The 132,160-nt window shown below is 37.7% G+C and overlaps 1 protein-coding gene and 1 non-coding gene across 18 annotated transcripts; both read right to left on the bottom strand.

Annotated features, from left to right (window-relative positions):
• PICALM (phosphatidylinositol binding clathrin assembly protein) lies at nt 23,526–120,838 on the bottom strand. 17 transcript variants are annotated; one of them, XM_018043099.1, is made up of 23 exons: nt 120,348–120,836; nt 88,180–88,322; nt 84,853–84,928; nt 81,137–81,239; nt 74,581–74,674; nt 71,414–71,525; nt 69,781–69,887; nt 67,727–67,768; nt 63,489–63,574; nt 61,632–61,755; nt 61,227–61,363; nt 58,709–58,812; nt 53,531–53,680; nt 50,646–50,726; nt 47,701–47,808; nt 45,938–46,069; nt 45,812–45,842; nt 45,533–45,632; nt 42,338–42,361; nt 40,932–40,991; nt 39,327–39,431; nt 26,641–26,743; nt 25,326–25,411 (listed from the first exon to the last, which is right to left on the bottom strand). In XM_018043099.1, exons 1-22 carry the CDS (start codon nt 120,475–120,477, stop codon nt 26,651–26,653), a joined length of 2,142 nt encoding a protein of 713 aa, XP_017898588.1. In that variant the 5' UTR covers nt 120,478–120,836; the 3' UTR covers nt 25,326–25,411; nt 26,641–26,650. The 17 variants fall into 17 exon arrangements, with proteins under 17 accessions (XP_017898592.1, XP_017898595.1, XP_017898597.1 ...); XM_018043101.1 differs by having other exon boundaries at nt 45,938–46,054; XM_018043103.1 differs by lacking the exon at nt 26,641–26,743 and having other exon boundaries at nt 23,526–25,411; nt 120,348–120,833.
• On the bottom strand, nt 106,869–106,941 carry TRNAC-GCA. Its single transcript has one exon. It is a non-coding gene; the product is annotated as a tRNA-Cys (tRNA).

Here is a 132,160-nt window from a genome sequence, read left to right as displayed (position 1 = left end):
CAGAGGGTGCTGGATGATAGCCAGTCCACAACTCAAGTCCACTCTTCTTTACCCTGACATGATTTATAATGAATATGACACATTTTATAAACCCATTTGAGGGTGGTAGTTTGTTTTGCAGAAATAGTCCATCAGTAGGGAGGTCCAGGGCTTCCCTGGTAGTCCAGTGGTTAAGAATCCGCCTCGCAATGCTGGGGACACAAGTTCAGTGCTTGGCCGGGGAGGATCCCACAGGCTGCAGAGCAACTGGGCCCGTGTGCCACAACTACTGAGCCTGCACTCTCGAGCCCTGGACCCAAACTACTGAAGCTCGTGCGCCTGAGCCAGTGCTCGGCCACAAGAAGACACTGCAGCGAGAAGCCCAGCACACCGCAGCGAGAGCAGCCCCCAGCCAAGAAAAGCCAGAAACCAAGGCCAGTGCAGCCAAAGAAAAACATACGGGAAAAAGGATTGGAAATAGGGGGGTCCGTCTCCCGTCAGCGGTATCAGATCTGGTTCTGAGGCCCCCTCCAAGGCCCTTGTTACTTCCCTGTTATTGGTACCACAAGGCAAGGACACTCTGACTGTACCTGAATTTGACACTGGCATTTCATTTTAAAGCTACTTCTGCTTGTAAAGCTTTTTACAAGGAACACATTTTAAATATAAGGCTGTCACAGATAGACTGACCAAACATTAACCAAAAGGAAGGCGGTATGACCAAACTATTAAAGTAGACTTTAAGGTAAGAAGTGTTAAGAAAAAGAGAAAATGAAGCAAAATATGTCATGATAATAAGCAGATTAATTCATCAGGATGACATAACAATTCTAAATAATAACATAATCTCAAAATATATAAAGCCAAATTTACCAAACTAAAAAGCAATATGGTAAACCTTATGCTATGTATATTTTACCAAAATAAAAAACCAAAAAAGGCAGAAACAAATTCCAAGTCAAGCTTGAAGATCTTATCATACCTCTCTCAGTAACTAATAGACAAAAACAAAACAAAATAAAAAATACCCAAATCATGAAGGATTTAAAAAGGTGAACAACTGTAGAATACACATATTTTTCAAATGTACACAAAATATTTACAAAAATAGACTGTATCCTGGGCCATAAAAAGTGGCAACAAATATTCAAAAAGCTGAAAGGCGTGAACAGTTCTCTGACCACAGCAGAAAATAACTAACACAACAACAATAACAAAAAACTATAATTTTCAAGTAAGCAAGATACTTCTGAAAAAGCTATAGGTGAAAGAAGAAATCACAAGGAAAAATACTTTTCATTATAATGAAAAATATGACATCAAAATTTGTAACTCCAGGTAAATGTTGTTTAAAGGGAAATTTATAACCTTAGTTCAGTTTAGTTCAGTCGCTTGGTCACGTCTGACTCTTTGTGACCCCATGGACTGCAGCTCGCCAGGCTTCCCTGTCTATCACCAACTCCCGGAGCTTATGTTTATATATTAAAAATAAGAAAGGTTGAAAGTTCAATCATCTGTTCCTTTTCAAAAATCTTAAAAAAGAAAGCAGCAAAAATAAGCCTAAAGAAAGTAGAAGAAAGGAAATAAAGGGCAGAAATTAATTATATAGAAAGTAGATGTATAAAAGAGAAAATCAATAAAGCCAAAAGGGTTAATTAAAAGTGATAACCACCAGTAAGACTAGCCAAAAAAGAGAGAAAATAAATGAAAAAAAAAAGAGACATCACTATAGGATTACAGACATGATTAAAAAGTCAAGAAGAAATTAAGGGGGAAAAAAAACTTCCCCAATAAATTTGACAATTTATATTAAATGGAAACATTTCTTGAAAAACAGGATGAAATAAAAATTCTGAGTAGGCCTTGATCTGTTTTAACAAATCAAATCTATATTTTAAATTTTTTCAAAGCCAGCTGGCTTGCTTTACTGGTGAATTTCCCCAAACATTTCAGAAAGACATAATATCAAACATACATAAAATCTTTCAGAGAACAGAGAAAAAAGAAACACTTCCAAAGTACTCTATGAGGTCACTATAATCCTAATATCAAAAGCTGGTAATATCATTTCAGGAAAAGAAAATTAAAGGCCAATATCTCTCATGAATATAGATGCAAAATCATTCAAAAAATATTAGTTTATTGAATCTAGCAATATATAACAATAAATAATATTTCATGAATAAAGAAAGCAAGGTTGACTTAATATTCAAAAATCAGAGTGGAAACATGAACAAGATCAATGTCAGTCTCTTGGTTGTTACATTGTACTAAATTTTGAAAAAAAAGCTTATTTTGAGGAAAAATGGAGAAAAAGCCTGTGTGATCTGTTTGTATTATTTTCTACAATTGCATGTGAATCTACAGTTGTCTCAAAACAAAAAAATTAAGGGTATAATGAACAGAACATAGGTGGTAGCTCATATGATCATCTTAGTAGGTACAGCATTTGCTAAAATTCAATACTGTGATAAAAATTTATAGCAATATGATAAAGCTCTTAGCAAACAAGGAGTATCTTTTTAAATAAACACCTAGAGCTAATATTGTACTTAATAGTGAAATATTAAACATTTTCCTACTGAGGTCAGGAATAAGACATATATATCCATCATCATGCTTGTATTCAACAGTGTTGACTAGAACACTAAAGTGTTCTAACCCATCCAATAAAAGGCAAGAAAAAGAAATTAAAAATATAGAGATTAGAAATAAAGAAGCAAATTATCTTACTTACAGATATCAAGTTTTGTATATAGATAATGCAAAGTATTTTACAAACTAGTAGAATTTACAAGTGAGTTTAGCAAGGTCACAGCATACAAGGTCAGTAGAGATCTAATGTATTTCTTTATACTAGCAACAAACAATTGGCAACAATAAAATACAATAGCATCAAAACATCAAATATCAAGGAATTCTTGTAATGAAATATAAGCCAAATTTCTATACTGAAGACAAATGTTGTTGAGATAAAAGACTTAAATGGAATAAATATATACATGATTATCATGAAGTGGAAGATTCAAAATAGTTAAGAAGCCTGTTCTTTCCAACTTGATCTGTAGACTCAGTGAATCCAGATCAAAATTAAAGCATTTTTTATAGAAGTTAACAAGTTGTTTCTGACATTATTATGGAAATTTATAACATGGCAAAAGACCTACATTAGCCAAGACGATCTTGAAGAAAAGCAACAAACTCTAGCACTTAACAGAACCAAATTGCAAGACCTCATATAACATTTCATTAGTTAAGACAGCACCCCAGGGGTCCAAGGATGAAGAATAAGTCCAGTGGAACTAGAAACAAGTCCACACATTTATAGTCACTTGATTTCTGCAAAGATACCACTACAATTCAGTTAGGGGGTGTGGTCTTTTTAATATTAATAATAAATGATGCTGAGGCAACTGTATGGCAAAAAATAAACCTTAACTCTTACCTCCTGCCGTAAGTAAAAATCAGCTCAAAGTGGACCAGAGACCTAAATATGGAAGGTAAAACAATAAAGCTTTTAGTAGAAAATAAAAGAATATCTTCATGTCCCCCTGTGCACATCCAATGGATCCACAAAACCTATGCTTGAAATGTTAAATGACATTGGTACATGGGTATACGTGGATTTAGCAATGTTCCGAAGGGTCCCACCAAGCCTACTGTTCCCTAAATCAACCACCCTCCTGGGAAAAATAGAAGTCATAATAGAAAATAACTCATCATAAAAAGATTGATAAATTGCATTTTATTATACAATTTTTACCTATGGTCAATTCATGTTGATGTTTGACAGGAAACAACAAAATTCTGTAAAGCAATTATATTTCAATTAAAAATAAATATTAAAAAATATCTTTTTCATTAAATGGCACTGTTAAGAGTCAAAAGGCAAGCCACATACTGGGAGAATATATTTCCTATACATATATCTAACAAAAAAATCATATCCAAAATATATAAAGAACTTGTACAAATCAATAAAAAAAAAGACTTGAACAGACACTTCACAGAAGAGTATATATCTAAATAACTAAAAAGGAGATTAACACGATTAGTAATGAGGGAAAAGCAAATTAAAACCACAATATTACACACCCACTAGAATGGCGAAAATTTTACTAAATTTTACTAAAGTTGAAATGAGTAAATATTGATAAGGGTACAGATGTGAACTCCTCATAGTTACCGATGCTTCCCAGGTGGCTCAGTGGCAAAGAATCCGCCTGCCAGTGCAGGAGATGCAGAAGACGTGGGTTTGATCCCTGGGTCGGGAAGATCCCCTGGAGGAGGGCATGGCGACCCACTCCAGGATTCTTGCCTGAAGAATCCCACAGACAGAGGAGCCAGGTGGGCCACAGTCCACAGCGTGGCAAAGAGTCGAACACCATTGAGCACTGCGACCGCCCAGTTTGTGATAGGAGCATAAGCTGGCACGAACACCTTGGAAGAACACATATGTGTGTGTATATATATACATACACATACAAACACACATACACACACATTACAATCCAGCAATTTCACTCTTACCGTAACATGGAACAGGAACAAGTGCTTATGCTTACCAGGAGACATGAAAAAGAACGTTCCTAACAGCTTTACTGATAATTGCCAAAAACTTGAAACAACCCAAATGACTATTAGCAGTAGGAGATGTAAGTAAATTGTGCTATATTCACTCAGTTGAGTAAATAGCAGTGAAAGAATAAACTTCCATATGTAGCTATTAATATAGAGATCAATCTCATAGACATAACATCGTAGTGAAAGAAGGCAGATAGCAAAGAGCATATCCAGTATGACTTCATTTACACAACATTCAAAAACAGGACAAGCATGCTAACCTTGATGACAGAAGAGAGGTTACTTCTGTGGTGAAGAATGATGAAAAGGTACATAAAGGAGTTTTCTGCTCATTTTAATGAATGGCAGTTAACATGGATGTGTTCACTTTGCAAACATTCATCATGCAAGACACTTAAGATTTGTGTGCTAGATTGATATGTTGTATAATTCAAAAAGATTTTTTAAAAAAGGGACCCCCTAAATAACCATATTCCAATCTATTTCATGAACTGACAGAGTGAATGGCAGCAAGAGTTTCCTGACAGGAAGACAGAATTCTTTGTTAGGACAGTCTTTGAAAGGTCAAGAGAAACAGAGATGTCCTTGAAAAAGTTAATAACAATATGGAGTGAACTTGCCAATTTTCTTTTTGTGAAAAAAAGGTACACTTTTTATAGATAAGATTTATCTTTACATTTCTGGAGGAGGAAAAAAAAAAAAAACTGACTGACCTTCCCCTGGGACAAACCAAAGCGCTTCCGGTAACTAACAAATATAGCCTGTGTGACAGCTCACTGGTTTCAGGTCAGCAGAAACTGACGTTGTTTTTCTCTCACACTTGGAAAGTTCAGACCATGAGATTATTAAGACAAGCCAGGCATAACATGGTAGGATTCCAGCATTAATTTCTTAGCTGTGGCAGCTTCTCCTTCACAATGTGAATTTGAATCAGAAGAAAACATCAAATGACTAAAACGCCTGTTTGCTGCCAAGATGCCAGAGTAGAAAAGACATTCTTTGGAAAAAGAAAGGGAAGAATGTTATTTTATTCTGTTAATATCATTTTTGTGTATCTGTTTAGACTTTGCAGATAGTGGTATCTCTAAAAACACATCTGGATCTTCCTAACAACCCAGATTCTTCACAGCTTAATGTGGTAGCTTTCTTAGATGACTACATTACAAAGCAAATCTCAATAAAGTTGTGAATTCCTATCACTCTTAACTATTCAACAAGACATTTATTAAATGAGCCCTGCATCCAGGCACTGTGTGTATAGGACATTAGTGAAAGAAAGTGAAATGTTAGTTGCGCAGTCATGTTTGACTCTTTGCGACCCCATGGACTGTAGCCCGCCAGGCTCCTCTGTCCTTGGAATTCTCCAGGCAGGAATACTGGAGTGGGTTGCCATTCTCTTCGCCAAGGGATCTTCCCAACTCAGGGATCAAACCCGTGTCTCCCTCATTGCAGGCAGATACTTTGCCACTGAGCCACCAAGGAAATTCCTGCATAGGACATTAGGGAGGCAAAATAAAATTGCCCCTTTCCTCAAGTTATTCATCATCCAGTAAAAGTGTCTGACAGGCAAAGGAGCCTCTCTGGGTTGGTACAACCTGCTCTCACTCTTGAACTCTAACCGCAGAGAATGAAGAAAGGAAAGCGGAAGATGGCAGAACAGGATATTGTAGGTGGTTGGGTGCTTGTGTTTAACTCAAACTATTCCATTTTTAACACCTACAGCAGTAGGTTTGGAAAAGAAACAAGATGAGTTTTGGAGAATTTTTCGTAGGTTTCAGAGTAAACAAGCATGTGAGTTTTCTAAGTTGCCTTTCAAGATTGGGGAAGTAGGGACTGGGTGGTGGCAGCTTTAGCAACAGGCTGAGAAGCTACTTCTTGTGGCCCAGGAATGAGATAAGTTTGAAGAAATTAAGAAGGTGTGAAGAGACAGTGGAGTATGGAACCAGGCTGGCTGCCTTGAACCTTGAGTAGTCACCTTCACTTCTTTCAAGCCTGGTTTCCTCATCGTATTACATGGAACCTAATTCCTGTATTGTAGGATTGATTCAAGGACTACGGAGAGTGCCTGTACCCTGCACACAGTAAAAGCGCAACGCATGGCAGTTGAAATGATAACTGACGTTTAATAGCAGTCTCTGGGAGGAAGGCTCAAGACGCCGGCCAGTTGCAGCATATCCGCCCAAGGTGCAGAGAGAGTGCCTGTGTCTGATCCATCACATGCTGGAACGCACTGACAAAGCTCTGATGACCGCTGGGCCCTGAACGCTTGCAGCAAGGGGCTCCCTCTGTCCTGAGGTTGTTACTAAACCAAATTTGGGTCCGCTTACCTTGGTGCAGTAAAGCCAATCAGCTAACACTGGGCTGTGATGAAGTGAAGTACAGGGCCAAACAAGAAGATGGGCAGCCAACGCTCAAGAGACTCAAATTCCCTGATAGCTTTCAGGAAAGGTTTTAAAAGAGAGGGTGAGGGACAGGGTTGCAGGGTTTGTGACCAGCCTGTGGGCATTCTTCTGATGGGTTGTTGGGATGGTGATTGGGAATCAACATTATCCACCTTCTGGTTCCAGCCTGTCTGGGTTCTACATGCTTGTGGTCAACATGCAGTTAACTTCTTCCATCTGGGAGGACTTTCAGTACCGGCCAAACAGCTCAAAAATGTGGCTCAGAATATTATCTATGGCCCTTGAGAGGAGCTAAAGTTCCATGACTTTGTTTAACGCCTGAGCAGTTATTATTTCGTCTTGCTTGACTGTTTTCCTTTGTTTCTGCGCTTTCTCACTTCCCTGTGCTCTTTGGGACTCTGGGAGGGCCTAGGAGGCTAGTTTTTCTACAGACAAGATGTAGGTGGAAGACATAGGAAGGGTCTGTCATGGGAAGGCCTCATAGGACCCTGCTCAATTACAGTCTCCCCTTTTCTTCGAAACCCCTCTGTCTTGAGGGAGAACAAGTGCAGAATGAGAAAAGGAGTACACAATCATTTTGGACAGAGCTGATAACCAGAAATTCAGCAGAGGAGCTCAGTTTTAGCAGGGAACTGGTTTCAGGGTGTCTGGAGAGGGACTTAGAGGCTCCCTGATGTGAGGTTTCCAAGAAGTCATACCCTGGATCTGATGATTTAATCAGACTTGTAGGGATAAGTAGTAAACCCAGTTCCAAAATTCTTCTGAGTATTTTGGAGGGAGGGCATTCCACATTGTGGGTCAGTGGTAACATTTTGGTTTCTGAGTCCTAGAGTTGGACATTGGAGCAATTCAGGGTCAGGGAGATCAGGGGATTTTTGTGGCAATAAAGGGCTGTTTGTTAAAGGCCTGCTTGATCCATGCTTGCTTTACTAGATCTCAACAACAACAGCTCTCTGTATTTTTCTTGGAATAAAACTGGCTTTTGCACTAGACACAAGGAACTGTGCCCTCGAGCAGTGGAGGCTTTCTAAACATTAGTGACTTTAACTCGATTAAGTATTTCCATTTCCTACTCCTGTGACTTTGCGAGGCTCAAGTTCCCAGAAAAGCTGCTTTTTGGACCATGACTCTCTAGGTTGGTTATGTTTTAGTTCATTCTGTTCTTACAATCTGCGTAAGGGCAAAAACCCGTCAAGATACTCTTCAAAAATTCTTCATATGGAAATGTTCTCAGATTTCCAGCCAGCAAACGAGTTTCAAAGGACTGCAGATTCAGATAGCCTCAAAGATTCTTAGTAAAAGCTTTTGTCAGCATTTCCTTCCTCAAATCCTGTACTCAGCTCACTGACCTCTTGCCTTCTTGGGTTAGGGCCATATTTTTGTATAGTCTCAGCTACAAAAATATGCTAGGCCTTGCAACATTCCCTTCCTAAGAGGAATGGAAATGAACTCTGTTGGATTCCCCTCGGCATGACTAAGAGGCCAGCAAGGCACTTTTACCTTCAAGCCCTCAGATACCAAATCAGAGGCATGGCGGGCTCTGGCCTCACTTGAGCTTCTGGTTTCAAGTGTGCAATTAACTTCAGATCTCTGATATTCTTTGACTGTTCCATGTCATTTTGCATGGGTCATTTTCTCCTAGCCACTTAAGAAGTGTCCTCTGTGGCTTTTGTGCTATTTATATAACAATGTCAACGTGGGATACAGCTGGGCCTAAAATCTGGTGAGAAGGTACACATTTCAACATGCCTTGTAACACTGGCTGAGCACAAGCAGTTTGGATTTGCTTATTTTTCCTTTTATAAGCTTTTAACTTTATTATTATTATTATTATTATTTTGCATTTAACTCCTTTGAAATATTTAAATTCTAAAGCTAGAAGCTAAATTCTCTTGAAGATATCTCAGATCTCAAGTTACAACCTGTGACATGGCAGGGTTTTATAGTCATTGAGCAGAAAATGTTCAAGAAATTGGGAGTTCTTTTAATAGCTAATGTGTGACTATGATAGCTGCCGCTGGTTTTCCTTCAAATCTATTATCCCCATGCTTCTATAATAATACATTTAGCTGTTTGAGTTGAGAATATGGTCACTCCAATTAAAGTCTTATTTGAATCACTGTCAGTGTGAGCTTTTTATTACATACAGCCAAACCTAATCCAAAAACAGACTGACATGAATATTCACCTCACTGAAGTCAATGTTTTCGATAGCAAAGTGTAGTCTCCTGGACACTAAATAAGGCTTCAAGGTATCTTTTCTTAGAAAATTTTATAAATTTATTGTTATAAATAGTATAAATGTCACAAATTTTAAAAAGGGCTCAAACTACTTTAAGGTTTCCCTGGTGACTCAGTAGTACAAAAATTCACTTGCCAGTGCAGGAGATGCAGGCTTGATCTCTGGGTTAGGAAGATTCCCTGAAAGTCAGGAAGAGACAGATCAGGAAGAATCCTGGCACGGCAACCCACTCCAGTATTCTTGCCTGGAGAATCCCAAGGACAGAGGAGCCTGGCAGGCCACAGTCCACGGTATCACAAAGAGTCAGACATGAGTGAAGCAATTGATCACACATGCACACAAATTACTGTAGAAAGTATTCTGCTTTATCTGAGGGCATCTGAAACTGCCAACCTAAGCAAACTTAGATTTGCGGGGCTTGGGGTTTTCAAAACAGTGTTACTACCCCAAACTAAAGTATTGCTGAAGCTGCCTCAGAAACACTCAGAAAACTAAGATCATGGCATCTGGGTCCCATCAGTTCAGTTCAGTCGCTCAGTCATGTCTGACTCTTTGCGACCCCATGAATTGCAGCACTCCAGGCCTCCTTGTCCATCACCAACTCCCCGAGTTCACCCAAACTCGTGTGCATCGAGTCGGTGATCCCATCCAGCCATCTCATCCTCTGTTGTCCCCTTCTCCTCCTGCCCTCAATCCCTCCCAGCATCAGGGTCTTTTCCAGTGAGTCAACTCTTCACATGAGGTGGCTAAAGTATTGGAGTTTCAGCCTCAGCATCAGTCCTTCCAATGAATACCCAAGACTGGTCTCCTTTAGGATGGACTGGTTGGATCTCCTTGCAGTCCAAGGGACTATCAAGAGTCTTCTTCAACACCACAGTTCAAAAGCATCAATTCTTTGGCACTCAGCTTGCTTCACAGTCCAACTTTCACATCCATAGATGACCACTGGAAAAACCATAGCTTTGACTAGACAGACCTTTGTTGACAAAGTAATATTTTTGCTTTTTAATATCACTTCATGGCAAATAGATGGGGAAACAATGGAAACAGTGACAGTTTATTTTGGGGGGCTCCAAAACCACTGCAGATGGTGACTGCAGTCATGAAATTAAAAGATGCTTACTCCTTGGAAGAAAAGCTATAACCAACCTAGATAGCATATTAAAAAACAGAGACATTACTTTGCCAACAAAGGTCCATCTAGTCACAGCTATGGTTTTTCCATGTATGGATGTGAGAGTTGAACTATAGAGAAAACTGAGTGCTGAAGAATTGATGCTTTTGAACTGTGGTGTTAGAGAAGACTCTTGAGAGTCCCTTGGACTGCAAGGAGATCCAACCAGTCCATCCTAAAGGAAATCAATCCTGAGTATTCATTGGAAGTGCTGAAGCTGAAACTCCAATACCTTGGCCACCTGATGTGGAGAACTGACTCCTTGGAAAAGACACTGATGCTGGGAAAGATTGAAGGCAGGAGGAGAAGGGGACGACAGAGGATGAGATGGTTGGATGGCATCACCAATGCAATCAGCATGAGTTTGAGTAAACTCTGGGAGTTGGTGATGGACAGGGAGGCCTGGCATGCTGCAGTCCATGGGGTTGCAAAGAGTTGGACATGACTGAGTGACTGAACTGAACTGAACTGAACTGAACTGAAGCTGCCTCAGCACCAAAGGCTCCTTGCTTGAGGTCATGAGGAGTAAGGGGGTCAGGGTTCCACTCCAGAAGCAGCTCATGAGACCTCCACCAGCACTGGGCTGATATCAACTACGCAAACAAAGCAGGGTAGATAGATACAAACACTGATAGTTTCAAAGTTCTTTGGTAACACTAATAATAGCAAACTCTTAAATGCATTTAAATGCACTTTGCTTATATTAATCTAGTTGATCCTTCACATAATCCTATGAGGAAGGGTCTTTAATCATTCTCACTTCAGACATAAACAAAGAGGCAGAGGGAAGTTTAGTAACTTTCCCAAATTTCCACAAGTAGGGGTCAGAGTTGGGATTTGACAGGGGTTTTGTCTCCAGAATCTAGCCTCTAAATCAGTCAGAAGCTATTTGGCATCCCAGTAAGAACAGTACTTATGGACTAAACCTTTATCACGTGCCAGGCTATTTTTAAATGCTTCCATTTATTGATTCATTGCACCATTATACTACCTGGTGGCTCAGTGGTAAAGAATCCATCTGCCAGTGCAGGATTCTATTGGGTTCAACCCCTGGGTTGGGAAGATCCCCTGCAGAAGGAAATGGCAACCCACTCTAGTATTCTTGCCTGGAAAATCCCATGGACCAAGGAGCCTGGCAGGGTACAGTCCGTAGTGTCACAAGAGTCAGACACGACTTAGGAACTAACCACCACCACAGATGAAGAAACTGAGGCACAGGGAGTGTATATAACTTATCCAAAGTTGAAAAAGGTTGAAAGTGGCAGTTGCTCACTTATGTCCAACTCTGTGACCCCATGGACTGTAGCCCACCAGGCTCCTCTGTCGATGGAATTCTCTACTTGTGTAGACTGGGGGTTAAACCCACAGCAAGGCTGCAGAGTCCACAGCTACTGCTATGCCTCATTTTCTCATCAAGCGGCCGGTGCTTCCCTCAATGATGGAGATGCTTTCAGAAGGGAAAGATACTTTTCGAAAAAGACATTTTCTGCAAAGTGTCCTCTGTATGAGCCTGTACTCCAGGCTCTCTCCATTTGCCTTTCTTCCACCTCCACTCCTGACCACTCAGTTCTTCCCTTTCTCCTGTTGATTTTGCAGCTTATCTCCTCTTTTTTTAAACTTCCTTAACTCCTACTCCAAATAATTAATGCTATTAGCACATTTTCAACTTTATTGACACATAATTGACAAATAAAATTATAAGGTAATTACTGTGTATAGTATGATGATTTGATATATTACACACTATGAAATTATTCCTACCATAAAGTTAACATATCCATCACCTCACATTCTTACCTTTTGGGAGGGGAAGTGTGAGAACATTTAGGTTCTACTTCCTTAGTAAATTTCAATTATACAATACAATATCATCAACTCTAGTTACCAGGTTACTCATTAGATCCACAGATCTTATTCTTCTTATAACTAAAACTTTGTACCCTTTTATTAACCTCTCCCGATTTCCCCCACCCTTCAGCCCCTGCAAATCAATTTTCTACTTCTCTGTTCCTATTATTTTTATTTTTTTTGATTCTACATATAAGGGATAGTATACAGTAATTTTCTTTTTCTAGCTTGTTTCACTTAGCAGAATGACCTAACAGTCTCATCTATATTGTCACAAATGACAGGATTTCCTTCTTTTTAAAGATAGAGTAATATTTTATTGTGTGTAAATATTTATCACAATTCTTTCCTTGGTCAGTTCATCTGTTGATAGACACTGAGGTGGTTTCCATACCTTGGCTATAGAGAAGAATACTGCAGTGAACTTGAGAAGTTAGCTGTCTCTTGAAGATAATGGTTCTGTTTCCTTTGGATACATACCCAGAAGTAGAATTGCTGGATCATGTTCTATTTTTAATCTCCTGAGGAACTTCCACACTGTTTCCCAGAGTGGCTGTGCTAGTTTACATTCCAGCCAACAATGCACAAGGGTTTTCTTCTCTACACATTCTCACCACTATTTGTCATCTTTTGTCTTGTTGATAATAGCCATCCTAAGAGGTGTGAGGTGATGTCATTGTGATTCTGAGTTTTGTTTCCCTGATGATTAGTGATGCTGAGCACATTTTCATGTACCTGTCAGCCATTTGTATTTCTTCTTTGAAAAACACAACTATTCAGGTCTTCTGCCCATTTTAAAATTGCCTTTTTTTTTTTTTTTGATGTTCAGTACATGGATGCTTTATATATTTTGGATATTAACCATTATCTAGTTTTAGTGTCAGGATAATGATAGCCTCAGAAAAAAACAAGTTTGGAAGTATTTTCTACTCTTTTATTTTTTGGAAGTTTGAGAAGTGTTGGTATTCATTCTTTAAATGTTTGGCAGAATTCACCAGTGAAGCCATCTCTTGCACAGGAATCTTATAAGTTGAGGTGCTAAATGTGGGATGCAAACCCTTCGCCCCTCAGAGAAAATTTTGACTGTATGGTACTGTGCTGGCCAGGGTGGAGCCGGTGAAATTGTGTCTCAGCCTCGCCTCTCTGTTTTGATGTGGGTATTTCCTCATTTACCTGATGTGTAAAGTTGTTCAGAGGGCTTCTATGGTATCTCAGTGGTAAAGAATCCGCCTGCTAATGCAGGGGACGCAGAAGATGCAGGTTCGATCCCTGGGTCAGGGAGATCCCCTGAAGGAGGAAATGGTAACCCCCTCTAGCATTCTTGCTTAGAAAATTCCGTGGACAGAGGAGCCTGGTGGGCTATAGTCCATGGGATTGCAGAGCCAGACACGACTCAGCACACAAGGGTTGCTCAGCTGTATCTAGATTCCTATAGAGGTACTTGCCCCGTGTGTTGCTGTACATTCGCTGTGCCTGTAGAAGGAGGGCTGTTCAGAAGTCTCCTGTCACCGTGGTGAACTTCCAGGACATTCTCCTTCTGCTCTTTGTGTCCTATCTTTGGCCAGCTCTTCCAGCTATACCACACAGCGCCTAAGTTTTGCTCATGCTTTAGAGACTATTACGATTGTCTCCTGACTAATGATTTGCCATTTCCTTCTTTTGTCTCTCAATACACAATCACAGTGATCTTTTTGTCAACAAAAAGTCTTAAAGAATCCTCTGCTCAATGTTTGCAGCAGCAGCATCCCAGCTCAGAATGAAGTCTAAACGTCAGGGTGACCTAGAAAGCCGTGGCCCGCTGCCACCTCCCTGACCTCAGCTTCCACCACGTTCCCTCTCACCCACTCTGCTCAAGCCTTCCTGGTATCGTCGATGCTGCTCAGAGAAGCCAAGCACCGTCTCCTTTAGGATCTTCGCTCTTTTCCTTTGCCTGTGTACGTGGAGAAGGCAGCCAGTCTTCACATCTTACCATCTTGCTTCCTCACGTCATGTATCTTGGTTCAAACGTCATCTCATCCAAGGTCTTCCTTGATAGCTTATAGAAAAGTACTACCATACTCTGTGCTACCTGTGGTGCTGGAGAAGACTCCTGAGTCCCTTGCACAGATCAAACCGGTCAATCCTAATGAAAATCAACCCTGAGTAATCACGGGAAGGACTGATACAAAAACTGAAGCTCCAATCCTTTGTCCACATGATGCGAAGAGCCGACTCACTGGAAAAGACTCTGAGGCTGGGAAAGATTGAGGGCAGAAGGAAAAGGGGGTGACAGAGGATGAGATGGTTGGATGGCATCACCAACTCAATGGACATGAGTCTGAGCAAGTTCCGGGAGATAGTGAAGGACGGAGGAGACTGGCGTGCTGCAGTCCATGGGGCTGCAAAGAGTTGGACACAACTTAGTGACTGAATGCTGACCATACTATGATCACATCATTTATCTCATCACCTTTTTTCCTATATTACTCTCACATCATAAAATTTGTCCATTGACTATTCTCACAGGAAAATACATTCCATAAAAGCAAAACTTTTTTTCCCCTGCTGCAGGCACACTGTTTATTTGATGACAGGCAGGAAGTGGTGGCAAGCGGGGGCTGGGCATGTCAGCACTGCTCCCCGCGATCCTGCTTTGATGGCCACCCAAGCTGTTGGTATCTGGGTCAGAAATTCTTTCCCTCCTCTCCCGAATTAAATAAAGAGCATTCTTCTCCCCATGAGACCTGGGGAGACTTGTGTGCTGAGCTGGGTGCCCCATTACAGCCCACAAACCCCTGAGTTTCTCACACTTCAAACTACATGCTCATAGACAGCACTCAAGTGTCAAGTGCATGAACAAAGTAAATTTACCTTAATCTTAAAAGAAGACTCTTCCTCGGCCTGTATGCCTTCTGTTTATTGTCCTCGGCCTCTTTTGTTGGTAACCAAGCTTCTTGGTACCTCTACACTTTCCCCATCTCCTCAGTTCCACGCATTCTGGCTTCTGTCCCTGCCAAAGCCTGGATGTAGCTAGGATAACGTTTATATTCCTACCTGCTCAGTCCAACAGGCAGGGTTAAGCTTTTCACTTGAGTGGATCATTCTTGACTTCTTCATCTATATCCTTGACGTCTCTTCCCTGGTTACTCTTTCAGTTCAGTTCAGTCGCTCAGTCGTGTCCGACTCTTTGCGACCCCATGAATCGCAGCACGCCAGGCCTCCCTGTCCATCACCCACTCCCGGAATTCACTCAGACTTGCGTCCATCGAGTCCGTGATGCCATCCAGCCATCTCATCCTGGGTCGTCCCCTTCTCCTCCTGCCCCCAATCTCTCCCAGCATCAGAGTCTTTTCCAATGAGTCAACTCTTCGCATGAGGTGGCCAAAGTACTGGAGTTTCAGCTTTAGCATCATTCCTTCCAAAGAAATCCCAGGGCTGATCTCCTTCAGAATGGACTGGTTGGATCTCCTTGCAGTCCAAGGGACTCTCAAGAGTCTTCTCCAACAACACAGTTCAAAAGCATCAATTCTTCGGTGCTCAGCCTTCTTCACAGTCCAACTCTCACATCCACACGTGACCACTGGAAAAACCATAGCCTTGACTAGACGGACCTTATTCGGCAAAGTAATGTCTCTGCTTTTGAATATGCTATCTAGGTTGGTCATAACTTTTCTTCCAAGGAGTAAGCGTCTTTTAATTTCATGGCTGCAATCACCATCTGCAGTGATTTTGGAGACCAAAAAAATAAAGTCTGACACTGTTTCTACTGTTTCTCCATCTATTGCCCATGGAGTGATGGGACCGGATGCCATGATCTTCGTTTTCTGAATGTTGAGCTTTAGGCCAACTTTTTCACTCTCCCTCTTTTACTTTCATCAAGAGGCTTTTTAGTTCCTCTTCACTTTCTGCCATAAGGGTGGTGTCATCTGCATATCTGAGGTTATTGATTTCTCCTGGCAATCTTGATTCCAGCTTATGTTTCTTCCAGTCCAGCGTTTCTCATGATGTACTCTGCATATAAGTTAAATAAGCAGGGTGACAAAATACAGCCTTGACATACTCCTTTTCCTATTTGGAACCAGTCTGTTGTTCCATGTCCAGTTCTAACTGTTGCTTCCTGGCCTGCATACAGATGCACTGGTCATAGTAAACACCCTCTTCCAACAACACGAGAGAAGACTCTACACATGGACATCACCAGATGGTCAACACCAAAATCAGACTGATTACACACTCTGCAGCAAAAGATGGAGAAGCTCTATACAGTCAACCAAAACAAGACCAGGAGCTGACTATGGCTCAGATCATGAGCTCCTTATTACCAAATTCAGACTTGAATTGAAGAAAGCAGGGAAAACCAATAGACCATTCAGGTATGACCTAAATCAAATTGCTTATGATTATACAGTGGAAGTGAGAAATAGATTTAAGGGCCTAGATCTGATAGATAGAGTGCCTGATGAACTATGGAATGAGGTTCGTGACACTGTACAGGAGACAAGAATCAAGACTACCCCCATGGAAAAGAAATGCAAAAAAGCAAAATGGCTGTCTGAAGAGGCCTTACAAATAGCTGTGAAAAGAAGAGCAGTGAAAAGCCAAGGAGAAAAGGAAAGATATAAGCATCTGAATGTAGAGTGCCAAAGAATAGCAAGAAGAGATAAGAAAGCCTTCCTCAGCGATCAATGCAAAGAAATAGAGGAAAACAACAGAATGGGAAAGACTAGAGATCTCTTCAAGAAAATTAGAGATATCAAGGGACCATTTCATGCAAAGATAGGCTTGATAAAGGACAGAAATGGTATAGACCTAACAGAAGCAGAAGATATTAAGAAGAGATGGCAAGAATACACAGAATAACTGTACAAAAAGGATCTTCATGACCCGGATAATCACAATGGTGTGATCACTCATCTAGAACTAGACATCTTGGAATGTGAAGTCAAGTGGGCCTTAGAAAGCATCACTACGAACAAAGCCAGTGGAGGTGATGGAATTCCAGTATAGCTATTTTAAATCCTGAAAGATGATGTGTGAAAGTGCTGCACTCAATATGCCAGCAAGTTTGGAAAACTCAGCAGTGGCCACAGGACTGGAAAAGGTCAGTTTTCATTCCAATCCCAAAGAAAGGCAATGCCAAAGAATGCTCAAACTACAGCACAATTGCACTCATCTCACATGCTAGTAAAGTAATGCTCAAAATTCTCCAAGCCAGACTTCAGCAATACGTGAACCATGAACTTTCTGATGTTCAAGCTGGTTTTAGAGAAGGCAGAGGAACCAGAAATCAAATTGCCAACATCCGCTGGATCATGGAAAAAGCAAGAGTTCCAGAGAAAACATCTATTTCTGCTTTATTGACTATGCCAAAGCCTTTGACTGTGTGGATCACAATAAACTGTGGAAAATTCTGAAAGAGATGGGAATACCAGACCACCTAACCTGCCTCTTGAGAAATCTGTATGCAGGCCAGGTTACTCTCTAGTTGACTGGTTTTTCCTGGTTTCCATGAACTCTTTACTAACCTCTAATGTAAATATTCTTCAGGACTTGTCACTGACTTTATTCTTACTTCACACAGTTGTTCCTTTGGTAATCTCGATCACTGTATTCATTTGCATAATGTATGTTCCACTCTGGGTTAATTTCTTTAGATGTTGAGAAGAGAGCTAACAGGGCAAAGGATACAAATACTTTAATGGCTTTCTGAAAGGGCTGCCTAATTTAAAAAGCCCCTAAAAATGATCAGAGTTGCTAGTTTTTCCTCCCAGGAGTGACAGAATTTGAACAGTCAAAATAGGTTAACCATATAAACGCAAAAGGGCAGAAAGCTCAAGTTCTATTCAGTGGAAAATCCTGAGAGGAAACATCAAGAACGGAAGCGTGAGAAAGGTGGAAACTGACGTAGACTTTGAAAGCTTGGTGAGTGGTGAGCCACACAGGCAGACTGAAGGATTCCAGCAGTTAATGTGTGGGATTGACGGGGAGAGGCTGGAGCCAACTGGACAGATGAATCCAGCACGTACTGGGTAAACTCCACCCATCTCTGGAAGCTACACATGGAGGAGAAAATTGTCAAGCGTGGAAACTTTATGAAACATGTACACTAAGGCTTGCAATCGAGAGACTATGCCTGAGAAACTACTTGTTAAGTGTGAAACTGAAAATGCCTTGTGGGCCCTCTAGTTGCCCCTAACATAGGACAAGTTTCTGGGGGGGGGGGTCCCCACTTACCTTCTAAATTTCTCATGAAAGTAGAATCCATGCTGATGAACGGAAGCCCCTCTTCTCTACTGGGTGATGGGTAAGGAATCTTGTTCTCCTAAGCATATGAGACCAGTATTCCTCCTATCTTCAGTGGAGACACCTTCCCTCTGCCTTGTTTTCAGCAGTCCAATCCTCCCGAGGGTTGAAACCCTCTCTTACCTTTGGTTGGTGGGCCTCGGAATTGGCAGAGCTTAGTGGTGTACAGTGGCTTCTAATCTGGAACAATAACAGTTAAGGTCTGAGTCTCTAATTGTCCACTGTCTGCTAATGAGAACCATGAGACTCAGGTTGCTGTGTGTTGCAAGAACCGTCTGGGGTGGTGGGGTGGCTTCAGGGAGGAACGCAATTCATTAATCTGACCTCTTAGTCTGTGACATGGACAATTTCTATTTTTAAACTTATGTGGTACACAATTGAGCACTTCCCAGATGGCGCTAGTGGTAAAGAACCCACCTGCCAATGCCGAAGACTTCAGAGACAAGGGTTCAATCCCTGGATCAGGAAGATTCCTTGGAGAAGGGAATGGCAACCCACTCCAGTATCCTTGCCTGGAGAATGTGATGGAGAATCTGGTGGGCTACAGTCCATGGGGTCGCAAAGAGTTGGACACGACTGAAGCGACTTAGCACACACCCAAAACTGAAGTCACCCCACTAAAACCCCACCCCCAAATGATTTACCCAGATAGATTTTCTGAAAGTCTAATTACTTGGTGGAGGGTAAGATCTCAAGTGTTGACAACTTATCACAAATTAAAAAAAAAAAAGGCTGTACTGGTTTCACTTCACTCACTTCAACTCTGTACTCTTGCCCATGGTGTTACATAGATGCAGTCTGATAGGCAGGCATCTGCTATGAACGGGTCCACTGTGGCAGTATACTGTAGTGTACGGCACAGTGGTTACGGCGGCCCTGGAGCCAGACCCTACAGGCCAAGGACTGTCACACAGCAACTTACCCCACAGGCCTGTACGTATCTGTAAAACAGGTGTAACAAAGACTGCCCCCTTCATAGACTTGATTAGATGCAGAACAGCTTTACACTTGGAAAACTGCTGTTTTCACTTGTATTTTTCAGTTACTACTAAACAGTTTCAGTTTTTCCTTGGTCATTAGCATTTTATCTTTGGTGAACTGTTTATCATATCCTTCCCTTCTTCTACTTGACTGAGGTAAGTCACCATACCTCCTTACATTTCTACTTTTTAACTCATTTGGAATTTATGTTGGTACTAGGTTGGAGGCAATTGCACCCTCCTTACCCAAATAGATACGTGCTAGTAAAACTGACTTATATACTCCTTTGAAATGCTCTCTCTCAATCACATAAACACCTTGATTATTAGGCATATTATTTGTATAAGAAAAACTCGTGTGTGTCTCCTTTACTCTCACACAATATGACACCAGATGTACAGGTTTTCCACACCAGTTAAGACACTGGCCAGGGCTCCTACGATTCTCATACTAACTACAGTTAGCACAGACACCACGGGTTACAGGCTCAGTCCCGCCAGACTGCCTCTTCCCCACCTTAGCTCAGAGGCCAATTATAAGTCCGGGTAGTCACCTGTACTTCCGATGAGCTATAAATCAGGGCTTCTGTGACCCGCTTTGTGGTCCTGACAATTTGTTAGAACGGCTCACAAAATGCAAGGAAACACTTACATTTTACCAATTTATTATTTTAAAAGGATACAGAAGAGACAGGTGAGGATTCACATAGGGCAAAGTCTTCTGGATGAGTCCCAAGTGCAGGAGCTCGTGTCTCCTGGCTTGTATGCTAGCTTCCTGGCTCATGGATGTGTGTGTTCACAACCTGGAAGCTCTAAACTCCTTCATATTAGTATTTCTATGGAAGCTTCATGACATGGACAAGATTGATCCTTCAGTCTCTAGCCCCTCCCCTCCCCTCTCCTGGAGGATGAGGTTGGGGCTGTAATTTCCAAACTTCTAAACGTGGCTTTGTCTTTCTGATGACTGGCTCCATCTTGAAGCCATTTGGGAATCTACCAAGAGTTGCCCCATTAGAACAGAAGGCATGCCCATCACCCAGGAAATGCCAAGGGATTTATAAACTTTGAGTCAGGAACTAGGCCAAAGACCAACTATTAGAACAAAAGATGCTCTTAGTGCTCTCCTATCACCTGGGAAATAACAGAGGTCTTAGAAGCTCTGTGCCAGGAACCAGGGACAGAGAGTATTATTGCTGCATGTATTTTCTGTCATTTCACATTATCCTATTTTGTTTGGCTTGCTTTTAAGTCAATATGACACTAATCTGTGTTACCGCTTTCAAATGAGCCCGCCGTTCCTTGCTTTGCACTTTGAACCCACAGTGCTCTAAGTTCTGTCCATCGTGAATTCCAAGTTCTACACACAGTATAGCTGTCAGAAGACTGGCTCCTCCCAAGAGCTGCTAAGAGCACCAGTGGTGCGGCCATTCCTCACCTGCCTCTGACCACCCTGTTGCTGGGCTCCGGGGAATCTCTCAGAGTCTTATCCCTCCTACTGCGGTGCTTCTGCCTCTGGGTACTTCAAGTCTGCCATCGATGAGTAATTACATGGGAGTAGAGCTTTTCAGTTCCTACCCTACGTCAAGACAAAACACATGTACACCCATGGCTGACTCATGTCAATGTATGGCAAAAACTGCAATACTGTAATTAGCCTCCAATTAAATAAATTTATATTAAAAAAATTAGCCTCCAATTAAAATAATTTAAAATTTTTAAAAAATGATGAGAAATGCAGATTTCACCGTGCCTTTTAAGATGGCCACTAGGCTAGGTGACAGTGCCAGAGCAGTGAGCCTGACGCTTCCATTTAGTGTTCTTGAAATGTCAGGAACACTAACTGCAAGCTCTGCACACAACAGTGCAGACCCTGGAGTCCGTGTGTGTGAAGGAGAGGGGGCTGCTTCCTTCCCTTTGGGCATCTCTTCGCCTACAGTCTCAGCCGTGGCACAACAGCCTGGTGCTCACTCATGGGGAGTGTACAAGACAGCTGCCAAGTGCCCGTGCCCATGGCAGGCAGACAGGCGCCAGACTGAAGGAGCTCAGACAGGGTGACGTTTAGCTCCCCAGTGACTCTCATGCAGAGATTTCTATTTCAAAACCAACTCTGAAACCAGCTTTTATAGTGAAGGAAAAGGTCTTCTGAATGAGAACTTATTAGAAAGTGAAGTTTCCATAAAACATTCATTTTGCTTTTTGCTCCTTCTAGCTGAATGCCTACAACCAGCCTAGCCTACTCTGCCACAAAACTATCACATCTGCCCCAAAAATAACCACAGAAAGACCTTAACTTTTGACAATGTGGGGAGTTCCGTGCAGCATAAAAACGACACCTGCATGCTACATCAGTAACAAATGGGGCTTTTTCTAAGTGCTTTTAGCAAAACTAGACCAAAATACTAGCTAGAGACTTAGAAAACATCTCTGATTAGTGACACACTAAACAGAATGCCACTGCTTAGTAAAAGCAAGGAGTAAGCTTGAGGTCTTCTGAGAGAGCTGCATGTTAGATAACACAGCAGCCTTTCCACTCAGTCTATTCAGACTGCAGAATTCTAGGTCTAGTCAGATCCATGCGAGGCAGCAAATGTGATAGAACAAAAGATCGAAGACAGATGCAAAGGACTCATGGAAGATGTGAAGTCATCTTTTCTCAAGGAAAAGATTATTCACCTGGATGGCTGCTGGGGGCCTCTCCACAGACTGCGAGCCAACCACTGCTGCGCACAGGAAGCACCCTCACCTTGACAAGACGTCCTGGTTCCCTCCATGCAGTGCTGGAGAACAGGCTGCTGCTAAGCCACTTCAGCCGTGTCCGGCTCTGCGACCCCATAGACGGCAGCCCACCAGGCTCCCCCATCCCTGGGATTCTCTAGGTAAGAATACTGGAGTGGGCTGCCATTTCCTTCTCCATGACATCAGTAATCTGAATTCTTAATAATTTGGAAACATGCTTATTAGTGATGGTAAGCAAGAGAAAGTGGGGGGGGGGGGGGAGTGAAAGTCATTCAGTCATGTCTGACTCTTTGCAACCCCATGAACTGTAGCCTGCCAGGCTCCTCTGTCCATGGAATTCTTCAAGCAAAAATACTGCACTGGGTAGCCAATCCCTTCTCCAGGGGATCTTCCCAACCCATGGATCGAACCCAGGTCTCCAGCACTGCAGGCTGATTCTTTACCATCTAAACAACAGAAGCGCCTTGCAATTATTTTAGTCCAAGGAGAAATTTATCCCATAAAGTCCTATATTCTAGGAGTAACATTTTGTCAGCTTGTGGAGAAGTAAACAATCCCTGCTCCAACATAACGCCTCTCCCTAAATATGGACTCTCATAGTCACTTATTAAGAAAAATATATCTTAAGAAAATACAGTGAACAGTAATAACGAGATGTTAAAAGCATAAAGTTTTGAAAATGATTTGGGATGGGCTAGCTTCCCTCTGCTAACAATCTCTGCAGCCACTACCAACTTGCTACCTAGACAGTAAGATGGTGTGGGCATATACATATAACCTGATTCAGTTTTGCGTTTTTTTACGTATTCAACAGCTGATTTACCTCACTTGTTACATTCTGATTATAAAGCTAACATGGTTGTGTGGTTTGTGTTTTTCCTTGTCAATAACATCTAGACATCAGAGCAGGAGGTGGGAAATGTGCTCCATCTGAGAATAAACAGCGGTCATCAGGCTAGACCACAGAAGGAAAACAATTCCCTTCTCAGTTCATGCAAGGCCTGACTCCAAGGTCTATTAGCTAATCGACCTGGGCAAGACCCTAATTCCAATCTGTGAACTGGGTATAATGGAGATAATACCAACCCAATAAGCCCCAAAGTTTGAACCATAAGATGGAAATGTTTATGAAGCATTTCACAAGCTTGAATATAGTGAGGGGAAAAAAAAAAAAAAAAAAAACCACCACAGTATAAAAGGAACAAGCCATAGACCTCAACTGTAACATCCACTCGAACACCAGGAGAGACAAATCAAAATCCGTCATAATGGAAAGGAAGTTAACTTACAAAAGTACATTTTCCAGTTTGTATGAAAATGGTTTAATAACAGTGAAACTTTAAAAAGTGGTAATATTCACAAAGTATATTGGTTAAAGACTATTTTTTCCAACCATGGCAAATAGTATGCAGACACATTTATCAATGCAAAGCTTTTGGTCCCTCTACCATGTATTATGACTCCTACTTACTATTCACTATGAAACACGATACAGTCAGAGGCTTTTTTGGCAGACATATCACATGCATCAATACATCAAATTCACAGCATTTTCTCCCTTAAACTTACCTGACTGAAGGCATCTGATCAAAATGCAAAAATGAACAATTTTAATAAATAGTTCAGCGTATCAATGTCTAGAAGGTAACAAAAGTACAAAGATAAAGCTTTCTGGAAATTAAAACAGAAATAAATTTTACATTTTATTAAATCATCAAATATAATCACTGGGGTATACTTTTATTAGCAAAAAATAATACCAATGATAAAGAAAAACGGAAAAAAGAAAATGCGCCTCAGACCAGAATACCATAACAAAAGTTTTGTGGAAGCTGCATTTTATTTGAAAATCCACCCATTTTTGCTAACATACATTTTAATATTGTAAACAAAAATAGAATCTGCAGAGACAATGCAACAAATATGCTTAAACTCATGTACAGAATTGCTTTCCTACAACAAACTGTCCTTCTTAAGGCCCCTCTCAACCCAAATGTTAAGATGTATTTACACAAAGCACCGATCAACAGTGCACTTTAATTCTTCGTTAACTAAACTCTTGGCTAGACATTAATTTTAAAGATACTATTTCCCCTTATTTAAAAGGTACATGATCATAACATGGCATGAGCCAAATAAAAGGTTCAAGGATTTTGTCCCCTCCCCTCCCCCCATAACACCTCCTAGAGTTTTACTGAAAAGAAGGAAAGTCTTGAAGTGAAAGCAATTCCTCACATTCATTTTGGAAAGGCCCTAATGTCAAATGGAAAATAATGACATGCCAAGCACAAAGCAGTAAAGTTCCTTCCCAATGCACTAATGCTGAATTTAAAATGTAGTGCTTTTCCTAGTTCAGTGAACTGTTCCCTTGCAAAATCCTAGGCACAGAATTGACTATAAGGATTAATGCATTTATAATGCTTCCCTAAATCCCATAGAGACTGAGAATTCTTAAGCGATTCAGACCTATGGACTTGCCTTAAAATATTTAGTGCTCTGTATGTCAGCTGAGAAGCATTCTGAATCAGATTCATTCTTATGGATAACAATCACACATACCGTGTACATCCATACTCATTTTCATAAGGAGGTTTGATACAATATTAATGTTATGTAAATTGATAATCATAAATAAATACAAATACTTAAGGAATGTCTACTGCAAACTGAATATATAATTTTTTTAAAAAAAGAAAAGTTAATTTTAGTTACTGTTTCTTTATCTGTGAGGACTGGAGAAAAGAAAGATACTGTATAATGAAGAATTATGATTTGATCCCCCCAAAAGAGTCCTGGTGCATTAGCGTAAAGGACATAGCTCTTCTCTCCAGGCAGCTTTTCCAAATACAAATTTCACACTTTCCAAATAAGGGCTTTTCTTGGTAGGTTACTGATTATGGGTATTAATAGGAGTTGAAAGAACTGAAGGGTTAGTCACCAAAAAGACAGCTCTTAGTCTGAAATCATGGCAATTCTTGGCTTTATAAACTGTATTGATACGTTCTCCTATAGACTAGTCCCAGTTTCCTTCATGGGCCTTTACTGGGTTACTGTAGCATTCTAATGGAAGAAAAGAGTTTAAGAGACAGCAGTTTGGATTTTGCTGGAAGTAAGTATTTGCCGCTTGAGCACTTGTCTTTTTGGAATAATTCCATTCTCTTCCATCTAGTTACATAAACTGTATCTGGAAAAAAAAAAAAAGAGTGTGTGTTAATTCACTGCATTAAGAGATACCTTCTCATAAGTGAAAATGCTTTGTGCCTTTTACCATTCAACTTGCCTGGAAGTGTTCATAGCATGCTTATCACAAACCCTGATTACAAAACAAAGTCAGTGTTATCAGCTTATCATGAGCCAGAACTCAGTATTTGAAGCAAAATTACAGGGCCTTCCAAGTTTCTAACTATTAAAAACCAAGGGTATGGAAAGAAAGAAGATGAATGAACAATTTTTCCATGACAAGTTCAGAAAATCTCTCCATGAACACAAATATTTCACATAAAAATCTCATTCAGTCAACAAGCAAAATTTGAAATTTTACTTCTAAATATTATACCAAAATTAGAGATAATTAAGGGAACAGTATGATGTTTGCTAAAAATTTCTTTACTAATATAAATCAAAATCTGAAAGATCTACTTTCTATTCACTCAGGTTCTTCACTCATAATATCCTTTAAACAAAAGAAATTACTGGAATAGGTATGCTAGTGAACTGTTGTCAAATCAGAAGAGTACAAACTCGCAAAGATCCACAAGGTATATCTACACTGGGGGCTCCAGCATCAAGAAGAAAAATGACACTGCTTTCCAGGAAAAGAGGTGGTATGGATTAAAAGCAGAATCTTTCTATCAAAAAGGGTATTATGTATTCACTTGCCCTTACCTTAGAAAAATAATAATAAGCTGGTTTGGGGGGAAGGGGGAAATATTACCATTTTAAAGTGAATAGGCATATATAAAAAAAGTAACCCTTTAAAGAAATTGTTAAAAATGAATTCTTCACAATGAATCCTGGCCATTACATTAAAACTACAGATGCTCCTTATTAAGCTTGAATCCAATGTATAAAACTGCAGTTGTTCTCTATAAATCTTTTAGACTGAACACAAACACCCAGGTTTTAATAGGTGGTGTTTGATCTCATCCATCTGCTGTGGGCAGTGGATGCTTATATGTACACATGTGAGACGGTCTTTTGGTTTCACACCTTCGGACAATGTTAAAGACATTTTCCAAGAGCAGTTTGTCCTCTTGCCCTATTTGGATCTATTATTCTTCACCGCAAGAACAGAGGAGGAAGAGGGGGAACCTAGAGTCCTTTAGAAACAAAAGAGAAGAGCCATTTGTGCTTAATGTTTGGTAATTTTTAGAAGTTATTGCAGTCCCCGTCTCCCCCAACAAGCAGCAATACCTAAAGTGATTTATAAGAAATCCTCCAAAGAGAGCTCTGCAAAAGGGTCCTTTCCTGAAGCTCTGTGAGGACTGTGACTGGAGGGGCTGGAGGCTGCCGACAGCTGGGGGAAAGAGACAGAGAGAGGGAAAGAAAAAAGATCTCAGAACGACAGAACATGAAGGCAGAAAATGTAATGAAAGAGGAGGTGGTTTTTGTTTGTCATCTTTAATAAATATATAATGGCAGCCTGTGCAGAAAGCAGAATCATTAAAACAAAAGTTTCAGTCACATGTCAAGTTAAAGGGTATCCAATGGCATGTGCTTTTCAGAAAACAAATTCTTGTTTCTGAATTCCAAAGGAATAAAGTCTTTTACCCAAAAAGGTCGAAATGAGCTGACCCATGGTTAAGACTTTTATTATATGTGTGAGTGGGAGTGGGGAAGAAGGGAGCCACAGTACAATTGTGAGCTGCAGATGGCGGCTTCCGGGGTAGAGGCTGTCTGTCAAATGGTGTGGAAAATCTGACCTCTGTCCAGAGCCAACACATCTAGCTGCAATACTCTTTCCTTCCTTCCTCATCAGAGGTGCAAAGTCCTGTCCTCACTGTTCACACTTTGGACAAGGAGTTGTCTCCTGCCTGTTTATATGGAAAAGCTGCAGCTGATGCTTTTATACTCCGGAGGGAGAAATAAGCTCAGAGGTTATCTACCATAGTTGAACTACCCACATACTGCCCTGAATACAGGGAATACTTAAGATCCTTGATTCAGCTTCCTGTTAGAATACATTTACTTGATTCTTGGAATTTGCTCTTATTGTTTAAACATACAGTAAGGCAAACAGACTGCTGAAATCAATAAAATATTTTTAGTATTTCCTCAAGTAAAGACAACTCCTGAAGTACCATCCATATCTCCTTCATCAAGTCTACTTTAAACCAAATATGAAGCTATTCTTTTCTCTCTCTTTTTAATTGCTAAGTCATGTCCTACTCTTGTGACCCCATGGACTGTAGTCTGCCAGGCTCCTCTGTCCATGGGATTCTCCAGGCAAGAATATTTTGGAAGAAACTTCTAATTTTTTTCCTCCACCTGCATTAGATTGCAGAGGCACACAGCACAGGAATGTTCAACTGAGCATTAAATCAGAGCTAAACAGAAACAGTTTCAATTCATACCTCAACATTCGAATTCAGGTAAAGGATTTCAAGGCTCAAAATCTGTCTTTGCTGGCTCAAAGTGATCCCATTTCTGCCCTTTTTTTTTTTTAAGCACTACAAAGCATGAATAGCCAGTGAATTTTCAACAAATGTATCACACCTCAAGCATATGAAATTTGTTGTTTTGGGTGCCAAGATTAATTTACAGGTTTAGAAATCATTCTCAGTTATATTAGTGAAAGAAAGTGAAGTCGCTCAGTCATGTCTGACTCTTTCAGATCCCATGGACTGCAGTCTACCAGGCTTCTCTGTCCAAGGGATTTTCCAGGCTAGAGTACTGGAGTGGGTTGTCATTTCCTTCTCCAGGGGATCTTCCTGACCTAGGGATCAAACCCAGGTCTCCTGCATTGCAGGCAGACCCTTTACCCTCTAAGCCACCAGGGAAGCCCAGTTATATTAGTGATTGAGTCATTTTCTTAATCCAGATCTTGTTCTCAGAAATAAATGTTCAAAGACAATGGGAAGAGACAATGGAAGTTGATGGAATTTACACAAGCAGCTATGGACAGCAAGACAGGACAGTAGGTCTGGGATTGGAGAGTCAAGTATCATCCAGGCAGAGAAGCTTAATTGGAAAGACGCTTCTCCTCCACCTTTCATACCAACTAGGATGACCATTCAGCAGCAAAATGATTTTAAGTAAAGTAATCACTGAGCTGGGAATTAAAGATTAACTGGTTTTTTCTCCAAAACATGTTTTCTTTTTCATCTGATGTTAAAACAAAAGTCCCTGCTTACTGCAGAACGCTAATCATCCAAAATCTACAGTCCTGTATGAGAGCCTCTCACTAAAACATCTTCTTGTATCGCATTTTCATAAGGGCAGCAGTCTGAGAGGAAAATGCACTCTGAAGAATACGGGAAAATGGAACACCAGAACTCTTTTCTTTTCCATATGTGAGCACACTGCTAGAGAAAAGTCCTAGAGGCTTAATAATAATGTTGAAGAGCATCAATTTTCCTTGGGGGAAAAACTGCTAGTTTCTAACACTTCTACTATTTCTTAAATTGGCAAAATAAACGCATACATAAGTCTTCAACACCTACTTAAAAAACATGTAGCTACATTAAAACATGAGAAAATAAGACTCAGTAGCCCCACAGTTAAGTTGCATATCAGCAACACCCATCTCAAGCAGACGGAACCTCGGCCCAGACTGGACAGGCTGCCTGCACAGGGTGCCAAGGGCTGAGTCGCGCAGCAGTCCTTCACCGCCTGTCCCACCCTTCCAGCACCCATACCAAAGGACACGCACATCATGCACTGCTGAGACAGTCGTCAGTTCAGAGAGCAAGAAAGGCAACTGAAGGAAAGGAAATACGCTGCAAGAGCCCAGTCACTGCTCAAGCAAAGAAGGAAGAACGGAGTGCACCAAAGGGCAACAGGATCCTGGTAGCTGAGAACCAGCAGGATTTAAAGAGCCTGAGAAAGTCACCCAAAACTACAAGGGTTAGCTCTCCTTTACTTATCATTCTTGAGAGTATGCTAAAGAATATGTAGGGCTGCTACGTACTAGAGAGGGTTCAGGATGGGGAACACATGTACACCCGTGGCGGATTCATGTCAATGTATGGCAAAACCAATACAATACTGTAAAGTAATTAGCCTTCAAAAAATAAATAAACTTTTTTTAAAAATTAAAAAAAAAGAGAAAAATCCAATGATCTTTGTTAACTGCAAAATCACTATTTTACAAGGTAGCAATAAGACAAATTGTAACTGACCACTTCAGTCATACTCTACTACAAATATGGCAACACACACACACACATCCAGACAAAAGAAACACTTTCACTTATTTATTTCAGTAACATTCTCTAGACCACACAGAGCTAAAAAAAAATTAGTACAGCCACCAGTTTGTTCAAATTAAATTGACCTACCCCACAACTAAATATGCCATTTAAACAAATGGTCAGTCTCACTAGTCTAAAACAGACATACTTAAGTTTTTTCTCATTTTATATGAAAATGAAATAGTGAACAATGAAAGAAGAGCTGAATATAAATAAAAATACTAAACTGTACAGGTAATTGATGATGGCAACTCAGCTGACACTCCCTCACCCCCTTTCTCCACGTGAATCAACCTTTATAAAAATGCTGCAATTAAGTAGATTTTTTTTTCTTTTTGGCTGTAGTGTGTGTTTAGCATAGTAAAGATGACAGTACAGAAATCCTAAGTTAAATTTAAAAAAAGCAAATATTCCAATAAAGGAATTTTTAAAAATAGAGTTCTATCAATATACTAAAGACCATAAAATAAAAATGGTTACTACTCCTTCAGTTTACAACATTCAACACCAAAGAAAGAAAATTTCATGTTAGAACAAGAAAATAGCATCAGTCTCAGAAAGTAAGCCTAGTGCAACTGAAAGCTCATAGGAGAAGACTGGGCATTTTAGGACAAACTTCTTGAAATACATACTGGCTGTGTTTAAAATTCTTAGAGAAGGAGCAACTCTGCCACGTCTTTACATCTGAATTTGAATCCAAAAGCCTGGATATCAAATAGCAACACTGTAAAGACTCATTTTGTCTTTGTTCAAGAGGCAAGTTAGGAGAAAAATGGGTGTACTTCTTTTGCCAAGGATGAGAGCACAGTTTTATGGAAAGATGGAGATAAATCTAATCTTGGCTCTTTCGTAAAGCGGGGTTAAGAAAGACCCAATATCCAAACCTCCCTTAACAGCTGCCTTGAGGACTGAAATATACAAAAAGCACCCAGCTCGTTGAGTGGCATATATTAGTCTCTCAAATATTAGTTCAACCCTCCTTACCCTCTACAATCAAATGCTCATCTAATTTTATATAATAGGATCAGCTTGAATCTCACTGAATCTGCATTGCTCTTTTAAGAGTTTATTTTACCATCAACCAGTCACTTGTGCTTCCATATTACACTCACCTTCAGGCTCCTCAAATGTACAGAAACATTAAGAATAAGATATTTATTTTGTCTCTTGTTCAGCAACTAGCAGTGACTTACACACAGTAAACACATTCTATAACATGTTAAGTTAAAAATGCAAAACTTATATTTTAAAGTAACACTAAGTAAAATTTACATTCTACAACATGCTAAGTTAAAATGATTTTTGGTGATAAAACAAGCTGTGTATAAAAATGATCACCGAAGTGGGGTATTTAGAAGAAAATATTAGAACTTCCCTATTTTTACCCTCTTAAAACGTCTATTTCTCCATGTTTTTAATGTACATAACACTGCTATAAGAATAAAGAAGTACAAATACACTGAAGGTACATGCTTAAAGACTACTTTCCTGATACTGCTGTGTAATCAAAACATTTTAGAAACCTCAGCCCTACTTAATATGATTTCACCGAGACATTACCTACAAAACTAAGCCACAGAAAGATATGCTGAGTTTGTATGTTACTGAATCCAGATGAGTAAGACATAAACATACAGTACTGCACTGCAATATTTTATACTAAAGACAATGCTATTCTCAGCTGCCTCTGAGAAGTATGGCTACAAAGAGAAGACTTCTCTATTGCATAAGGTAAAGGACCTGTCCTGGAGGCTGAGTCAAATACCTTTGATAACTGTTTCCTGGGTTTATGTTCAACACAACCCCATCACGGGCTTCTGCCCATCAGTAACACCAAAAAGTAATGCCAACATTACTCCTGTTGCCTTCAAAGCACTACTCATCTTGTATTTAGGGGCACAAAACAGTGACCTAAGAGGATTTCTCTTTAAATGTATGTTGTTTCTAAACCTCTTTACATAGGAGAAATGTTATTGCAAAACGGCATCTGAGACATCTTAAAATCATGGCAACATAAATTGACAAAAAATTAAAGAAAACCAAACTGCAGAGGGAAATGGATCGCAAGACTTCTTAAACTCATGGAAGGAAATATTAACTGCTGAAGCTAAAAATAAACATTTCCATTATAAGAAGTGTTTCCAGGGTAAGAGAAGTCTGTTTAAAGTTCAGTTTGATGGATGGAAATCCTAAAAGCTGGCTCTGCTTATGTGAATAAAATGTTCATGGCTCATTCTATAAGACTTAAACTTCTTATCCCTTGAAAACCAAAGAAAATGAAAAGCTTAGGTTTATGTTAACTGGTACATAAGGAGATGAAATAGTAATTATACCTAAAATGAACCACTTATTTGCTATTTATTGAAAATATGGCACTTTTCTTCAGTCAAAAAAACTTTCAAACTGTGTTCCATATATGAGCTTGAGGCTATTACCTGATTTATCTACTAGGCTTCAATTTAAAATATCTAAGGAGAGAGCTCCTTAGACTTGGGCATTGTCACAAAAGGTTTGCTACCCCCACCAAAAAGGCGGGGAAGGGGGCTTATAAACTATACTAAATTGGACCAAATAAAAATTTTAATATAAAATCAAGTTTGGTAGTTTATGGTAACACTAGTTCCACAAATGCTAAAATACATAAGGTAAAATCATCATTTTATAGATAAAGAAACTGAGGCTCATCAAATTTCCAAGGGCAACTTTCTCTGAAACACCTGGTTAGTGGGGAGTCGAGCTGACGAATCTGTTTAACTATCCTCCCAAAAGGTATCAATATGTTGAAGTCCTGACCCCTATGAATGAATCTATGAAAGGGACTTATTTGGAAAAAGGGTCTCTGCAGATATAATCAAGTAACGATGGGGTCATTAGGGTAGGTCCTAATCCAATGACTGATTCTACGAGGGAAATGCCACGTGAAGACAGAGACACAAGGAGAGCACCATATGCGAGAGGCAGAGGATGACTTGGGCTGCTAAAAGCTGGAAGAGGCAAGGAAGGGTCCTCTTCTAGAGAATTTGGGAGAAGCATGACCTGCTGACAACCTATTACTGGACTGTAAGCCTCCAGGGCTGCGAGAGATGAAATTCCTGTTGTTTGAAGCCATCAACTTTGCAGTTCACTCTGTTATGGCAGCCCTAAGACACCAACAACAGACTTGGAGCAGTCTCAGTTCCCAAAGCAGTCTGACTGCTTCCTCTCTAAAACTCGCTATCTCTATTAATCTCCACTCAGCTGGAATTTATGGCTATATTTAATATATAGAAAAAAGTTTAAGATTAGAAAGACATTTTTAAAAAGGATTTCTCTAGTCTATGTCGGTCAATACACACTGTGCGCCTTCTATATTCACAGTGCTGTACAGTCACTGATGTTCATCATGAAGACTTTGTAGAACCTCACAGTCACCCAATATTTTATGAATATGTTCCAGTTTTGTTGAAAACAAGAATTAGATTTCCACCTTTTAGGGAAAAAAAAATGTCCTCAGCAAAAATCCAGTGAAAAGGCCTGGTTCTACAGGTAGTCTTATTAACGATAATGGTCAGCAGATGGGACTCCTCCAATTTCTGTTTTGACTGATTCAGGTAGGCCCAGGGGACTACAGAAACAGTCTCACCAATGGTACTAAATCCCAATTTCCAAAGTAAATCCCCACCATGGGATCTTCTACTAAGCAAGGATGAATGACCACAACACACTGCTGACGAGGCAAAAGGCTCCACAGAAATGCAGCTGGGCAGATCAGCTGACAGAGAGGCACTGCCAACACCCACAATTAACACACCAAGAAAGTTAGAAAAAAAAAACAAAACACACACAAACAAAAACGTAAAGCCTAAAAGCAAAGACAGCTATTAGTTCTCACACACAAGAAAGTCATTAAAAAGGCCATTTTTTTCTGGTGAGACTTAAATTATTCCAATAGCCAAAGCTAACAGTACTTCCATTTAGGTTGGTAAAAGGCACTCACAACTAGCCACTGTGTCCTTTCAGACACTCAACTGATGTCATACTTTCTTAGATCTGGCAGATACAAACAAAAACACAGCAGCCATTTTACATCTTATCCATATCCTCTCCTAAAAAAACCCTCAAAGCCTCCCAATACCAATCAGGAAAACAATAAAACTTTTAATGTGCTTATTTTAAAAATTAGATCTGCAAATGTAACACTCTATGGTTTTCATATTGCTTTTTGGAAAACAGATTGATAAGGGGATCAGTATGAGAGTCTCATATAAAAAAGTGGTAAGAACATAAACACAACACACCCCTCACCAAATCTTCAACAGCTCAACTGTTTTATGAACATTCATTAAGAGATTGTTACTTCACATCACTAGTCACTACTGAAGTCACTCAGTCGTGTCCAACTCTTTGCGACCCCATGGACTGTAGCCTACCAAGCTCCTCTGTCCATGGGATTTTCCAGGCAACAGTACTGGAGTGGGTTGCCATTTCCTTCTCCAGGGGATCTTCCTGACCCAGGGATTGAACCCGGGTCTCTCGCATTGTAGACAGACGCTTTACCGTCTGAGCCACCAGGGAATTTAAAAAAAAGAAGAAGAAAGCAAAACTGGGCTAACTGTCTTCATGCTTAGTAACATAATTGCTACATTACTGCAACATAGAATGAGTTTACAAACTATTAACTGGTAATGTACATTTCAATTTATATACCAGGATGTACCAGTGTTTATATAAAGCACAAGCCAAGAGAGGGCAGTAAGAGTCCCCATTCTCCCCAAGTTAATAAACACACTAGTAACTGGTAACAGGAAATAAAATAGTGTGAGGAAGCATGGAAGTGAAGAAAAAAAAGCATTAGCCATACGGTTCTAGTATTCTTCATACAGTCAAACAAACAGAAATATGCACTCATGTAGGGCATTAAAAAAAAAAAAAAAGCTACATTAGTCATGAAACAGAACATCTTTAAGCTGTGTGAAAATATTTTTTAAAATATAGAATTAGCACAAAATGTGAACAGAACAGAGTAAGTGTATAGGTCTATAGGAACATTAGAGTATGGTAGATAAGAGAGCAGGAGCTATAAGCTACATCTTTAGTAAGTAATGGCTCCCAAAAGAAATACTTCAAGAAATAGGAAGACTTCTGACAACAGTAGGAGAACTGGGATTTGATTAAAAGATTCTATTTTGATGGGAGTTTGCTTGTATTTATAAACTATTATTTATTTTATACTGTATAAAGAGACATCTTTTTCTCAAAGAATTTTTATTGAAACAAAGAAAGCATAGCAATGAGAGAACAACTAAAAGGTTTAAATTAAACATTAAGAAAAATTATTTTGTTTACTGCTACCACTGAACGGCCAAAGTTAAAAGAAACTAGCTTTGTTGTTGTTCAGTTGCTCGGTCACATCCAACTCTTTGCAACCCCATAGACTGCAGCACGCCAGGCTTTCCTGTCCTTTACTATCTCCCGGAGCTTGCTCAAACTCACGTCCATTGAGTCAGTGATGCCATCCAATCATCTTGTCCTCTGCCGTCCCCCTTTCGTCCTGCCTTCTCTCTTTCCCAACATCAAGGTCTTTTCCAATGAGTTGGGCCTTCGCATCAGGTGGCCAAAGTATCGGAGTTTCAGCTTCAGCATCAGTCCTTCCAGTGACTATTTAGGACTGATTTCCTTTAGGATGGACTGGTTTGATCTCCATGCAGTTCAGGGGACTCTCAAGAGTCTTCTCCAACAACACAGTTCACAAGCATCAATCCTTTAGCACTCAGCTTTCTTTCCTTATGGTCTAGCTCTCATACATGACTATTGGAAAACCCATACCTTTGACTAGATGAACCTTGTTGGCAAAGCAATGTCTCTACTTTTTTAATATGCTGTCTAGGTTGGTCATAGCTTTTCTTCCAAGGAGCAAGAGTCTTTTAATTTCATGGCCACAGTCACCATCCACAGTGATTTCAGAGCCAAAGAAAAAAAAATCTGTCACTGTTTCCATTGTCTCCCCATCTATTTGCCCCGAAGTGATAGGACCAGAAGAAACTAGCTAAGAATTATTAAAAACTAAAGCTTGAGAAAATCTTTCCTACTCCAAAGATAGTTTAATTCTTAAATGATTAAAAATATTCAATCATGAAATTAAAGGCATTTTCATTCCTCAGGTTAGTCACCTAACATTTTAGCTTACAGTCTTTAGCGAAGAATTTAAACCAATTTTGCATACTGCTTTAAATTACTACAATGTTTATAAGTAAGTAAAAAGATACATCAATGAGAAACAGAGTAAGTGACACAATGGAAAAGGTAAGTTTTCAACCAAATTCCCTTCTTTGACAAATAATGTTCAAAACCTGTTATGAGTCAGGCACCATTTTAGGAACCATGAACATAAAAGTTATACAAGCTTGCCTCTGTGAGGGTTAGTCTAATATAGGCAACTCTCACTAGGTCAAATGGATGGATGGAGCGATGAATGGACAAATGGACGAACTGACAGATGCTAAGTAGTGACAAATTCTATAAAGAAAAATAATGCAGAATAGGTAAAAGAACTTCAAATCTCAGGAGAATGGAAAAGGGATGAGAGATAACTTAGAACGAGTAAAGAGCAAATCCACTTTATGACAGACAAAAGTTCTTCTAGAAAAGACAAACAGCAGGAGAACACTGGATAATCACCGAGAATTGTGAATGCCTGGAGCTGGAAGGACACGAATGTTCTACTTACTCATTATTATTTCAAAGAGGGAAATTCTGTGAGGTAGTTCTTAAGACAAAAGAAAAGCTGAGGGTGTGTCTTACATGTTCAGTTATATCAGATTCATCTCCTTAGATTTTTGAGTCTGGAGATAAGATGCTACAAATACTGCCTACAGAAGTTTACTCCAGTATCTACACATGGATTAAACTAGGAAGGCAAGAAAGGTTCCCATCTGGGTCAAGGATTATAGACTGCAAAAAGGGAGGGGCTAAGAAGAGCAGAGGAATGGTTAGTGGGACACTGTCCTAAGAGATATAGAAAACAAAGAGGGGAAAGGAATCAAGAGCAACATTGTAACATTTAAGATTCTGACTTTCAACTGGTTCAAATAGCTCTGTAAGGAGAAGTCCAAAGCCTCTTTGAACCACTTCACTGCCACCCAATCTCCTTTTCCTCGTCATCAATTTGCCTTCTTCATTTGCTTTTCTCAACCAGTAATATTTAAAATTACCTACTGACTTCAAATTTGATTTTTCAACTAGAAGCTTGTTCCCAAATGTTCTCATTCTCTTCTGGGAGAAAGTAATTAGAAAAGGGCAGTTCTATCACCATTTCATTTATATACTTGGAAATTCTTGCACTGTTTTGGTGTTTTGGTGACAGTTAACATGGATTTCAAAAGGAAACAAGATATAAAACCTGTGTTAAGAACTGATGCCAGGGGGCTAGCAATGTTTTTTAAGGTAGATTCTCTTTTACTAAGATTTGTTTTAAACTATATTAAAAACACACACACCAAAAACCCTCATGGCACAATGTTTCAAGGTTAAAAGTATCATCCAAAACTGTATAGGATGCTCTTGACAACTACAGTTATAGTTATATCTTAGATACATAAATATAGCTTATAATCCGACAGGAAACCCAGGAATTAGCAGAGTGGTTCACTATGGGCACAGGAAGACAGTAGTGGCGTAGTGGCCACATGGGCCGAGCAGCAGCAGTAGAGAGGTACCGTGGCACAAATGAGCACTGGACCGGGAAGGAGCTAAGTAGCATTTCACCATTTGTTTAGTTTAGTTGAAGAACCTTTCCAAATCTCAACTTTTTAAAAATAAAGAATGGTGACACTAGTGATAGGAGGCCCATCTACCTTAAACATTAGTTTGAGAATGAGGTAATGCATGTGAAAGTGTTTGCAAACTGTCAGGTAGCACCCAAGCTTAGTAACAGTATATTCTGTTTCTGAGACAGGAGCTTGCAAGACAAGACCCACACTAGGTGCAGGGTTTCAGCTACGCATCAGGGAAAATTAGGTGGTTAGTGGTTACCAGTATATTTACAGCCCCAAAATATAGTTGGTTTTTTTTTCCTCTAAATACATTTAAGTTCTTTATCACTTGGTCTTGTAACAGTAAAAACCCAAAGCAAAAAAATAAACTACATGTACCTGAAGTTAAAAATGTGGGTAACAGAGAAAAAACTAAAAAAAGAAAAAAAGGAAGACATATAAACTAAAGAAAGGATCTACATCAAAAGTTAAGGAAATTATCAACAGCTTAATGTTATCAAAATCTATACATTTCTTTAACAGTATTCAGCCAAATTCAGAACTGCTGCTGGTAAAAGATGGAAAAGAAAGAAAATATAAATACCCATAATCTAATTTATAAAAACAAATGCATAAGAAAGATAACTGCATCAATTACCTCATCTACCAACTAACTTCATTATAAATACTTAACTGTTTGAGGAGCAGGAAGAAAAGGTCACTTTAACACGGACAAATGGGAACAAAAGAGGCATCTGGGGAAATACATGAAATTCAAAGAACATAGATTTTACCACTCAATCAGAATTAAATTCACTATCCACTTCCAGTCACTGGCACTGCCCAAGACATCAATTTATTAAATGAGTTCAATACTCAAAAAGGCTGAAAAATGAAACGGTCTCTTCTGCTTCACTGGTCTATGAGATACATATAGACTAACTTAACTGGATCAATACAAACTAATTTTTGCAATGTAACACTGCATACACTGCCAAGTGTAAAACTACCTGCATTCAAGTGGAGAAGGAATAACAAGTCCATCAACAAACATGCTCATGAATGCTTTCAAACAGCATTAAACATATAAAAGAACCAATCAGTTGGCACTGGAAGCCACGAAAGGGGGTGACTTTTACAATCACATGTCAGTACTTCCCAACTGTTCAACGATATGAGCAAGGTCACAGAGAGGGATAAGCCAACCTATCTCTTTACAAAGGTCTCATCCCACAGGATGTCATCAGAGAGGTAAACAACAAAGAAACTTCTCTCCTCTCCTAACCATAATGAGAGAAGCGTTTTTCAAAAAAAAATCCAGATTTCCCTGATGCTAACAATAGTGAGATGAAAAAGAAAGTGAATATCCAGGTGAATTTTCATGAACTGAAGAAGGCCTTAGAAACATCTGAAGAGAAAAGTCCTTCCTGTGAAGAAATTAGGTCAGGGTGGCATTTCAAGCTTTTTTGCTCTTTTGTGGGGAGAGGGGTATCTGTTTTTAAATATGATCTTCAGCAGGAGAAAGTTATCTAATGAAAAAATAGCATTCACAACTTTTGAAGACTTGTCAAGTTTCACAGATATCTCAACGGCAACACTTCACTGTGGCATTCAAGCCAAGAACTGAGTTCTGAGCTCAAGGTTTCTAAGGCCAACAGAGGAGCGCGCACATCAGAACTGTTATCAGAAAGAAGGTTTCTTAACTGGCCCCACCAACTATAAGTTATCAAGACTTTTCCATCTTTACCTATTTGTAATCTGCTTATCCTTTCTTTCCAAATAGTTGACATACCTAAAAGCTCTAACACGAGAAAGATACACGAAGAAAGTATCATCCTCCATGAAGGGAAAAAATGCTAACAACTTGTTTTTTTGAGCTGCATAAAAGGATTTTTTGGTATTATATTTCTTCCACATCAAGCACAGTATAAGTTACATGCAGCATGTTAATTAGTACCTGTGCTCCTGATACAGGGCCAAAAGGGTTTGGTGGTCTCATGACAGGTTGGCTGTATATTAAGCTTGGTTGTGTCATTACAGGTACACTTCCCATTTGAGGAGGCTAAAAAGATGAAAAACAAAAATTCTCAAGTTAAAGGATGCTGACTCACATTTTCCTTATTATGAGTAAGTAAACAAGAAGGATGATAATGATGTACTAGTACATCTGAATTAACTCAAAGGGGAAATGTCTATAAATGCAAATAAGACTGACAACTAAAAATTTAAAGAGAATTTTTTTTGTATGGAAAATCTTTCATGTGCTTATTTTATAAAGTTTACCAAAAAACTCAACTTTTTCTATATGAATTGCAAAATTCAAACTACAATAAACAGACAAAATAGTTTAGACCAAAAAAAATTTCCAAATTTGCCATCTTTAGACATAGGGAAACTTAAAACTATAAAATGGCTAAGACATTTCAAAGTAAATTGCCTTTGTTCATCAAATCCAGTTCTTATACCATAATGCAAGTAAGCACAAGGGAAAATAGTTGATTCTTTGAAGAAGTTTACCTTCAACAGTTCTTTCATTTTATTCTACACATTTTTAGAGAAAACCAAGAAGAGGCTTAAATTACACACACAGATGTTAGTTCATTCTTAAATAATTAAAAATAAATCTCAAACAACCATCTTTTTAAAAATTACCACTCCACGATATAAAATTAACATAAGTGACAGAACAGAGTACACACAGACCATCATATTATTTTGGTTAAAATGCAATGTTCTAAAATCTTATCTTTCTGCAAGTTCTATTTAACTTTTTAAGATGACTCCTATTTTCAGTGATTCACTTTATGAGTTTTCTGTGTAGACACCCTTTTTATGTAATGACTACTAATCCAAAAGCTTTTATGAAACTTTTTCATATGCAGGGAAAGAGCTACTTTCACTAAGACGTAAATAAAAAAGTAGCACAAGTAGCCTCAGCAGCAATACCGATGGATGAACACCGCCTCCCACCAGCAAGTTTCCCAGAATGTGTAGTGGGCTGAAGCTACTACACTTTCATCTCTTATTTGAGTCTGTATATTAAGAAAGCTGGGAGAGTAAGAGCAGTTTATAATGTGGGTTGTGGGCAGCTTAAAAGTTTAAACACTGTTTCTGCACTATACCAATCATGTCATAGGAAAATTTCTCTGGCCTTCACTAAACTAAATTTACTCCCTACACAATGCAAGAAATATCAACTCCCCACATCCACTATAGTAGTATTAAGGTTATAAGACCTCACTGGTATTAATATAAGGTCAAAGCAACAGAGACTGGAGTTAACATTAATGTTTAAATGAGTTCACAATGAAGTATAGATGACTAACAAAACTTATGAGAGGAAAAATTAGCCAAGTAATACAGTAAACATTAATAAATGATATTTGTTGTATAATAACTGTTCCAGAAATACTTATGAAACCTATGCTGTGGCACAAGGTTCTGTGCTAGTTACTAAGGGTATATGTGGCACTAACTCTTTTTTCTGTTAAATTTGGAAATAAATACATGTTAAATGCAGGTCAACCGATTTTCAAAAAGCTGTGTTGGGAAAAATACTTACGATTCCATATCCTATCATGCCTGTTGGTGTAGTAGCAGGATAGGCCATTACAGGGGGGGCCTGACATGGTGAGAGAAAAGACAAACAAGCAAGTGTAACTCACATATGTCAATGGAGTCCAGGTAATTAACAGCTAAAAAGAATTGCTAAGACAGCTGTGATTAAAGGTGATATTTGTGTTCGTTAATAACTGTGTCAAGCTCAATGACAAAAGGTGTCTTAAAATTAGCAGAAAAGCAGAATTATTAGAAAGAAAAAATACCATTTAAACTTAGATGCAACAGTAATCTAAGATTTCAATGTGCTTTTACAGCATTAAAAATATTCAGATTTTTAGAAATACTCAAATCCTGCAACATAACGTCTGTCTCTCCCATAAAGATGTCTGCCCAGAAAAAGCAGCACAGTGAATGTTCCTAGGTGCTTCACTTCTGCAGCAAAGACAAAGCTTAAAGATTTCAAATCAATGAACAATCTGATCTTCCAAAAGACTAGTTTCTAAGGACCTCATTCACTTCTTTCAAATAAGCCCAAAGATTTCAAACCACTATGGAGTATGACTCAAGTTTGTATGTAGAGTATACATATTAGTATTCCAATTTATTCTGTAAATTATTTAAAATATCTTCTGCAAAGCACAAATTCAGAAGAGTAATACATTTTCAAGTCTGTTTATGCCTAAATGTCTAAAAGAACGATCTACCATAAGATGTTTAAGGTCCTTCCTCTTCCCACTTCAATTCATGCTTTGAAATATACGACCTCAGCAAAAATCATTTTAGATATATTTGCTGTCTTAACAACTTCCCTATGTGTTATCTTTTAATAAAAACTTAAGATGAAGACAGGTGAAAGACCAATAACACTGCTAAAACATAAAAAATAAATTATATGGCAATTTGAACATACACATGGAGAAGTTAAATGAAGCGTAACTAAAGTGAATAAAAAAGTTTAGTATTTGAGTGAGCGTGTAGAACTTATTGGTCTCCCCCTACTTAAGAACCAAGAGCTGCAAGAGCAGTGGACAAACTGCCAAGTACAGCAGAAGCCTGTAAGAGTTCATGCAACTGTGATTTCCAACATTACCACAATCACCATTTCCCTTCATTCAGAAGTCATCAAGTGCATAGTGGAAGCACAGATACAAACACAGACGCCCAGCCATCTGGCAGCAAATGGCAGAATATTAAGCAAGAAAAAAAATTTGTATTTCCCATGCTACCGTCATCAGAATCAATTCTACAACAAACCCATGAAATCAGTAGATGCTAGGAAGAATTTTTGGCACATTGAAAATTTGAATGTGAAAACAAGTAATAGCTGGAAGGTTATGAGATTCTGCTACAGCAGTGGTTAATAGCATGCCAATTTATTGCAAAAAAGGCTAGTTTTTGGTCACTTACGTATTGTGGAAAATGCATGCCATTCTGTTTTTCCCAGGGAGAACAATTACATAATGCAATAACACTGGATTAGAACAAGTACTTACACAACAGAAAATACATAGAGAGCATTTTAGTTCACATGTACATTCATTAACTACCTAGAATTCCTTGTATTTCCAGTATCTAATGGAAGAACATCTACACTAAAACACTATCAAGGTTGACAAGGGAAATTTAGTCTTTGGCATCATCACCTTACTTACGTAAGAGTTTAATGATTTCAAGTGTCATTAAAATATAAAACCTATCGGTAGTACGAATAGTGTAAAGTTCAGTGCATACCATAAACAGGGATGCATTGTATAATGAATACCACAGAAAAAGCAGCAAGTAGTTAGAAGAGTTGGTAATGTAACATCATTATATATTTTAATAAAATGTCAATAAATTTGTTTTAAATTTTTAAAAGTTTAAAAACCTTGACAGTGTTTAAAGATTAATAAAAAAGTTAGAAATGTAAAGAAATGTCATAAGCAGCAGTTTACCTAAGTAGTGAATCACATCACCAGCCCTAAATGTTAGTCATTAAAAAGAACCTCTATAAAATACACACATACAAATATTTTCACAACTCCTCAAGAGATGACGCACCTTGCCATATACAACACAGCACCATAGATATGGTTTCTTATCAGCACATTCTAGATGGTTAGATGTCTATTACATTCTAACAGTCAATCTAAGGTCAAGTGTTATTTGCAAATTTCTACTATTTCATATAGATTAATACTAATTTAATACAAAATAAGAAACTAGTCATTGTATTTTTGTATCAGCATTCAGATTTATATCATGGTTCATATGTTATATCAATGTATGATTCACACCTAGAGGTGTGTTACAGTGGGAAAAACATTGGATTCAGAGTCAGAAGGGATGGATTTCAATTTAAATCTGCTTCTGAGCTGCTTTCCACTTGAGGGGAAAAAAAAAATCACTTTACCCCTGCAGTTGGGACAACAGCTGCTCCCAAGAGTGCACTAATTATAGAGTCAGGATAGTGTGTGTGAGACTGTGTGTGTAAAATGTAAACTATTTAAAACATAAGGTTTTATTACTGGTGATGGTAGTGACCACTACCAGGAAAAAAGTTGTTGTTTAGTCACTAAGTCATGTTCAACTCTTTAGAGCCCATCAGGTTTCTCTGTCCATGGGATTTCCCAGGCAAGATTTCCCAGGCAAAAGTGGGTTGCCATTTCCTTCTCCAGGGGAATCTTCCTGACCCAGGGATCAAACCCATTATCTCCTGCACTGGCAGGTCGATTCTTACTGCTGAGCCATCAGGGAAGCCCAGAGGAAAAGCACTGATTTTAAAAGGTGGCTAAATTTTAGTATTATTTTCCACTAATGAAGACTGAGATTAATAAAACTCTCTAGATAATGTCATGGAAAACTTTAATAGCACACTATTTTTAGCTCAGCCCTATATTTAATTTTTACAATTAACCCAAGGAAAACAGCAAAACAGCACAATGCTCTGGAGGAGATTTAATAACAAAAGTGGCTATAACAAGGGTATGAGGGTCTCTAAGAACAGGAAGGACAGAACATGCAAAATGCTGCTTATTAGCCCAAGTTTGCAAGAAAGCATGTTTCAAATTTTTCCACAAAAAGAAATTGGTTTTCTCTGACCGAGGAAGACATATTGGATTGGTAAAACAGTAGCTAACCAAGGGTATGGTACAGCCACAAAACTACTCAGGGACAACCATACCTTATGGTAATTAAAACTATTAGAACTTCTTTAGTATTAGATGCTAACTCATTGGTCCTCCCTGGAAGCTCAGACAGTAAAGAATCTGCCTGCAATGCAGGAGACCCAGGTTTGATCTTTGGGTTGCAAAGATCCCCTGGAGAAGGAAATGGCAACCCTCTCTAGGATTCTTGCCTGGAGAATCTCTTAGACATTAATTATCATACAATTAATTTTCATTATTCATAGATTCTATATTTGCAAATTTGCTACAAACTAAAATTTATTTGTAATCCCCAAATCAATACTTGTGAAGCTTTTTTTCATAGACATGTGCAAAGCAGTGAAAAATCTGTACCGGATACATCCAGTTCTAACAAGAAGATAACCAGAGGATGGAGAACTAGGGAACAATGCGGAATACTTGAAGAAGCTCTGGCTCTGGGGCCAGTTGGCCAGGTCTAGAGTTTCAACTTAGGTACCAATTAGCGGGGTGGTCAACTTAACACCTCTGAAACTCCTTTTCTCTTTTGTAAAATAAAATATCATCTACTAGAATAAATTTATTTAGGATTTAAGATTATAATCTATGTGAGATGTGTGAGTGTGTATACATACACAGCTGAAACTAGCTTTGTTAATACTGTCATCTAATTTTTATAGCCGATTCTCCTTATTTGCTGTACTTAAGGTTCAAAAGACCCTGATGCTGGGAAAGACTGAAGGGAGGAGAAGAAGGGGACAACAGAGGATGAGATGGTTGGATGGTATCACCGACTCAATGGACATGAGTCTGAGTAAACTCCAGGAGTTGGTGATGGACAGGGAGGCCTGGTGTGCTGCAGTCCATGGGGTCGCAAAGAGTCGGACATGACTGAGTGACTGAACTGAACTGAACTGAAGGTTCTTAAAGTCACCAGAACACTGAATTAGTGAACACTGAGCCATTTTTAGGGGAAACACTGTGTGAAATTAGCAACTGATTCAGTGTTAGACAAATAAATAACAGATTTGAAACCAGCAATAGAGAATAATAATTAAGAGCACAGCCTCTGAGGTAACGCTGCCTGAGTTCTAAAAACCCACCCCATCTCTTTTATTTGGGCTTATTACTTAACAATCCTATGTTTCCATTTCCTTATCTATGAAATAGGATAATAATAGTTACTACCATATAAGGTTAATTTGAGGATTACATAAAACAAAACCACATATTATGTTACAATGATGCCTGGCACAAAGTAACTCTTAAGTAAACGTTAGCTACAAAAATGTACCTGGCAAAGAGTGTCAACCCAGCTTCCTTTAGAAGCTGAATGAAAGAAATAAAAATTACTTTTATTTCTTAAATTTTGTAACGACCTTTGCACTTAGGCTTTATCGCTGCTTTAAACACATTTTCATGGTACATATTCACCCAAATTATTCATGTTAGTATATCATGAGATTTTCCAACTCACCATTGTTGCAGCATTCCACGCAGTTGTTGGTGCAACCTTTGGTTGCCAGTTAGATCCTCCAGTTAGCTTCTTTTCACCTGGCTGACTCCAATTTACATCACTTTAAATAAACACAAGTAAGATATAAATGTCTGTAATTATGAAGTTTTTTTACTATAAATTTAGATTGAACAGAGCATTTAAGATGCAGATGACACTTATACACATACTTTCTTGAGATAAAAGCCAAACCAACCTCTAGATGGCACATGGGGGGAAAAATGCAAATTTAACACTCACTTCTTAGTGGTTCCATTTCCAATGCCAAGATCTAGGACAGGAGAAAAAGAAAGCATTTTAAAACTAGACTCATTTTTATAAAACAACTTATTGTAAAGAAGATTCAAGAATTCAAAAAATACTTACTGCCCACAAGGTTGGCTAAGGATGAATCCAAGTCATCAGATACTAACTTGTTAGGTGGGAGTTTGGCAACGGGAAGACTCTGGTTCTGAGAGGCCACTGTTGGTTTGAGAAGTCCACCTAGTTCATCAAAGCCTTAAAGTTACAAACAGATGAAATAGGATTTTGTAAGGAACTTTACAGAGCTACAGCTTTCTAAAGGAGGTCTCTGCCTTTTCTCCTTGTTTGTTTAATGGAAAAATCCTCTAAGAAAATGGGCACTAATAAATGCCCTTAAGTGGAAAAAGGAGAAATCCACCATTTCAAAGTAAATCGATTGAGACGGCTGTACGTACTTTGGCAGAATTCATTTGTCTCACGTCATAACGAAATTACATTAAAGTTAAAGAGAATGAAGAAAGAAGCATTCAAGTAAACTACTCTTATTCCAAAACTGGGATGAGAAGGATGGAATTAATCCTCCCCTTCAGCTGACAAAGTCTTCTGAAGACTCACTCACACTTGAAGAAATATAGGTAAAAAATACATCTCTGAAAAAACACTTCTTTTAAGAAACTGTATTTCATAGACTTTTTAATACTCTTCAAAGTGAAGAATGGAAGGTATATGTAAAACAGTATATTAGAACCAAGTGAAAATAAACCACTAGCTTATCTCTCTTCTTCTGTCTAAAAACCGCCTAAATTAAACCTAAGAAATAGCTAAACTACACTCTGATTGCACAGAATCATGTAGTAAACTAGGACATTGCTGAAAAATAAAATTCCTTCAGGTTCTCTCCTGAAGGGTAAAAGGTAAAACAAATCCAATCAACCAAGCCACCAAACGACTCAATAGCATAACCTAGGAATACTAGAGAATTTGAAAAAGAAAGTCACCAAAAATGGGGGCTTATAAAATATGAACTGGTTTCTATATCCTTTATCCTTCCTCCCAGTAAGACAAACTTGAGAGGAAAAAGTTAAATACATCAAAAATCATTGTAAACCTACCAGTGGACAAAAAAAACATGAATTCCTAGTCCGTACATACTCTTTATAAGCTTGCTTCTTACTTTTGTATAAACACCTATGATAACTATTAATAACTGTATATTATGAAATTAAGAGTATCTCAATGTTTAAATGGTCTGAATTTAATTACTACACTTACCACTCTATGATTAAGAACATAATTTAGTGTCAACTTTATAGGATTTCAATTTTTACAAACTTCAAATTAACAAGATACTAAGTGGAAACCTAGCTCTATAGGTCTATAAAGCTGTCTTAAGACAAATGAACAAGCATACTACAAAATGATTAAAAAAAAAAAAAAAGGCCCTGCACCCATAGCTCTGATATTTAATTATTTCAGCCATTCACTACACAGACTATTTCAATACGTCAAGGTACCACAGGTAATACTTTCTTAGTTTTCAAAAAAGCCAATTTTATTTCAGTAAAAGTAAAAATTATAGTGAGTAAAAAACAGAGCATTCTACACATGGTCACTAGTAATTGAGAACTCTAAGGAAAATCTCTTTTTTCTCTCTCTTAACACCTCGGGGAGAAACAGAATCTTCCCAGATTCAAAACTGCCACTAAGAAAAGAATAAAGGCTAACAGTCGCTTGAAATTTTCTTCCAGTCATTGGGGGAGGAGGACCCACTTCTTTGGCTATCCTAACTCCATCTATTTACACATGGTAAAAGTATCATTATCTGTCCTTACACAGACTCTAAACTAGAACACTAGAGTAAAGGTAATAAAGTAATTTTTTCTTACCCCCAGAATCTACAGTAATGTTGGTAGATTTATTTCCAAACACAGATTCAAAGTCAACATTAAGGCCAGCTGAAGGATGCGGCTGTGCAACTGGAGAAGGAGTGAACCCTAAGAGAAACCGAAATGGAAGCAGCTCAATCTTTAATGACTCTCCATTTATAGATATCTAACAATGATGAGAATAGAGTGGAAAAAGCCCTGAATTCCCACAACAAAGCACAAAGCCAACCCTTCAAGCAAAATGTTTCCTAGACTACCACATCTCCTTGTAGTGATTACATTTTCCAAAACAAAATCACCTCACTAAGGAAATAAAAAAGTAAGTAAAGTTGAATTACTAGTTTGTTTCATTACAAGATAACATTTTTGCTTATTTTTTACCTTAAATTTTTATGCTAACGATCTTTAAAAAAACCAGACACATCTAAAATTCTAGGATCTTGTACGAAACCAAAATTTAAAGGATCATCTGGGAGTAAGAATTTTGTGGTGTTAAAAAAAATAACTTAGTATCCCGAAAAGTCTTTCTCCCTCTGCCTACTCACCTTCCATATTTCTCGCCTTTCTTCCTTCAATGGTTAATCAAAAGCTATACAGTTTAAGTTCACTTGTGAAGGAAGAGGATTCTTAAAAGTTATAACTCACTAATCCTTATGAATCCCTTGTGTCCAGATGTTTTTTGAATATTAAAAAAAAAGGACTATTTTCAACCATCTTCTAAGTTGAACTTTACTTCCCAAAGTGGGGCTGCCACATATATAATCAAATATACTGATTTAACTATCTACACTGAAACACAAGAACATAAAGGGAAAATTTATTCTCTCCTGTCAATGTTATGCTGATGCTAGCGGCATTCAGCCAAGACATCCAGTTTATACAGAAACCAGGTAATGCTGAGGTAAATATGAGATTTTCAGTTGTGTGAAGTTTTATTTTTGTGAAGTGAGGTTCTGAATTTCTATAGCCTAACTAGAAGAATTAAAACCATCTAAAAAAAAAAAAAAAAAAAAAAAAAAAATAAAATAAAATAAAACCATCTAGACCTATTAGGGCTGTCACATGACTTGAGGAGCTTTCAATCACTGAGTCTATATTCAAGTAGAGAACAGCCTAGCAAGGATCACAAAGAAAGAATTCTTTCACTTGTGGAAGGCTGGAATAAATGGCTATAATAAATTCCTTCCTTGTGGAAGGAATTCTCTTCCATCTCTAAATTTTATAAACTCATAATGTTAAAAAGTTTTAAATATCTGATATTAGAAGATTAATAACTATATTTGAGAGAAATTAAACTTTTGAGCCCTAAACATAGACCCTTTCTTCCTGTCCCATTTTTCTGCTAAAGGCAATTTCAATCTGTAAGAATCTCACACTGAACTCTTAATGTACATGACCAGGATTTAAGGAAGTATAATAATGCTGTACTAAAAGACTGATCTTAAAGAAAAAGGAAAAATTAGGACAAGATTTGGTGACAAGTTCAAGAAGGTCCTCAAAGTCAGAGAAGCCAGAAAGGACTTTTTATTAACAGTGATTCACACAAGCTGGTATACATCAATAATACTACTGAAAAAGTAGCATTTTACATCTGAGTATCAATATTCTGTAGAGGCAAAGATTTTTAATTGTACAAGTTTGATCTTACCCCACAGTCATTTAGCCCTTAAAATACTCTTAACTCAGACACTGGCCATACAATGAGAATACAACATTATCAAAATATAATTACATATACTGATTTAACAGTTCTCTGAAGTATACAAACTGTTTAAGAAATATACCACAGGCTTGCGAGTTCTTCTCAAAGCTCCTTACAAAAGGAACAGATGTATCTACTCAAGAAAAACAAAAATCTATCATGCTTTATAATTACATCCCCATGCTACACCATTACAGTGTAAGAAGCTTACAGTGTTCTTTAAATCCTAGAAACAATGTCTGAGCTATGGTATCATTTAATAAGAAAACAAAGGGAACAATAATTTGTAACTAGGACAGTATATCAAATTTCTATTTTCCTCTGATATCCTGTCTCAAATTCTTTCTAGAATTTTGTTGATATTCAGAGATGAGCCTATCCTTCATAATAATACAAAAACAACTTCATTACTTTCTGTAAAGAGAGGAGCCATCTCCTGAGGTCCCGAGGGGCACCAATCTGTGAAATTATGATGTTACTGCCTGGGTAGAACAGCATTTAACACTCCGAACTCCCAATGCAGGGGGCCAGGGTTTGATCCCTGGTCAGGGAACTAAATCCTACATGCTGCAATTAATTTTTTTTATATGAAAATAAAATGCATTTCTTGTAAAACATAAATAAATAAAAGAGTTGAAAAGATACGAAGTAATCCAGAGCTAGTACCTCAAATTTTAACAGCTTTGACTAGTAGAGGAAAAAAGTAAAAGGGAAATTCTTAATAAATTATAATAGCTGATTAGACTGTCAACCTTTAATTTTTAAGAGTGACTTAAAGCAAAGTTATAAAATATCACCACTTCAAAAGAGAAGATTTAGGGATTCCCAGCAAAAGATGAATAGCTTCACCAAGTTAAGGTTAACTTGATGAAAACTGAATTTGCCTATCTCTTTCATTTCACAAAACCCAGTGAAAAGTCTTGTCACTGGCCACTTCATAGATTAACACTTATTAATATTGCACTGTAGGAACAATTTCAAGAGCTGACTGAAAGGTACAAGATGAACAAGTGTTGGGGACAGAAAGGCATTCCAAACACCTCTGAGAAAAACTGGCTGGGTTGTTAAAGATTTTGGTGGTAGTTTGGTAATAAACAGGCCTCATACTTTTTTGAGAAAATAACTCTACTATTTATTAAACCAAGTGTTTTTGTTTCTTACCAACTCATTTTAAGGAAAACAACAAAACGAAATACCTCTTGCATAAACAAACTAATAAATTTTAGAGATTATTGTTACCTACCTCCAAATAAACCAGCTACAGTAGAAGGCTCATGGCACATAAAGGTAGTATTACGATAAGCTTGAGTGCCACAAAAAGTATCTGACAAGGCATATAAGGGAGGAAAAGAAAGGATAGGAAAAAGAGAGAAAAGTGAGAAAGTGAGGAGGAACAGCTAAGAGTGGAATGGAATAATTAAAAGCAAAAACAGGAACAAAACCAAAAGAGAAAACAGAGGAGTCCAAGCCCTTGGTGTTCTTTAATTTACAACTTACTAAAAATAACCACTTAAGGCTCCATTATGAGTACTATATTTAAAACATATATAAATAATATTCACAACAAATTTTAAAAAATAACCAACATTTCATATCTTTAGATGAAAAAACATGAACCAGCTGGCTTGTTAGCCAATACTAACATGTCTTCTAATGTCTTCTTCTGCAGATGAGGAAGGAGGCCTCAAACAGTCACAAACATGGCATGGCTAGGACCACGACCCACTCGCCTGACTTACACATCCCAGTATCGTTAGGGCTGTAATGAGGGCAAGCCACAAACTACACTGAGAACTATATCAAGTCAAGGTCCTCCTCTGAAAGATCTGGAAGGTAGCTACATATCTAGCTCTCTGATTTTTTTCTGGTCATGCTTAACTCTATAGAGCAGGAGTTGGCAAACTACAGCCTGTGGCCTATTTTTATATGGCATGAGAGCTAAAAATGGTTTTACATGTTGAAAGGGTTTAAAAAAAAAAAAAAGAAAAGATGATGACTCAGAGATTTTATGCATCATATAAAAGCCTACAGTATTTATTACCTGGCTCCTTACACTAAGTTTCCTGATCACTATTCTAGAGCAGCATGATCCAACAGAGCTTTCTAGTAACAGAAATGCTTTATAAATCTGCACACTATGCAGATATGTGCATACGGTACATTAGGGTAGCCACTGTGCCACTGAAGAGTGGAACTGTGGCTAGTACAAGTGAGAAAGAAAAATGTTAATTGTAATTTAACACTTAATTTTAATAAACCAAGCCTTAAAGGATGACATGAGGCTAGTGGCTAATTAGATGATGCAGTATAAGGAATGACACACCTTGGGTGGTCCTTTCATGCTCTTACTACTGAGTAAGAAACTACTGGATACACAACTCTACTTCTTAGGAACTTTCAACTTCCACTGAAAGACTTACTAAAAGGCCTCTTCTATGACAGGCATCAACAAACTATAGCTGCTTGTCTTTGTAAATAAAGTTTTACTGGAACACAGCCAAGCTCATGCGTTTGTGTCTTGTTTATAGCTGTTTCATGCTATGTCAAGGTTCAGTAGCTGTGAAAAAGACTGTGTGGCTCACAAGCCGAAAATATTTACAATCTAACAACCTTTTAAGAGAAAGTTTGCTGACCCCTACTCTAGATTATTGCCTAATTGGTTGATATCAGTGGGTTTTAATCTCCTCCTCTGCACTTTCAGAAAAAAAAAAGTATTTAAAAATTAGTTTTAGAAAGAAAGAGTATTTAACAATACTCTGTAACAATACAAAGATAAAGTGTTTAACAGTAAGTTAAGTCCCCTGTGTCTTCAGGGGACACAGATGTGACATCTTGAAGCCCATGCACTGCTCTGACTTAAAAGATGGAAATATACAGCCCGAATCAAAGTCATATCTGCTTCATATTCTCAAACTAAGGGAACAGACTAAAAAAGATACAGTCATATTTACTAAATACATACCATGCATAGTCAGTAAATATGAAGAAAAGATACAACCTGTAAAAGACTATCAACAGAACACTCCGAAGATAACTCTTGCTACCGCTTATTACCAAGCAAAAAGGTACCATCTGACATATTTCTAAGAGTAACAAAATGTATAATTTAGTTTCAACTGCTTTTAATCTAATTTTTAAATGTATTACAATATAATAAAGGAATTACAGCCACCAAATACTACACTTTAGAACGATTAGACTAATTATGTAATTAGAGCACCTGCCTTGAAACTTTCTCAAATCTCCAACTACTGCTTTCCAGTCACTTTCCCCTCTTCTCTCTCAGATATAGCTAACACAATATTCAGAATGTGGCCACCTGCTCTATCTAGGGTACACAGATGACTTTATGCACGATGCTTCAATCAAAGACTTACATTTGTGTCACCTTACGCTGGCTGTATCTCTGAACTGAATAAAAGCATGTTCATCATCTTTTAAGGGGTGTTAGCATCATTTTAGCAGGATTCAAAAACATTTATTTCAGTTTAGCATATATTTAAAAACGTATTCTTCCTAGTATAACTTTGGAATGAAATTTTGCTTTCTTCAAAAGATTTTTATATTACAATTAAAGCTATTCAGTCAAGTTGCTTTTCATTTCCTATTTTTCATTTACCTCCAGGCTAACAATGAATTGAGACCCTTAAGATTAGACACAGGGTATGTACAGGTTTTAGACAATATAAAATTATACCATTATTTGAAATTAAAAAGGGGAAAAAAGATTAAGAAAGCTACTAAGGGTGATAATCACCCTCTCTCTCAAACAGAAAGGGAAAAATATAAGCACACATAAACACGTAAGTTCAAGAGACGTCACTCTTCAACCAACTCTAGTAACCAACTCTGAACTAATGAGCAGGATGTAGCATGTGATGCTACAGTATGACAGAGAACAAAACCAAACTCAGTTTCAAAGGAAATTTTCCTTCCTGAAAACTTGCATCAAATAAAATCAGGGATACTAGTGTAAAAAAAACCTCACTACACTATTGCTAGTTTATTTTAAAGTTTGTTATTAAAATCCAAAGTAATTATTGCAGTGCTTTAAAAATAATGGATACGTTAAAAAATACTTAGGCAGTATAAACATTAATTGGAAAGAAAGGTTAAATGGTACTTTACCAACAAACATTTCATGAGTAGGTGTCCTAGTAGTAAAAGTGGATACATCTGAAGAGATAGGAAGGTGAACATCACCACTACTTTTTGTGAGGAAAGGATTTAAGCTTGGAATGGCATCATCAACAGCATCTACAGTAGCAGAGAAAGGATCTGTGCAGTCCAAGTGCATTACAGCAAAATGAAGAAAGGAAGTAAATTAATTAGTATTGTAATTAGTCAAAAGAGGCAAAGTGAAAAGTAGTAGCTATTATCATTATTAATCCAAATGCAAATGATCAAATCTAATCACCAAGATGGAAGAAATGCATTTAACATATTTTAAAATGAACCCTCAGAAAAAAAATACTTTTGTGTCCATAACAAGAGCAGCATACTAAGGATGGATCTGCTCTACAACATCAGAAAGACAACGGTCAGGTAGTTTAAAAAGAGAATAACAACAAAATGTTTCTACAGATGAGCCATCTCACCTGAACCATGTTCCCCACCCAAGATGGGAGTGTATTGGCTCTGGCGGCATAGCTATGCATACTTAAATAACTCATATGAATATGGAGTAAGTAATATTTCAAAAAGCCAAAAGGGGTTAGGAGTTTCTAACATGTCCATATAACTCTTGTACAGCTTCAGATGTAGGAAACAAAATAATAAAGATGAAGCAAATGTCTAATGATGGAAAAAGAAATTTTGGAAAAATTAAGAACAGAGACAAAAGACTGGCCATGTAGTAGACTGGGATTAGCTTTGAAGGCCTGGCTGGAAGTTTTAGAGCCTAAATGATTTGGCAGGAATAACAAATGTACTATCCCCTAGTAGAATGTATCAAATACATACTATCATCAAGTCCTACAATTGAAGTTATTTTAGAATCATTATTTACTCTATCTATTCCTCATTCAAGATAACTAACATTGTAATGACTGAAAGCCATTCATCATTCCTTAAGTATGGGGAGAAGCAAAAATAAACTCTCATAATTTTCTAGCACAACTAAAAATGAAAGGTACTCCCGTAGTCCAACCAGTAGCCTATTTCTGTGTATTCTAGTCTGTGGTCCTAACTTAAGAATACAGTATTCAGCACTATTAATCTACTCTAAGGTTGTAAGGGAGAACAATAAGGAGGCAATGGCCAAAGAAACAGCTTCTGCATTTCAATACAGGCACATTTTATCCTTAAAGTCAATAAACTGAAAGTTAGTGTTCTGCAAATCCTGCAACTGTAACTTCAAAAAGAAAAACATCAAAATAAAATCGAGGTCACTGTATTAAGTCTTACAAACATATCAAAACTCACTGATACACTATTAACTCAAATGATCATGAACATCTTTCCCATCCCTCCAACTCCTCAATAAATGGAAAATGGGGGGAAAGAATCGGAAAAAAAAAAATTCAGAAACAAAAAGTAGAAAAGAGTCAGAAATAAGATTCACTTTTTGTACTAAAATACAAATGCGATGATGACCACTCTAACTCCTTCTTGTATAAGAAAGGAGCTGCATTAAGTTTAGAGTTGATCAGTTTGGTTGAAAGTATTAATACTACTCTGAAATATCTGATAGTGGCATAGAGCTTTTAAAGTACATTATACTTTGCTGGACAAGTAAGTAACACAAAAACTCTATCTAGTTATCCATGCAGAAGCAACCATGAGAGAAGTCATTCAAAAAGAGTATACACATTTCTACAACAGATTCATTAGGTTTTTGAGAAAAGACATGTTTGGAAAAAGTTACTCGTTATCTGCTCCTCTGTTGACTGATACTTTTTACCTAAGCACTTAATATCAATCATTTCCTATTATATGAAATATCCTATAGAGTATGCAGAAAAATGTAAGTGCATCTGTATATTTAGATCAATCAGACAATAAGAAAAAACAGCTTTTAATCTACCTTGACAAAACATTTCTACTATGGTATAGTGGATATCATCATTTACATTTAATTATACCATAAAAATTAATTCAAATTCATTACAGATAAAAAAATAGTAATAATATTCCAGTTATTCCAACTTAAACTTTATCAGCCTGGCAACTCTAAAATTCTGTATATTTTAATTAAATGCTTTTTTCTATTATCATTATTCACTTGAAAGTTTAATTTTATGTAGAAAAATAATCCAAAAAGTTAAAGATTAAAATAGTACCAGTCATTTTTCTAGTCTTGAGATAAGTATCTGACATCTACATTTGCACACAGAAAATTGAGTGTTTTCATGATGTATTTTTAATGAGTGTTTTCATAATGTGTGTTTTATGCCAGCTCAGAAAGAAATTAAACTTAAGAATGGGTCATTCTTTTTTGCCTGAAATAAATTTTGAAATCTTGCTTAAAATATACAACAGTGTACTAAGCTGAAAATAATGTGTATCTCTAGATTTGCTGTAACTCAAAGTTTTTAAGGTGGTAAAAACTGAAATCTCAGCTATTAGTATTCAATAGCAATTGCGTGTTCGACTCCAGACCATTTCTTGAAAAACCAAAGGCTCGTTAATAATGGAATGAAAGAAACAAGCGAGCTTGTATTCTCTTCAATGTTCATTTAAAGGTATATTCTTACTTACATACCTCTCATATAAATAGGCAAACCTTACTTCCTCTTAACTGTTTACTACTACCCTAGCTGTGAGTGGAAATGCACACCATCTCTGTGGTGCCTATGATAAGAACTAAATTAAATACCAAATCTGTTGCTGATATTCATTTTCAGCAAATGAGAGCAATAAAAACATTAAATAATATTTTAGAATTATAAAAAAAATCTAATCTTTGTTTTGTCACATGCTATAAAAGCATGATACAAAATGCTACATATTTCAAATGTTCAGGTAAATGGTTAACTTCAAAAAGCACCTTCTGGAATTTACTGTTATGATCAAAGCTTTATATAAAAGACTTATTATCTTAGTAACTTTAATTTTAAAAATAAAGGAAAATATCTTAACCTGAATGTCATGGTTATGAACAATACAATGATTAAGTATTAAGAGTTCTTGGCTTAAAATACTCTTCGGCTATCTCTTTATGCATAAGTCAAAACTTTGCAGTTATTGCCAACACAGAAGCCAAATATAAGGTAAAGTTTCATTTTTCTTAAATTGAGGGGCTTATAGTAAGATCACCATGCTTTCCTCATATATAACTGTAAGCTTTTGGAAAAACAGTAGTCAATTGCTACTGCCTCTGCTCCCAACTATACCTTATAGTATAGTATAGTATAGTATAGTATAGTATAGTAATACTCCCAACTATACCGTATAGTATAGTATAGTATAGTAATACTTTTTTTTCAAAACAATTTTTACAGTGCCACATTTAGATAGCAAGCCTAATGTTAAAATATGGGAGAAATTTTGACGAAAACAGTACATAAACCAAAATAACCTAAAATAGAAAAGTACAACATAATTAAATGTACTCCAACATTCTATACACAAACTGCTATCAGATAATTCTTCTAACAGACTATAAAACAATTTTTACATACTGAAATTACTTAAAATTATTCTCCCACAGTAATAGTCTATCTGCTTTCATATGTGAGCTCAATGATTCCAAACAGAAACTTTGATTTGTCATTGTTACAATTGTATATGGTATCCAGATAAAACTAACACCCAGTTCAGTTTCACTAAAACGTTATATTAGTTCTACTAAGTCTTCTGTAAAAGTTTTCATCTCTCCAGTAATACAACTTTTTAGCCTTAATTTCAGAAAACTATAGTTTGCTTCTTTAAAGGTAAGCAAATTAAAACTGCTTGAATGGTCCTGTTAATCCTATTAATAAGCAATTCACAATAAGCAGAAAATAAGCATGCAAATTTTGCCAGATTAAAAATCCTAAAATTGTAATTATCATTAGGCTATTAAGAAATTCGTTTCTCTTAACCCTAATATGCTGTCTACAGATCATTTAAATAATTCTGAAAAATTCACTGACTTTGAACTAGCTTACTACTTTTAGAAATTACTCCTAGATCTTAAGATTTAGCTCAATTAGTTTTTAAAATAAAGTGATAGCTCACAAAATTCGTCTAAAAACCTAGTATTTTAGTGTTTTACTATTCCTTTTCCCTATCCTGTCTTGAACCAGAAATAATCTGCCCCCTAAAAGGAAAACATCTACTGACTCAAAAAGCATTTACAAAGTACCTGCTATATACCAAGAAATGTTCAATCCATTAGGGATATATCACTCAACAAAATATTTTAGAGCTCCTATTCACATAGTTTATGTTCCATTATATAAAACTGGGTCTTAAGAAATAACTATTTAAAAAACCCCAAAAGTTATTAACTCAAATTATTAAAATAAAGGAAAAAAGTCTAATATATCATAAAACTCCACTAGAACAATGAATCCCTGCTCTGAGAGGTAAGCCACTCAAGTTAGATTTTACATGTGAGCCAGCACGAAGTTTAAGGTAGTTTGCCATTCTCTAACAGTTTTCTTGACAATGTCCTTTCTCAGAATATCTTCCCCTCTCATAAAATTTTTTGACTGTTTGTAAAATAATATTTATATAAATACAAACAGAAGTACCAAAACCAAAGGAAATGATTTGAAAACATACTAAATGTCTAACTTAAAAACTGACATGGCTCGCTCTTCAAAAATGCTGGGTCATGAACATAATATGTTCACCTTAAGGTCGAAGAACTACTCAAGGGCAGCAAACTTTCCTGTTGGTACTAGGGGAAAATTCTTTGAATACCAAAATCTGAATTAAATGAACATTTTAAATATAAGTAGCAAAAGTTTGTCATGACAAGTAGTGCACTGCCTGATACTACTTTCTGAACTTAATTAGAACTTCAATAGATGAGTTTTCCCCTCTGCAAGTAAATTTTTTTTTTCTATACCAAAAGTAAAATACCCATTATGTATTTCTGGGTAACAGAACAGAAATTCAACATTGAAAGAATAATTTCACACTTAAACATATTTGGTCCTTCTTCATCTGCATTAAATCTCATTTCATAATTTAACTGAACATATATTCCAAAACTGTATTTATTAATAAATGAAAATGTCTTCAAGGGGCAAAACAACTTCACTGTCACATTAATATATCTCAAGTTCTCATGTGTCAAGTGAAAGCAAGTAAATCCCACAAAATGGGGAAGGGAGATGCCTATACAACATACAAAGTAGATGCATTAATGCTTACCTCCCCATGTACTCGCTACCTGAGAAGCAGTTGACATTGAAAGTACTGATGGGTGAAAAGTTGGCTGCTGCAAATCAAGCAGATCATTTGGTAGCTTTGATGTGCTAGAAAGATATTTTGAAAATACGATTTATTTATTAGACTTTGCTGTATTAGTCACTCCTCTCACCCATTCCAGTAAATAAAAACATTTTTTTTAAATGAGAAAGAAGTCCCAATAATATAAATCTCAAAAGGAAGAACAGTTTTAGCAAGAAAGAGTTGCATGTCCCTTGTATAACAGCATATTTCAAAGGAGATCTAGAAAATGATTCAAGTACCATATCTTAAGTTTAGAGAGGATTCAAGTAATAATAGCCATTTTGGAAAGAATCAAGGTCTTGCTCAGGAAAAAATTAGTCTCTTTATTGAAAAGAACCTAGTACCTAAACAACATAATTCCAAATTATGAAATACATGACAAATTAGTTTTTCTAAGAAATGTGTTTTTTAATATTTAAAACTCCAATTACATTTTTAATTCCAAAACTCCAACAAAATAAAATACCTATTAATATTACCTCTATTGCTTCAAATATCAAGCATATCAGTAATACAGGGAAAAAATTAAACATGCATATATGATATAAACTTGTAACAGAGCCACCCCCTTACACAATACAACTTACATATATCTTACCATGAGACTTTTACATGATTAAGAAACAAATAAGATTCCAGTTTCTAAGAATTGAGGCATTATTTGTACCTCAGCATAGTTTAACTTACACTTATTCATAGTTTAACTTACACTTATTCAAAAATAAAAAGTTTTGAAGATGTATCTTTTAGATGTAAAATATAGTGTTATAAGTAAATAAAAATACAAATGTATTTAGTGCTTTGGGGAAAAATATAGACTATGCAGTAAGTGTTACATAATAGGCTGTAAGATTTGTCCTTAATCACTATTAAAAAGGTGAAAATGTTTAATGTATTAAGTGAAATAAAAATATTAGATCTTTATCAATTGATTTGTTTTATCCTCAAATATTTAACATTCTTTTCTATTTACCCGCATCCTCTTACCCTGCTTAGACAGGCTTCTTTCTAAGACCCCTAAGACAAAAACTTAACACTTAATGGGTCTGATGTTATTGGGGATTAAGAAGAGTATTATACAAAAATCAAAACAAACAAAAAGACAAAACTGAAAGAAAGAAAAACACGTAACTAAATACAACATCTACTAAGACTTTTGGGAGCAGGCAGCAGTTAAGTTACACTGAACTCTGACAGGAGTAGGTAAGTTGAAGGGAAGATCGTTTAAGGATAAGTTAATAAACAGCAACAACAAAATCAAAGAAAAACAAGCAAGCATCACTCTCCATGTGGCATTTACCATGCAATAAGCACCATGTCCATGGTATTAAACCAGTCAATCCTAACTAAAGAAAATCAACCCTTAATATTCATTGAAAGGACTGATGCTGAAACTCCCAATACTTTGTCCACCTGACGCGAAGAGCCTGATGTTGGGAAAGACTGGAGGCAGGAAGAGAAGAGGACAACAAAGGATGAGATGGTTGGATGGCATCGCTGACTCAATGGACGTGAGTCTGAACAAATTTCAGGTGACAGCAAAGGAAAGGGAAGCCTGGCATACTATAGCACATGTGGTTGCAAAGAGTCGGATATGACTCAGCAAATGAACAAGCAGTACCGTGTTAAACCCTATATTAGTGATCCTACAACCCTGACAGATATGAAAATTCTTGGTCCTTACCCTACAGCTACTGAACCAGAAACTCTAGAGGTGGGGCTCATAAATCTGTGATTCTGATGGTGGCTAAGACTGAGAACCATAATCTGTACATTATCTTGTCTGGAAACTGAGATTTAAAAAATAAAACAAACCAGGATTCTTATACTCTAAATCACTTTAAGGTAAAACACAGGAGGGATTTTTAAAAAGCCAGTTATTCTAATTTGCCTGGAATTAAAATATTTCTATTGTTAAGTAGCTTAAACTAGGCAACAGGATTACTGAAGTTGGGTTGATAGGGTTCAATTACCACAGAAATCTGGCAACTAACTCTTACTGTGTTTCAAGTTACCTAAGGGACTAGAAGTGAAAAACTTTATAAGTATCTAATGAAAGGATATTCTGAAATTACATATCATACGTACATATCCAAGAGTTATACACAAGGTCTTGAACCATTAGAAACTTCACAAATGTGTATAACTAATAGTTAACTTTTATATTTTTACAATGGAACATTTGCCCAGAGAAAAACCACCACCCTCTAACTGGTATAAATTTATCATTTAGCCATCTTCCATTTTTAAAATATTCAACATATAAACTCTTATCACTTTGTATTTAGCTATTATTCACTACCACCGTTTATTACTACCTTCTTTGAGTGAATTCATGATTATGAAAATCTGGTATCAAATTAAACCTGAAAAGCTCTGCACAATTGATATATCTTTATACCTAGGCATTCAAAGGTAAGCGCAGCATTCCACCTACCTGTTAGAAGAACTGGGGGTAGAAAATATGTCAATGGCTGGTGCAGTCATTACACTCCCTGCTGAGGTGGACACAGGAGAGGCTGCAGTTGTTAAAGAGGTATGAGGTTTCTTTGCAAGTTCTTTTAGGCGCTGCTCCTGTTGAGAAAGGGCACTACCATAAGGAACCTAGAAACCAGACTGATTTGTAAGGCCTTTGAAAGAAAGTGTTTTCTAATTTTGTTTTGATAGCAGAAAGGTATTCTCTGTACTGTCAATTGTTCAATGTCAGGATGAAAAATTAAGACTACTAAATTTCACCTTGTTTGTACAAATATTTATTAAATACTGTTAGTCTGTATGGAAGTCCCAACTACTTTATGAGCACTTGCTTTTCCAAATAATTTAAGAGAACGCATACACCTACCTTTAAAGCTTTTAAACGAGCCTGTTCTTCCTCTAATGCTGCCTGCTTTTCCCTTTCATCCACTTTGGTAAGAGACAGGCCAGTGCTTGCCAGGGAAGAGACTGCGTTGGAAAGTGTTGTTGCCCTAGGATAATCAGGCAAAAGTAATTAATTCAGTTTTTGGCCAAACGCTTCACATTACATCCTGGTTATAAAATGGTTTAGCAGGGTAGCCATGGATAGATACTATAATTATGAACTAAACCTATGGAGTCAACATTAGTACTTCAGAAGAAATATTCTAGCCACTCATCTAGAGTATTATTAAGAAATTAGCTGATTTACACATACATTCATTTATTATTAATATTTTAAACTAAATGTTAGACTTTGGAAAGGATTTGAAAAGGATTCACAATAAAGGTGAAGGACACTGCCTCTTCCAAGCCCAAGGGAGGGATCCAATGCAACTGGAAAAAAGTTCACATACTTCAGGGAAAACCCTGATGGGTAAAACATATTGAATTTCTCATTAAGAAGTGACCTGCTAATTTACAACCTGGGTTTTGGCAGTACTACTACAGAACACGAAAATACAAGAACCAGCAATAAATAATGCGTATGTAGATATGATGTCACTCCCAGAGGGCCCACAGGTTCTCCCAATGGAAGACTAACGTCATCCCAGTCACCAGTCCATTTGGCACCTCCTTTCTATCTGCTACCCTTTTGTCAAGCTGGAATTTTCTTTTCAAACATACTATATTTGCACATGCGTATGTAATTCCTCATTCCTCACTGGTGGATTCACAGCAAGCCATCTCCTTTCCCTTAGAACAAAAACTTACCAAGATCATAAACCCCAACATTTACTTTCCATATGTTAATTCTAGGCAAAATAAACATGTTTGGTAAAGAATTCTAACCTGAAACTACTCCTCAGGGACTGCTATTAATTTTCCTTTATCACACACCAAACACCATTAATTTCTACTCTAAGTAGCAAGTAGAAAAACTATTCAAGTTTTATATAAAAATCAATTTTATAAATGAGCCAATATAAAGATAAAACTGACGACAAAGGAAGAGTAATACTGTTCTAAAGAAATTTGAAAATATTAGAGATTAAAAAAACATATAAGGTAAATCAGTATACCTGAAGCTACTTGGCTATGTTTTGCGTTACTTGCTCAAATAATTGGGCCTTACATTTCTAAAAACCTATTAGAAAAATCACATCAAAAAGAAGGAAAGTTCTAATCATAATTTATACAAAAGTTTTTCTTCTACTAACCAACACAATAACAACATTACAAGGTCAATAAGAGATGATCTATATTATTTTTGATTTGCTAGGTTCATTGGTCTTAGTCTTGGAAATCAGCTAAAAGTCTAACAGAATGATGAAAATATGTCACCAATCACCCCCAAGAACTGGCATTAAAGAAAAGATGATGAAATCTTATGTTGGACATCCTAGTTCTGAGTCCCTGAATTACTACTGCATATTTCACAGGGCTATTTGTGAGGGTGAATCAAATTTGTAAAAAGGAGCCTTATAATTATAATACACCATATGAACACATGCATTTCATCTTTAAGAGAAATACTAACATTATGAACACCATTCTAAACCACACAGTTACTGTCATCATCTTAACAAATGCTAACATTTACTGAAAATTAGAAATTGCCACAAAAACTTGCATGTATTAATCTTTAAGAGCAACTCTCTGAGGTTGATACTATTAATAAATGACTTATAAATGGTGAAATCAAGATAAAGAAAAATTAAATAACTTGGAACTTCAGCTAGACTCATCTACTACTTTCTCAGAAACAGCACTACCTCTCTTTGCCCCACAAAGAATAATGTACCTGCTTGCAGCTGTAGAATCTTTGATCTTCTTTCCTTCCAAGGAAGCTAAATGTTGTTCCAAAGCATCAAGAAGACTACTGGGGGCCTAAAATTGTACAAATATTAAGACTTTCATGATAATCACACCACTACTCAAAATAAATCAAGAATCATCTAATACAATAAAGAAAATAAATAGGTATATTCCCTATGAATGAATTAACAATGGCATAAAATGCCACTGTTAATTCATTCATAGGGAATATTTATTATTTTTATTACATAAGCATCATCTGGTAAGAGTATTAACAAATAAAGCTATAAAAACTAAGTCTATGTGAACATAAAACATTAAGAGGATCCTGCAATTTTTTAATATTTAACTTATTTAAATTTTGAATAAAAACAATCCTAAAAGCTGGACATATTGCTGAGTGGGCTCCTGCTGCTGCTAAGTTGCTTAAGTCGTGCCCGACTCTGTGTGACCCCACAGACGGCAGCCCACCAGGCTCCCCCATCCCTGGGATTCTCCAGGCAAGAACACTGGAGTGGGTCGCCATTTCCTTCTCCAATGCAGGAAAGTGAAAAGTGAACGTGAAGTCGCTCAGCTGTGTCCGACTCTTAGCAACGCCATGGACTGCAGCCCACCAGGCTACTCCGTCCAAAGGATTTTCCAGGCAAGAGTACTGCAGTGGGTTGCCACTGCCTTCTCCTAGTGAGCTCCTAGTACTTAATAAATACTGAGTAACTGGAAGTGTCCAAACACCATTTTGAAACTGACAAATGAAACTGAAAATTAACATCAAGGAAACAAAAAATCATAATGAGATCCAACTTCTGACTCACTAGATGGTTACACAGACTAGCAACATCAAATGTTGAGGATACAGAGCAAATATAACTCTCATACAATGCTGGTGGGAATACGCCTACCTTGAAAAAAGACATGGATTTTTTTTTTTAAGAAAGGTAAATATACACCTACCTTAATTACTCAATTCCATTTCTAACTGTTTATTTAAGAGAGAAGCATATCTCCACAAGAAAAGACTTGTTGTAAGCACCTTTATTTGGTGGTTTAGTAGCTAAGTCGTGTCTGACTTTTGCAACCCAATGGACTATAGCCTGCCAGGCTCCTCTGTCCATGGGATTTCCCAGGCAAGAATACCGGAGTGGGCTGCCATTTTCCTTCTCCAGGGGATCTTCCCAATTCAGGAAACAAACCCAAGTTTCTTGTATCTCCTGCACTGCAGGTGAATTCTTTACTGCTGAGACACCAGGGAAGCCCCAGCTTTATTTACAACAGTTAAAAAACTGTACATAATCCAAAAATTTCCAAGTTTTCTAGTTTAGAAAAGAGACAAAACTATGGTCAATTCACATGATGGAATACTATTCGGCAATTAAAAAGAATTAATTAATGGTATATCTAACATATAGACAGCTCTCAAAACATTATGATGAGCAAAAGAAGCCAGACATAAAAATAGTCACATGATCCTATTTATGTTAAATTCAAAAACTGATAAAAATTACTCTATTAGAATTCAAAATAGTGATTTGTGTGGAGCGGACTAGGGGTGACTGGAGGCAGACAGAGGCTGATGGAAACAATTTACATCTTAAATGGTGTATTGATTATACGAGTGCTTACAGTTATCAATCCTCATTTAAACAGATATTTACCTCAATTTTTTTTTTAAAGACTAGCTTGAAACCCTCAGTCTATGTGTCAAATCTCAACTGAATACGAACAGTTAATTACTTATTTTCAAAAGGAAACCTTTTCAGTGAGCTGAAAAGGAACTGTTCACTACTTTTAAAATACATCAGCAGCAAATATTCTTTAGGATTTGATATAAAGTTTCTGAATTACAGGTATCCAAAAGCAGTTGGAAGAGACAGTACTAGCTAATTTCTCTGTCAACTATGACCTGAACAACTTCATCCTGTATTTTCTCTCTCTATATCAAGGCCGTAGTACAAGACAGACATGGTAGGAAACAAGAACTTCTGTGCTGATCTGAGGATACACGTGCAATCCATCCCTCAACCCCAACAAATCAGCAGGCCAACTACCATCTAGGCTACGCCAGAGACGATGAGGAGAGTGTTACTAACAGCGATTAACACTTTAAAAGCTCCTGTAACACAACGGGCACTGTGCGAGCTACCCTGTATGCCATCACCGAATCTGTGAGAAAGACAGGACTACCATATCCACTGTACAAGTAAACAACCTGAGACAGAACATGAACTTGGCCCAGATCACCTATCTGATACATAGCAGGAACCAACACAGTGTGTAAGCTGTGTCCCGCCTGAAAGCCCAGATACTAACTACTATGCTGAAGAATCTTAAATTAAAACTGAGGTCATTTCAACTATGTATTTTTTTCTGAAACATTTAAGTTGTGCTTACAAATACTTAAACTACCTAGGTATGATAATTAATAACTATATCTTAAATTCCTTTTAAATATATCTATTTTTTCAAAGTCAAATCCACATTACAAAAAATGAAGGAAATGTGATGCTTCACATCCTAAAAAGAACAATTTATAACAAACAAAAAAAGAGTAAATAATCTCAAATTTCCATTTGTGTATAACTACCATCTTTCCTAAAGTACAATACCATGATTACTAAAGTACAGACACATATGATAGTATGGCCTGAGGCTGATCTTTTTACTTTTAAATTTATTTAAACTTTTTATTTATATTGGCATATAGCCCATTAACAATGCTGTGACAGTTTCAGGTGGACAGCAAAGGGACTCAGCCATATTATATACATGTATCCATTCTCCCCCAAACTCCCTTCCCATGTGAAACTGTCGAATCAGTTTATACTGTTCAAACAATGACTCTTATCATACTTAGCCTATAGCAATAATGTGCTCAATCTTAATCAGGCCAATTATTTCATGTGGGCACATTCAAAAATTTTTATTTGCATACAATTCATAACCAGATCTAGTATATACCCTTAGCCTGGAGATCAAAGAGATAAATCAGAACAAGTGAGTATGGAGAAAAACAGTAAGAACCATTAATAAGCAAAGTATTTAAAAGAATCCTAGAATGACTGAAAATAAGGTAAAAGAGATAACTACTGAGGAGAGAGTTGATATAAAAGGATAGTTTATGCCAGGTCCTTTCATTGTTAATACTCAGTAAACAGACACCAGAAAAGGCCAGAAAAAACTGAAGGTTTAACATTTCCTTCCTAAAATTTTTTTAAGATAATGATAATAAAAAATAATATTATAGTAGCTAACACTGAGTGCTTAATGCGCTAAATGTTTTTAGGTGTCAACTCTTAATCCTCCCAACTGAGGTGGGTGGGTATTGTAATATCTACATTTTAGAAATAATGAAACTGGAGCACAGAGAGTAACTTCCCCAGATCACAGGGCCAGCTGGTGCCACAGCCAGGACTCAAACTTAAGAGCAATGTTTTGAGGTTTATACTGATGCTTTTGAACTGTGGTGTTGGAGAAGACTCTTGGGAGTCCCTTGGACTACAAGGAGATCCAACCAGTCCATCCTAAAGGAGATCAGCCCTGGGTGTTCGTTGGAAGGACTGATGCTGAAGCTGAAACTCCAATACTTTGGCCACCTGATGCAAAGAGTTGACTCACTGGAAAAGACTGATGCTGGGAGGGACTGGAGGCAGGAGGAGAAGGGGACAACCGAGTGAGATGGCTGGATGGCATCACCGACTCGATGGACATGAGTTTGGGTGAACTCTGGGAGTTGGTGATGGACAAGGAGGCCTGGCGTGCTGTGACTCATGGGGTCGCAAGAGTCAGACACAACTGAGAAGACTGAATTGAACTGAATGTATCTACCTGAGTCAAAGAGCCAAAGAGGAAGGTTTAAAACCAGAAAAACAAATCCTGTGTAAGATAATTCTCTACCAACAGTACAGTGAAGATTTTGTTTTTAAAACACCATTCTCTAAGTTCAGTTCTTTCTGAAGGGGGGGCAGAGGGGGTGGTAATGATGATGGGAAACAGAGACTAAAAGGGAATAAACTAAAAGAACAGCACAGCACCGGCTGGCTCCACCAAGAAATGAGTAGCCTTCTATATGGTTATAATGTTAGAACAATCATCAGCAATACATCAAAACACTGAAAATCAAGAAAAATACACTGATCTTGACAACAAGAGCTGCATATTATTTATCTTTGTACCCTTCAGACCTAGTAGAACACAGCAGACAGAGACTGACATTACAACAATACTTACCTGTGAAAGATCTGGTATATCACCTCTGTCAATTCCAACTTGCTGTAAGAAGAAGCAGCATCATATTTAATAGACAAAATTACAATAAAGAGTTTTATAAGTAAAATTTAGAAAATAACATCTGTGACTAGTAGTAGGAGCAATATTTTAGGAAGAATTCTTTAATCCCCACAGATACATTCAATACCTCCAAAGACTTAGATATTATCTGATGGCTCTAAAAGTCCTCTAACAGGAGGGGAGGGAGAGTTAGAAATTCAACCAGGCTACTAAGTTACCGTCTCCACATCCTCAAAACACCTAAAGAAGCTACCTTGTCACAATCTGAAAAATTCATCACTTCTGTGACAAAAACACTACACCAAGAATTAGAAAGGCTGACCATGAACAAGCCTGTTGGAGCATAATAAGAAGTTAAGGAACAAACCTAACAACAATGACTCACTCTTTCACCATAAAGTACACTTTCCCTGGCAGTCACCACAGGTTTCAAACCTACGTTCACTCAAGCAGGCTAGGTTTTATACAAATACCAAGTGATGTTTAACCAGGATATAACTGTCCCCACAAAGCAATCCCAACATGCTTTCATGATACTCAGGTACGAGGCAAATTCCAGCAAAGAAGATAAAAACCATTCTTATTTATTCCAACACCCTAATTTAAAAATTCTTTTCCCTCCAGTGACAATATGATTATTCATGCTATATGACTATTTCATTTTCTAATCATTCCCCTTTCCTTTTCTCAACCTTTTAAGGGCCAATTCCAGAATGGTATCAGTAGAAAATTTGATAAAATAATTCATACTAAGATCTTCAAAACTAATCACTGAATGATATATTTGTCATCTTCAAACACATTTGAAAAGGTTACTTGAGTCTTCACTCCAAGAACTTAGGTCTCATAATGAAATTGTGAGCCCAAAGACCACTTCATCAAAGAATATTCTTAAGGTAGGAGAGTATTCCTATGGAGTGGATGGTCCAGCAGGGTAAGACCAGCAGATCTGGAGGCGAATAAGGGCTTAAAACTTAAGTCAGTATATACAACTTATCAAATGCAAAGAACAAAAGAAGCCAAAGGGAAAGGTCAACAAAGTAAATGTATTTAAAGAATTTACTAGGATCATCATAAATACTGCTTCTTTCTGGTTTTAGCATATGACTGATCCTAAAGATATTGAGAAATACTTTAAATCCAAATAAATTCCAGTATACTTCATAAAATAGTCTAACACTACAAAGCTATTTTCTTCAAAGGTCTCACCATCTTTTTATATCTTACTCCACCTGCTACAGAATAAAACATCACTACGATAATAGAGGCAGAATCACCAACTTGCTAGTTTCAGATGAACTACTTTGATATTACTGATCAATAATATATTCATCTTTTAGAATTACCCTAACAAAACACCTCTGGTAATAATAGGTAGATGGAAGAGAAAGGGAAAACAAAAACTCTTTAAGTGCTGCCTTTGTGGAAGCAAGATGATGTCTATAAGCATTACCACAACTACCTTCTGTGACTCTCAGAAACTCATTTTTCAAAAAGTTACAAAATTAATTATCCTATAACCTACATTCATAGCTTTCATAAACAATGACAAACAACAGAGGCATTAAGTTCACTTCTGAAAGGAAGAAAACATTCTGAACCATATGGCTCTGGTTGCAAGTCTTATTGAAGGAAGGAGACCTGCACTAACATAGAATATTCTTTACCATATTTAATAGAATAAATCTTCTATGATATACAGCCAATTCCACACATGAAAATCACTGCCATCAACCTGATTTTACAGAGAAAGAATTTAAAAACTGGACTACTTTTTAGTATTCAATACTAGATTAAATACACAGGGTAATATTCAACGTTATATCGTATTCATACTACAGCACAGAATGCGATATAGTATAGTGTTATAATTGAATATATACCTTACTATATTTAAGACATTTCTTTCACTTGGGTAAAGACTGATTTCTTTGAAATGTACACTTAAAGACAAAGAAACCAAGTTCAGAGATACAGTCATTTAAACAGTTTACCTCTGCAACTTTGAGAAACTCTGAGATTCTAGTCATCCTAGTCAGGAACTTCTTATAGATGTCAAGACCTTCTTTGCACTGGTTCTTTTTCATATCAAAATATTTTTCTGCCAAAAACAGATATAAACATACTTTTATTCACATCAAAATATAATACTCAAAAGAGAAAAAGATTTAAAACAGCCCAAGTTATACTGATGTCTCAGAAAACACACTCACCAAGTGTTAAATTAGCTTAGGTATTCAAAGCAAGTTAAAATAGACATGCTGCTATATTAAAAATTAAGAAATTACGATTTTACTCCTATTACCAGTTTTTCCTACAATATTTATTTCTTCCCTAACAATTCCCTAAGTATAATCTGCATGTTAATATAGATCACATTTGACTCCATTTAAAACAGTGCTAAATGTCTATTTCCAAATATTCTAAATAATATTAAGAAAGATGGTGACTTTTCTAAGTCCAGATGTCACTTGGAAAACTAATTTAATTTACATAAACAGCAATAAAGAGCTTAATGTATACCAAGGTGGGAGACTATACTTTCTAAAACTTTATAAAAAACTTCCCATTTTTCACTTGTGGAAAAAAAGAAGTTTCCCTATCTCCATTAATTAAAGCATCCCTAAATGAGTTTGTATTATCCCTGCCTATGAAAATCAAATTTAAATAAATTCTTTAAAAAAAATTACTGCAAAGGGAGAACAAATATATTGGAGTAAATATATCTGACATCTTGACACTTGATACTTTGACACTCTTTACAGACTGTTACTTTTCTACTCCATTCAAACTCCACTGAAAAAAATTAGCATCTCTAGGCAAAACTGCTGCTGCTGCTGCTGCTGCTGCTGCTGCTGCTGCTAAGTCGCTTCAGCCGTGTCCGACTCTGTGCGACCCCATAGACGGCAGCCCACTAGGCTCCCCTGTCCCTGGGATTCTCCAGGCAAGAATACTGGAGTGGGTTGCCATTTCCTTCTCCAATGCATGAAAGTGAAAAATGAAAGTGAAGTCGCTCAGTCATGTCCGACCCTCAGCGACCCCATGGACTACAGCCCACCAGGCTCCTCCATCCATGGGATTTTCCAGGCAAGAGTACTGGAGTGGGGTGCCATTGCCTTCTCCGCTAGGCAAAACTAACTGAATGCCATATATACCTAATACACAACAAAGCACCACACACTCCTAAAATGCCTCAAATGTAAAAAACATCCTTTAAAAAAGTATTTATTTTAAAATAATTATCAATCTAAAAATTAAGTTCAGAAAGAAGTACCAATTTTACAATTAAAAGTTCATTTTGGAATAAACTGAGGAAATTATTTTCCTGAGACAGAAAATTCCAACTTAATTTTAAAGAAAATTTTCTATTTCTAAAAATAAAACTGATAGAAAAAAATACAGATATATCTAAAAAGTGCATAGTTCATCTGGCTGAACATTCTAATTGTACAATTATTTAATCACTTAGCATTGTACTCAGGTATAAAATTCTTTTCTCCAAATTGTTCAATGAATAAGTATATCTCAATGAATTTTAAGCCAGCTTTAAGTAATAACCAAGACAATATTATTTATCAATGACACAAGATAAGAGATAAAATGTTATTAAACGATAGAAATATTTACCCAACAGGTTAATAATTCCTTCATTGTATGCTGCAAACAGTCTAATGGCATCTTTGAACAGGAGCATGAAGGCAGCATTTATTACCCCATTTGTAAGTTCGTTGCTATTAACCTGGAAAAAAAAAATAGAAAGATTAGCTAATGTTCTGTTCTAAAATGACAATGACTTACTTCAAAGTAAAATTCAATGAATTCAAATACTTAGGTGTAGGATAAAAAAAGACATTTATCTCTAGCAATCAGAGTCACAGCCATACAGTGCAAAAATATTGATCGAAGAGTTCAGATTTATTTAAAAGCCACAACACAAACCCTGTAACATTGACTTTAGTTCAGAAATAAGTCAGTGAGAACAAAAGTACCCTTCAACTCTTGAAATTTTTAGGCTACATCTCAAAAGTATTTTAAGTTCATTTCAACATTAAATACTTCTAATTACAAAATAAAGCCCATTTCTAAGTTCACTTTCAGTCATGAAGAATTTACTGAATGTTTCTAAATTTAAAAAAATATTTATTAAATGGCTACTATAATCACCAAAGAACTGAGTTAAGCTAGGTAGAAAATATTTTTTTAAAAAAGAAATAATTCTCCCAATATTACAAACAAACTCACCTTCAAAATGGTTATAATATTTCTACCTCATATGGTTACAGGAGAATTAACTGACATACTCATGTAAAGAGTTTGATGCAGTATTTTACACATAAATGATCAATATTTATTTTTTCTTAAACTTTTTATTTTGTATTGGGGTATAGCTGATTAACAATGTTGTGCTTGTTTCAAATGAAAAGAGAAGGGACTCACCCATATATATACATGTATCAATTGATCAATATTATTATTATTAGTGACTCATGTTTTAATAAAAAAAAAAAAGCAGTTGTCTACCAAGATAGATGAGAAATACCTTTAGCTTAACGAGAAAATAATCAAAAGGATAAAACAAGTTAATCTTAAGTTCCTTTTTAGATAACTGTGGTGGTGGTGGTGGTTCAGTTGCTAAGTTGTGTTCGGCTCCTATGACCCCACGGAGCCTGTCAGGCTCCTCAGTCCATAGGATTTCCCAGGCAAAAATACTAGACTGGGTTGCTATCTAGATAACTAAGTACATGATAATTAACTTGTTAGGTACAGAAAAATGTAAGCTGAATGGCAAGCAACAGACTGGTAAATATTTTCAGAATATCTGACAAGATCAATCTGCATTATAGAAAGAATTCTGTAAAACAATTCACAAAATAAAAAATACATATAGCTAATAATGTGAAAAGAAGTTCAATTTCACCAATAGGCAAATTAAAAGAATCCAATTAAATTACTTGAGTACCAGACTAGTAGGTATCAAGACAGTCAAAACCAAGGTATTATTCTACACCAAAAAGAACAAAGAAAAACAGGTGCCTGTTGACTAGTGGCTGGCTCAACCCTTTTGGAGTATAATTTGGCAATATTTATTAAAAACTTACATGTTTATGGCCTTTGACCATCTAATTCTTTGTCTAGGGCAATAATTCCATATAAATAGGCTGATAAATGTATAGATACACTATTATCTAATGCACACATGGAGTATCTAGTATCCCTCCCTTCTGGGTTTCCCCCCCCCCCATTTTCTGAATTAAAAAACCAAATGCCCTAAACATTTATCAACAAGTAAAGTGTTAGTTGCTCATCTGTGTCCAACTCTTTGCAACCCCATGGACTGTAGCCCGCCACACTCCTCTGTCCATGGGATTTTCCAGGCAAGAATACTGGAGTGGATTGCCATTTCCTTCTCCAGCGGATTTTCCCAGCCCAGGGATTGAAGCCAGGTCTCCTGCATTGCAGGCAGGTTCTTTACCATCTGAGCCATCTGGGAAGCAATAAATTATTACATACAACAAAGTATAACAGACATTGAAAGGAACATGCCATTTTTTAAAGATACCCACAATAAATTAAGTGGAAAAAAGAAATCATGGTTGGACGTTTTCTCTATAAAAATCAAAATAAAGTTCAGCAGTTACATTAATCCCCTGTCTTCTGGACTAGGAGCCAGCAAACTAGGGGCGTGACTCAGTATTTCAGACTGTGCAGGCCATATGATCGGTCACAACTACTTGGCCCCATTATTACACCAAAAAAAGCAGCCACGTAACCAATGAGCCTGTTCTAAAAACAGTATTGTGGACACTGAAATATAAATTTCATATACTTTTCACCTGTTAAAAAATTCTTTTATTACTAGCAACCATTCAAAAATGTAAAAATATTCCCTTTTTAAATTATTTGCAACCATTTAAAAATGTTCTCAGTTCACAAGCCACATAAAAAAACAGTAGCTTCAGAATCTGCTCTAGTCTCTAAAGTACCTATGGGATGCATGTAGTCAATGTTTGTTGGACACTATGTGCCACACAGTACTGACAACAGGGACACAGCAGGGAAAAGCAAAGCTGGTCCCTGGCTTCTGGAAGCGAAAGACGACCAAGTGACAGCACCGCATTAAAGGAAAATCAATTTCAGCATAAAACTGTCACAGCTTCGATCACTAACTTACATGTACAAAGTCTAAAAGAAAGCATCTTTAAGTTAAATGCACCAAAAGAGACGACTTGAAAATGCTAACACCCAACATACTACAAACAAATAACAAAGCTGGAAACTCGGTTCAAGTAGCGGTCATTAAAACAAAAATGCCAGGGAACACAGAGTCCTTGGGCAATAGATATATAGTACACTGTTACAAGTATATTTGAACTTCCCTTTATTTCTTAATAACTGTCATGCTTTGAGTTCTGCAAAGTAGACAAAAAGTGAAATCTTAAGACAGCTAGTCATAAGGAAAATTTTTGTACATTTTTAACATCTAAAAACCATTATCAAAAAAAAAGCAGATTTTCACATTGATCTCTTCACCTCTCCATCACTTTCTTCAGCTTGTATACCCTATAATATAGCGAGGATTCTGGAAGCACCACCAAAGAAATCAGAGTAAATCTTAAGCAATTATTCAAACAGAAAGTAATCTGATTTGGGGCCACATTTATAGAAAATCCTTAGCCAAATAGGATAATTGTGTGAAAAAATTAGTCTATGACAACTTGAGATTAAAAAATCTAATTAAAATAATGCAATTTTAAAAATATCAAATTACAAAAGCTTTTATGTAATCAACTTACATTAAAATCAAGAAGGGCATCCATTTGATTCTGAATAATTGGTACAGTTTTTAGGAGTTTTTCTGTGTTCATGGTTCTCATAACTCCATCAGCCCTGTTTAAAGAAAAGAACAATTGAGTTTGTTATTAAATCTATGTTTCAAACTCCCATCTGGTTCTCTATTTAAACAGAGAACAAGCTGTTACCAAACATCACATGTTTTTATGTCATTATTGAACCTGAAACCTCAAGTAGAAATTGTAAAGAAAAACAAAACCAGAAAATACCATATGTCCAATATCAAGGTGCTCATTTCAAACTAAAAAGATGTAAAACGTGAGACATAAAAATAAAAGCTTACAATATATAACCAGGTTTATACTATACTTTTCACATGAGGAAATCATCTGATGCTCACACTGCTCATTCGTCCAAAGGGCATTTCCCTCAAATCACTAAACAGGACATGATGGAGTCTGCAGTTGAATACAAGTCTTGGTAAGTACCATTTTATTTAAAGTAGATTATTTGTGACTCAAATCAAACTTATTTTAGGGATTCCTTGGCGGTCCAGTAGGTAAGAATCCTCCTTGTAATGCAGGGAATGCTGATTGGTACCCTGGTCTGGGAAGATCCCACATGCCACTGGGGAATTAAGCCCCTGTGCCAAAACTGCTGAGCTTGCACTCTGGAGCCTGCGCGCTGCAACTACTGAGCCCAAGTGCAACAACTGCTAAAGCCTTGGGCCCTAGCACCAGTGCTCCTCAGCAAGAGAGATCACCGGAACGAGAAGCCCGTGCCCCACAACGCAGAGCAGCCTCTGCTCTCCACAACTAGAGAAACCTGTGCACAGCAACAAAGGCCCAGCATTGCCATAAACAAAACATGAAGCTATCTACTCAAATATACACAATTTAAAAACACTTTATTACAATATAAAGGACAGTTTTACCAAGTCATTCTAATCAGGCCGTTAATATAAGTGATGCTTAAGAGAAATTGTTTTTAATAAAATATTCTGTTAAATATTTCCAAAAAGATTTCTTTAAATATTTCTTTAGATATTTCTAAAGAAAGATAAACATCAGCAGTACCAAATAAATTAGATTTTTACAAAACTGACACCAAAAACACTAGATAAGAGGTAATAGAGTTAACACACACAACTAACACCAATATGTTTATTATAGACCAGGCTTCTGTCTTACGGGCTATGTTTTTCAAATTCTCAGAAAAATCCTGCAGGTGGTCTTGTCCCATCTTACAGACAATGAAATTTTAGGTTCATTGAGGTTATGAGAGTATCTACGGTCAGAAAATGAATTGATTTTAGGGTCAGTGTGTAAACCCAAGTGTATAAGACTCTAAAGCAAAGCTTTTCATAAACTTCTGGTAGAGGAATAAGGCCCCTTCAAAAAAATGTATAGATGTACCCTAACTTACAAATGATCCATACTTAGAAATAGCTGTTCTACCCTAAGCTATCCCTTAAAACACAACTCCAGGTACCAGAAAAACAATTAAGCTATGAAAAGCAAAAAAAGTTCTTTGCAGGACAAGAGTTTAAAGAACAAACGCTGGCCTGCCTTATGTAGGCAGCTGTTGACCAGTTTTACTCCAACAACCCTCCCAAATAAGACGTGTTAACTCACACATACCCATATCCTCAATGACTGGTACCAGCTTCAGGAGTTCAGGATGAGGACCTCACCCCCTCTTTGCAGCCCTTTCTTTATTCCCACACATATCAAACTCCTGTTTTCTCAGTCACTGCTGGTCCCTTTAGTTCTCCCTCCCTCTCCTTGCTAAGTGAATTTTTTGACCTTCTGGTCACTTCCCCTGTATCACAAAAGACTTCAACCTTGGCTCAGTTTTTCTCAGTTAATTTCAACATCTTACATGCACAATCAATCCAACATCTTGATCTCAGTCCCTTAACCACATCCCCTATTCTCACAGTCATATCTTGACCTTACTGCCTGCCAAGAAACCACATTATCCCTAGCCCCCACTACCACACCCTTACCCTCAATGTAAGAAAAAGCCAAGATTCAGACACCTCATCCTGACAATCACCTTTTAACTTTCTAGCTACCTTGGTCAAGTGTCCCATGACAAAAACTATTTGACTTCATCATGAACTTCAATGTTATCAACCTTACCACTACCCATATTGATCTCTTCTAGTTTTTCCTTCTTTCATCTAGCTCATAATTCCAAAAGATAAGTATTATCTATCATGCCCTTGCAAATACCCTTAACTCTCTTGCACCTATCTTTCCCTTGCAGTCACCCGGCAAATCCACAATTTTCATTCATTATTCAACTTACTCCGTTTTTACCTCTATGTTGCCTTTCCAGTGGATACTAGTCCAACATTACTTGACTAGACTTTTCAGCAGCATTCAAACTTTTTCCTCCTTCTTGTAACTCTACTCTCTTAGCATTCCTGATACCGTCACTCCTCGTTTTCTTTCTACCGCATCACTACTTTTTCAGTCTCTTTCTCCTCATCCTCTACTCATTCTCTAACATAAATGCTGTCGATCTCAAGATGTTTCTGGGCCCTCCCCTCTCACTCCTCACTTATCCCCTAGGATACTGTCATTCCCCAGGCAGAAATTACCAAACTGCCACTTATACAGCCAGACCAGAACTCTCAAAGGTCCTAGTTAGTACTGTCAAATTGCCTACTTGATATCTTAACTTATAAAAATCAAAGCCATCTAAAAACTAGTATTTCCAAAATTAATTTCTTAATTTTTAACCACTACCCTATGTTGCTTCCAAAAACCTTCCCAGGAAAAGGTGCCATCTCCCCAATGGTTTAGGCTAGAAACAATGGGAACATTTTTTATTCTTCTCTCTCTCACTAGCCTCCACATCATTTCTTCCCACAGAACTTTACATTTCTCAATTAAGAAAAATCCAAACAGTTATCACATGCTACATCAGCAACTGACTTCAAAAAACTCAATTCACAAACCCAAATGCTAAAATATGATTCAAACCAAATGCATGACAATTCATAGTCCATGCAGAACACAAGTATTTACTACTTCTGTAATCAAGTGTAATTAAATTCAGATACCTGCTTCCCAAATATAAGAGCAATGAATTAAAGGCTGATCATCCATACTCTTATTCACAGACAATACCTGGTTATTCTTTATTTTGCTAGTTACTAACAGTGTCTTACCACTTCAAATTGTACCAATTTAGAATTCAAGATAATTCTACACGGCAAGTTAACACTATCAAAAAATGGAATGCTAAACAAAAAGAAAATGAAGGGACCAATGTTTAACACAACCAACTAAAAAAGATATATCACAGGCAATTTACTGGATCCATTTTTCATAGAACTATTTAATGTACTATTTAGAAACTCATCTAATCATCTTTTCAAAAACTATTAAGCATCTACTATGTTTAGACACTGTGGAAAGTCCTGAAAATAAGAATGTGAGACTGTACTATCTTCATGGATGAGACAGTGTCATAAAAAATCTAACAGAAAAAAAGGCTTCCTCAAAAAAATATTTGAGTAAAATCTTGAGGAATGACCAAGAATTTTCCAGAATAATAAAAAAGGGGCTAAAGTGTATTTAAGTGAAGAGTCATTTAACCAAGTGCATGCATGCTAAGTCGCTTCAGGAGTGTCCAACTCTGGGAACCCTATGGGTTATGGCACACCAGGCTCCTCTGTTCATGGGGTACCCCAGTCAAGAATACTGGAGTGGACTGCCATGTCCTTCTCCAGGGGATCTTCCTGAGCCAGGGACTGAACCCACATCTCTCATGTCTCTTGCACTGGCAGGTGGGTTCTTTATCACTAGTGCCACTTGGGAAGCCCATTTAACCATACAGGGTAATGATTCATTTTGATTTTTGAATATCCCATATTTCTATTAAAGATTGTAGTTAATCTCCATCTCACTTTTTAAATATCAAGATATAGTCTAAATGAATTTAAGATTTAAATAAAAATACTGAATCCATAAAAATATCCAGTGAAAACAGTTAATTGATCACTTTGGGGTAGAAAACCCCACTCGAGTTTGCTTAAAAGACAGCAGCCATAAAAATGAAGATAATAATTTTTATCACATAGATTTTTTTAAAAGTTTTAATAAATGCTAAAAAGGGGGGGCAGTATTTATAACCTGTGACAATTTATTGTCTCAATAAATCCAAAAGCTTGTCAGTTTGTCATGTGCTAATAAGCATTATATACAATAACTCATTTAATTCTCACAAAAATCCTAATAGATAAATGCTATTAACATCACCATTCTACAGATGAAACAATATTTACAGAACTTTGCAGTGGCACAGGGGACATGGGTTCAATCCCTGGTCCTGGAAGACCCCACATGCTATGGAGCAACGATGCCTGTGCGCCACAACTACCGAGCCCATGTGCTGAAACTAACGCAGCCCATGCACCCCAGGGCCTGAGAACCACGACCACTGAGTACACGTGCTCAGCCACCGAAGCCCACACTCCTAGAGCTGTGCTCCACAACAAGAGACGCCCCTGCAAGGAGAGGCTGTGCACTGCAACCAAGGGTAGCCCCATTCACTGCAAGGAGAGAATGCCACGCACAGCAACGAAGACCCAGTGCAACCAAAAATAAAAATAAATAAATGTTTTAAAAATTCACAGATGAAATAACTTGAAGCTTAAGTCAATGCTCTCCAACTGTGCCACACCATACTGCTATGGTACAAATGGGCTATACGTATGCTGACACATTAATCCCAAACCCTTCAGTCTCATGTAGTCCTTTCCATGTAATACACTGTCCTGTAAAGATAGCATTCGTTTGTGTGGCATGATGTGGAAAAAGTTGGCCAATTGATGGATATGTAATAAAAGATATTTTTTCTTAGGAAATAGGCACTGAAATGTTAAGAGCTATGAACTATAAAAAGGTATGAGGTATATATAATCCATTCTCAAATGGATCAAACAAAAAAGTAAAAAACACACAGACACAAAGAATAATTAAATGTTAAAAACTGATGAATCTGAGTGAAGTGAATAGGAGTTATCTGTATTGTTCCTGCAGCATTTCAGAAAGTGAATTATTTCAAATAAAATTATTTTTTAAAAGTTAGCAAGCTGGCTGAAGTATCTTACTAAAATCCCTCATCTAACTGGAGTGAAGCTAGAAATCCAACCTAAATTTATCTGACTAAACTGCCAGTAAGCTTTTCAGACAGAATTTTTAAAGTCCAATGGAGAAATGGGCAAAAGATACTAAAAAGCAATTAACAAAGCAAGAGTGGTATTTTCAGAGAGAAAGAGGCTTAATATCACCATTTAAAAGTTAGTCAATCAACTAACAACATAAATATCTAATGAGATACATTTTCATTATGATGGAAGAATACAGCGAAAGAGGTATTTATAACTGTATTTAACTCAATAATTTGGTACCACTTTTATACAGGGTAATTTGGTGTTTTCTATTAAAATGGTACATGTATATATATATATTATGGTACATGTATATATATATTATTTGACTTGTCAATTCTAAGAATTCATTCTACAAGAAACTTCACTTACAAATGCAACCATAGGGACCTCCACGATGATTCAGTGGTTAAGACTCCGTGCTTCAACTGTAGGGTGCACGGGTTCAACCCTGGTTGGGGAACTAAGATCCCACATGTCAAGTAGTGTGATCAAAAATAAATTAAAAAAAAAAAAGAAAAAAGAATGCAAGCATATGTAAAAGAATATTCAATGCATTTCTAAGATTAAAAAAAAAAATAAACCAAAGGTACATCTAGAACATAATTCTAAAGCCATTCAAAAGAACGAGTTGGGTCTATGTGCACAGATATTGAGAATATCTAAAATACCTATTAGGGGAGAGAAGCAGTCTTCAAACAGTGTGATCCAAATACGGGATTTTCTGTGTGTCTTCATACACCTACTTTTATTTCTATTTTCACACAGAAAACACATTAGATACACCAAAATATTAACAGTTTAAGTCAGATTTCTATGTTGCCTGAATTTTCAAAAAATAGTTTATTACTTTCATAAACCTAAAAACATTCAGAACAGACAAATTCATAGAGATATAAAGTAGATTTGTGACTGCCAAGGTCCAGAGGAAAAGGAAACACATGTTTTGGAATTAGACAGCAGTGATGTTGCACAACTTTGTAAATATACTAAAAACCACTTATTGTACACTTTAAAAGGGTGAATTTTATGTTGTATGAGTTGTCTCAATAAAGCTGCTGGAAAATTTAATAAGAACTTCAAAAATCCTAGTGCAAAAGTATCTGATTTACTTCTTAAAAAAACATGAAGTTCATCTTTTAAGACTGGCTTGAAATTCTGTAATTCATAATAAATAATGCCTATTGTTGTTTAGTCGCTCAGCCGTGTCTGACTCTTTGCAACCCCATGGACTGTGGCACGCCAGGCTTCCCTGTCCTTCACCATCTCCCAGAGTTTGCTCAAATAATGCCTGCAGTTAACATTTTAAAATATTCAAATTCATTAGATGTCGAAAAGAAAAAGAATGAAAGAAAGAAAGCTTAACTCACCCTCGTTTCACTTTTGTGAAATCAAATGCAACTTGTCTGTATGAAACTGCTTTTTCATTTAGATACCTACTATACCTCCTAATAAATGTAGACATGTCATATCCTGTAAGGAAAAAACACAAAAGGATTTCATAAAATATTAAAAACCCAATTAGCTTAGAAAACCAACTCATTTTATCCATTGGCCACAATGTCTTGATATTACACCTTCAATTTAGTGATATGAATTAAGTGACATTAACATCTATAATAGTTTACATTTTTAAAGTTAGGTATGTCATATGTGGCTTAGAAAAATCTTCCCCCTTAGAATTTCACTAAAATAATTATTCTGCTTTATTCTGACCAACATTCCTTTTATTTACTGGGAATTGAAAAACTTGCTTTCTTAAACTACTTGATAACCCCATGACTCAAATTTAACATCCTGCAGAACCAAAATCCCTCTCCTCAAAATCATTAATCAATTTAATATTTTTCATACTTTTCCATTTTTAGTTGCATATGATTTAGAACAACTTATGGGTGCCAACCTTATAAGTAGCAGAGAAAATTACTGCATTGTACAATGAAATAAGTGGCAATACGCAAATTTAAGGCCTAAAAAAAAAATAATTCTATGACAGTTTTCAATGAAACTTTCTAAGTGAATAGCTAAATCATTCTAAGTTTTTGCTTCAACACAATCATGAGATTCGAAGACTTCAGCACCATAAAATCTAATCAATATTATTAAAAACAAACAAACTAACAAACTTGTATTTTAGCTATTGCCTGGCTCAAAGAAGTCGACAAATTTTTGTTCTTTCCCTTGTGGCTCAGTTGGTAAAGAACCTGCCTGCAATGCCAGAGACCTGGATTCGATCCCTGGGTTGGGAAGATCTCCTGCAGAAGGGAAAGGCTACTCACTCCAGTATTCTGGCCTGGAGAATCCCATGGACTGTATAGTTCATGGGGTCGCAAAGAGTCGGACACGACTGAGCGACTTTCATTTTCACTGTAAAAGCAGATCCATTCTACTTTAGTTCATCTTCATCTAACAAATTTAATTTTAGTTGATGGTCTCTGCTACTTTAAAAAAATATAACACCAAAACAAGTGCACACACACACACACAAAGTACAGTGACTGGATTTAACATAATCACCAATTCATTTATTCAGCAAATATTTCTTAGTAGCTACTACCTTGCTACTGGAGAAAAACCAGTGAACAGAAAAAAGTCACTGCCCTCAGATATTCTCATAGCTATTAGTGTACTGTATAAGGTGTTACATACTCACATTTTTCAGCTCTTCAGTTAATACTGTTCCCTCTAATACACTCTATTAGATCCTCACTAAGGGGAGAAACATCTCTCATCCTTCAAGGCTCGGTCTCTAAAACTTTCCCTGAACTCTTTGTGTTCCCATATTCTTACTTCAAGTACAGCTATTAGAAGTACACAGTTATCTCATGCACTATAAGTTTAATTATAATATATACAACTAGTATAACAGCCAGTATATACTGAATAAAATATACCAGACTCCACCCAACAAAATACATCAGCAATCAAAATTACAAAAACATCACTGAAATATAACTTTTATCATTTCAGTCTAACCTTTATAATATCTTTGAATATAAGCTTTAAATAAAAGGCCTAAAAACTGTTCTCTACATGAAAGGAATGAAAGCCTTAAAACCTTGTCACCAGAAGTGCTTAATTTCCATCTCAAGAAAGTAGAAAATCAGTAGTTAATGAGACACAAAAAACCCACTTGGAACACACGCATATATTCTGCTCTAGAGTAGTGATTTGCATATTGTTTTCCAGACTCTTACAGTTCAAATGAACTAAATAAGGCTGAAAGCAGAAATAAAAAGATGAGGTAGTTTTATCCATGTTCCAGAAAACAAAACAGCTCCAGTTTCACCTGTTATATATACAGATAGCTTCTATTAAAGATTTTACTTGAAAAAGGGATTCCATGGCTTCATTTTTTTTCCCTCTTAACTATTTAAGGCATGATATCTCTCATTAAAGTAAAATCAACCTTGTAACAGCTGGTTCTACGTAGATTATTGATCTTCCAGAATCTCTGAAAGATTGAGTATTCAATTCTAATTAGTACTTTCAACTGCCAAAAGTAAAGAAGTATTGAACAGTTCATAAACATATACACAGCTAATCACTAAATTCTACTGATTTTCATCTCCACAGAAGCCACAATTCAGGTCCTCATTAACTCTCTACTAGATGATCAAAACAATGACCAGAGCAATCTCAAGGTCCTCAAGATGTTACTCACTCAGATACAACAAGCTAGAGTGGTTTTTTTAAATAATACACATTCCTTCTCTCCTCCTCCCTCAACTCAAAAAACTTCGATGGTTTCTCGCTGCATCATAAAATCCCAAACATATCAAAATCCTTTGTGCGTGATTTTGGCCCCAAACAGCTTCCCAAGAGTTATCTGCCATTACATATTCTCCAACATCTCATCTTACATTCTATTCATATTCATTTGCCCTATAAAGAAACACCCATGCTCTTTACCATACACATACATCTGTCTACCTTTGCTTAAGTCAACTCACGTCCTCATCCATCTTTCAAAGCACAGCACAAATATTACCTTTTCTAAAGATATTTCCCAGCTGAAACTTACTGCTGAGTACTCCTTTAGTATGGTCTCAGTATGTCCTTTATGAGGCTCTTCCTAGAGTTATTCTATAATGCTAACAGTCTAGCTCTGGCTAAGTGTAAGAGATCCCGTTAAGACAGTACGTACATGGAAGGCTACAGTACTAGATTACAGCAATTTCAAGTTACTGAATTAAAGTAAAATAAATAAAATATCTGTTAAGTATTAATAAGTAATTCATCTGAGAAACATATTATACTTACCTTTGCTACTAAAATGTATGATATTCTCAACATTTCTCAGAATAAAGTATAAAATAATAACAACAATGAAAGCAGATACAGTAAGAGTTACATTCTACATTTACAGATATGTAAAGTTACATTCTAACTTGACATTTTTAAAGCTAGGTATGTCATATGTGGCTTAGAAAAATTTTCCCCTTAGAAGTTCACTAAATAATTCTGTTTTATTCAACCAACATTCCTTTTATTTACTGGGAATTTAAAAACTTGTCTTCTTATACTACTTAATAACCCCAAACTCAAATGTAACATCCTATGGAACCAAAATGCCACTCCTCAAATCATTAATCAATTTAATATTTTTCATACTTATCAATCTTCAGTTGTGTATGATTTAGAACAACTAGAACAGAATATACGTAGAGTTTCCTATGTGCCAGGCATCATTCTAGACACCTTACACGCATAACTAGGTTACACCTCATGATAATCCTACAAGTGGGTGCTTATCATTACTCCTCATTTTACAGATGCAGAGGGGTAAAGCAACTTGCTCAAGTTTATGCAGTTGGTGTTAGAGATGGGATTCGATCCAGGCAGTGCACTTTCAGAACCCATGCTCTTAAACTGCTACTTTATACTGCTTCTCAAAGAGCTCTGGGTGGCAAGAAGTGAAGTCAATCCATCTTCTTATGAAAAGATAACTTTTTTCTTCTCTACAACCTTCACTAAAACATGAGGCTCCTCCACAGCATACGTTCAAAAGAACAGAGTTCAACTTTACAGTAATCCTCAAATGGGGTCACTCTTGATTTTTCTGTAATGAATAAGGTGTCTTTACCTTGCAATCCACTTTTATCCAAAAAATTGCTTAAGTTAAACAACGTGTTTCTTGAAGCCAAATACTGAATGAAACGCTGGGGGGAAAAAAGACAACAAATAATTATGTCAAACAGTACTGCCATCTAAGAAACTTTAACTTGAGAATTAGGGGGAAAGTGGTGGTTAACACATTAATCTTATCTAGCTTAAATTTATCATCTTCAGTCCTCCCAAAAACATAAAACATATTTTTCACTAGCATGCAGGAATTGATTAAAGTCTAATGCCACAGCTATGGTATTAAAGTTAAAAGGAAACAGGCACTTTTAACTAGAAGCGCTTTACTATAGCATATTATGGCTACAGCTAATCATACTCAGATGGTGCCTTTATTTTAAAACAGGTATCTAGTGATCCAAATTTTATTTCTTTTTAAAAACAGAATATTAGTAATCATTTTGGAGTATAACAGAACAGACATCCTCTTACCCACAGTGCAGATTAACAATCATCACTTTAGATCCCCTTACAGAATCCAATTACACACTACTAAAGACACATGCCTTCAATACCATTCCCTTCTCTTCCTCCCTCTGCAAAGGCAATCACTTTTCTGAAGTAGGTTTTTACCATGAATGTTTTTTAAACTTTTACTACATATATAAGGATCTAAAAACAGTACATAATTTTGGTTTCTATTTTAAATTTACAGAAATTCTATACTGTACTCATTCTTTTCCAATGTGTTTTTCAATAACTTCTTCCCAAGAATTATCCATTTACTATATGTACATCTAGTTCACTCATTTTCAACAATGTCTGAGTATTTCAGCAAACTACTGCACCCATTATATATCCCTTTCTACACGAATATTTAAGTTCTCTCCAGTTTTACGATTATTAACGATGTTTCACTGACGTCTTTGTACTGGTCTCCACCTGCAGGCATGCAAAGGTTTCTCATGATATATACTTAGGGTTGAACTGTTGGCTCAGCAGGTGTATAAAAATTCATCTTCTCAAAATACTGTCAAGCCCCTCTCCAAAATGCTTACCAGAGAACACTACCTTAATTTCCTTTCACACACAACCTCTAAAACAGCTCAAGAAACTCTTTCCAACTTTGTAGGACAAATTTTAAAAGGATTACTTTTGTAAATGTATGCAGAGGATTACTATCAATTTTATGTACATGATCACTTCTCTGACTCAATAGTGTTCATCAGAGATCACCACAAACTAACAAACCACGATTTTGAAAAACAATTTGAAAATCAAAGACTCCTGTTTCATCACTTATCCTAAAACAACTTGTTTCAAAATGCATTCAAATATCCTAAGACAACAACAACAACAAAATCCTAAGACAATGTAACACTCTATGATTTTCATAAGTTTTGATGATTCTTTTTTGTGAGGGGCTGTCTTGTGTACTTGTAAGATGTTCAGCATGCCAGCACCCTCTACCTACTACATATCAGTAGCATCCCCTCCAGTTATGCCAATGTGCCTTGAGGGTGAAAATCACTTGCCTGCCTTGCCCTGTTTCAGAACAACTATTCTAGAGAATCTCCATCCCCACAGCATAGTGAAACTCGATGCATACTCTCACAGACCAGTAACGCCTGCCAATGCAAAAACTTGAGGATTGTACAGACTAGCACACGAAAAAGAGCAGAAGGCCAAATTTCTCTCGGCTACTGAAGGGGAACAGTTTATCTGAAAACCACTACTGAAATGCTACCTTTCTCAGTCAGTCAGCTGTAAGGAATGACAGTCAACTTTCTATTTCTTTGCCTTCTAAAAAGGTTTTGCTTCTGGTATTATCACCGTTGGGGTTTCCCAGGTGGCTCAGTGATAAAGAACTCGCCTGCCAACGCAGGAGACCCAAGAGATGTGGGTTCAATCCCTGGGTCAGAAAGATCTTTGGAGCAGGAAATGGCAACCTACTCTAGTATTCTTTCCTGGAAAATTCCATGGATAGAGGAGACTGGCAAGGTTACAAGTCCATGGGGTCACAAAGTTGCACAAGACTGAGCACTGGGCAAATTATTACCTTATTCACCTCTGAAGGTCACCACTGAATGTGTCTCTTTAACTAGCATTGCAGTTGGTTGTTATTTGTGGCTTTTTCTTCCTAAAGAATAAACTACATAGTTTATTCTTTAAGGTAAAAAATATATACAAGCCTGAAATTCTTCTGAATAGATGATCATGATCTTGGGTAAACACATTCCTAATAAAAATAGAAACTATTATTCTAGTTAAGATGAAAATGTTTTAGGTTACACTGAAGCTAGCATATTCAACTTTTTCTACTGACTCTGTATACTGCCCAATGATTAGAAAGCAACTGAGTAACATGTCCTAAAAATGGGTCACATGTGTTACCCAAGTAATCATACTTCAGGTAGCACTCCTGAAAATAATTTTTAAAACTTAAAAACTACAAATATAATCAAAAAAGTCCCTCCTCATCTCAGTGGGAACTATCTCCTAGCAATCAGTGATCTGCATTTTTCTAAGGCACATACCAAGGCCCTAGATTTATCTAATTCCATTCAAACTTTCTTTAAACACAGTTTTAAATACTCCTTTTGACACAATTTTACAAGTAAGCATAATAGGCTGAGAAAATCAAGAACTCAAAAATTAGCTACTGGGCTATCATGGAAAACAAGAAGATTCTCTCCAGACATTAAATTGCAAAGGTTTACCCACTCCAGTGTTGTTGCCTGGAGAATCCCAGGGACGGCGGAGCCTGGTGGGCTGCCGTCTATGGGGTCGCAGAGTCGGACACAACTGAAGCGACTTAGCAGCAGCAGCAGCATGCATCTTATTCATTACCCTTTCCGGGTAACAAAGACTTTAGACACAACTCTGCTGAAGAAGGTATTCTTCTATCAGTCCCTCTCAGCAAAATGCCATCTTAGTCCTTAATATCACAGCCTTGAACTAGGCAAAGGGCTTCTACAGACAACTATATGAAATCAGACAGAAATCTGACTGGGCTGTAATGAAAAACTAAGTGAATAGAGACAAACATATAACCTATACACAAAGGCCTGCAAAAACCAGAGCTGCTTATAGAACCCATCTCCGGGCACTAATCTTTGCTTCTCGATCCCATTACTGAAAGTCCCCTGTGCTCTGACCCACTTTCTGCTTTCTGATTTAAAAGGCAGAAAAAAAAGTGTAGGGGCTACAATTCTATTTCTGCATAAGCACCTTGCCCTTTTGACCTATATTATTCAGTTGCTATAGGCATTTCTGAGGTGTCAGTGGGAGAAGCAACCTGAACCAGTCAACACCCCCAGGACACTTGTTAACCAAAAATACTGCTTACCTCATTTCCATACACCATCAAATGATGAGTTGTAATGAGAGATTTGAAGACCACCACCCAACTACTGTTAGTAGTTCTTTCAAATAAACTGTCTGCTAACTGCGGGATGTTCACATTCATCTCATTCGTGCACTGAATTAAGTCTGCAATTAAAAAAAAAAAGATTAATTTACTCTGCTTTACTTTTAACGGTAGGTCTGCATACTAACAGAGTACAGGTTTAACAAGAGTGGAACAAAAATGGATAGTTTGGAAAAGTTGTTAAAAAATCCTCTCGAGAACAACTGAGACAGAACTTCTACCTGAGAAGTAAACAGGGCATTGATTATCACATAATTAATCAATAATACCAGAAAGTAAATCAAACTTCCTTCACCCTGAAGTACATTTTATTTATCTCAAAAGGAACTGTTTCAAGACCTTGAGTAACTTTCAGTTCTCTTACTTCTCATAAAAATTTAGAATTACAATGTTAATAATATTCATCCCTACACTTTAGTCATACATATAGAAACAGATGCAAGCTGAAGGTCGAACACCTTTATTAAAATCCTCCCTAGAATGCTGTGCTTGTACTAATAGAGCAGATATGTGGTCTGTGAGTGGACAGGACTCTCTGTTTGTTTATATAAAACAATTCTAATTCTTTTCTCCCCTCAGTTCTGAGTTAGCTCAGTTTTCACTTGATAGCAACTAGCTAATATTGACAAAACTGAAAATGGGCTAATAGTTTCTCAGTGCAATGAATTTCCAAAGAACTGATTCAGGAACTCTACTCAATTATTACTCTGAAAACAAGTAAAACAATGTAAGTTCTAACTTTATATTTTGAAATATAAATAACTAGAAAACATTACCATAAAATAGTCTAATCTTAGTTAATTAGTCTAAAGTTAATATACCTCTCAGAATTTCACCTCATATCTGCTTCACAGATATAACTGGCATATTCAATGAAGAAAATACAAAATATGATCCAATTTAGACATGTAATGAAGATGATCAAGAAATGAGTTGTTTTAAAAGTATCCATAAAACAATGTATAACTACCTCAGTTGTAAGTACCATTAAAGGGGAAATAGGAAAATAGAGACTCATTAAAAGTTTGTCCACTTTTCACCTTTAGTACTTAATGATTCAATATGAACTCAAGTGATCTAACTTGGCTGTGATTGCTAAAAAGAAACAATGCAACTATGACCATTTATCTGCTTATAATCTTTCAAAAATGTTTGTTTAATAGGGCCAATTTCTGTACAAAGTAACATTTGATAAGCAAATGCATTTTAGATAAGCAGTTACCCTGGCCAACAATGCCTGAAGAACAAAGCACAAAACAGTCAAAGAGAATGCCCACGGAACACAAGGCTTTCACAATTGAGACTACTTGCAACAAAAATTACATAGTTCATTTACTTGGCTCAGCTTCTGATATTTTACTTCTGCTATTTTAAATTTGATCTCTGCCTTTCCGAATAGTACTTTATATCTGCCCTAAGGCACTGAATATATTGTACTTGCCTTATTCCAAAGATAATCTTTCTCTCTCAAAATATAATTTACTGGGAGCAAGGCCTATCTATGTTCTGCTCATTTTGAACCCTTTAAAAGGTCAAGTACAGTGATCAAGTTTTGATTTTAATTATATGAAGTTATATTCCTAACTTCCTGTTTTCCCATGTTTACATATCTGTATTTTTCTTTTTCCTTCCAGAAACTATCTTTATAAGTTATTCATTTCTTTTAACAGTTATTTCTCACTATGATGTCAATAATCATTTTACTCCTCAGAATCTTACTTTCCAAAACTGAACCTGTCACAAAATTTGTTGTCACAATACTTGCCCAAGGGCACTTCTACATGTGTGTGCATGTGTGTGCGTTTGTGTGAACACTCCCTAGAGCCCATCAAGAACTAAGTCTCTTAAACGTCTAGATATCCCACCTTCTCCTCTCCACCCCACTATCACTGACAAAGCCAGAGTGAAGATCCTGTTTCCCTAACTAGAAATCAACCAGTCCTGGGAGTATTTAGAACCAAGTTAGGGGGAGGAATTATCATGCCCTCTGAAGGGCTTTACTGGCATATGAGGACAAAGATGAGGGAGACTGTCACGCAATGCACAACGGACACTCCGCAATTAAATGCACAACGGACACTCCGCAATTAAAAGCTGCCCCGCCCTGCTCAGTGGGAAAGACTCCGCCTGCAGGAGACTAGGGTTCAACCCCTATCAGGAAGACCCCCCACACAGGGCCACGAGGCTCTGTGCGCCACATCTACTGGGCCTGTGCTCTAGAGCCCAGAGCGCAACCACCACGCCTAGAGCCCGCGCTCCACACCAAGAGAAGCCGCCGAGGTGAGAAGCTCATGCGCCTCAACCAGAGAGCAGCCCCCACATCAACAAAGACCTAGCACCGCCAAAAATAAACAAACATTAAAAAAAGAAAAAAAGCCGCTCCACCCAAAACTGTCCCCTCTTAGGAAATGCTGGACTAACTGGCCTCTTCACTTCTAATGAGATCTCATTTGAGGTCTCACCCACCCCACATGCCCAAATAAAAACTGGCCATGACACTGACTAACCTCAATGATCTCCCAACTACACACAGGATTAGCAAACATTCCATCTTTGTCAACATCCTCCCTGTTGAAACTTAACTTCCAAGACAGGCTTCCCTGGTGGCTCAGATGGTAAAGAATCTGCCTGCAATGTAGGTGGCCTGGGTTTAATCCTTGGGTCCTGCAGAACCCCTGGAGAAGGGAACGGCTACCCACTCCATTATTCTTGCCTGGAGAATCCAATGGACAGAGGAGTCTGGAGGGCTATAGTCCATAGGGTCACAAAGAGTCGGACACGATTGACTCTCTCTCACACACACACACACACATTGCTTCTTCACACCCAAATTCTTCCATTCTTGCTCATTCCTCAAAACGAATAATGTATTTTCCTTTGTGAAATTCTCCTCTCCACAGACTAAGGTACCCGCCACACAGACACTAAAGTTGGTACACAATTCTATACTTTTATTATTTACTTCCCCATCACTCTCATCTAGAATCAGAGATTTTAAAAGGAATCTGCAAATACTTTTGTTGGTAATTTTCCATATTCTTAATCAGGGAGATAAGTAAGTCGCTGGATTAGTCAGAGACAGCCTGATTCTAAATGAAGCCAGAAGTGTAGGTTTCAGCTTTAATGAGCATGTTACACACTAGACTATGCATACTGTATCTACGGTATACTCCGTAGAGTATGATCGCTCTCCTCATCACTTTGCTTCAGTTACACTAAGGCCTCCTTTGCAATGCCTCCCACGAGCCAAGCACTCTTAACCTCAGGTGTTCAGTATTTTGTTCCTTCTGCCTAGAATATTCTTCTCCCAGATATCCACACTTCTCTTACTCCCTGAGTTTATTCCTATAGATCTTTGCTCAAATGTCACCTATTAGATGAACATCTCTAAATATTTATAAAAAGTAACAAAGCCTTAAGGCAATCCTCTACTTCCAAACCCTCACTACACCCTCTTATTCTGCTTTATTTCTCTCCAAAGCACTTATCACCTAACTCATTTTAACTTGTTTAATGTCTTTCTCTCCCAATTAAAGTATAAGTTCCACGTAGGGAGGGCTCTATTATGTTCTCTGCTGGATTTCCTAAGAATAGTACAATGCATACAACGGTCACTTACACTTTTTGAATAAATAACATTTACTTGAGTATGCACTTGAGTAGCCCTAACAAGACCATTCAAAATGTATTTTTTACACAAATTACACCAACGATCTACAACTCTTTGCACAACCTGCAATCCTCAAAGGTTAAAAGGTCTGTTGTACCTGCGCACATCACATGTGAAAATTCTCAACTTCAAAGTTAAAGGAGATCCAACAAGTAATGGTTTATTGTAATGTTATGAAAACTATATTTCATAGCATTTAGAAATGACCACATAAAAATGGAAGGAAAATTCCAGAAGCTAAAATGTAACACTTCATATATAACAAGAAAAATAGGGTAAGAGTTCATGCATAAATTCAGAGTAGACCAAATGCAAAAACCAAAGATATACAAACGCTTCTGGGAAAAAATATACTGCACGGTTACACAAACTCTGCAGAACACACTTGCCCGTAGTACTTTAACTCAACCAGTCATTTTCTCCAGGGGTAATTTTTCCTCTGAACAATGTTTCTACTATAGTAGTAACTTGAAAATGCTTCTAAGCTTAAGCCCCAACAACTCAGGAAGGAAAATGTTTTCCACACCTCTAATCAACCAAAAGCCAATTGTTTCAAACAAATATCAAGCATATCATGGAAACCTTGATAGCTACTGCTTTTCTCATTCTCAAATCAGATTTCATTTCTTAAAAAGCACAAACCTGAAAGTAAACTTCCTTTACCATCAAAAGGCTTCTAAAGTAGAAACTCATATTTTCATTTAGCCATTTACCTTGAGAATATAAAAAATGTAAAACCTTCTTTAATATTACATTAATAACAAATCCTAAACTCTACACTCAAAAAAAATAACTATAAGGCATACAGGTTCTCTGCTTTAAGTATAGGTGAGAATTCATGAGGATTTCTAGTATTTAAGGGTAGAGGAAAACAGGCCTACTATGGAAATGAAGAGCATTTTTCCACACAGAGACAGCAGAAGGAACCAATCTAAACTTTTAAAACAAAATGCTCACTTTTATTATTTAATATGCCTCTCCAACAAACAAGGTCTGGGGTAGATAAAATAAATGTTTACTGCATTAACACAGGTAAGGTACTGACCCCTAGGTAAGGTCACAGAAGCTCACTAGATACTAGACTTAGTAACAGAATTAAATTTTTTGTCAAAGATAAGGATGCTTGGAAACATATACAAAGCAAATACCCAACTAGCCAATTTAATGCAGGTTCTAAATTTCTAGCTAATTTAAAAATAATAAGAAAAGCAGTGGGATGCAAATATATATATATTTTTGTATTCATTAGGAAATGTTCAGCGAAGTACAAAAATTTAGAAATAGCCAGTTACCAGATAGCCACAGATCTGTACTGACTTGTCGAAGGGTAGATTTTCACAAGTCAGGCAACCCAGTCAGTGACATGCACCATTAGCAGAATGTAAAAGCCTCAAGTTCTCATCTAAACAGGCACTCACTAGGCTATATCAAAACTACACTGATACCCAAAGTAGATTTTCTAATAAAAGAGCTTGCCTAAAGCTAGTCTTTAAAAAAAGCACAATGCATCACAATCATTCAGCCACATATTACTGTCTCTTTCAAAAGGGTCATTTCGAAAGACAGTCCTTTTGCAACTGCCTTCAGAAATTATTTTAGTAGCATAAGACTGATCTCTTCAATCATCTAGAAAACTGGAGACACACTCAATTTGGAAGGCAAATTAAGTGGTTGATCAAATGTTGCTTCGGTGATCAGATCTTTGAAACTTTTCCTGGGTAGGAGTACAAATAAAAACAATATTCACCAAGAAACAGCAATGAGAGAATAAAGAAAAGCTTCTGAACTTTTGCTGTAAGGTATCAGCACAGTTTTTTTTCACTTAGGAAAAGTCTGAAAGTATTCAGAAAACATGCAAGTTGAAATCAGACCTCAGCCAAAAGATGTCTGGGAAACAGAATGAACCATCTTACATCGTTCAATTTTTTGTGTAAAAGGTCACAAAATATGGTCCAAATTAAGATGTAGCTGTTACAATTTTCTTTAAAGTTTCTGGGATCCTCTGTGAGAAATGTGTTAGACTTTCACATAATTCCATTAGAATTAATTCAAAAATACAACCTTTACAGACTGATTTATACCCTAAGAAACAAATCTAACCAATATTTTAACTGGATTTAAAATTAAAACTAGGGAAAGACTCACATAATATAGAATACTCAGTACAAGTAATAAGGACTGCTGCTGCTGCTAAGTCGCTTCAGTCGTGTCCGACTCTGTGCGACCCCATTGACGGAAGCCCACCAGGCTCCCCCATCCCTCGGATTCTCCAGGCAAGAACAATGGAGTGGGTTGCCATCTCCTTCTCCAATGCATGAAAGTGAAAAGTGAAAGTGAAGTCACTCAGGACTCTCTGCGACCCCACAGAATGCAGTCTACCCGGCTCCTCCGTCCATGGAATTTTCTACGCAAGAGTACTGGAATGAGGTGCCATTGCCTTCTCTGAATAAGCACTGAGTTAACTTGAAAGAGGAGAGAAAGAAGCATTCAAAGCACTAAAAAGAAATGACAATGATATCCAAAAAGTTTTGATAAGAGTACTATGAAGCTAAGGTATCTAAGTCACAATGTGAGTGGACACACGTTCAATAAGGGAGGAATAGCTCATTAAATGACAGCAGTCTGGTAGTGAAATATTGTGAGCCCAACAAATACACAGAAAAGAAAAAAAGCTGAGTGGGGAAAATGCTTACAGTATATTATACCAAAACCATGTTAAAGAATAATGCAGAGTAACAGTAAGATTTCAGATATACTCTACTTTCTGATGTATAGCATATTTGCCCAAATATGGGATGATACAAAAAGAACTGAATACTTTCATAATTACTCAGCAATTTAGTTACATGTAGAACAGCTAGTTAAAATCAGTATGTAAAGGAACTATATCACTATTATTTCCATAATTTCACAAATTTCAGTAAGGACTGCTCACATCACACAGCAGACATGTACTGTAACTAATTCCAGACCCTTTAGAGCATATCGTGATCACTGGCAAAAGACAGCATTGATTTCTTCCTTTATTCCCTCAAGGATGAGGAAGGGGTGGTATAAGCACAAAAGCTGCAAGCGTAACAGCTGGAAATCTGGTAGCCCCTGTTGCAGAGGTAGACCAATACTTTGAATACAAGTTCAGTCTTACACCATTGTAGGTGAGTCTTCAGGAAACTCCAGAACCAACAAAGAAAGTAAGGCAAACTCCCATCTTACTGAAAAAAGAAAAAAAAAAAAAACCAAGTTGCAGCTGCAGGGAAAAATCAACCTGCTGGCACAACTAGGTATGCTATTTCTGTCAGTGTGTTTTCTGCAAAAAATGAATGGAGTAAGGATTCACACTGTTGAAAACTAAGATTCATTCTGGTGAAAACTAAAATGTAAAGATAACTTGATAGCTTGATAATTATATATCTGTACATCACCGACTCAGTGGACATGGGTTTGGGTAACCTCCGGGAGTTGGTGACGGATAGGGAGGCCTGGTGTGCTGTGGTTCATGAGGTCGCAAAGAGTCGCACGACTGAGCAGCTGAACAGAACTGACAGCTATATTAAGAGCATGATAGTTATATTTAATCCGGTTATTGAGTAGTAAGTTTTTCTTTCAACCGTTTTTTTTTAAATCACGTAAGAGGTTTTGCCTCCCTTAAAAACTGTTCAACAGAAAAGCTGCTATAAATCCTCACAAATTCTCGCATCATCTAGCTCTCAATTTTAAACAAAATATTTGAAGAAGATAACCTGAAAACACCTTCATGAGTGCAATTTCAGGTGCTTATAGAAACCACCAAAAGAAATCAACTTTTTTAGCAAGAGGAATAAAAAACGTAACAAGATTTAGGAAGTGTTGAGCATCTTTCAGTTCAGTTCAGTTCAGTTCAGTCCCTCAGCCGTGTCCGACTCTTTGCGACCCCATGAATTGCAGCACACCAGGCCTCCCTGTCCATCACCAACTCCCGGAGTTCACTCAGACTCACGTCCATCGAGTCTGTGATGCCATCCAGCCATCTCATCCTCTGCCCCCTTCTCCTCCTGCCCCCAATTCCTCCCAGCATCAGGGTCTTTTCCAATGAGTCAACTCTTCGCATTAGGTGGCCAAAGTACTGGAGTTTCAGCTTTAGCATCATTCCTTCCAAAGAAATCCCAGGGCTGATCTCCTTCAGAATGGACTGGTTGGATCTCCTTGCAGTCCAAGGGACTCTCAAGAGTCTTCTCCAACACCACATTTCAAAAGCATCAATTCTTCGGTGCTCAGCTTTCTTCACAGTCCAACTCTCACATCCACACATGACCACAGGAAAAAACCATAGCCTTGACTAGATGGACCTTTGTTGGCAAAGTAATGTCTCTGTTTTTGAATATGCTATCTAGGTGGGTCATAACTTTCCTTCCAAGGAGTGAGCATCTTTTAATTTCATGGCTGCAGTCACCATCTGCAGTGATTTTGGAGCCCCCCAAAAAATAAAGTCCAACACTGTTTCCCCATCTATTTCCTATGAAGTGATGGGACCAGATGCCATCTTAATTTTCTGAATGTTGAGCTTTAAGCCAACTTTTTCACTCTCCTCTTTCACTTTCATCAAGAGGCTTTTGAGTTCCTCTTCACTTTCTGCCATAAGGGTGGTGTCATCTGCATATCTGAGGTTCTTGATATTTCTCCCGGCAACCTTGATTCCAGCTTGTGTTTCTTCCAGTCCAGCGTTTCTCATGATGTACTCTGCATAGAAGTTAAATAAGCAGCGTGACAATATACAGCCTTGACGCACTCCTTTTCCTATTTGGAACCAGTCTGTTGTTCCATGTCCAGTTCTGACTGTTGCTTCCTGACCTGCATACAGATTTCTCAAGAGGCAGGTCACGTGGTCTGGTATTCCCATCTCTTTCAGAATTTTCCACAGTTTATTGTGATCCACACAGTCAAAGGCTTTGGCATAGTTAATAAAGCAGAAATAGATGTTTTTCTGGAACTCCCTTGCTTTTTTGATGATTCAGCGGATGTTGGCAATTTGATCTTTGGTTCCCCTGCCTTTTCTAAAACCAGCTTGAACATCTGGAATTTCACAGTTCACGTATTGCTGAAGCCTGGCTTGGAGAATTTTGAGCATTACTTTACTAGCATCTTTAGAACACTTTAAAAGATAAGAACAGAAGAAAATTCAAGTCATGAAAGCATTATATAGAAAAACATAACACTCAGAATTCAAAGCTACTATCTTCTTTTTCAAATGAAATAGTCGTTTTACCCCTATGAAAATGCTTCAGCCTACTATGTAAAGCATTTGTAACATGAAGTCTGAAAACCATGGTGTTGTGGTGTACTCTGCATTCCTACCACTAGATGGCAGACTGTACAGAGAAACAACAGGACTCTGGTAAGAACAGATACTTGGGGCTTTCCAGGTGGCACAATCGTCCTCAATAACCCACCTGCCAATGCAGGAGATGCAAGAGATATGTATGGGTTTGAACCCTGGGTCAGGAAGATCCCCTGAAGGCAGAAATGGCAACCCAGTCCAGTATCCTTGTCTGGAAAACTCCACGGACAATGGAGCCTGGTGGGCTACGACACAGACCGGGTCGCAAAGAGCTGAACACAAGTCGGTGAGTGAGCACGCACACACACACACAAGAATAGCCATGGGTCCAAGCTTAGCTATAAACAAACACCTTAATTTTTAGACTGTTTAGGATTTCAGGCGGTTTCTAAACCTAGATAGCTTTAGTCCCAACTCAGATTCCAAATAAGATCTCAGAGGTGAGGAGAATCGCATCTTGGTAAGCACTATCTCAGAGGTACTATTACCATGTCTAATTTTCCACACAATGTAAAGTAAAATAACAATAAGAAGTTACTTAATAGAATAAAGACACATCACTTAATATAAGAATAAAAAATTTTATTTAAGTTGAATAGGAAAACAAAACAAAAGCATTACAGTGTTCCAACATAAAAAAAATTACATGTCCATGGTATAAGCACTAGGTGTTCTCCTTCCCTTCCTTGAAGATCAGAAACTTCCTTGAAGTTTCAGAATTACAATACCACCTACAGAAAAGAAAACAATGTGTTATTAAGTATGTACAAAGCAATTTAAGAGTAAATGCCAAAATTACAAACTTTTTTTTTTACTACATTCTAACAACTTGATAACAGTTCATCAATCCAGTTAAGCAGACATACCACGACTCTCAAAACCATCACACACTGAATCAGAAACACACAAAACCTGATTTCCTAAGCAAAATAAAAGGTCAGCTAACAACATATTACAAGTTCTGTACTTACCTCTACCAATGCTGTAAATCAGAACAGTCCAGGGCTGCAGAAAATATGGAAAGAATTCTTTCATTCCACCGAGACCAGGTAAAAGGAACCCAAGCTTAAGAGACTCTGTGAATGCACATTAGAGCTCACTAAAGGAGAAAACAAATTACATGGAGAAGTTCAAATAACTGGGACTAAGTCTGGAGCAAAGCACGTTACAAGCAGGGGGTGAACAAGCGTCCTTGTTTTCCTGGAGCAGTCCTGGTTGACACCTGCTGTCTCAGTGTTCCATTCAGACCGCATATACTTTCACTCTCAACACTGCCCCAGTTTGGAATATAAATTATATGTCACCCTAGTTATAAGTGACCTAATAAAAGTCTACATGCAGCTAAGGAATTAACACACTATTATTATCTACTCCCAGTGTATTTGCATTTTTCTTTCTCTGAGGGCTAAATTCTGGTTCTTCCCTAGCCTTCCTACACAAACATGCTTCCACTCTATTTTGTCCTCTCATCCCCAACAAAAACCTCTACGTAAATGATTCTCAGATTTCTTCTCTGGGAAACTGTAAATACTAGAAATTTTCACCTCTATGTCCAAAAATATCTTACGTTTAAAAAACAGAAACATAATCTCAACTGTTATAAGACTGTCCCACCATTTTTAAGTGATCAAGATTCATTCTTAGATTTGTTAAATTCAGTAATCTTTTTTTGCTTTTACTGTTCACATGTGTGGCATGCTATTTTGTACATGTGTTGATATGATGGGATAAATACTTGTAGATTTATAGGTGAAACAAAAGTCCGTTTCTCCACTCTAAGATCCAGAGAGGAGGAGAGACAAGGAGGCAAAAAGTCTCCACAGCTAGATTAATGTTACTCAGTAACAGCCAAGCCCACGTCTAGAAAGTAGGAATCCAAAAGAATTTTAATGGCTTCTCTTAAGAATTTAAATCTGTCTAGACAGAGAGAATAATAAATTGTAGTTAGCCTCTGTGCCAGAATCTACCTCATCCAGAAAACACAAGTTTCATGTCTCCAATGCAATTAGAACAACAGAATCTTTATATTCCATCTTCCCACAACTTTGCAAACCTCAGTATGAACAGAAATCACATTTCTTCTATAATACTCATTGCATGGGGTCGCAAAGAGTTTGACACGGCTGGGCAACTTAACAGCAACAACACTTATTGCATACTATGCCAAATATTTAAGAAATACACAATAGTGGACAAAGTTTCTGCCACTATATACTAGTGAGAGAAACAATCAATAAACGAACAAAAGCACGTCAAATGGTAAAAAGTGCAAAAGATTTCTTAGCCCTTAAAAAGAATGGGCCAAGTGTTAGGGGGAGGCGGTTATTTATACATGATAATCAGGAGCCTTGGATAAAGACCACTGAAAATGACAGTAACAATGACAGTGTGTCCCAGGAGCTTGGAGGCCTACAGAACTGACTGCCATGTTCAGTTACCATCATCCACGTGATACCGAAGCACGGAGGCGTTCCACTACCTGTCTGCTCCACCCTTGCCAAACCTAAGTCTTCATGAACAGCAACCTTGGGGATCCTGCAAAAGCCTCTAGCATTACCCAGATAGCTCAGTAAGAGATAGTGGGAATCTCATTTATTCACACACTTCAAAATTAAAGCAGAGCAGTATGCTCCCCTTCAATGAGTCAAAGCGGCACCAGTCATCTACTACAGTTCATGAAGCAGGCACCCTTCTTAGAATAAAAGCCACTTCTGAAAAATCTTTTTTCTAACTGATATCAACAGTAATGACAGATACAACCCAAAATAGTAACCACCAAATAACAGCCCATCTACATGCCTTTAAGTTTTGAAATACTGCTCTGTAAGTGAAAAATGTTTGAAAATAATACATTATTAATAAATCACCCTAAACTAAGGCCAAAGTAGTTTTCCTAGTGATTACTAGGAGCATTTCAGCCAAAAGATCTCCATTTTCACACATTTAATAACCATACAGCTGTTTTTATAAAATTCACTATAAACCCATGTTTGCCCATTTCACAGCATAAAAAAAAAGAATCTGAAAAGTTCATGACAAATGAATTTCATACAAAGCATAATATATTCTGAGATTAAAATCTACTTTATAAAACTGCTAAAAGTGAAGATATTATTTTTTCAAGTTAAAAATCCCATGTAAACTATGCTTCAGTAATACTAAAGAATAAAAAAAAACCCACCAGTTTAAATGTTTGTTGATCTGAAAACACTTTTCAGAACTATGCAAGAGAATAGGGAAGTTATTCGAAAATAAAGTTATCTGAATCACTCTATGTTTAAAAATCATTAACCTAAGTATATTAAAGCAAAAATCAGTGTCTTGAAGATTAGTTCTATTAAAAATTGACATAATCATAACTTATTCTGCACACTGAACAGTTAATCGTGGATTTATTTCCCCGAAATATAGACTTTAAGTATTTCTCAATATAAGACATTTTGATAAACTGATCTCTACTACTATAGAATTTGGAAACAACGAATTTAACATATATTGTGCATAGCAATTACAGTGGGTTTTTATTTAGTTCTGCTTTTATGTACCAACTTCAATAACACTAATAATAAAAGAGTAAGAATAAAAACTTTGTTCTTTCATGCAAGTATCTATATTTAGGTACAGATAATATCACAAATAGTTTTCAATACTCACATTCTGTCTCTGAATGGGTATCTGAGGAACTCCTCAAATTTGCAAGAACATATCTTTCACTTGATTTGTTAAGATGATATAAATCTTAAAATGGTCCAGACAAGCAGCAGGAAAATTTAACCCCCTTTCTCCCTTCATTTCACAATGCCAACCCTGCACCAATTTCTCTTTTGCTATAGTGACAAGGGCTCCCCAAATAGCCTTCTACCCAACTAAAATGGTACTACTGTGAAGACTGCTACTTTTAGAGCATAATCCTTGCCTAAATTTGACAAATACCGGAGAACATTAGCTTTGTCTTTCACTGCTATACTGGCTACCTTCCAGAAGGATTGATTGGCAGGTGGGGAGAAGGGGGTGTCCGGTTTTTGGTTCTTTTTATTCCTTTGAAGTTTGTTTCTCCCTATTAAGAGTCCTTCTCTGATGCACACTTATTTGACAGTCTGTCCTAAGATATCTTATCCTATATGTTTCCAATCTGCTTTGAACAGTAATGATGAAGATGCTAATTCCACCAATCACTAAAATTCTGCTCTAGACTGTCCCTCCAACACTTCCATGCTTGGTCAAATCCATTTCCATGTGTTAGGACTATACTATAACAGGATGAAGTGACATCAGAATAACTCGAGGCTCTAGAACCAAACCTAGATTCACTAGTCTACACCTTTATAACTTCAAGGCATGTTAATTACTCACCCAGTTTCAAGTTCTCTATTTTAAAAATAGGGATGCTGCTGCTGCTGCTAAGTCGCTTCAGTCGTGTCTGACTCTGTGCGACCCCATCGACAGCAGCCCACCAGGCTCCCCCGTCCCTGGGATTCTCCAGGCAAGAACACTGGAGTGGGTTGCCATTTCCTTCTCCAATGCATGAAAGTGAAAAGTCAAAGTGAAGTCACTCAGTCGCGTCCGACTTTTAGCGACTCCATGGACTGTAGCCCACCAGGATCCTCCATCCATGGGATTTTTCAGGCAAGAGTACTGGAGTGGGATGCCATTGCCTTCTCCGAAAAATAGGGATAGCAGTCATTAATTTTCACAAGAATATACTGTAACACAATATATTCAGAGTACTTTACAACTTTAAAGCACCATGAAATATCAGATATCACTTATTTTATTTAGTATCATATTTTATTAGTCAACTTTAGTAGACTATTCTTCCATCACTTTTCCAATATAGTACTATGAAACCACCTCAAACACAAAAGGTGTCTTACAAAACCTTCAGAAAATTTATAAAGCCCAACCTCTTCACACTGAGAAATGTTAACCAGATACTTGCACTCAATCTTAAGAGTGACAAAATCTTTACATGTGGGGATTTCTTCATATTGGGTTTGCCAAGAAGTTCTTTCACATTCTCAGTCTTTTAATTCTGTATTACTGGAGCCTTTGACAAGGCAAAGAGCTTCCCCTGGTGGCTCAGACAGTAAAGAATCTGCCTGCAATGCAGGAGACCTAGGTTCAATCCTTGGGTCTGGAATATCCAGAGAAAGGAATGGCTACTCACTTCAGTATTCTTGCCTGGAGAATTCCATGGACAGAGGAGCCTGGTATGCTACAGTCCACGGGGTGGCAGAGTCCAACATGACAGAACAACTAACACTTTGACAAGCGATGCTGTTCTTTCCATTGAAGAGATTTCAATACCTTAAAGTTAACACAAGCCTACCTTAAGTTAACACAAACCAGTAGCTCATTATTTAAAAAAGTAATCTTTCCACTAGAGGACAGATGAAGACATATACGTATTTTCTCTGCATTCTCTTTCTGTTCATTCTACATGGTTCAAGTCTTGTCATCACCTACTCTAATTATTCTCAAATTCACACATTTCTCTTTAGCCCTCACAAACCTAATTTCTAGGACAGACAGTAACCAATTCTTCTCTGGTGTGTATACTCTGCGCATTGGCATCTTCATTTTCATTCGGACCGCAATAAACTGAAGTTGACAGGGTATACCGAAGGAATCATAATATTCAACCCAAGTTCACAAGAAACAGGTTTCAAGATTTTTGGTATTCCCATCTCAAAATGCCTTAAATACTACAAGCCTTAATTTATATGCAAGGTTAAAAAGCCAAGAAGGTTTCAGCCCCAGAAATGTAATCATTACTAATTCTAAGTAATAGGAGAGAAAGTAAACTATGTTTATAAAGGGCCTCAAAAGCTACACCACCTTCTTGGTTGGTCACTGGCTAAGTTAGGAAAACCTAACTGATGAGGAAAATGAAAGAAAAAGCATTTTTAGGTTAAGTCTACAAGCACAAAGATAAGAAGCATCTTAAGCTTCCCTTAAAAACGTTTCCACCTCCTGATAGGAAGAAGCGGTTTTCTTTCTGCAATCAGTCAAGGAGTGGCTCAGCCTCCTGAGCTGCTTCATAAATACCTTTCTAACTTAGCTGCCAGTTGCAACTCTATAATTAATTTCTTTTTCTATAACTAACTTTTAAGTCAGTACTTATCCTTCTTGTTTACTGCCACTCAGCTATGTTTATGCAGTGTTTCTGGGATGTGCTACTGAAGTCACCTGAAAATAATGCCTTTGTCCACTCTAGGTCACCAATTCGAAACAACCTTCTGCAAGAATATGAAAAACAAAAATAAAGGAGGGTTTATCCTATACTAAGTCTAAAATCTCATACTAAACTAACACCTAACACTAATTCCAAACCTGCTAACTAGTATAGAACTATATAGTTCTGTGAAGAAAAGTTATAAAAGTTAATGTTGAGAAAAGAAAAATAAAAAAAGGAAATACTGCCTGTTAAACCTTAACTTCTCAGTGATTATTAAAAAGCTGGTTTTGCTTCTAAAAACAAATGTACAAATGGGAATAAGGATAATGTGATTGTATCTCCCAGATTTGAAAACAGAAGACAATGTTTTTCATCTAAAGAACAAGCCAGGTCTTCAAAAGATCAAATGCAGCTATCCTGTAACCCTCTTGGATATTCAGTTCTTAAAAACAAATTCATGTAGAGCAATTCACTCAATTTTGTATTTATCTTCACAGTGGCCTTATAAGCCAAAACTAGACCAACTTCTCAGTATCTCACCTGAAACAAAGCTGGAAGCTACAATTAGTGAGATGTTTTGTTTTCTACTCTCCTGATAAAAATGGTACACACTTCCAAAATCTTGCCCCTCCCTTTTCAAAACTGCTATGTGAAGACAGGCCAGCTGCACTTAAAAAGGTTGTTGTTCAGTCACCCAGTCATATCCAACTCTTTGCGACCCCATGGACCGCAGCACAATAAATATCACAAGTTTCCTAATATAATTTAGATTGTATACAACTAAGGATTATTCTAAGTGATACCAATAAGTTGCTTTAAGTCACAAAAGGTAAAAATATTGCCAAAAATAAAGACAGCTCATGCTGTATTTGAAAAGTTAGCTCAAGACCAACTATATATACATGTACTTGCGAATAAAAGCAAACTTTGTGGGTTTTTTTGGCTGATCCCTGACCAGGGATTGAACCTGGGTCCTCAGCAATTAGAGTGCAGAGTCCTAACCTCACAGCCAGGAAACTCCTGGACCTTCTCTTAGCGGTGATCCCAAGTACACAGATGGTTGCAGATTGAAAAAGAGGAAGCAGCTACAGTCACAAAAGTGGACGCAGCGTTGGCCTATCACAAGTTCCAGGAGGCAGCCTCCATCCACAATGTACATTCACAGCACACACACACTTCAAAAACAGTCTCTCCATCAAACAAAGAATCTTTGAAACAAAAACAATGCTTAGATTTCTATACTTCTATGAAATCAAAATAAGGGATAACAATAAGGTTTAAGGCATTAATTCACAAATTCATCACTTAACCGAATAATTTTAAATTACTCTGCAAATGAACACATGGTGACAGATTAGTGATGCATCATTATAAACCATCAACTGATCTCCCATTATACCCAACAGCAGCAAGATGAATAGCCAGTGTAGACCATTTAGTCTATAGTTAAGGGACCACACCATTACCCCGTTCCAGATATCAAGTACATAATCCTAGCATGAACACTATGAACTTATCAAGTGAACCAACTCACTAAAGACCAAGATCATATCTGAATATCTGCAATAAAGATGAATTCTGTCCAACAACTTCACATTTAAAACAAACAAAAAAACTGATGACTAGATAGTTCATTCACCAGCCCAGCATAGTAAGTTCATTATCTTCATCAAAGATTTATTAAATATTTACTAAGCTACTACTCGGAGAAGGCAATGGCAACCCACTCGTGTTCTTGCCTGGAGAATCCCGGGGACGGCAGAGCCTGGTGGGCTGCCATCTCTGGGGTCGCACAGAGTCGGACACGACTGAAGCGACTTAGCAGCAGCAGCAGCAAGCTATTATAGACCAGGCAAATATTCTGGGTATTGGGGATACCAAGATGAACAAAGCAAGAATTCCTGTTTTCAGAAAAAATAAACAGGCACAAGATGCTATGAAAATTTAAAATAAAAAGAAGATGAAAACCAGAAAAAAGAAAAATGCCTCTGCAGATAGACAGAGGAGCAATTTTATTACAATTGTTACTTTCACCCAAAGGGAACAAACAGGAAAGGATGAAACATCTTGTGGTCAACCTGACTGAAAATTCCGAAAAGCAGGCATTTGAAACACGGGTGGGAAGGCTTATAGGAAGTCTTTTATTATCAAGTATTTTAACATTTTACAAAAGTCACATATTTTTAATAAAAGAAAATTCACATTTTTCTTGGCCATTTTCACCTAAAAAAAGTCACAGAAAACAAAGCTATGCCCCCACTCCCAATGACAGTAAAATATGCAAGTTAAAATTGTTTTTCAAATAAAGATAATATATTTCAGTAGGTGAGATACTGTAATGGAGAATGAAGCAAAGCTCATAGCGAAACTCCTTAATCGTAGTTCCCAAAGCACCAAGCCAAGAACAAAAAAGCTACAGGGGCCCAAATGCAGCATCACAGAGTAGCAGAGCAGGGAGGTAATTTAGAAATCAGTAATTCATGAGAAAGGTATTTTCCTAAGGTCATATGGAGCTGGGGCCAAGACAACACATTCCAGTTCAGGGCTTGTTCCTTTTAAAAGTTTAAGAAGTTGCTGTTTCCAAATATAATCTTACATATTTACAGAAATTATATTTCTCAAGGAAAGGCTTTCTCCTTAACTATTGCTCATTCCCTATAACTTCTCTGTGAGCTATAGATTCCCCAGATTGCCTCACTTCCACCCGAGGCTCTTCACTGCCATTTAAGTGTTAATTTTATTCTCTATTTCCTTCCATTACAGTAATGTTTCTCATGATTATCTGTACAGTAGAGCTAATAAGACTACCTACTCAACGGGCTTTTTAAGTCAACTGTGTTAATGAATGTCAACTGCGTTAATGCATGTCAACTGCTTAAGAAAGGATTCTTTAAATCTGAGCTATTATTTCCATCATGCAGGCTATATCCTAAAAAATAAATGATCTGATCAGATTTTGTGTAATAATGAAGACTGAAAAGGTTCCAGTTTATTGACTGTTAAGCGTCAATAAAATATCTTCAGATCAAAACTAGGAATGTACTACTACTGGTTAGAAGATTTCTTCTATAATTCATTCCTGAGCAATCTATAGACTCAGAAATCCTCCAAACTTTAGATACCACCACTGTGATGCCATTTTTAATAATCAAGCTAACATGAAATGCTAAAGGCAGTAAAATCTCATTCTCAGCTTATAGATCAGCAAAACTTGCCTCCCCTATTTTAACACCGGCAGTAGAAAACACAGTACAGCCTTGAAAACCAGCTTTAACTAGGGCCCAACTTTGCCTACAGCAGCCAAAAGTGAGAGAAACAAAGCGAAGCCGCTCAGTCATGTCCGACTCTTTGCGACCCCATGGACTGTACCCGCCAGGCTCCTCTGTCCATGGGATTCTCCAGGCAAGAATATTGGAGTGGGTTGCCATGCCCTCCTCCAGAGGATCTTCCCCACCCAGGGGATCGAACCCGGGTCTCCTGCATTGCAGGCAGGCGCTTTATCCTCTGAGCCACCAGGGAAGCCAGGAAATGAGATATATCTAAAAGTCACAGGATTAAAATCCATATTCCCTCCACAATCTCATCCCAGACAGTTGTTCCAACTATACTTCCCCTCAGGCCTGACCTGTCCTTCCTCTGGCCTCAAAGCACCCCACTTATCATCTACAGGTAAGGTAGATTCCTTTGTTTACCATCTAGATTCCTTTGTTTCCCAAACACAGTTCCAGCTTTGCTACCTACAAAGTTTGCTGGTGCTCTTTGCTCCACCTGAAATGCCTACCCCTCCTAATTACCATTTAAGGTCCATTTCTCCTCCTTTATCAAAAGCAGTTATCTCTCGCCCCTCTAATTTTCAATGACATCCATTCTGAGCTTATCTTACACTGCTGCCCCATAATATAACTATCTGTATATGTCATCTTCCTTACAAGACTGAGGACATGATCAAACAAATAATTTCACTTTTAGATTTCTCAATAATCTCAACACAGTAGCTTGTTTATACTAGTAGACAACATGTAATTGCTAATGAGTATATTATTTTCCATTAGACTAATAAAGTCTTGTTTGGTAGAAATTGAGCTTTAAAAAGCTAAAGAAACCAATAATTAATGTATCCTATGTAACAAATTGCTATCGATTGTTAAATCACATAAATCAAACATGCCCCCAAGAATCTTAGCAAACTTTCCCTATTCACACTGACTGTCATCGGATGATAAGATAGTCTGTGTTTAAGTTCATTCACAAAGTTGAAACAAAAAAACTTCTACCTGCAGACAGGCCCACAAAAGTCATTCAATCAGCGTACCTGATTCTATTCATTCAGTGACCCAAACGACCACATGTAACAACATTCAGTACTTCTGCAGTTCTGTAACACGGGCATGGAAAACTAGGAGAGCAGCTAACAGGGGGAAAGGGAGTCTAAAATGAAGATCTGGGCAGAAGAGACCAGAGTTTACCAAGGTAACTCCTGTCCATTTCAAGACACTTAAGGGCTCTCTCTCCAACCTCATCGCCCCCCATTCTCATTAACAGTTTACATTCCACCATATGGCACTCACTACTTACAGTCTTCACCAAACACACCAAAATGCTCTTTCTTGCCTTTGTGTCACTGCATGTGCTAATCCATTTAGAAGGAATTTCTCTGTCTGGCAAATCTCTGTTCATCCTTAAAATTCCTGTTACCTCCTCTATGAAGCTGTCACTAACTCCTTCAAAATTAATTACTTCACCCCATATTCTGATACTTTATGTAAATAATATTGCGCATTTATCTCAATGTATTAGTTATTCATTTACACATTTTCACCATCAGCTCTCAGGTTCCTTTTAGGGTATGACCAGTGTCATTCATTTTTCCAATATTTCCTAGACTTCAATCACTTTTCCTTAGCACTCCACTTAATGCTTCTTTCTAACCAGGGTTTTTGCTGGCACTGTGCAACTCAACAGAACTCAATCTCTGAACTTTCACCCCATAGTCTTGCTCATAGAACAAGTAAAAGATCGTAGTATAATTTACTAGATAATTTTACTAAAATAATATGAAATTAAAAAGAAAAATGTGTTCTTATAATTCTTTTTCCATTCAAAGCCTTCTCCAAGAAACATAACGTCAAACAAAATGCTCAGTTCTTGAGTCTGTGGGTACACAAATGAATTAAGATTTATCTGCATTACACTTTCCAAAAAATTAATTTGGATTTCAAGAAGTCAATCAAGGTCAACATCCAGTTCAATCATTATATAGCCTACTAAAGTCATATATTTCCTTTCTAACTATCTTCCTTTGCGCTTTACATGTTCTGCCAACGTCTTATAACAAAACACACAAGCAGGTAGCAAGTAAGGCATTTATAGCATTCTGCAGTCAAGTGAACTACTGCAGATAACACAAAGTCTGATGTCAAAGACTGCCAGGAATACACTTGCAACGATCATACATTAGCAAATAAAATTCATGAAAGGGAAAAAACATCTGAAGTCAAATATACCAATATTAAGTAGGTCCTAGAATAAATTATATTGTAAGTGTGTCAAACTACCCTAATTTTATATAATCTAACTCCAGAAGTCTACTTCTGAACATCTGTAATTCCTCAGGTTTTCAAACCATAAAGAATAAAAAGTAGCTTCATTATGGGAACAGAAAAAAGGTTAAACAACTTCACTACTCATAGTGAAGACATTACTCCTACAACAATCTTCCTCTTCCTTCATGGAAAAAAACCTAAAACATTGTTTGGTAACACATTAGCAATCCCTCAAGAAAATGTTATCCCTCCTTCGTTCTTTAAGCATCTTTTCATTACAAACTTGCTATATGCTCTATTTAGCACAGTAAAGTAGACACGCAGTTATAAACACTTATAATTATAGAAGCTATAGAGTTACATCACATGAAAAGTGTCACTATAGGGAAGTGTAAGATATTATGGAATCATACACACCATTCTGTGTTGACAAAAATACCTGCTTACTGATCCTCACGCAACTATGTGTTATCTCTTCACACATTTAAACTACCCTCAGAACGTTAAAAACAAACAAACAAAAAAAACAAGTTTGTTGGATTAGATTAAGTGATCTACCCAATTAAAAATGTTTGACTTGAATTTTCCACAGTCAATGAATTATACCAGTACTGGAGAATGACATTAAGGAAAATTTTTTGTCCCTCATTAGTCTCTACTTCTTTGTCACACAGAAGCAGAGTTGTACCCCATGTCAACCTCAAAAGAAGGGGAAAACTCAAATATCCCCCATTTTCCTTACTATCACCTTGCCACCACACACCATATATGAAAATTAACTCAAAACTGATCAAACTAAAACACATAAAACTCTCAGGAGTAGTTAAGGCCTAAATCTGCATAACCGTGGACTAGCCAATGGTTTCTTAAGATAAAATAGCAAAAGCACAAATAACAGAAAATACAAAAAACTGAACCTCAAAATTAAAAAGGTTTGCACATCATTTATAAAAATATTATAAATCACTATGCTGCATATCTGAAACTAATAAAATACTGTAAATCAACTATACTTCAATTTTTAAAAGGGCAGGATGTAGAGGGGTTACTATCAAAAAAGTAGAAAGGTAAAATGCAAGATGGGAAAAAACAGTCATATAAGTCACATAAGGACCTACTATCTAGAATACCAAAGAACTCTTCTAGGCTTCCAAATAGTCAAATTTCAAATGGGCAAAGGATCTGAATAGACATATTTTCAAAAACATACAAATGGACAGTAAGCTCAACATCATTAAAAAGATGTTTAACATCACTAGTCATATGGAAAATGTCAAGCAAAATCATTAACAGCTTCCCTAATAGCTCAGTTGGTAAAGAATCCGCCTTCCATGCAGGAGACCCGGGTCCGATTCCTGGGTCAGGAAGATCCGCTGGAGAAGGGATAGATTACCCACTCCAGTATTCTCAGGCTTCCCTTGTGACTCAGCTGGTAAAGAATCTGCCTCCAATGCAGGAGACCTGGGTTCAATCCCTGGGTTGGGAAGATCCTCTGGAGAAGGGAAAGGCTACCCACTCCAGTATTCTGGCCTGGAGAATTCCAAGGACTGTACAGTCCATGGGATCGCAGAGTCGGACATGACTGAGCAACTTTCACTTCACGCAAAACCATTATACACACATACACACTTATGTATTTAACTAGGATGACTGCAATGAAAAAAATTTAATTAAATTTTAAATACCCTGAAAATAATAAGTATTAGAAAGTATACAGAGAAACTGAAACCTTTATACATTGCTCTTGTGAATATAAAATGGTACAACTGCTGTGGAAAACAACCTGGTAAACCCTCAAAAAGTTAAACATTTAACTACCAGAAATTCTTCTCTTTGGTACATACTCAAGAGAACTGAAAACACGTTAACACAAACATTTTTATACAGATGTTCATAGCAATACTATCCTTGGTGGATTTAAAGGGGTAAACAACCCAAAAGTCCATCAATGGACGAAAGAACAAAATGTGGTCTATCCATAAAGGGAATATTATTAGGGGTTATAGAAAGAATGAAATATTGTTACATGCTACAACATCCACAAACCTGGAAAGTTTTATGCTAAGTGAAAGAAACCAGACATGAAAGGCCAAGAATTGTATGATCCTGCTTATATGAAATGTCCAGATTAGGAAAATCCATAGATAGAAAGCAGATTACTGGTTGCCAGCGAAAGAGGGTGGCCAGATTGGGGAGTTGACTGCGAACAGATAGCTATTTTCTTTTTGGGGTGGTGGAAAATGTTCTGGAATTAGACAGTGGTAAAGGTCACACACAACACTGTGAATATATTTGATGCTTTGTGAACTACATCTCAATTTATAACTTGCATACAAGAGACGTCCCTGGCAGTCTAGTGGTTAAGACTCCCAACTTCCACTGCACAGGGAGCAGGTTCAACCGCTGGTTGGAAAACTAAAATACCACATGCCGTGAAGTGCAGCACTCCCCAAAAATTTTGCATAAAAGATTCATTTTGCCTCACAATCCCCCTTTTCACAATAGCTCTGTATGACTTAAATGACAAAATCTCAAGTTGTTCAATACCGTGCATGGAATCAAATTCCTATAAATAATTGTTTCAAATATAACAAAAAGGTCTGCAAACGCTTTCCAGAGTGAATATCACTGTAATTACTTTTGGTATATACGTGAACTAAAGTAAGATTTTTGCATACTAGATGTATTTAAAATGTTACTTCTGAATTTCTCAAGCTTCCACGAGACAACGAACTCTATTCAGTTCAGTTCAGCTCAGCTCAGTCATGTCCGACTCTTTGCGACCCCGTGAATAACAGCACGCCAGGCCTCCCTGTCCATCACCAACTCCCGGAGTTTACCCGAAATCATGTCCATCGAGTCAGTGATGCCATCCAGCCATCTCATCTCTGTCGTCACCTTCTCCTCCTGCCTCCAATCCCTCCCAGCATCAGTCTTTTCCAATGAGTCAACTCTTCCCATGAGACGGCCAAAGTATTGGAGTTTCAGCCTCAGCATCAGTCCTTCCAATGAACACCCAGGACTGATCGCTTTTAGGATGGACTGGTTGGATCTCCTTGTAGACCAAGGGACTCTCAAAAGTCTTCCCCAACACCACAGTTCAAAAGCATCAATTCTTCGGCGCTCAGCTTTCTTCACAGTCCAACTCTATTACCAGCACATAAAAATCTTAATACACACACACACACCAAGACGCTTTTTCTTAGAGCTTATAAATCACATGAGGAGACCTATAAAGACCTATAATTAGCAGAGAAATGTATTGGGTAGGATGAACTTGCTGGATGAACCAATACATTAAAATGGGGCTTCCCATTAAAATGGTGGCTCTGCGGTAAAGAATCCTCCTACCAATGCAGGAGATTCAGGTTCAATCCCTGGGTTGGAAAGATGCTTTGGAGAAGGGAATGGCAGCCCACTCTAGTATTCTTGCCTGGAAAATCCCACAGACAGAGGAGCCTGGCGGGCTACAGTCCATGGGGTTACGAAAGAGCGGCATAGGACTGAAAGACTAAACCACCACCATACGTCAAAATACAGCAACTAAGTAGACCCTATGAAGTCACTTGTAAAGTACACCTGCTCTCTTTAAGTGAGGATAGAAGTTTGGAAAGCACGTCTAAGTTTCTTCAACCACTACTTGGAAAAAATTTCCCTTGAGTAAATCAGGGCCCCTAGCAAGCTTTCAAGTACCAAGTTTATGACTTAAATACCAGCACCATTTCAGAAATCACTCTGGGAATTCCAAGCATGCAGAGAAGACTTTGAGCAATTCGTACCAGGCCCTGCAATCAGCTGATTGATGATCTAGATTTAGTGGTCTTACTATCACAGCCATCACTATTATCACTCCAACCTCCATTCTAAAACAGTCATCTCTTTTGCATTCTGACATTATCTGCCAAGCGTGTACTGCAACCTTTCCTATATCTAAAGTGAAGCTGTTATACAGTTATATACAGGAAGCAGCCTCCACATAGATTATAATGTGATCAGCACCTCCTGGAGCTGTACAAGGAAGCAACTCTGATACATATTTCAAATATAATTCTTAAAATTAATTTCTTCTTTTAAGACCACATCCTCAAAAGCATGCATTTTAAAATAGCTTTCAAACTGAGTAGCTGTAACCACGAAATTTTTTCCTTTGCTATACCACCACTTTGGGAAAATCACAAAATATTGAAACAAAACCAAACCTCAATTCCTCATGGGTCCCATGAAATACAGCAATTTGATATGTTTTTTATCAATGCTACTGAATGACTTTATATATAATTTTGTAACCAAGTGATTATCATTCACTGGAACTAAGATAATGCCCATAAAAACATTATTAAAATATCTACTGGGATAGATCTCGATGCTATGTCCATAAGATGTTCATTCAATAGCCTGAGCTGTGACAGATTACATGCATTCAGCGTGCATTCAGTATTTAATGAGTACCCAAAGCACCACTGATTAGGTAGTGTGAGAAGAGATATACAACAGTACAAAAAAGTTTCTATTCACAATTAAAACACACACGAACCCAAAATATACAGAGAATCAGAATAACCAGGGGGAGTTGTTCAGTAGTGTCCTTATGGAAGAGGTGATTTTAAACATGAACTTTAAGTTTAAAGAAGGTTAAAGAGGAAGGATGGATCTGTTTTGACACAGAGGGCAAAGATATTTTGTGTCCTAGGAATGGAATCTGCAAAGGATGGTTAACAGTTTGGGAGTCAAGAACTTACTTTGGCACAACTGGTACCCAACCTGCTTAGCTGAAAAGAAACAGCTTAGCTATATTTAAAACAAAAAACAACAAAACCAGAAAGTGAGGAAAAAGAGGATCCAGTGTCAACTAAAGATGGACTTTATCAAGGCCTTTTAGGAAAAATTACATTACTGTTAGAAACTCTTTGCCCCAGTGCAGTCTCCTTTGAAAGTCACACATCACATTCTTTCCACTCTACTCAACAGTATGACATAATCAAAGGATTATGTCACATCTCTTGCTCAGTCTTACAATGACTGGGTCACTGTTATCCATCAAATCAAATGCAAAATTACTCTGAGAATTGCAAGGACCACTTAAATCTAGTTTCTCAGTTTCTTTTCCTCCCATCTTAACAGACACTCTTCCTTCCAGTTGCATTTTTTTTCCAGTCTCAGAGCATTTATTATCTTAAAAATTAAGGACTCCAAAGAGCTTTTACGTGATTTTTCTCTGATATTTACTGAGAGGGTTAGAAATTAAAACTCAGAAATTTTAAAAGATTAATTCATTTTAAAATAATAAAACTCATCATGTTAGTATTTTTCATAAAAAATAACTATTTTCCAAAACTAAAATTTAGAACAGTGGCACTGTTTCATATTTTTTCCAAAACTCTTTACTATCTGGCTTAATAAAAAACAGATTCTTCTATCTGTTACTACATTCAACTTGTTGCAGTATCACATAGCCTCTGGAACACTCCACTGTACAATAGTGGAAGAATGAAAATGGGAAAGCTAAACAATGTCTCAGCATATGAATACAGTTTTGACCTCACAAATATGCTGAAAGGTCTTGGGGACTCCCAGGAGGCAGAGGACCACACTTCAAAAAACACTGCAAGGGACTTCCCTGGCAGTCCAGTGGTTAAGACTCTGTGATTCCACATTAGGGGATGTGGGTTTGATCCCTGGTTGGGAAACTTAAGATCCCACATGCATGGCCAGGAAAAAGAAAAACACTACCTTGAGTAAATAAATATGGCTTATTCATTTCCTGGAATAGAAAAGCATTACATAAAAAGTCACACCAAGGTGAAACCCAGACCTGATGCCAGACCACCTGAGTTCAAATCCCAGTTTTATGCAACCTTGGGCAAATTACTAAACTCAATGCCTTAGTTCCCTCTTCAGCAAAATGGTGATAATTATAAAAATCTCTCTTACAAAGTTGTTGAAAGGAATAAACAAGTTAATAAATACAAAGTGTTCAATAATGTGAGTGCCCAGCACAAAGTAAGCACAAATAAACATTTGTTAAATAAATATAAACACAATCCAGGCATAAGCACAAAGCACATGCCTAGCTATAAGTACTGCTACTACATTCTAAAGTAACTTCAAAAATCCTCGGTATTCTTATAATCTGGCAAACTACAATTCTGAAAGTAATTTTTAACACAAAGGTTTAGGGTCATCAAAATACCCTTTTCAAGGAATATCATTAGTAAATTCTCAGTGCCCACAAACAATTCTCCATGAAAATAACTATATATACATATATATACAATGAATATACAAAATTCTAAAAGGTCAAATCCAAAACTTCAATTCTCTAGAGAAATATATAAAGCCATTTAACAGGGAACATACTGAGAACACAAAGTAACGGAAATGCCACTTCAGCCACCAAAAGAACAGGAAGAGCAAATAGTAAGCCGTTACTTTGAAAATCTAACCCTACTTCTCCTTGCTAGGGTTGTAACCTCTGGCCAAGAAATCTTCAAGTTTATTTTTCTTACTTCTTTGATTTTAAGGAAAAAATCAGGGAACTAGGCACTTTGAAACTGAACAAAAAAAAAAAGAACAAAAGAGATTTCCATATATTATGACGGTGAACATTAAGTATTCTAAATGATAATCAGAGTCAAAATAAACTATTTTATTTAAATTAAAGCAATTCTGACTATTTCAAATAAATTATATTAAACAATTAATGTATTTTTAAAACATCTAAGGAATTCTCTGCCTATCCAGCGGTTAGGCCTCCACGCTTCCACTGTAGGAGGTACAGGTTCGATCCATGGTTGAGAAACTAAGATCTCACAAGCCTTCAGCCCAGCCAAAAACTAAAGGATTAAGTAGAAGAGCTTTCAAAAGCTAAAAAAATAAAACATATAATTAAATACAAGTACTCTACAAATCAAAGGAGAGGAAATCGAATGAGCCAAAATTAAATTCTAAGACATCTTAAAAATTATTCAGATATACAAAATATACAAACATAAAAAGCACTGGTACATGAATAAAAATTAGATGACTAAAATCTAAACATTATTTCTTAAAATAACAAGTCCACCAGTGATGCCTAATTATTTTACAAAGATATTTTATAATTAATATGCTAATTACACATAAGGCAGGTATTGAAATGGCTAGAGGTCAGATTCTTTTCTGGGTTTCTCTTTTAAAATACATACTATCCAGAAATATAACTAAATATATCAAGGAGGAAAAAACTTATATTTGTAGAGTTCTACTGTACGCCTCCTGCATTTGACAGAAGTAGTCAAATCTTACTATTACCACTTTGATGACTCAATCACCATTTTTTGTTATTTCAGAACTATTACAGGAGTAAGGGACAGAATAAGTCAAATAAGGAAAATGAAAATATAAACCACAATTCTTATGGTAATTCTTATGGGAAAGAACAGTAAGCCCAAACATAACTACAAAATAACTGTCCATTTGGAAAGCCTCACCTTCCTTATTTCTTCTAAACAAGAGCCATCAAGGGCAGATCTTCCACTTACTACCTTCTTCACATGTACTTTCTTGCAGATCAGATTCCAGTTACCAGACATCTTCTTGATAATACAAAAACTAAGTACCCACTGAATATAATTAAGACATTAAAAATCAATAATTTGCTTTAAAAGACCATTATTTCAGCTGCATGTCAATATTTTATATGTATTTTCAATGTTATAAAAACTACTAACCCAAATACAAATTACACCTTCTATAAATTCAAAGTATTCACAAATTCTTACTTTAAAAACATGCACAAATTTCACAATTAAAATTAGGATGAGTCTAAATACAGTACACAAGACACAAATACCCACACTGTATCTACCTTAGAGATATGCTTACAATGAATACTTAATAAGAACGTGATTTTGATTTTGCTGTGCAGAATGGAAGGCAGATGGTGGCTAGGATGAAATGCCTCTTGAAATTAACCAGGAAAAACATGGATATAAAAGTGAAGACATTAGATCTGTTAACACAGTATTTCATTTCAGTGAAACACGTCATAAAATAAATGCCCAAGGAAAGAAAACTAGTATAAAAAAAGAAAAGTGTTCTTGTCAAAAGCAGAGGGACGGCTGTGAAATTAGTTAAGAATGTTTTTAAGAAATTATAAAACTGTTCTGTGTACTTCAATCATCAATGTTCTCAGCATTCTACATCCATCTCATTAAATGGAGTTAGAGACAACCTTCTATGCATATGACTTGCCTATCCCGTAGCTATGAGAGAGGATTAAATTAGATAATGGTTAATAAGTGCCTGGCAAACAGAAGTCCTTCAGGTACAAGGGCTGCTATACTCCTACCTCGATTATGGACATTAGAGGCCTAGAATTAAATGCAAATCATGTTTATTTTTAAAAATGTGTTTCAGAGGTTTGACAACTCTTTTCCCACTGTGGACACTAGTTAACATTAGTATCTATTGACCCCTATAAGCAAAGCAAAAGTTCTTAAATATATATACAATGCAGTATGAATTAAGCCATAATTCATGGATTACAATAATCATTTCCTAATATGGACAGACCTTGGCAAGGTGCACAGAAACCACCTCCACACTCAAAAGGCTTAGAGGAAAAAAAAAAAAGTCCTAAGCATATTTTTATTAACTACTAACATTTAAAAAATGAAACCACTTTCATTAGGCTCAACTAATTAAGCAACAGTTTCTCAGGATATTAAAAGGTGGAACAACAGAACTAAGCCTTCACTAGAAAAATTTCTAAAAGAGGAAAAGTTATATCTGCAGTAAAGCCCTAAAAGTCCATGGTGTCATATGGCTGAGTCCCTTCACTGTTCACCTGAAACTACCATAATTTTAAATTATATATGTTAATCGACTATACTCCAATACGAAACAGAAGGTTTAAAGTTTGGGGGGGAAAAAATGTCCATGTCAAAACCCAAAACTATTTGTGAAAGCCTTTTGAATTTTCTCTAACTATGTTAAAGTGTGTAAGGCAAGAGGGTGTTTAGAAAAGCCACTCATTGGTCAGACTTTAGTTAAGTGTATTTTATTAATGGAATTGGTTATATAGGTGTTTTAAGCAATATAGGGAAGACAATATTAGTGTATTTTTAAAACTTCATTTGAAAAAAATGAGAGTAGTGGCACCTTATCTACACAGATTTTAAAAAAAAAATCAAACATTATCAGCAATATTCAAGTTCTAAACAAGTAGGAATGTATAAACACAGCGGTGGTAAAGAAAAAGAACTACAAACGTGCAATTACCCATACCAAACATAATCCCAGTTCAATTCTGCAGTAGCTTAAGAGAAAAGGCTAACATTTAACATTCATAAAACCACAAGCAAGTCTCACTCTCCTAAACTTACCTAGCCTGTTTTCTGACCTTTTCCACAATGTGTTAGAACTGCAACATTTTAAATAAGACAAAAATCTTTAAAAAGACTTTTAAAACCGCTATCTATTCTTGTTATAATTTATCATTTTGAAGTGAGAGAAGAGGGTAACAGTTCACAAAGTCACAAGTAGTTTCTGTAACACTGAAAACAAGAAACAGAAACCAACCTCACAAAAGAATTGTTAGGGCAACCATAGACTGAAGAGAAGTAAACAGTAAAAATGTCTATTCCAAATATCAGATAATCAAAAAAGCACTTACGGCTTCATAATGCATTTTAAAGAATTTTCCGTTTATGAAAGTGTCACCATTCAAATAACATTCTGAATTCCTTAAAACAGTCTAGGATTGACGGTTTAACAAGCAACCTGCAAGAACCGCACATCAGAAAGAACCACCGAGCAGTAATAATGTTTTTTTAAACTTTTCCACAAGGAAGGAACAAGTCACAATGAACAATGGGTTTGTCTGTAGCAATAACTTGTTCTAACAGTACTTCAGGAGCAAAGCGTCTTGGAAGAATTCACATTTTGTGCATTTTTTTTATAAAAGCGCAAACCTTAGGGCCAAAGTCCAAGCGAGAAATTAAAACAGGACTCCAGTCAGTGAATTCTCTTTCAGGACATGCTCACTCTTGCTTCAAACAGTAAAGCAAAGTAACTTTCATGGAGGATAAAAGTCAGTCAGGCTTCTGTGTCCAATAGCCATTAAAAAAAAAAAGGAACTTATTTCTTAACTATGCCTTTTCGCCCATGTTTCCCTTAAAGTTTCAGGTCAAAGCTCCACCGTATCAAAGATTTGAGTAATCCACTGATCTTTGTACCCTGAGGTAAAGGAGTGGAATAAAAAAGGATATTACAGGTGGCTTCCAGGTTTGGAAGAAGTTGGGAGGAGTTATCTGGAGTAACTGTATTCGTCAGTGAATGGTGTAATGTTATGCCGTGTAAGAAAAGCTAGTCTCCCAAAAGACAACCAGCATAAAATAGAACGGAGTCCAAACTCAAGCATCACCAAATACTTTTCAACAGTATTTAAAAGACGTATGTTATTTGAGGGTTTGATTACTAATCCACTTTGAATTCCAATAGTCTACGCTTCACTAAAGCGTCTAAACTGAAACCGCCAGGTTTAACAGCTCTACTAGAACTGACACCAAAATCAGCAAACATTTTTCCGTATCCCCATCAGACAAAAAAAAAAAAAAAAGGAGGTGGGGGTGCGCCTGACATTCACAACTTATTCCAGTCCGAAGCAAGAAAACACAATGGCTAAACTCCACCAGGGGTGATTAAAAATCCCGAATTTCCCACGAAGCTGTCCCCACATCAAGGAAATCCCTTTACTTTCACGATCCTAAAAAGAAAAATAGTCCAGGGGAAGGGGAAAAAAAAAAAAAAAGTCCGGGACTGAGTTATAATATTTACAATGAGACGAGGGGAACTTAAATAAAGCTACGGAGGCGAAGAAAGGTAACCGAGAGGAGGAGGAAAGGTGGATGAGAAAGCGGGGGGGAGGGAAGGGACGGGAGAGGCTGGCGGAGCAGAGAGCGGGGACTGTCCCTTCGGGGGGAGGCAGCCCTCGGGGGCTGCGGAGAAACGGGGGGGTCCGGGCGCTCACGGAAACCCCGAGGAGGCTGCTGCGGGAAACAATGGGGCGCTGAGGCCGGGAGCCGGCGGCGGGGAGACGCCGGGGAGCGGGCGGATGGGTGCGGAGAGAGGACAGAGGGCTGCGCCAGGACCGGAGGCGGCCGGGGGGCGAGGGGCGAGGTGGGGGGCGACCGGCCGGCTGCGGCGGGGGCCCCGGGGACCCGGGAGGCGACGGGCTTGTCAGGGACGGTCCAGACCGGGAACGGAAGCCGTGAAGGCAGGTGTGGAGGCGAGAGACACAGAGAACACGGCTCCGGGAGGGGAACCCAGGACCCGCCGGGCCCCGAGGAGACGGCAGCTGAGGGAAGAGGCAGCGTGAGACGCGCGGGGGCCGTCACTCACAGTCTAGGTGCTTCTTCTTGGGCCCCATGATCTCGTGGGTCGTGGCCTTGCATACTGTCTTGGACACGGCGGAGCCGGTGACACTGTGCTGGGCGGCGGTGATCCGGTCCGTCAGGCTCTGGCCGGACATCTCTGCGGCTCCTCCGCCAGCCCTCCCGCTCGGCAGCCGGCGGGGAACTGGCACCCCCAAGCGCCGGAGGGCCCCCCGCCGCCCCCCGCCCCCGCCGCACCCCCTTAACCCCGCACCGGCCCCCCTCCTCCTCCGCCTGCCGGCTCGGGGCGGGGCTCAGGGCCGCGCGCCGCCACCCGGACCGGAAAGAGCCGGCTCCGGTCCGCCGCGGGGTCAGGCGCGGCGTCGGCTACTCCGCCGGCCCCCGCCTCAGTTTCAGCTCAGCCCTCCCCTGGTCAGCTGGAGCCCGGCAGGGCGAGAGGCACAGGCGGCTGCAGGAAAATGGCGGCGCCAGGCTCCTCCTCGGAGCTTTCCGGGCTGCCCCGGGTCACGTGACGCGGGCACCGCCCCTCCTCCTCCTCCTCCTCGTCCTCCTCCTCCGCCCGCCCCCTTTCTCCCTTCTCAGTCCTCTTCGGCACCCGCCCTCCCTCGCTCGGCGAGGGCAGAGCGGGGCGGCGCCCGCGCGTTACGTGGTGGAACCCGCCCGGCGGGCGCAACAGGAGGCCCGCCCGCGGGGGAGGGGGGAGGGGGGAGTGCGCGGCCCGCCGCGTCACGTGACGCTCCCTGCCAACAGGTCGCCCGAGGCCGGGCTCGCGGGGGTCACAGAGAGGGGGGCGGGGTCACTGTGGGGGCGGGGTCACAGAGAGGGGCGGGCTCACGGGGAGGGGGCGGGGCTTGCGGCTGCGCCCCTCACCCGCCTCCGGGGTGTCCCAGCGTTTGGTCGGAAGCGACGGTGTGACAAAGAGGAGGTGCGGCCGCCTCCTCAGCCCCTCCCTGAGGAAGCGGGTGTCGGAGCTCCCGGGGCTTTTTTTCGTTGTAGAATCAAGAACGGGGTGTTCAATGATGCCCCACGCCGCCCCTCCGAAGCCATCCTCCTGGCTTTAAGGGCAAGGCTTCCGTCGACCCATTCTCAGGCCTCTCCCTCCAGTGGGCATTGAAACTCTGACTGCTTCCTGACCCAGGAGGGTTAGGTTTTTTGTTTTTGTTTTTGTTTTTCTTTTCCTCACCCTTTTTCTTGAGAGGCTTGGAAATAGCACCTGTTTTTGTTGTTTCTCTGAAAACGCGACGCGTTGATGCCAGTCTATATTTGAATACTAATAGACCAGGGTTCTCTTGGGGCGTCAAATACGACAGGAAACACATAGCTTCACTGGAATTTCAAAAGGGAAGTAGTAGGATGATGTCACCAGAGATTAGCTTGACCCTACAAGGGCTGACTGCTGTGGTGATTAAAGGTCCAGACCATAGAAGGAAGTGAGAGGGTGGTAAATGGAGACGTCCCATTCAGAGAACCCAGACATCACCACCTGGCATCTGCCCCTGGTTTAGTCTTTGTTCTCTTTGGCCTCTTTTCTCTTACATAAACCAGATTTTCAGGGAAAGAAGACACTGAAACCGTCCTGTGGGCACTTAGAAAAGTTACTATATCCTGTGAATCTGTTACAGGAGATCCAGATCTCTTAAAGTGTTAAAATGTTATTAGGGCCCCACTTGCAACACTAAGTTTAAGGATAAATTTTTAAACCTCTGTGAACGTTAATTTACCATGTAGTCCTTTGTAGTCTTGCTAGTTTCATATGAAATGCTAGCATACTCAGAGTCTGTGTACACCATCTGCCAGCCAAGTCCGGAATACTGTGCTTCAGTCTGGTGACTCTCAGAAGATGCAAAGCTAATAGATAGTTAACATTTTGTGTGTCATCATGAATTTTGTGGTCTCTTCTCATTCCCTTTCCCCTCTTTTTTATTTCATGATGGCTGGTGAAATTCTGCAGCACTGTGCTTTTGCCAAGAACATAAAGTGCTTAAACCAGCAGGCTTCATCTTTCTCGAGCCAGCCCAAATTTCTCAAAACTGTAATGACTTCCTTCAGTACATCTGCAACCTGCCTGTCGTTTGGTGCCCAGTTAGCTGCCCTGGGTCCATTGGGCTGTGGAGTTACCCAATTTTCAAGACATCCTTGCAATTCTTCTCTGGGTTCTATTTAATAAGTTACTGGGTGGTCTCTGTGCTGGTACACCCACAGTGAGATCAACAGGAGCTAAATCAGTAGATAAATACTTCATCTTTAGGGAAAATCTAAAAGTTATTCCTAAACACTCAGAAGGCAACATGTATGTTTTGCATGCTATGAATTCTAGCAAAGTATTTCACCGTTACTTCTACCAAAGAGATTCTTACAAAGCACCTTTATTCAAATAACTGTGGACATGTTCCCTTTACTAATAAACTAGCTTCTATTAGAAATATCACCGTACTCTTTTTCAAGGATATATTTTAGAAGTTTCCAAATATGTAAATAATTAGTGATCTTTGGAGAGATGTATAATTGTGGACTAAACTATATGAAGCGATGTAGATGGTGGAGAAATGCTCTAAGAATAGGAATTATTGACCTACTCTTTCTTATATGCTCTTCTGTATGTTCCACTTTCCTTGTTCTAGCCAAGAAATAGCTTTTCCTGAAGTTCCACGGATGCCTCAAACCCACTATGGCCAGAGCTGAATTTCTCTTGCTGTTGCCCATTTTACATCCTGAACCCATAGTGATCTCCTGTATTCCTTGTTTCTGTTAATGGCCTCACCACCTGCCCTGAAGTCCAAACCAGAAAACTGTGATTCGTTCTCAGCTCTCTTCTCTCTTATCAAAGAGATCCAACCAGACCATTCTAAAGGAGATCAGCCCTGGGTGTTCTTTGGAAGGAATGATGCTAAAGCTGAAACTCCAGTACTTTGGCCACCTCATGCAAAGAGTTGACTCATTGGAAAAGACCCTGATGCTGGGAGGGATTGAGGGCAGGAAAAGGGGGCGACAGAGGATGAGATGGCTGGATGGCATCACCAACTCGATGGACATGAGAACTGAACTTAACTGAAACCTGTACTACTTCCATTCCCTCTAACTCATCTTCCGTTTTCTCAGTCAGTTCAGTTCAGCTCAGTCGCTCAGTCGTGTTTGACTCTTTGCGACCCCATGAATCGCAGCACGCCAGGCCTCCCTGTCCATCACCAACTCCCGAGTTCACTCAGACTCATGTCCGTTGAGTCGGTGATGCCATCCAGCCATCTCATCCTGTCGTCCCCTTATCCTGCCCACAATCCCTCTCAGCATCAGTGTCTTTTCCAATGAATCAACTCTTCGCATGAGGTGGCCAAAGTATTAGAGTTTCAGCTTTAGCATCATTCCTTCCAAAGAAATCCCAGGGCTGATCTCCTTCAGAATGGACTGATTGGATCTCCTTGCAGTCCAAGGGACTCGCAAGAGACTTCTCCAATACCACAGTTCAAAAGCATCAATTCTTCGGTGCTCAGCCTTCTTCACAGTCCAACTCTCACTTCTGTCTCCTACACCACTTCTATTGCCTTAGTTCCAGGCTATGATCTCTTTCCCATGTAGGCTGTTCTAGCTGATTTCTCTTTCTCAAACCTCAACTCTCCAATCCAGATCATTCTGAACCTAAAATCTAATTATCTTTTCTTTGCATGAAAACCCTTCTCTATAATCCTTGTTGCTGTTGCTGCTGCTGCTAAGTCGCTTCAGACGTGTCCGACTCTGTGCGACCCCGTAGATGGCAGCCCACCAGGCTCCCCTGTGCCTGGGATTCTCCAGGCAAGAACACTGGAGTGGGTTGCCATTTCCTTCTCCAATGAATGAAAGTGAAAAGTGAAAGTGAAGTTGCTCAGTCGTGTCCAACTCTTAGCTACTCTAGAGGATAAAAATTCAGGACTCTCAGCCTGCCATCCAGGCCCTTCATGATCAGTAGCCCGTACCTAACTGATGCTCATTGAGCCTCATGTCTTCCCAGGCCTCCACATGCACTCCAGCCGGTATCACACTGCTAGTCATACTTGGATATGCCATCCAGTCAGCAGTTTCCTTTTGTTGCTCTTGTAGTAGTCTGTACATCCTTCTGCTATCAAATTATTTTAATTTTTATTGCACTAGCCACTGAGCAACTGAGCACTGATTATACTAGCATGGGGTGCTGGCAGAGATATCTTCTTGGTAGCATTGTGGCTGATGCATAGTAGGTTTGTTTTTAGGTTTGTCTTAGTCACTCAGTCATGTCTGACTCTTGTTGCAACGCCATGAACTGTATGTAGCTCACCTGGCTCCTCTGTTCACGGGATTTTCTAGGCAAGAATACTAGTGTGAATTGCCATTTCCTACTCCAAGGGATCTTCCTAACCCAGTGGGATCGAACCCACATTTCTTGTGTCTCCTGCATTGGCAGCCCAATTCTTTACCACTGAGCCAACTGGGAAGCCCAACACATAGTGAAAGTGAAAGTGAAGTCACTCAGTCGTGTCCGACTCTTTGTGACCCCATGGACTGTAGCCTACCAGGCTCCTCTGTCCATGGGATTTTCCAGGCAATAGTACTGAAGTGGATTGCCATTTCCTTCTCCAGGGGATCTCCCCACCCCAGGGATTGAACCCAGGTCTCCCACATTGTAGACAGACGCTTTACCATCTGAGCCACCAGGGAAGTCCTTAGACATAGTCAAATGCTGGTTGAATGAATGAATGAAAACATTCTGAAGTCGCCGATTGGGAAACAACACTCCAAACCTCTCATTTAATAAAACCTGCCCATTTTTTCACATTAAGAGCATAATTGTCAGGTTATGGACAGTAATTATGTATTATGGGCGGCAGGTAAACATAGTTATGTCCATCCTATCATTATCCATATGGAGCATCGTCCATATTTCAGTACTGTATTAATTCATTCACTCTTTCAAAAAATATGTATTGAACAGCTGTTGTGTGTAAGGCACTGTTCTGGGTGCTGAACACTGTTTTAACAGAGAACCCATTAATTCTTTGGGAACTAATAACTCTCAACTTTGATCATCAACTTGAAAGTCTCTGTGCTTTCATTGTAAATGAACAGAACCCAAAACAGAAGAAAGGAAGAATTTGAATAGGACATGATATTTCCTAAGCTAAGCTAAGTCACTTCAGTCGTGTCCAACTCTGTGCAACCCCATCGACAGCAGCCCACCAGGCTCCCCCGTCCCTGGGATTCTCCAGGCAAGAACACTGGAGTGGGTTGCCATTTCCTTCTCCATGAAAATATTCCATAAATGAATTTCAGTAACTCTTAAACATTCCACAAAATTTTCTAAGAACCTGTGAGAGTATAATACCTGGCAATCCTCTCTAAAACAGAAATTCACCTATCTGCTACATTACTGCTGATGATCTGAAATGTACATGATCTCTAAAAAATAACAGTACTGAATAAAACTGAAAGGATCATCCAAGTTCCTACATAATACCAAAGTATTTATCCAGGATTACTGAATAAATCATAGCAATTTGGTATCCTTTTCAGAAAAAAAAATCTCAGAACTTACAAGCATGTGGCATTGATATTTCCTAAGGTTCCCTAAATTGTAAAGTATATTGTAGAGAGGTATGAGGGACAGAGGAGGGAGAAACAGTGTTTTGAATGCTTTTTGTGTGCTAGGAACACTACATGAATTTTTTCATTTAACTCTCGTTACTATAACTCTGGGTTTCCCTGGTGACTCAGTGGTAAAGAATCTGCCTGCCAATTCAGGATACTCAAGTTCAATCCCTGGTCCAGGAAGATCCCCAAAAGAAGGAAATGGCTCCCCACTCTACTATTCTTGCCTGGAAAACCCAATGGACAGAGAAGCCTGGCAGGCTACCCAGTGCATGGGGTCGCAAAGAGTTGGACACAAATGAGCAAATAAACAACAACAACTATAACTCGAAAAAGTTTTGTGCCACTTAATACAAGGAGTGAAAAAGTTTAAATGTTTGTGCAATTTTACTCTATTGCTTAAAAAGAATCTTAGAAGTCTCAGAATTCCACAAATACTCAAGTGGTAGAAGCAAGATTTAAAAACTCATTGTCTTATATACGCACTACTATGTATAAAATAGAATACTAATGAGAGCCTAATGTATAGCACAGGGAATTCTGCTCAGTGCTCTGTGATGACCTAAACAGGAAGGAAATCTGAAAAAGATTGGCTCTATGTATCCGTATAGCTGATTGACTTTGCTGTATAGTAGAAACTCACACAACATTGTAAAGCAGCTATATTCCAACAACAAACCTCATTGTCTTTCCGTTACTTTATCTAGATCTTTACACGAAGACTTAAGTTACTACCATATAGATTAAGTTCATTCGACAAATACTTGCTGGCCTACTCTGTGCTAGGCATTGCTAGATGCTAAGATATAATAATGTATGAGACAAACGTGGTCTCCATTCTCAGGATTCTTACACTATTTTAGATAACAACAGAGGAGAAAAATAAGTGGGGAGAAGAAAATACGCTGTACCTAAAGAATCTTTATGAGGTCTGTAACTTTTGAAGTAAGAAAGTGAAGGAGAAAAAGAATACGGAAGAGAGGATTAACCAGAATTTTTACCTTTATTTTAGTTAAGCCCGTGCCCCAATTCAAAGAATCTACCAGTTCCCTGTTCCCACTCTTCTTAGACATTAATGGTAAACTAAATTATAATCTTTTGACATTCTATTAGCTAAGCTGACATGAACACCTTGGCAACCTCTTCACCTCTCGCCTTTTTATGTTTATGCTTCCTGATGCTGCTGAATCAGTTAAAGATTATAATCTTATATAACCTTAGTAAGTACTTTTCTTTGAATGTGGCTGAGTTCTCTGGCTAGAACCTCCAAACAAGGACTTCACTTCCAAGCTGACTTCCTTATTCAGGCTCTCAGCCTACATCCTTGTGATAAGAACAGTTACATGCTACTGTGTTGATTCCTTAGCCTGTGCTAAACACACTGCATTTTTTTTCTCAGTGAAACCCTGAAACAACCTCATGATGGAAAGTAGCAGAGACACCTTTGAATTCCCCCAAAGTCTGTTTCCTTTTCTTCTGCGCACACATACTATGATTCCCAGCCTCCTTTGTAATTAGTTGGGGTCATGTGACTGACCTGATACACAGTGGATTGTGGACAGAAACAATGAAAGCCATATATGGTTTGGCCCACAAAACCTCTAAAACTTCCTGCAAGTGCATCATATTCTCTTTATTTACCTACCAGCAGAATGAAGATTTCAAAGAATCTAGAGGAAGTCAAAATGGAAAAATAGAAGCCTGGGGCCCCGAGTTAGTCTTTAGAGGAATCCTGCCCCAGAGAACTGCATGAACAGGAACACCTGTGTTGGATTTTACTTGCCTTATTAAATTACGCCTCTAAAATTTTGATGCTGTGTTTTATAGTAGTCCCTTAGATAGCAAGGAGATCAAACCAGTCAGTCTTAAGGGAGATCATCCCTGAATATTCACTGAAAGGACTGATGCTAAAGCTAAAGCTAAACTCCAGTGTTCTGGTCATCTGATGCGAACAGACGACTCATTGGAAAAATCCCTGATGCTGGGAAGGATCGAGGGCAGAAGGAGAAAGGGCATCAGAGGATGAGATGGTTGGATGGCATCACTGATGCAGTGTGAACATGAACTTGGGCAAAATCCAGGAGAGGTGAGGGACAGGGAAGCCTGGCGTGCTGCAGTCCATGAGATCGCAAAGGGTCGGACACAACTGAACAACAACAACAACAAAATTACAGTAGTAATTAACTACCCTACCAAATACTCTTTTCTCTCCATTTTACTGATAAAGAGATTGATGCTTAGGGAAAGTTAAGCACCCTTATGGTCCAGCTGGTGAAGAATCTGCCTGCAATGTAGGAAACCTGGGTTCAATCCCTGAATTGGGAAGATCCCCTGGAGAAGAGAAAGACTACCCACTCCAGTATTCTGGCCTGGAGAACTCCATGGACTGTATAGTCCAAGGGGTTGCTAAGAGTCAGACAGGACTGAGCACCGTCACTTTCTCACTTATATTAGGTGGGAGAGCAAGGGTTAAATATCAGGTCTGTCTTACTTTAGAGCCTGGCGTTTCACTGCTTGAGCTTCTCATGATACTATTTTATGTACTCCTAAAGTTTTATTAAAATTTTAGTACACACCGCTTCACATAGCAAGCAGAAAAGACAGTAATAAGGGTGACCATCAGGTTCCTCTACATATCTGAGGGTCTTTTACTATGTCTTTAACTCACTCCTGCCACATTCTCCTTTCTTCCAGGTATGTTAATTATATAATCTCAACATGAATTACAGTGTATTGGGACCTTTTATACCTCTTGAAAATGACATGTGGACTAGCTATTAAATATAATCCTTCTGTTAAAAGCAAAGACTAACCAAACCTTTACCCTGAATCATCATCGAAAACTCTAATCGTGAAGCAGAATAAAAATAAGATACTTGAGCTGTTAAGTACCTGGGGTCCATTCTTCTCTGTAATCTTAAGAGGCTGAATAAAGTAATAATGTATTACAGCATGCAACACTGATCATGTTGCATGCTGTAAACGCAAAAATAGATCAGAGTTTCAATTTAATAATAAAATTAGTATATTAAATTTTGACTAGTAAGTATCAATAAAATTGAGGAGATTTATTCATTCATTTGAGGCAATGGTAGAAATATCAGATTTGGAGTCAGACACACTTAAGTTCAAAACTTGGGCAAGTTACTCAGCTTCCTCACATATAAAACAGGAATCATAGCAAATATCTTACAGATTTCTTGTCAGGATTAAAATAATGTACAGTTGTAGCCTTTTTTAGATTCGACATATAAGCGATATCATATTTGTCTTTCTCTATTTGACTTACTTCACTTAGTATGACAATCTCTAAGTCCATCCATGTTGCCATAAATGGCATTATTTCATTCTTTTTTATGGTAGAGTAATATTCCATTGCATGTATGTACAAATGAACTTATCTACAAAACAGAGTTATACATGTAGAAAATAAATTTGTGGTTACCAGTGGGTAAGGGATAGGGAGGGATGAATTGGAAGATTGGAATTGACGTGTACACACTACTATATATAAAACAGATAACTATTAAGGACATGCTGTATAGCACAGGGAACTCTCTCTACTCAATACTATGTAGCAGCCTATACAGGAAAAGAATCTCTAAAAAGAGTGGATATGTGTTTATGTATAAGTGATGCACTTTGCTGTACACCTGAAACTAACACAACATTGTAAATAAACTATACACCAATAAAGATTTTAAAAATTAAATGAAATAATGTACATAAAAAACTAGTACAATGCTTGACACACAGTTGTTACTCAGAGAATAAACTCATTCAATAAACATTTACTCAGAATTTGCTGTGGGCAAAACCCTCTACTAGAGTCTCAGGATACAGACATAGATTAGACAAAATGTTAGTGTAATGTACAATTGACCTTTGAACAAGATGGATTTCAACTTCACAAGGCCACTTATACCTAGATTTTTTTCAGTCAATACACCTACAGCACTACACAGTCTTTGGTGGGATGAATCTACAGTGCAAAGGTTTGACTGGAAAGTTACACTTGGATTTTCAGCTTGGCAGTGGGGTGGAAGGCGGAGGGTAACTCTTGCCTTCTTCAAGAGTCAACTAACTGTATTAAGTAGTTTGATAGAAGTATGCCTACAGTACTATAAGAACAAAGAAAGATGACACCTAGTTCTTCCTGGTGGGATCAATAAAGGTTTATCAGAGTCAGTGACATGTAAACAGTCTTGAAAGTGATTAGAAATTGTGAGGGAATAAAGGAAAAGTTATTCCAGGCAGAGAAATACCACAGATGCAAAAGAACGAGCCATTTGGGGATTACAAATTGTTATATATGGCTGAAACATTAAGTGTATGTGAGGCTTTTATTTATTCATTCAATCAGCAAGTAGTTACTAAGCACATATATATGCTGAATAGTGTTCTAGGCCCTGAAAACACATCAGTGAACAAAGTGGAAAAGTGTTCTTTCTGCCTTCTTGACTGTGTGTACATTCAAGTGGAACATATAATGAACAAATAAATATAAAACAGATACAGGGAGAGAAAAATGCTATGAGGAAAAATTAAGCAAGATAAATGAATCAAGAAGGACAGGGGAAGAGGACCTTAAGCTGGATGATAAGGGAAAGTCTTTCCAAGATGGTGACACCTGACTTGAGTGAATTGTGGGATCAGCAGTGCAAATATTGGGCAGATCATTTTGTGTGCAGGGAGCAGTGAAAACAATGGCCCTCAGACAGGAACAAGATTAACGTGTTTGTGGAACAGTAAGGCCAGTGTGGCCACTGAAGAAAGAGTGAAGAAGAGAAAAAAGATTTAGGAAATGATCTCAGAGCTATGACTAGACTATGGAGAGCTTCATAAGGTATGCTGAGGAGTCTAGGTAACATCTAGAGATAGCTATCCCATGAAAGACAACCCTAGATCCTTGGAACAACCTGATAACTGCATGAAGTTAGCTGTTTCCAGCCAAGACAACTGGAACAAGACCCCATTGGTCACTATATTATTCTTTGTGCATGTATCCCCTTGGCTTTGCATGCTTGTCTTGTCAGCTACTTTCTCCCCCAACTTCTAGATTAAGGTCCTAGACAGTTAATGGACATCTGTGGCCTTGATACCTGGTATTCCTAAGACTTCCATTCCTAATACACTGGTAAGGTTGAATAAACCCTACCCATATTAAAGGAAAAAAGAAACTTGATTATATAAGGAAGATCCAAATAGATCTTCCTTCCTTATGTAAGGAAGCCAAAGAGATTGGCTTCCCAGGTGGCGTTAGTGGTAAAGATCCTGCCTGCCAATGTAGGAGATGTAAGAGACGCAGATTCAATCCCTGGGTTGGGAAGATCCCCTGGCGGAGGGCATGGCAACCCACTTCAGCATTATTGCCTGGAGAATCCCATGGACAGAGGAGCCTGGGGGGTTACAGTCCATGGAGTCACAGAGTCGGATACTACTGAAGCCACTTAGCACACATCCAAATAGATTGTCACATCAAAATCTAAGAATATGGATTTGAAACGCCTTTCAAACTCTAACAGTCTTTGTCTTAGTGTCTATCTACATTGCAGTTACCAGATATATGATCTTCAGTGTCTTAAATACTACTGCACAGTCATGGCTGCACTGGGCTTTACATTGATCATTTACAAATGATCAACCAGCAAAAAGAACAAAGAACTCTGATGCTTGTAGAGGTCGATATGACTGGTGAAAAATTCAATACATAATTGCAACTTATAAAATAGCAATGCAGATCTGCGTTGATCCCATCCCCAGAAAAATAATAGACTTTCTCCCAGTTTAGGGTGAAAACTGATCGTAAAAAGGAGGACTGAGAAATGAGGCAAGAATGATCATTATGTGCAAAGTGAAATGAAGTGCAAACTGAAATGACCTACTGTGCCATTCCATGATATGTAACAAAAGCTATTCAAGCGCTTACTGTTTAACACCAGCTTGTTTAGGCTGTTTGTTATAATATAAGACCACATATGAACTGGTTTGACTGTAACTCTGCACAGATTCATAGATTCTAGTAATTCAGTTAGCTTACAAATTCTAACCAATTCCTGCCCAGGCCACTAATATCCACCACCAAGACACCCCTATGATTAATACAGGCCCCCTTCTCAATTCTGTAAGTATCTTTCCCTTATCACCCCCTTTGAGATGTTATCGGGACTCTATTACTGTGGTGCTCCCCACTAACAACAATCTTAACAAATCCAGATTTTATTGATG

This window comes from Capra hircus, chromosome 29, assembly GCF_001704415.2.
Source record: "Capra hircus breed San Clemente chromosome 29, ASM170441v1, whole genome shotgun sequence".
In the NCBI taxonomy this organism is placed as follows: Eukaryota; Metazoa; Chordata; class Mammalia; order Artiodactyla; family Bovidae; genus Capra; species Capra hircus.
Note: the sequence above shows the minus strand (reverse complement) of the source record. Positions and strands in the feature narration are given on the sequence as shown.

What these genes read in the sequence shown, in the direction of transcription:
- PICALM (XM_018043099.1), bottom strand. Translation starts at nt 120,477, where the DNA reads ATGTCCGGCCAGAGCCTGACGGACCGGATCACCGCCGCCCAGCACAGT. An exon ending in TGTAGCTGGTTTATTTGGAG is followed by an intron (nt 47,809 to 50,645) that starts GTAGGTAACAAT and finishes GGTTTCTCTTAG; the next exon opens with GGTTCACTCCTTCTCCAGTT. An exon ending in CTTAGCCAACCTTGTGGGCA is followed by an intron (nt 45,843 to 45,937) that starts GTAAGTATTTTT and finishes CTCCTGTCCTAG; the next exon opens with ATCTTGGCATTGGAAATGGA.